At 41.0% G+C, this 144,179-nt stretch overlaps 6 protein-coding genes across 12 annotated transcripts in view; 3 read left to right on the top strand and 3 right to left on the bottom strand.

Annotated features, from left to right (window-relative positions):
- The window catches only part of rabggta (Rab geranylgeranyltransferase subunit alpha), a 152,085-nt gene extending 149,987 nt beyond the window's left edge, over window positions 1-2,098 (top strand). For all 3 annotated transcript variants that reach the window (XM_078259688.1, XM_078259689.1, XM_078259687.1), the window contains exon 17: window positions 1,396-2,098. In XM_078259688.1, coding sequence (XP_078115814.1) covers window positions 1,396-1,544 — 149 coding nt within the window. In that variant the 3' untranslated portion in view covers window positions 1,545-2,098. The remainder of the gene's footprint in view (window positions 1-1,395) is intronic.
- A 7,874-nt stretch (window positions 2,099-9,972) lies between these two features.
- LOC144523809 (protein-glutamine gamma-glutamyltransferase K-like) lies at window positions 9,973-26,968 on the top strand. The gene is made up of 14 exons (XM_078259679.1): window positions 9,973-10,078; window positions 15,645-15,928; window positions 16,034-16,225; window positions 19,432-19,683; window positions 21,052-21,170; window positions 21,280-21,387; window positions 22,772-22,949; window positions 23,056-23,194; window positions 23,289-23,481; window positions 23,769-23,922; window positions 24,075-24,359; window positions 25,239-25,399; window positions 25,491-25,627; window positions 25,731-26,968. The coding sequence occupies exons 2-14, from the start codon at window positions 15,646-15,648 to the stop codon at window positions 25,888-25,890; spliced, it is 2,361 nt and encodes a 786-aa protein (XP_078115805.1). The 5' UTR covers window positions 9,973-10,078; window position 15,645; the 3' UTR covers window positions 25,891-26,968.
- Window positions 26,969-53,330: 26,362 nt separating this feature from the next.
- On the bottom strand, window positions 53,331-60,981 carry LOC144523808 (histamine H3 receptor). The gene is made up of 3 exons (XM_078259677.1): window positions 59,858-60,981; window positions 59,212-59,378; window positions 53,331-55,375 (listed from the first exon to the last, which is right to left on the bottom strand). The coding sequence occupies exons 1-3, from the start codon at window positions 60,132-60,134 to the stop codon at window positions 54,515-54,517; spliced, it is 1,305 nt and encodes a 434-aa protein (XP_078115803.1). The 5' UTR covers window positions 60,135-60,981; the 3' UTR covers window positions 53,331-54,514.
- Window positions 60,982-61,398: 417 nt separating this feature from the next.
- Window positions 61,399-91,627, bottom strand: impact (impact RWD domain protein). Its single transcript, XM_078259676.1, has 11 exons — window positions 91,437-91,627; window positions 88,309-88,437; window positions 88,159-88,211; window positions 87,974-88,036; window positions 84,630-84,715; window positions 80,026-80,151; window positions 78,061-78,155; window positions 73,697-73,770; window positions 71,703-71,793; window positions 67,165-67,299; window positions 61,399-64,187 (listed from the first exon to the last, which is right to left on the bottom strand). The coding sequence occupies exons 1-11, from the start codon at window positions 91,482-91,484 to the stop codon at window positions 64,128-64,130; spliced, it is 960 nt and encodes a 319-aa protein (XP_078115802.1). The 5' UTR covers window positions 91,485-91,627; the 3' UTR covers window positions 61,399-64,127.
- A 293-nt stretch (window positions 91,628-91,920) lies between these two features.
- Window positions 91,921-122,207, top strand: osbpl1a (oxysterol binding protein-like 1A). 5 transcript variants are annotated; one of them, XM_078259672.1, is made up of 29 exons: window positions 91,922-92,246; window positions 95,523-95,652; window positions 96,296-96,381; window positions 96,491-96,565; window positions 96,722-96,833; window positions 96,986-97,071; window positions 98,045-98,189; window positions 99,648-99,715; window positions 99,804-99,845; window positions 100,289-100,362; window positions 100,602-100,665; window positions 100,780-100,881; window positions 101,992-102,120; window positions 102,264-102,345; window positions 104,730-104,836; window positions 108,832-108,994; window positions 110,585-110,762; window positions 111,706-111,781; window positions 113,397-113,531; window positions 114,597-114,694; window positions 114,790-114,972; window positions 115,857-115,964; window positions 116,230-116,319; window positions 116,981-117,107; window positions 117,904-118,017; window positions 118,684-118,807; window positions 118,905-118,995; window positions 120,638-120,658; window positions 121,127-122,207. In XM_078259672.1, exons 2-29 carry the CDS (start codon window positions 95,529-95,531, stop codon window positions 121,227-121,229), a joined length of 2,907 nt encoding a protein of 968 aa, XP_078115798.1. In that variant the 5' UTR covers window positions 91,922-92,246; window positions 95,523-95,528; the 3' UTR covers window positions 121,230-122,207. The 5 variants fall into 5 exon arrangements, 4 of the variants coding, with proteins under 4 accessions (XP_078115798.1, XP_078115799.1, XP_078115801.1 ...); XM_078259675.1 differs by lacking the exon at window positions 91,922-92,246 and adding an exon at window positions 94,112-94,225; XM_078259673.1 differs by lacking the exon at window positions 120,638-120,658.
- Window positions 122,208-125,830: 3,623 nt separating this feature from the next.
- The window catches only part of lama3 (laminin, alpha 3), a 23,064-nt gene continuing 4,715 nt past the window's right edge, over window positions 125,831-144,179 (bottom strand). The window contains exons 7-33 of the mRNA XM_078258097.1: window positions 144,069-144,179; window positions 140,775-140,956; window positions 140,329-140,480; window positions 139,620-139,734; window positions 139,425-139,524; window positions 139,216-139,332; window positions 138,664-138,815; window positions 137,849-138,055; window positions 135,889-136,040; window positions 135,635-135,797; window positions 134,834-134,961; window positions 134,600-134,750; window positions 134,310-134,414; window positions 134,073-134,206; window positions 133,503-133,620; window positions 132,509-132,643; window positions 130,981-131,060; window positions 130,713-130,835; window positions 130,465-130,609; window positions 130,233-130,351; window positions 128,212-128,392; window positions 127,170-127,319; window positions 126,896-127,055; window positions 126,658-126,785; window positions 126,465-126,558; window positions 126,270-126,377; window positions 125,831-125,976 (exon numbers count right to left, since the gene is read on the bottom strand). The exon at window positions 144,069-144,179 is cut by the window's right edge and continues 60 nt beyond it. Coding sequence (XP_078114223.1) covers window positions 125,831-125,976; window positions 126,270-126,377; window positions 126,465-126,558; window positions 126,658-126,785; window positions 126,896-127,055; window positions 127,170-127,319; window positions 128,212-128,392; window positions 130,233-130,351; window positions 130,465-130,609; window positions 130,713-130,835; window positions 130,981-131,060; window positions 132,509-132,643; window positions 133,503-133,620; window positions 134,073-134,206; window positions 134,310-134,414; window positions 134,600-134,750; window positions 134,834-134,961; window positions 135,635-135,797; window positions 135,889-136,040; window positions 137,849-138,055; window positions 138,664-138,815; window positions 139,216-139,332; window positions 139,425-139,524; window positions 139,620-139,734; window positions 140,329-140,480; window positions 140,775-140,956; window positions 144,069-144,179 — 3,656 coding nt within the window. The remainder of the gene's footprint in view (window positions 125,977-126,269; window positions 126,378-126,464; window positions 126,559-126,657; window positions 126,786-126,895; window positions 127,056-127,169; window positions 127,320-128,211; window positions 128,393-130,232; window positions 130,352-130,464; window positions 130,610-130,712; window positions 130,836-130,980; window positions 131,061-132,508; window positions 132,644-133,502; window positions 133,621-134,072; window positions 134,207-134,309; window positions 134,415-134,599; window positions 134,751-134,833; window positions 134,962-135,634; window positions 135,798-135,888; window positions 136,041-137,848; window positions 138,056-138,663; window positions 138,816-139,215; window positions 139,333-139,424; window positions 139,525-139,619; window positions 139,735-140,328; window positions 140,481-140,774; window positions 140,957-144,068) is intronic.

Genomic DNA, 144,179 nt, shown 5'->3' with positions numbered 1-144,179 from the left:
CTGGAGAACGTCCTGTTTTGGGTCTGTGTTTATCTCTGTAGCATCAGTGTCACAGAGATCAGTTTATATTAAGGTCCTATCTTGCACCCGGTGCAGCGCAGCACAAAGCCCGACGCAAGTCTCTTTGCTAGTTTAAGACCAACGCAGTTGTCAATTTCCCGTCCAGCGCCCACGTTGTTTAAATAGAAAATGCACCTGCACCCATGGGCGTGCTGGTCTTACAGGGAGGTGTGTTCAGGTGCATTCTGGGCGTATTGCTATCTTGAGGCAGCGGGAAGTGATGGCTCCATTGACCAACAAAAACCTGGTCTAAAGTCAATAGCGCAGCATTTCATTGTTATTTTAACAGCAAATTAGTAAAATGCTCCTAGGCTCATGCACAGCGCGTGCACACTATGCTTGTTACACACACACAGGGAAGCGCAGCAGCACACACACATGCAAAAGATTACAAATAAAGATATTACGGTGCAAATCCTCCATCATACCAGCAATGCTCCAAGTTCCAAACACGCCTGGCTTTTAAAGGGAATGGGAGATGATCTCTGATTGGTTTATTGCATGTTACGCCCAAAACACACCTATGAATTAATGAAGACACTAAGTACAACCCTTTAGAACCATGTGCCCAGAGCACGGACACTTTTTTCAGCCGTCAAACTAGCAAAAGTGGATTTGCACACGCCCTAAACGCACCTGCGCCATGTGCTTCACGCCGTGCACTTAGATCGTTAAAATAGGGCCCTATATCTGTATTAGTCCTCTCACAGTGTACAAGTGACTCGAGACACGTGCAAATCAGTGCTCAATGCTGCAGAACAGCCCCGCTGAAGAGCGCGAGCAGCTGATGGTGTGTGACGAGTGCGATGTAAAAGATGCACTACACACAGTGTTGGTGTTTACAGAGTTTAGGAAATTACAGCGTTAACGAGACTCTTCGGCTTTGATGCGTGATTAATTAGCTGTTTACCTGAAACTTTGTAAATAAAATCAGCGCTGCAATTTCGCAGAGCAAACAGCATCATTAAGATGGGACGAGACACTTAACAACGCCACAGACTTCCTTTCCTTCACGCTTCACTTCCCCTGATACACTCAAGAGGAATGAATGTTGTTTACAGGTTATGACCCATGAAACAAGGCTACATTCAAGTTTTGTTTTTGTAATGACATTTCAGTTTTAGTGCATACCTTCTAATGCAAGTTTAGGCTTTCAAGTTTTATATTTAGAAGAATGAATTAATGTCCCAGTGTCATATTTGACATGTGGATCTTACAGTGTTGTTGTGGAATATGTGCGTCCTGTCTCCTTCTATTCATTGCTGCTAATGTGACTCACCACAGCACACGGGGAAGGCTTTTTTTTTTTTTCCATTAACCCAAAAAAATGCACAGAAATCTCCACATTGGCAGATCTTCAGCCGCTGGCCTCCTGCCCCAAGCTGAAGCGCCTTGATCTCCGTGGCAACCCTGTCACTCAGACGGCCAATATCGAGTCGGAGCTGACTGAGCTGCTGCCCTCCGTCACAGACCTCCAGCTCTGATTGGACGGAATCACTGCCATCGTCGTCCCGTCGTTAGATTGTCCCTCACATTCTCTGGCGTATTTGTTTGTGAAAGAGCGAGTGGGTGTTCTTCAGGCGTCTTGTGGCTGTTTGTTCCACTTGTTGGTTTGAGAGACTGTCAATCGCACCGATCCCTGAGGGTCTGAAAGCCTGATGCCTCAGAGTATATGTCAGAACCCTCTAACACCTTCAGCAAAATGTCTAGATGTGTGTGTGAGTGAGTGCATAATTACCAACGTTGCGTTTCTTTGTGTGTGCGTACGGATGTCCTTAATACAACACACCCAATTGCATGTGGAAACCTTGATAATGGAGTAAATTGACTGTATATGGATGGCTATGCTGGCTTATTGCTTCCATAAGCTTTAAAACAGTTGAATAAAAAATAAAAAGCTACTAACTACCTAATGATCATAGCATCGCATAGTTCTCATACACATTTTTTTTAAAAGGTTGCGTAAAGCATTTAATATATGACACTATACTGTTGCACAGTAAGTCACATATCCAGTAATAAAACAGCACACATTGTGTCACTGCCTTCCAAAAAGCTTCTTTTGTTTGTGTTTTCCTTAGAACATCTGATGTAAAAGCTTTCCCTAATGGATTTTTAATCCCTGCCCCATTTTAAGAGGCGGTTTAAAAGGTGTGCCAGAGTCACCGGGAGTGTGTCACCTGACTCAGCCTCCAGTTATGTTACTGTCTTTGTTCATTTGTTTGGCTTTTTAATGTAATACATTTGACTTTGCGACATATCCGGTTGATGTTGGCCTTTCTGCCTAAGGAAACCCTTTAGGCGAGAACCGCACCTTTAGGCTCAACACTCATCAAGTTAGATTTGCCACCTGTAGAGAAACAACACTAAGAGTCTACGGGAGGGATTCTTAACATGCTTGGGCCAGGGGCCAGTTAAAGCAACACCAAAGATTCTTTTCTTACCTTTAAAATAATGTTTCCAAAATGGTTTCGGTGGTCGACTCAACTCGTAACCGGGTGAACGGCACTTCTTCGTTCGCTTTGCAGCTCTCTACCGGCTATAACAGCACTATGCAAGTTTGCCAGATCGGGTAGCGGGTCTGTAGTTCGAATGAGACATAATGGACACAATTCCACTTCTAACCTGCAGGGGGACCGAAGAGGAAAAGTGCGTTGGTGTTGCTTTAATAAACAAACATTAAAGTGGCGTTCAGTTTGTGTTGATTCCAGCGCCCGCTTTGGACAAAAGCTGTAGTGTTTTTACCACACCTGCTGTCGTGAAGCTCTTTTCTTTGCGGTGCTGTATTACTGAGTTAGAGTTACCGGGAGGTCATATAGTTGCGATGAAGGTTTTGCTCAGACAGAAAATAATTTATTACAATAAAAGAATAAGTCACAGATGCATCGTTACATTTCAAGTGTTACATACAGTAACTCAGCCTACTTTGGATGTCTCGTGAGCTAAACCGGGTATCACTGTCACTGTGTCACGAGCCAGAGCATTAACCCTTGTGTTGTCCTCCAGGGTCAAAATTAACACTTTTTTTAGACACTGTTGTTAACTTTTTGTTGCTTTTTACTTAGTTTTTGGCACTTTTCCCCCCATTACCACCAGTATATTCACCATTAGAACCAATGTATTAACACTAGTTGAACAATCTTTTTTGGAATTCATGGTCAATAAACCTAATTTATATGAAATTATCTCATTTTTGTGTTAGAAAAACAGAAATTATGAGTGGTTTTGACTAACAGTTAAGATCAGAGAAACGAAGGTAATGGAGTAAGCCAACACAATCAGAATCAGAAATACTTTAATAATCCCAGGGGGAAATTATTTTTGTTACCACTCCAGGTATACAAACAACATATACAAACAACATATATAATAAAAACAAATATACAGTAATAATATATAAAATATCAAATGTACAATGTTAAAACAGTCAAACAGACTGAAAATAAATAAAAACCGGGCGTTTGATGAAAGGATGACATATTTCAATATAGGCTACTGACGTACAACCGCATCGCGCATTATAAAGTTATGTTATGAATGAAATAGACATATTACATACCTGAGGGCCAGTTCAGGGTCAGTTTTGAATCATTTACAATCCTGTAATTGACTCCATCTGCTGACCATCGTCTGCCACTTAACCTTTTAGCTTTTAGTTGTTCTTCATTTAATTTCCCCCAGTATCAACTACAACAGATAACTTCTAAAATAAAATCAAAATATAATTAGGCCTATATAAAGAAATGGCATGCTTCCTTTTACCTGGCTGCATCTGTGACCCGTATCACTACCCGATGTGAGTCGAGTGCAGATGTGAGTTGAGCATGCTCAGATTTAATCGGTTTACGGCATAACGCTGTGTCATACTGAAATCTGTGAAATCCATAAAATAAACTTTTCTCATTACAAACAATAACAGAAGATGGAAATTATTTCAAAAACGTTTTAGCTATCTATGATTGTTTGATTGCTAATGTTAGCTCAAATTGCCATTCAAGTGACAGCCTTTGTTGTGTTTGATTGCTAACTTGTAGCCACCAGTGAACCAACTTCATTATGACGTAGGTCCATTTTTATTGTATTGACATTACAGAAGTCTCTCGTTAGCAGGTTCTCGGAGGCTACTTCAGCCTCTAATCTAGAACTGACATCAGGGATCATGCCGTGAACATGTGATGTCTTACGCTAAATAATAACTTACTTCTATGTAATGTACCTATCTCATTCTGTCATTGTCGCAAAGTGACGCATGCGCAACTCACATCTGGACTCGACTCACACCTGTCAGAATGTGTGACTGTAGAGCCGTCATAAAGGCAAATTCATCTATTCATGTTTTATTGAATTGTTTTCAACCATTCAACATTTACTGTCCCCGCCCATTATTGCCGAGAGGCAAATCCAGTTGCCCAGTCCCATTAGGTCAGGTGTATAGTCCCAGAGGCGTTTTCTAGGCTTATGGTGTGTTCACCCCAAACGTCAAGCAACTTTTTCACGCTGTGTGATTACATATTAAGTTGATGCATAGATGTGAATTGATACCGGGCGGCACCATTTACGCAAAATGCATTAGTGCAAAGTAGCACTGGAAGCGGCTGGGTCTCTGTCCAGGGATCCTCCCCTCTGTCAGCGTCAGATACGACGCAAAACCCCCCCTTCAGCGTGTGTGTAGAACGCATCGGGGAGAGCAGCAGCTACACGGCGCTTGAAAATGACGTAGCATTAAGAGCGACAACGATAGCGAGTAGTATGAAAGCCCAAAAATCTGACTTTCACCCAGGAGACCGGGTTCGTGTCCTGCATGTCACGTTTCCTAAACCCAACTGTCCCGTTCTTCTTTACCTAAACCCAACTGTCCCGTTCTTCTTTTAGTAAACCCAACTGTCCCGTTCTTCTTTTAGTAAACCCAACTGTCCCGTTCTTCTTTTACTAAACCCAACTGTCCCGTTCTTCTTTACCTAAACCCAACTGTCCCGTTCTTCTTTTACTAAACCCAACTGTCCCGTTCTTTATCTAAACCCAACTGTCCCGTTCTTCTTTTACCTAAACCCAACTGTCCCGTTCTTCTTTATGTAAACCCAACTGTCCCGTTCTTCTTTTACTAAACCCAACTGTCCCGTTCTTCTTTTAGCTAAACCCAACTGTCCCGTTCTTCTTTTCCTAAATCCAACTGTCCTGTTCTTCTTTTACCTAAACCCAACTGTCCCGTTCTTCTTTTACCTAAACCCAACTGTCCCGTTCTTCTTTACCTAAACCCAACTGTCCTGTTCTTCTTTTACCTAAACCCAACTGTCCCGTTCTTCTTTACCTAAACCCAACTGTCCTGTTCTTCTTTTACCTAAACCCAACTGTCCCATTCTTCTTTTCCTAAATCCAACTGTCCAGTTCTTGTCCCACGTGTCATGGAAACGTAAACCCACCCACAAGCTTTTCCTTAACCTAACTGCGTCAAAAGTGACGCCAATAATCCCAACCAAGCGCGTTTAGATAAAGTGCGTTTAGATATGGCACTAAAGGAGACTTTTAGCGTCAATAACAACGCCAAAGGCACCTGACCAAGCATCCATATTTTACGCGATGGGAGTGAGAATGTGTTGCCCAAGCATGGGCGTAAATCTGATCTAACAGTGGGGGGGGGGGGGACAATAAACATAACATTTCTGAAGAGCAATTTTTGAAGGGGACACAAATAATACAGCCAATTATACTCGTAGAAGATATGTGTACACAGAGGAAAGCCTTAATACTATCATTAGTGTAGCATGGAGACTGTACCATTATCCTTCTTTTCAGCGTTTCTCTTGATTCAATGAAAAAGCTGACTAAATTGACCAAAATATTCTTCTTTAAAACCAGGTATTCATTTTTAAGTTGTTTACAATCAAGCCACAAAAATACCTTAAAACATAATGACTTATTTTTAAAAAGTGTCCCCATATAAAAGAAATACAATGCTTTTGTACACTTGTTAAATTAGCTGATCATAATGTAAATTAATGAGCCACTGGTAAAGCTCATCTGCTAACCCTGACAGACACACACCTCCAAAAATATGAACTAAGATCACTCTCCACCTGACTGTCCCTGGTCTCCCTGTTCCTTACCTGAGACTCTCCACCTGACTGTCCCTGGTCTCCCTGTTCCTTACCTGAGACTCTCCACCTGACTGTCCCTGGTCTCCCTGAGACTCTCCACCTGACTGTCCCTGGTCTCCCTGTTCCTTACCTGAGACTCTACACCTGGCTGTCCCTGGTCTCCCTGAGACTCTACACCTGACTGTCCCTGGTCTCCCTGTCCCTCCGTTCTTTCTGTCTCCTTTGCCTGTGACATAGTGACGTTATTATTTCCATAAGCAGCCATTCTTATAAAGATGTTACCAAATTGTCTTGATATGAGGACTTAATGTACTTACTTGGTGTTTTGGTGTAAGCCTACTGAAAAAGGATCTTATGTCTGTTTTTCTTTTCTCTGTCATTTTATCTGAGCAACAACAACACAAATCTTTAACGTCAGATGTCTAAATATGAGTTAGTTTCATAGGTTCACCACGCGGTCATATTATAATTATGAAATGATCTTGCGTCCTCCACATAAATATTAGGTTTTTTTTGGGACAGAGGATATATATTTAACTGATCTGCCACTTAACTTCATATTGAACAAAACACAACTGTATCTTCAGTATTAACCCTAATATCAGTTCACACACGTTAGGCTTATTGCCGTGGTAACGTTACTTGTAGTGGGTGCATTTCTATCCAACAAGCTTAAGCTAGGTAACGTTACATTATTTTACACTTAACATAGCAAACTTTTTTGTCATGACTAATTTATTAATTACTCAGCATCATTTCTATTTGAGAAAAGAAAAACTTAATCCGATGTTTAATGTGAATAAAATAGCCTTGAACCGCCTACTTACTACATACCTGTCACTACCGATGTGACTGAGTGCAGATCCTAATCAAAGCCCATCTACGGAAAGCCGTTCCACTCCCTATTCAGCCCCATTGTACCGAATTTGGTTGCACATCCACCAGAGTTCCACTGGGGGTGATCGCGGTCCAGTGCTAAATGAATGGGACTCTATGGAGCTAGACGGCTAAATGTGTCTCTTTCGCCTGATTGTCGTTGAGAAATCTCAGATTTGATTGTAGTTTTTGCAAGTTCAACATGGATTATAGGTCGAAAGTTGAATGAACGAGTACTTGTGTCCCTTCGATTTCTTACAGGTTGAGTCGTTTTTGCCCGTAACACGCTAGCATTCTGCTAATGAATGCTGATTGGTCAGTGAAGGACTGATTACGATCGGAGATCCTGCTTGACGACATCCAAAGCAGAACCAGAATGTCAGAGTGAATATTTCGGCGTGGTCTTTAAAACATTAGCAAACCTCTTTCTAGCACGTGTATTAACAGAGAGTCTAACCTGTCAGCTGTGTTGTATTAACAGGGAGAGTCTAACCTGTCAGCTGTGTTGTATTAACAGAGAGAGTCTAACCTGTCAGCTGTGTTGTATTAACAGGGAGAGTCTAACCTGTCAGCTGTGTTGTATTAACAGAGAGAGTCTAACCTGTCAGCTGTGTTGTATTAACAGGGAGAGTCTAACCTGTCAGCTGTGTTGTATTAACAGGGAGAGTCTAACCTGTCAGCTGTGTTGTATTAACAGGGAGAGTCTAACCTGTCAGCTGTGTTGTATTAACAGAGAGAGTCTAACCTGTCAGCTGTGTTGTATTAACAGGGAGAGTTTAACCTGTCAGCTGTGTTGTATTAACAGAGAGAGTCTAACCTGTCAGCTGTGTTGTATTAACAGAGAGAGTCTAACCTGTCAGCCGTGTTGTATTAACAGAGAGTCTAACCTGTCAGCTGTGTTGTATTAACAGAGAGAGTCTAACCTGTCAGCTGTGTTGTATTAACAGAGAGAGTCTAACCTGTCAGCCGTGTTGTATTAACAGAGAGTCTAACCTGTCAGCCGTGTTGTATTAACAGAGAGAGTCTAACCTGTCAGCCGTGTTGTATTAACAGAGAGAGTCTAACCTGTCAGCTGTGTTGTATTAACAGAGAGAGTCTAACCTGTCAGCTGTGTTGTATTAACAGGGAGAGTTTAACCTGTCAGCTGTGTTGTATTAACAGAGAGAGTCTAACCTGTCAGCTGTGTTGTTGATGCCTCGAGAGAACAAAGGAAGCGACTCAGAGCTTGCCGTAAAGCAGTATCTCTGGCCGTATATGTGTATGACGTCATTGACATTTTAAAAGGCTTTTTAGAACAAAAAAGCCACTTTAAAAAAATCTAACACCCAGCAGTGTGTATTTTCTTAGCCTCCCCTTTGGAATGCAACATTCAAATTACTAGACAAAAAATTATATCCTGAGAAAAGTGGATTTTGAGGGGTATAGCTCCATAGAATCCCATTCATTCTGCGCTGGCCTGTGAGCGCCCCCTATATCGAACTCTGGTGGAACTGCAACCAGTTCAGAAGCCGGAAGTAACGAGAGAGTGGAACTTCTTCCCTTATTAGAAATTCTTTGTCCTAACTTGCAGCAGGCAGTGGACCAAACCACTGTGAGGCAAGGGAGGGGGGGACTCAAAATGTTTCTAAATTTAAAAAGCATTTTTTGGGGTTTGTATTGTTTTACTACTTACACAGATATTTTAAGTATACATCATTATGTTATTTACAATACACAGCATTGTTTTAATGATATTTCTGGGGGGGGGGGGGGGTCCTGCCCCCCCCGACCCCCTGGGATTTACGCCCTTGTGCCCAAGGCTATTTTGCAGCGGCAGCCCCGCCCAATATTATTGTGATTGGTTTAAAGAAATGCCAATAAACCAGATCAGGTTTTTCTCCCATCCCGGAATGCTGTGTGGACTAGCCAGACCCTCCTCCACGGCTCTGTGAAGGAAGGTCTGGCAAAGCGAGACTAGCTAAAATCCGATCTGTGCTTTTACAGTCAAATAATCATGCTAAGATTTTATAGGTAAGGTCTCTGTAAAGATGTTCCTGCCTTTGTTGTTGTTTCTGTTTCCAATGGCATCAGACACATATTTGTGTGATACTCGACTTGACACTTGACTTGATGCTCAGTTTCCCTCTGAATGATGCAATAACATCAGGCTGCTTTTGTTAAGAGTTGGCCTATCACACAGTTGAGGAACTCAGTGAAAACCAGTCAGTGTGGATAACTCAGTCAACTAAGTCACGTCATATAGACTTGACACAACAGTAAATGGGAACCTACTCCCTAAAGAAGAAAAGAAATCAGTGATGGTTGAATTCCAGCTGCTTCAGTCCTGGTATTGTGCAAGCTGGCTGAATGCCATCACTCCCTGGGACATTTGAATAGAGTGGAGTCATAATTTTGTTATTAGTAGCTTACACCTCTAATTTAATTATTCTATGGTACTGTAAGTCTTAATGTAACACCAGTTCCTTCTACTGTATATGTACCTGATTGTATTTTTCAACAATAAGTGATCTTGACTCACTCCAGATTTACTTACCCAGATTCGTTGTGAGAGTTACTTTGAAAGCTGTTCTTTCTGAGGATTGTCCGATATACAGGTAATGAATGAGTCAATAAATTAATTAATTCAGGACAGGGCTGGGACAATAATAATAATAATAATAATAATGGTTAACAAGCCATAATTTCTTTTCTAACACAACCTTATATGTTTTACATCTTATAAGTTTAATGGTAATTATAGTGTAATCATAAAGGCATTAATAAATAGTTGCTATAATCAAAGAGATATCACCCTTTTTTTTGGTTAATATGGTTAAATGTAACATTCAAAATGTTTGCTTGGCTCCCTGCCAGAATGATTTCAGTTGTTGCTTTTGGATAAATATCTGACCTGACTGCTGTCTGTGCAGCTGGAAGGCGTGGCACTGTCTTAGCTCCCAAGTATTTAAAGGAGGTCTGAACTAAAAGTTGTGAAACACGAAGACACAGCAAACAGAAGAGTTCTTCCTCCAGTCTGCATCGTCTCATTTTATCTGCTGTTCAACTGAGTGAGTTTGAACCAGTTTCACATGTAGCTCTGTCTATATACAGCCTAATAGTTAGGCCTTTGATTTTTTACTTTATGTTGTTAACAAGTTTATTCACGTTCAAACTTGTCTCCTGAGCAGAGTGCCCCTCGGATTTCATGGTGAAGTACTTCACCTGATATTATTATAGGAAAAGGAGACATCCTGACTCTGCTGTCATGCCAGGATTATGCAAATAATAGTCCCAAGAGTTTGCTGGGTGTCCTTTCATGCATGGTTTTTAATGTGGATCTGTTTCCTGAATGGATTTACATTCTTCACTCACAACTGCATGAGACAGCCATAAAATATTGATTTATTTGTTTTACATGCCTCTATTTGACTGGACCGTTTCCTCAAAAAATGTAAAATATCATATTTGGCTCCCAGCAACATAGAGTTGGCCAACAGCTGCCACATTAATATCTCATTGAGTGTAGCAAGCCAGAATAATAAAGCAATATTGTCATACGATGTAAAAGGGACAAACATTTACAGGACTTGGCTCAGGAATAAACACAAATACAAAGTAAGCGTTTGTGTGTTGAATTGAACCATGTGAATGCTTTAATTCTGAAGTCATCAGTTAAGATCCCACATTGTAGTTCAAAATGAGTTAGACCCAAGGCAACGGGTCATGAGTGTAGCCGAGGGATGCTTACTGGATCACCACCCTCTCAGAGGAAAATATCCAAACTTGGATGAATAGTATTCTATATTTGCTGCTAATATCATGGGAACTTGAACCCACTTTATTTGACGAGCTTTTCTAGAGCTGTATGCATGATTCAGTTGCACATACATGGGCTCATACAGCATGTTGGGCACCCAGACATGTGCCCTGTTCCGGAGGGAGCCAGAGAAAGTTTGCACTGAGTAGTGAGAAGAAAGAAAGAAAGAAAGATAGATAGATAGATAGATAGATAGAAAAAAAAAGAAGGGAAATTCCAGTGTTGCGGCAGCAAAATATTAGACACACAGCACACATACAGAATCCGTGATAGATAACAGTTTGTTCAGTGACCTCTTCTTCAACACAGCGGATGATGAAGCGATGAGAATCTCATATCATAGCAGGTTCAGCTGTCGGGCATCTAATATGTCGCTGCTGTCACTGCTGTGCAGTTTGTTAATCGTTACTGTACCCCCTTATCTCACTGTGTTAGTTTACAGTGCAGTGAAAACATTATGTCTAACATATTATTGGATACATTAGTAAGTAAATGTTTTGTTGTGTATGTGGGTGGGTGTGCCGACCTTTTTGGATCTAAGATGCCATGTTAGCAGATTGTAATCTCAACCATATGGAGCACAGTTCCATGCAATCTTTTTCCTCTACCGTCCCTATTTTTATTGGCACTGATGCAGGTGCTGTGGTGGATTGCATTTTGACTTATAAGTCCCTTGTGAGGGCCCACCCTGCAGTAAACTTTCACAACCTACTGAGGCTTCCAAGTTACAATCATTGTGGGGTTGAAAATACATTAGTGACAAGGCTAAAACAGAGCTAGATCTGGTTAAACATACATGCTAGAAGCATGGGATGGAACGTCAGACAGTTGGCCTGCCACTTTGGTCCAGATTGACAAATCTCAACTACTTAATGGATTGCAATGAAACTGTGTACAGACATTCATGGTTCCCAGAGGATGAATCCTGCTGACTTTGGCGATCCATTGACTTTTTTTTCTAGCGCCACAATTTATTGAATGACGTGTACACATATTCATGTCCCCCTCAAAGTGAATTGTTGTCACTTTTGTGATCCCTATTGCTCTCATCACGTCCAAAGTTAAATGACTTCAATGTTTCAGTTTATCACCAATTACCTGCAAAAGTAATGGAATTCCCATCAGCCTCAGCTTTACTTCATGCTTACTGCTGATTAACAAATGTTAGCACGCTAATGCGCTAAACTAAGATAGTGAACATAGTAAATGCCCTGCTAAAACCCTCTGCTGAGCCTAGTGGTTAGCACAGCCTCACAAAAGCCAGCATGGCCTCTAGTCTTCCATCTCTATGTCACTACAATACATATGGTCACTGTTTCATCTGGTTCATTGAAAGCAATTTGGGAATAAATATACTGTATTTTATTGACTGAAAATTTTAGCTGCTAAGCTATTAAAACAATGTGAAGTGCGTTATTATTCCCTATTCTGTGAGAGAAAAATCTACCTAAAAGCTATCGCCCTAATGCACATACAGTATTATCCATCCATCCATCCATCTTCATCCGCTTATCCGGGGTCAGGTCGCGGGGGTAGCAGCTCCAGCAGGGGACCCCAAACTTCCCTTTCCCGGGCCACATTAACCAGCTCCGACTGGGGGCATCCCGAGCGTTCCCAGGCCAGGTTAGAGATATAATCCCTCCACCTAGTCCTGGGTCTTCCCCGAGGCCTCCTCCCAGCTGGACGTGCCTGGAACACCTCCCTAGGGAGGCGCCCAGGGGGCATCCTTACCAGATGCCCGAACCACCTCAACTGGCTCCTTTTCGGCGCTGAAGGAGCAGCGGCTCTACTCCGAGCTCCTCACGGATAACTGAGCTTCTCACCCTATCTCTAAGGGAGACGCCAGCCACCCTCCTGAGGAAACCCATTTTGGCCGCTTGTACCCTGGATCTTGTTCTTTCGGTCATGACCCAGCCTTCATGACCATAGGTGAGGGTAGGAACAAAAACTGACCGGTAGATTGAGAGCTTTTGCCTTCTGGCTCAGCTCCCTTTTTCATCACAACGGTGCGATAAATTGAATGTAATACCGCACCTGCTGTGCCGATTCTCCGACCAATCTCCCGCTCCATTGTCCCCTCACTCACGAACAAGACCCCCAAGGTACTTGAACTCCTTCACTTGGGGTAAGGACTCATTCCCTACCTGGAGAAGGCACTCCATCGAGTTTCCTGCTGAGAACCATGGCCTCCGATTTAGAGGTGCTGATCCTCATCCCAGCCACTTCACACTCGGCTGCGAACCGATCCAGTGAGGTCTGAAGGTCGCAGGCCGATGATGCCATCAGGACCACATCATCTGCAAAAAGCAGCGATGAGATCCCCAGCCCACCGAACTGCAACCCCTCTCCACCCCGACTACGCCTCAATATCCTGTCCATATATACTACAAACAGGATTGGTGACAAAGCGCAGCCCTGGCGGAGGCCAACTCTCACCTGAAACGAGTCCGACTTACTGCCGAGAACCCGGACACAGCTCTCGCTTTGGTCATACAGAGATTGGATGGCCCTGAGAAGGGACCCCCTCACCCCGTACTCCTGCAGCACCTCCCACAGTATCTCCCGGGGCACCCGGTCATACGCCTTCTCCAGATCCACAAAACACATGTAGACTGGTTGGGCATACTCCCAGGCTCCCTCCAGGATCCTTGCGAGAGTAAAGATCTGGTCCGTTGTTCCACGACCAGGACGGAATCCGCATTGTTCCTCTTCAACCTGAGGTTCGACTATCGACCGAACCCTCCTTTCCAGCACCTTGGAGTAGACATACAGTATTAGTTAGCATGTTTATCAGGTTATGTGTTCTTTATGCAAATTGTTTTCTTAAGCTGATTAGCCTCCTCTGTCACTTAGGAGTAAATGTATGACTCACAATCCTAAACTGGTAGGAGGAAGCGTTTTCTCACCTACTAGTGTCTGTCTCAGATTCATTGTACTCGTTGTCTCCACTTCATTGGCATGTGAATAAGGAGTGAACTGATTGTCTGCCTTGCATGGCCTTATCTGAGCCTGTTTGGTCACCACATAAATGTCACTGTTGCCAAGGAATGTAGTGAGTGTGTGCCTTCAGCGGTATTGTAGAGATTCTTGGAAGCTGGAATTGCCAGAAAGATGCCAGTCAAATTAGAGTGAATGATAGACGAAATAAGTAGAGGGGGAAAATTAGCATGAAATCAGATGGATTTAAGTTCATGCATTTTTCTTCAGTTCCTTGGCTCTCATATAATTGTGACTCTAAAGCATTGTGTTTTGATCTTTATATAAAAAACAGTGAAATTGGTTCCAAAGGGGGGGTGGTAGCAGCTCAGTCTGTAGGGAGTTGGGTTGGGAACCAGGGAGTCGCTGATTCAAGTCCCCATACGGACCAAAGTATGGTGGTGGACTGGTAGCTGGAGAGGTGCCAGTTCGTCTCCTGGGCACTGCCAATGTGCTCTTGAGCAAGGCCCCCAACCCCCAACTGCACGGGGCAGCCTGTCCATTGACAGCTGCAGCCCCCTCACTCTGACATCTCTCCCTTAATGCATGCATAAGTACTGAGCATGTGTGTGTAATTCAGGCCTGTGTATAATAACAACGATGAATTGAAATGAAAACGATTCGTGCAGGATTTATAAAGTATAAATTAGTGTTTATTATTATTATTATTATTATTATAGCACAGTTGTGAATCAGAGCACATGCTGACCTCCATAGAATAATGAAGATAATGAAATGAAAAATGAAAGTCGCATGATTTGTTCTCTGTTTAGCAGCAATATTAGTGAATCAAATTAGTAATCATGTGATATTCTTACTGCAAGAAAAAGCTTTTTCATGCAAAGACATGATTACATTCTCTTTGTAATCGGTTACATCAGCAAAATATCAGTACAGTAATTTCAGTTATATGTATTTGACTGTATCAATACCTTAAAGCTCTAAATGAACAGAAGAAAGAAGGGATATTAATGTGACACTATATATATATATATATATATATATATATATATATCACACACATATACATATATACACACACACACACACATATACACATATATATATATTCTTCCCTTCAGTTATAAAAACATAGATTATCTATGTCTCTATATCTGATGATTCCCAACATATATAATATACTCAGACTGGAATAATCTACCTGTACATTCAATCCAGTCTATCTCTCCACTCCTTTAAAAATGCCCCTTTTTTCCTATTACAGTACCAACTGTACCTGTCCATAATCCTCTACAACACCATGATAATACTTCTTCTAATATTATTATTAATATCCAGTTTCGTTATTGCTCTACCTCAAACTTGATTATGACTGACTTTTTTGGTCTGTTTTCATTTTGTTAACTGTTGTGTTTAATTATGATTGTACTGTATATTTATTTATCGTTAAGGACCCCCTCGAAAACGAGATGCTGCATCTCAAGGGGTTACTCCTAATAAAGACATTTTCAACATATAAACACATAATGAATAATAATTTATTATTAATGAATCATCAAGTGTCACCTGTTTGTAATCAAACAGCCAGTAAACAATAATTGAACACATTATTTTTGGTCATGCGGTAAACTTTACATAAAAATGGATGAAGCATCTTTCATTGTTTATCTCGGGCCATCCGTGGAGCAACAAGCTCGTTATCTTTTGCCAACGAGTACAAAAAACGGTTGTTTTTTTGGAATGACGATTGCAAAGGAGGTAATCTTGTGAGTGTTAAAAATGGACAATGTACTCGCATATGATTTGGTAAGGACTATTGTGTTGTGTCCAATGCAAAGCACCAATTACCGTGTCATTGCGTTTTACCTTTTTTTTCTCAGGATGCCTGTCACAACGCGACCAATCAGAGGCACATCTGGGGTGGGTCGGTTTCCAGCTGTCACTCTCGGATTTGGGGAAGACACAGAGGAAGAGAAGGAAGTGCCAGAGGAAAGCAATTCTGTGAAAGAAAATACATGTCGGAGGTGGCTGCGTAAGGTTTGCCCGTGCTGCTGTCCCAAACCAAATGAGGATGACATTACGAACACCTTGGTCACGGGGACTGATGATAAGGAGGACGAGAAAAATGGCGAGAAGCCTGAGACTGGTGACAGCGAGCTTGATGGTAACTAGCAGCTCAGAGAGCTCACAATTGTGTTATTTATCAACCAAAGTCAATGCCGGCCGCGAGAAAGACTTCACCCTCATATATTTGTTTTTGTTTTCGCAGAACTCCTCCTTAAAGTGCGATCAATAGACCTGATGAAAAGCAAATCAGGGGGGAACCGCACAGAGCACCACACAAACCTCTACCAAAGGGATGACTTTGTTATTCGCAGAGGACAAAATTTCCAGATGTGGATTACCCTGTCTCGACCCTTTAACCCCAGCACTGACAAACTTCACCTACAACTTAACACAGGTTAGTCCGAGTCCTTGACAGAAGCAGTGTAGTGCTTCCTGAAAGGGAATTGATACACTGTATTTCACCTCTACACAACCCACAAAGTGTTGCCATGTGTTATGGTTCTAAATAGAAACCAGAATAACATTATAAAATAAAGACTTTCAAAACAACTAGGATTCCATAGGCAACATCAATGCACGTGAAAAGTAATGACCCACATGTCTCGCCTCTGAGGCCAAGTGTGAACCTGGATTCTCGGTGAAACGCTGTGCAGAGCTGCACATGATAATGAAGACCTCCCTCTATCGGGGCAGGGGACAGGAAGGTGATGGGCCGAGGGCTGTGGGAGGAAAAAAAAAGATGTACCAGAAGTTTTAAACTGTTAATTCAGCTGCTTGTGTGTGTGGAGCTATTTAGATTGTGTTGCATTCATGCGTGAGATAGAAAGACTTATTGAGAGAGAGAGAGAGAGAGAGAGAGAGAGAGAGAGAGAGAGAGAGATATTTTCAAGACAGTTACTATTGCTATGGTAACAGTTCTGGTTGCTATGCTCTAGGGATAGAGCTGTATGTACGCTGAGTCCTTAGTCTTGTTTTAACTAAAACTCCAGTCTGCTGACAATTCACTGTAAGGCAGAGAGGATCCTACAATTATTGCTGTATGTGATAACAAGTGAAGCTTGAAGAGAATAATTACAATGTCTCTTTTACAGAAGGACTGTGTATATACACTCACCTAAAGGATTATTAGGAACCCCATACTAATACCGTGTTTGACCCTATCCTATCAGTATGGGCCAACATTTCTAAAGAATGCTTCCAGCACCTTGTTAAATCAATGACACAAAGAATTAAGGCAGTTCTGAAGTCGAAAGGGATCCCCCACACCATTACACCACCACCACCACCAGCCTGCCCAGTGGTAACAAGGCATGACGGATCCATGTTCTCATTCTGCACCAACAACCATGCCACGCTCAAAGTTGCTTAGATCACCTTTCTTTCCCATTCTGACATTCAGTTTGGAGTTCAGGAGATTGTCCTGACCAGGACCACACCCCTAAATGCATTGAAGCAGCTGCCATGTGATTGATTGATTAGATAATTTCATTAACGTGAAATTGAACAGGTGTTCCTAATAATCATTTAGGTGAGTGTATATCAGAATTTTTTTTTTTTTACCCTTATGACCCTATTTAGTGCATGACACTAGAGAAACATGTATGGCTTATGAATGGTTGCTATTTTGCAAATAAAGTAACCAAAATAATGGCAGAATTTGTTTTCAAATTATATTCTATATTTCAAGTAGGGTTTTAACCTATTAAGTCCACAATGTGACATTATGACAAAAAAGTACAACACTGATCATGAATAACCCAATAGTTTTAATACCAGCAACAAGCAGGACAATAGAAGCTGCACACGATGACAGTTTTTAGTCTTTTGAAAACGCTGCCACCACTCTGCAAATGGTGGCTTTCATTTTTAAATGAAAAGGGCCATTTCTCTGCTGATATTTTTAACCGAGCTCACAGAACTCTGTATTCAGTCCAAACACTGTATTCTGAGACGCAAACCCCCATGGCATAACAACACAGGTGTAGTTATTCAATATTCAAGTGAAAGTCAATGACAGTTAAAAGCTTTGACTGTGTGCTTTGAGCTGCGTTTCAAAGTCTGAAGCCTCCCTAACGGCTCAGAGTGCCTGCACTTCTCATAACACCTGACAGAATGATAATGTGGGGCAGATTGAACACTGACAATTGCTTTTCTAAGAGTCTTACCTGTTGCAGGACTGAAAATGTAAAGGTGTTTCTCAGTGGGGTAAAGGCCCTGGAGTCAGTAGAAAGAAAAGGATGCATCCTGCTTGGGAGTAGACGGTATTGTTTCTTAGATAATGAGATAGATACCGAGATTCATTGTCGCCAATTAGTGTGGAGCATGAACCAATTAGACTACATGATCTGTGGATGTAATATTTCATCATCATTCTTTACTGCAATGTACTACTGTTTACTGTATCAGACACTGTTTCTATGCTCCCATGTACCACCTTTAAGACTATTTACTGTATTGACAGTACTGCACTGTATGCATGCAGGCCCTTGGAATTGCTTGTCTAATTCTGCCAACTCGTTACTGATGATTGAGATATATAATGTATATATACTTTATATATAAAGTACAGTATATATATATATATATATATATATATATATATATATATATATATATATATATATATATATATATATACTGCTCAGTGGCCAGCAGATCAGACTGGGGTTGTACTGGGCAGCTTCCAGGTATGAATGTGGAACTGTGTGAATGTGACAGGTCGTCGTTGCAAATGAGAATTTGTTCTCAATCGACTTACCTGGATACTGTAAATAAAGGTTAAATACAGTAAATATATATATATATATATATATATATATATATATATATATATATATATATATATATATATTACAATTACAATTATATATACTTGTACCACATTGGTCTGTAGTATTCTCTCTACTACTGCAGTACTTTTACAGGGATAAATTTATATGTAGTACCATAATGAAACATGTATCACCTATTTTCTACTATAATATTTAATGATTGTACGAACAATAACAGTCAAACTATGGGTAGCTTGTGTGTGGGTGGTCTAAGTAACGTTTCAATGGTATTTTATAATAAATTAGTTTTTTGAACCAATGATTGTGCAAGTGCAAGATTTATTTAAAGATATGAATGCACAATGCAATGTTTTGAACATTGGAAAGCCTGTGTTACAAGTGATGACCGTTTTGAGTTTTGTGTCTAGAGTTTTGAAAAATGACGTCAAGGTTCTGAAATTAGTAGCAAAGTGATTGTAAAAAAAATGTAATATAAAACACTGAGCAAGATTTTGGTTTCGCTCTTTAAACCCATGATGCAGAACACAGCAATTTCTACAGTTACAGCAATGTTCATGACATAACTAACGAACAGCAAACTGCTGCCAAAGATTGATTTTCTAGTACAGCTACACTGAGATCAAAATCTGTCATGACATGCTGTGTGTGTGTGTGTGTGTGTGTGTGTGTGTCTGGTGTATGTGCGTCTCCACTCCACAAAGTAGGAATGTAGGTGTGGCTTAGATTGATGGAGGCCAAATGAGGGCATGGTAAGAGCAAAAGTTTCCACATGCTATACTCCTTCACATGTCTCCTCTTACTTTCTCAGGTCCACTGCCATCAGTGTCAAAGGGAACCTTTGTAACCATCCCTTTGGTGGAGGAGTTGGAGGACGGTTGTTGGGAGGCTGCTGTTGTGACACAGGATGACAAAAGGATAATGCTCTCAGTGAATTCTCCCCCCACGGCGCCCATTGGCCGATATCAACTCACAGTGGAAACACATTGCGCAAACGGCCAGGCTGTTTCCAACCATGACCCGGCCAATGACATCTACCTGTTGTTCAACCCCTGGTGTGAAGGTAAACACGGGATAACAAAAAAGCATCTAAGACACATATAAGGTAGATATTGTTGCTGTCAGGTGAAAACCTTATATGTCCAAAAGTGTTGTTTTTCAGAAAATGAAAAAAGGCTAATTGGAAAACATTGTTTTGAGCGATTTACCTCAGTCGAAGTCAGATGAAATCATCTTGTCACTGTTTAAAAATTTGTAAAACCCAAAAACAGACATAAAGGGTCACTGAGAGTATCGATTCATGAAAGAAAATGTAACTTATTAAATATGAAGATACAAGGTTTCTGCCTAACAGCAACAATATAGTCCATACAAAGGGTGGTCAAAATAACAGAAACATCTTACAATACAGTCAAATAGCCCTGTAGTAAAGATATATAATATGTTTTAGTAAGGCTAGCTGTTTCCCTGTTTTCAGTCTTTAAAGGTCCAGTGTGTAAAGTGTTTAGTTGTTCATTATCAAAAATCTGCGTTGCCCGTTCACAAACTTGTCCTTTTTCATGAATATTTACCACCACCATCAATTCCAAGTATTCCTTTTGGCTTGAAATTTTACATTTGCATGAACTGGGGTAGACGCTCCATATTCATGCTCCATCTTGAAATACGTTAGCCAGTAAGGGACATACAGGACATACTGCTCCGCCTTTCGCATTTTCGCTGTCACATGATAAACTCACAGGTGCTGCTAATGCTGCTAATGGGTATCGTAGCTTCCCGGCCCCAGCAAGTTTGAAGAACATGGAAGACCACACGTATTCAAAATCTGAATTTCAGGAACAGGAGTCTTCTTCTTCGACCCAGAAAAAGAAAAATGATATTGAAAAGAGCAAGAGACCGGCTTTGTGAAGCGTGAAGGCTACCGTAGCTGTAATACCTACTTTGAACTGCGTGGTGCGAGAGAGTTGATTGATATATGATCTCAACGCTAGATGGGAGATATTCCCACACATTGGACCTTTAAGCTAAGCTAAGTGGCTGCTGGCTGTAGCCTTATATTTAACAGACAGGCAGTGGTATTATTCTTCTCATGTCAAGCGTATGTTTAAAAATGTCTAACTATTTCTTTAAAAAAAAAACCCACAAAGGAACAAAAAGTGATATTCCCATATTTATACCATACCCTCTGAAATAGTTGATAGGACAATTTCAACTTTCTCTTGTATAGTCCCTCTTACAAGCTTTTCATCTTGACATGTCCACAACAGTGTTCACTAACATTTCTAAAACCAACAATTTTAGAAAGTCTTAAAAAAAAGACATACGTCTACTGCAGCTTTTTGCAAAATTCACATAAAAGTTCAATATTCAAAATGAAAAGTTGTTATTTTCCGGGATTTAAAAAAAAATGTTCTTACTTGTTCTCTGTCAGATGACGCAGTGTTCATGGATTCTGAGGTCGAAAGGCAGGAATATGTCCTGAATGATATCGGACGAGTCTACTACGGTACAGAGAATCAAATTGGAGAGCGGACATGGAACTATGGACAGGTGGGTGGTTTGTGTGATCTTTCAGTGTTTGGTGAATAGACTGAGCAGTAAAAAAAAAAACTGACTGGCTCTCGCCATCCTCCCTGTGTTTTCTCTGTTTTGGTTTCAGTTTGATGATGGGATTCTTGCTGCTTGTATCTTTGTCCTGGAAAAGAGTGGAACTCCCCCATCTGGTTGGGGAGACCCGGTTAATGTGGTGAGAGTCATCTCAGCCATGGTGAGACTGCACTTACTATTTCTTTACCTGATCTACCTACTTTAATCTCTTCATAATGTGTTAGTATACAGGGACCATCCTGCTTAGTACCATGTCACATCACCTGTGGCCATGATAACACTTTCCACACATCTCAGCAGTGGCTCAGCAGGATACTTGTAGAGTCTAGCTGATGGATTTGTCTCCTTTTTGAGCACTAGTGCAAAATGGTACATTTAGACAGAAAGTCTTTGCGATGCTCTACTGCCATAATGTCAACAACTACTGGCCCGGTTGCCATTACATTTTGTACAGATATGCATTGTTCCTAGTCTGGCTATCACCAGACCAAGCTCAATCTTTTAAGATTGAACATCAGTCTGGGGAGTCTGCTCTGTATTTTCTACTGCACAAGAGGCATGATCAACGGGCATAGTTCAAATGATTCTGTACGCAATTGGATAGTCCTTCAACCAATCAGAACAACGATCCGGGTGACGTATTTTGCAGAGGTTGGTAGTAAGGCAAACACATCCTTCTTTTGTAGGAATTGTTCCAGGGCAAGTTTCTGTTCCGTTTTCAGAGAAAACTTGCCTTTGAAATCTTTTAAAACAGGAGCGACAGCGGCATCAACGGGTTGCTATACATAGGATTCCTACTTGGAATCGTTTCAAAAATTGTTTCTTTATGATCATTTGGAGGATTTGGTTTCAAATCTGATCACGGGTTCCAAATTTAACATGAGCAAGTGGTTTCCGTAGTGGCCAGGTAAAACTGCAACCCATTATTGAATCTAAATAAAACGTTCCTCTTATTTGTGAAATAAGCAGAACTGAAATAGAGAATCGATGAGAACCGGAATCAAAAGGAAGAATCGCAATTGGAATCAGAATTGTTAAAATCCAAACGATGCCCTACCCTACTAGAAGGACAGAGAGTCAGACCTTGACCATGCCCTAGCTAACATTCTGCCTTGACGGGGCCTTCACGGGGCCTAATTTTCCTGATTGTTCTGACATCACTGAATGCAGCACAAATGCCCTATCTCACAATGTTAATACAAGTTAAAAAAAAAAAGATGTGTATCCACCCCAAGAGCGTAACTTTGGGTTCAACATTGGGGAGGAGGGGGGGCATTTTAATAATAATCATTGTTTCATCTGCTTTATTGAATGTAATCAAGAGTGATATATGTATATATTATTATGATATATATATATATATATATATATATATGTGTGTGTATGTTTATTTAAACTGTTACTTTGTTCATGTTCCTGTCAGAGAAGAAAGCATAGTCTTGTTTAGCCAGGGATGGGGTTCTCTTTTATGTATACTACAGTTTACAGTTTATAGCTTCAAACTCAGAAGTATAAAAAAAACAACACGTTCTTCTTTTATCCAGATCAATTCACCTGATGACAGTGGCGTCCTGGTAGGAAACTGGTCAGGAGACTATTCAGCTGGAACTAGTCCAACAGCTTGGAGTGGGAGTGTGGAAATCTTGAAGCAGTACCATAAAAACAGCGGGAGCCCTGTTAAGTATGGCCAGTGCTGGGTCTTTGCTTGCGTAGTCACTACAGGTTAGCAGATTTTTTCACGTGTTTACATAACATGCTTGTGCAGTATATGTGTAAATGTCACAGAGATATTGACAACTGGTGCCTTATCACTCCATGCTCTTTTCAGTTTTACGGTGTTTAGGCATTCCCAGTCGAACTGTGACCAACTTCAGTTCAGCTCACGACACAGACGTCTCCTTGACAACAGATGTATACCTGGACGAGAACCTGGAGCCTATAGATTACCTCAATGCCGACTCTATCTGGTATGTCCTGTCACCATCCATCCTATGCAGCCTCATCGTGGCATGTTTTCGCTCTCTAGTTTATGAAGCCTGACTTTCGAGTCTTTCCCTGAAGGAACTTCCATGTGTGGAACGACTGCTGGATGGCTCGTCCAGACTTGCCTCCAGGATATGGTGGCTGGCAAGCTGTCGATGCCACGCCTCAGGAGACCAGCCAGGGCAACTACCGCTGTGGCCCTGCTTCTCTCGCTGCTGTGCGCAATGGTCAGGTCTACCTCAAACATGACGCTCCGTTTGTGTTCGCCGAGGTTTGTGGAATATATAGTTTACCTTAAGAGCACAGTTGTAGGGCTTGTAAAGAATGGTCAGAATTTATGCGGGAGGAAAACCCTCTAAAATACAGTTTTTCCTCACATACTTGACCTACAGGAGTGAGCAACTGATCTTTCAGGTGTTTTGTGTTGACACATTATATGTGCTCTGTGTATTAATTATGAGCCATTTGGCATACATCAATCGATGCATGACCTTCCCATCTGATCAGATCTTTATTGACTCCCTCTCTCTCTTGTTCCATCTTTCTGCGCACTTTCAGGTGAACAGTGATAAGATATACTGGCAGAGAAACATAGATGGGACCTTCAGTCAAATCTTCAGTGAGAAACAGTCCGTGGGCCACTTCATCAGCACAAAGGCTGTTGGCACTGATGAACGCAATGATATCACACACCTTTACAAATACCCTGAAGGTATCGCCGAACAAAATGCACACGCTAACATGTTCATTTAAAGGAGATTACAAGAACTCCGAGTATGGGATGCAAAACCACTGTCGAAAATCTTTGATCAACGTTTGCCATATTGTTTATTGAATTAACTCGACATTTCGAATCATTCCCAGATTCAGAGGAGGAACGCATTGCTGTGGAAACAGCTTGTAGCTATGGCTCCAAAGCACAGGCATATTCCTCTCCCACAGCAAAGGATGTTACTATAGAAGTGACCATGGATGGTGACGGGCCTGAAATGGGAAGAGATGCAGAGCTGACCATCGTGTTGCGAAACAGCAGCTCGGAGCAACGCAGGCTCACCCTGCACAGCCAGGTGGCAGTCATGTACTACACCGGTGTCAACAAGGCCACAGTCAGAAAGGACACGACAGATGTGGACATGCTGCCCAATGAGGGTGAGTGGAGCTTCTTACTCAGGGAGGGTTTGGCACCCAGAGTTCTTACAGGTAGGGTAGGGCATCGTTTGGATTTTAACAATTCTGATTCCAATTGCGATTCTTCCTTTTGATTCCGGTTCTCATCGATTCTCAATTCTGATTCTTTGAGGGGTGGAGTTGAAACGGGTCACATGCTTATTTCAGAAATAAGAGGAACGTTTTATTTTGATTCATTGATGGGTTGCAGTTTTACCGCTTTTTCAACGTTAAATAAAGCCACACTAGAGCGCCACTTACTGTGCTCCACGGCTGCAACACAACAAGCACCTGGCCGCTACGGAAACCAAAACTTGCTCATGTTAAATTTAGAACCCGTGATCAGATTTGAAACTAAATCCTCCAAACGATTCAAATAAAGAAACAAATCGTAACTTTTTAAACGATTCCAAGTAGGAATCAGTTCTCGATGCCCAACCCTACTTACAGGTGTCAACAGAGGGGTTTTCTCACAATAAAAAATAATTGAAAAGAAGTGCACCTGCGATTGTGTTTCCTTGGTGGACAAGAAACACGTTTTCATTTGTGAGCCTTAGAGGCGTAGGTTGGCTGATTTGGTTACCTTTGGACAGAGCCAGGCTAGCTGTTTCCCCCTGTTGGCAGTCTTTGTGCTAAGCTAAGCTAACTTGCTGCAGGTGGTAGCTTTACATTTACCAGACAGATATAAGAGAGGTATCGGTATTCTCATCTAACTCGCAGCAAGAAAGCAAATATATCCAAACTATTGCTTTCACAATTTTACTTGATACAATATTATACAGCTTAAAAAAAAGCAATGAGGTAGGTGAGAAAGATGGAAATACACTTCTAACACATTTTGCGTATGTGTTTGGTCTACAGTAAAGTATTTGGATTGGAACCTGGAGTACAAAGACTACAAGGATGAACTGATAGACCAGGCCGCCCTGATGCTGACGCTGTCAGGCAGGGTCAAAGAAACACAGCAGGTCCTGGCCACTCAGTTCAGTTTCCGGCTCAGGACCCCAGACCTAATCATAAAGGTAAGTCAAACAATTCATAAGATATGAAAATATTACTGGTAAGAAGATTAATATGTGAATTCTGATCTGGTTTTGTTGTTCTCTCGCACAGCCGATCGGGAAGGCCGTGGTAGGGGAGAAGATGGCCGTAGAGATTTCATTCACTAACCCACTGCCACAGGTGCTGAAAGCCATGGTATTCCACGTGGAAGGACTGGGCCTCCTAACTGCTCGAAAGATTAATTATGGGTGAGGATGGAAAACATTGTTTATTTTGTGTTCAGATTTTTTGTCTAAACTACCTTGTCTATCTTTCTCTTTTGTGATTGCCACTGTCATTTTCTGTCCTCAGAGATATTGGCAGTTGCGCCTCCGTGTCTCTGATTGAGCACTTTGTCCCCACCCTGCCCGGGCCGAGGAAATTACTGGCTTCATTGGACTGCAAGCAGCTCACACAGGTTCATGGGGTGGCCGACATCACTGTGGGGGACAAAAGTAATGGCACTCTATAGCGATTTGAAAACTAAGGCACATTTGACACTTAGGGTCCTATCCTGCACCCGGCGCAGCGCGGCACAAAGCCCGACGCAAGTGTCTTTGCTAGTTTAAGACCGACGCAGTTGTCACTTTTCCGTCCAGCACCCGCGTTGTTAAAATAGCAAATGCACCAGTCCTGCGCCCATAGGCGTGCTGGTCTTACAGGGAGGTGTGTTCAGGTGCATTCTGGTAGTATTGCTATCTTGAGGCAGCGGGAAGTGATGGCACCATTGACCAACAAAAACCTGGTCTAAAGTCAATAGCGCAGCATTTCATTGTTATTTTAACAGTGAATTAGTAAAATGCGCCTTGGCTTATGCACAACGCGTGCACACTATGATTGTTACACACACACAGGGACGCGCAGCAGCACACACACATGCAAAAGATTACAAATAAAAATTGCGGTGCAAAACCTGATTGGTTTATTGCATGTTACGCCCAAACACACCTCTGATTAATGAAGACACTAAGTACAACCCTTTAGAACCATGCGCCCAGCACACCGACCCTTTTTTCTTCCGTCAAACTATCAAAAGTGGATTTGGACAAGCCCTAAACGCACCTGCGTCGGGCGCTTCACGGTGTGCGCTTAGATCGTTAAAATAGGGCCCTGAATGTTAGAAAGTCTGTTTTCCAAAACACCAAACTCACAACAGATTTTTTTTTTTTTTTCAAAGAATTTTTTTTGTGGCATTTTAGGCCAAAATGTTACAGCTTAGACAAGAAAGGGGAGAGAGAAGGGAAATGACATGCAGAAAGGGCCGCAAGTCGGAACCAAACCTGCGGCTGTTGCTGCGAGGACTGAGCCTCTGCATGTGGCACGCTCTACCAGGTGACCTACTCAGGCGCACCAACTCAAGACATGTTAATGTAGTCCCACTCTCTCTCCATTGAGATCCTGTTTTGTATTGTATTGTATTGTATTGTTTTGTTTTGTATAAATGTGATTTATTTTGTATGCTTCGCCATGTGTTGACAGAAAGTATTGTGTTATTTAATATCTAAATGTTAAATGCTGTTGTATTATTAAAACAATGAAATAATTCCAAATGTTTTCTGCAGTCTGCTGAATTATTGTGACATTAAGAATTTCTGGTGTTCTGTGTTTGATGTTTGGTTGGATTCAATGGAGTTGCGAATAGTTACGGTAAAGAACGTACTGTAAAGATAACTACAGAGCCCCTGTCAAAAGCCAGTCAGCAGGCCTAATGTCAGTACTAACTAATACTGCTAATGTTTGAGTTTACCAGTTTAACTTTGATATTCAAAACTCACTCACCCTTGATGAAAAGGCTGGACCAGACACAGAAATGTCCTATATTAGTGGTAGCTAAGTGGTGGTTGTTCTTCAGCTTCAAGTTCTTCCTCCAGAGTGCTTGTACCCAGTCCGCTCTCCGTTTTATGGTCAGCAGATGGGTCTTCTCGCCTTGGTGGCCAACTATACTCGGTATCTTGTAAAACGACTTTCATGTTCGAGGACCCCACCACCGCACAAAGATTCTGCATTTTAATCGCTGAACGCTGTAATCTATGGATAATTTACTATAGTCTACATTCAAGAGTCAAAATTAAGTGAGTTAGTGAATGTTCAAATTTTACCAGCCACTCGATAGATTACCATTGTTTTTTTTGGCTGGCGAGTGAAGCACCCAGCCAAATGCATATTTTACTAGCAATTGGCTGGTAGATGGTGCTAATTTTGAACCCTGCCTACGCATTCCTTTCATATGCGTCTCTAACGACTTCAGATGCACACAGCCACCATTTCACTAACAACACCACACCATTGTATGGTATAAAAGGAGTTTTATTTAGAATAGCCAGAGGATGCATGAAGGATAGGATGAGGCCCGTGCTCAGTGGGATCATTAGGGTCGAGGAGACAGATGAAAAGGGCTCAAGGAGAGGGATGAAAAGGATGAAAAGGGTTGAGGAGAGGAATAAAAAGGGGGTCAATTGCTGGGGATAACACAGCTGATCAATTTTATTTTCTAAAGAGACCTTAAAATCCCGTAAGGTGAAATTAGGGCCTCCGCAGATAACAGCATTCAGTGGTTAAAATGCAGAATTTTTATGTGGTGGGGCGCTCGAACACGAAAGTCATTTTACAGGATAGCGAGTATAGTGGGCCGCCAAGGCGAGAAGAGATGTCTGCTGACCATAAAACGGAGAGTGGAGTGGGTACAAGCACTCTGGAGGAAGAACTATATATACTACTATAGTGTTGTCTTTTATTTAGATTATTGACAGTGAATTGTTATGGTTCAGTCTATGGCTGAATCTCAGTTCTCTTATTTAATAGCTCCTCGCTCCTCCCTTGAACTGGAAGTTGTTCTGGCATTCGTGAAGGCCGTCTCAAGGCTCTTATTCCTGCCCCGAGGAGCGAGGATCAAGGAGCGAGGAGGGATCTCCGAGGAGCTATGAGCGAGGATACACAAGTGCAGCCTTCCCGGAATGCGCGTCACTGAAAGTCATTGCTAACTCCGCCCATGCAGCTGATGAATTCGTGTGATGCTTCAGAGGAAAAGACATCTTGTCCCTGTAAAACACATCTTCTCGTTGCCTCTCTCCTGCCATGATTTCCTCGCGTCTCTCCCATGCTTCCTCGTGGGAGGGAAGGGGAGGCAAGTGGAGGCTCGCATCTCCTGTGGGCAGAACTAAGACATAAGGAGAGGAATCGAGGAGAGGAACTGGGGATGCACAAACTGGGAATTGGGAAAGGGCTTCATCCCTCTAAAAACACATTTTCTCATTTCCTCTCTCCTCGCATCATTTCTTCGCATCTCTCCCTTGCTTCCTCGATGGGACGGACTAAGATGCGATAAGGGGAAGCAAGTGAATCCGTGAATGCAATTTCAGAGAACTGAGATTCAGCCAGTGTCTGGTAGGGAGTAGCTGTGGTTTTAGCCTGGTTGACTGGGTCAGACGGACGCGGATGTGTCATTTCTCATTTCTGACTCATTACCACTGAGTTACAGCCAGTGTTGTAGTACTCGAGATCGGTCTTGGTCTCAATACCGGTCTTAAGACCACTTTTTGAAGGTCTCGGAATCAACCGCATTTTTACTCTCTCTCTTTACCTTGTCTCGGTCTCGGATAAAGAAGACTGGGCTTTTATTTCAAGACCGGTCAAGACCAGACCAGGATATCAGCCTTTTTTTTATTAGCTTTTTTATTGATTTGCCTAGAGGGGTCCTATGGAGATACTGTAGGATACTAAATGGGAATTATATTTTGCTCTGTGGGAGGCAGCAATGTAAAAAAAAGAAAAAGAAGGCTAAAAGGGTGTAGTGTTTTTTTTTTGTTTTTTTTTCAAGTCAAGTCAATTTATTTATAGAGCACATTTAAAACCAACCTAGTCTGAACAAAGTGCTGTACAAAGTTATATTATGTTATAAAAACAAAGGAAGACAATCAAAATATAGACACAATGAACAGTCTACAAACCACACACTTCTATACAAATGTTCCTAAACTATATCATTAAGCCCAACAAGCTGCAGGCTGACACACTGGAAGAAGAAACTGAGGAAGACAGAGAAGATTGACGCTGTTCTTGTTTCCCACACACCACAACTTTTTGTAGATAGGCCTACACCTTTTTAAAACTGAAGCAGGCTGGCAGACTCTATGCTAAGAGACAGTGGAGCGAGCAGGCCATTTCGGAGTGCGGACGAGACGTGGTGGGGAAGTCTCAAACACAGCACAAACCTGTCAGACGTAGGGGAAGAGTCCCACTCACCATGCAGGTAAGCTTAATTAGGTCTACTTCTCAAGTCAATTACAGCACTCAGGGAAAGGACACGGTTGAAGAATGTTCAGCTAGGTTAGCCTTTAGCTGGGTCTTTGGTAGTACGAGCGTAGGTTGGTTTAGCAACCATTAATAGAGTTAACACGTGTAAATTTGAGTGTAAGGTCACTATAGGCCTACAGCTAATACGTGCAGTTTAGTGTCCCAAATAATTCCCCATACAATGTCCTTAATTATGAACCTGCTAAACCACCTGTAGTAATTAATGTGCGTGTGACAAGTTTGCCACTTAAAAAAGTCATTTATTAAGTAATTTTGTTGCAAATGTGCATTATTTACAAGCGAAAAAATGGCAGGGCAACCCCGTTCTTCGGGAACAATTGTGGCAAATGAGGCCAAATGTTTTCCCGGTACTATTGTGTTTTAGATACTGTGGGTATTTCATGTTTGGCTGTATTGGTGTGTGTCTTGTCCTTATGTCTGTCTGCTGGCTGTACAAATAATTGCCCCTCGGGGACAATAAAGTTACCTTGAACCTTGAACCTAATACACACAGTTGCCACAATTTACAGTGTAGCCTAAAGAAATCATGATAGGCCTACTTGCCTAACCCCCACCCGTCAAAAGTCGTTTTATAAACACTATGGCGTTTTTCCGGCCGCACCCCGACCCAGTCACGAACGGCTCTGCTCACCCGGACCCAAGGGCCCGGGCTACTCCAGACCAACCGAAACACTTACTGTACGTACACACCGCCGCTGACTTGAGCTTTTAAGTTACCGGAAGTCATTCATTTTCAATGGAAGCCTGCTTCTCTCAGCTGCAAGAAGCGGCAAATCTGTCGGCGTCGCGTTTTGAGCGACTTGAGCGTCAAGTAGAAAGTTGAAGTTTGGTCAACTTTATGGTAATGAGCTATGACGCGGTTCAGCGGCAAACGCCAGCAACCAATCGGAATATAGACGTCCTTCGCATTGGCTGATTCTGGAGAAACGTACAATGTAAACTTTCGTTCTTACCAAAACATTAGTTCCGAGAAAATGGAGGAAAAGTTCATAATCGCCATTGCTGGGTTCCCTATCATTTATGATATGACGTTGTTTGCGTATTGGGACCAGTTAACGTTACCTGCCGGTCACATCGTCTCTAAACGGTCCGCTCACAGTGAAGTCCTGCACGGATCAACAGAGTAGAGTCTGGCGGCTGCGACCAACAAACAATAGAAATTGTGTCATTATATATGTAATTTATAAAAGGTTTTTATTGTCAATGTATTGGCCGTGCAGTGGCTGCTTGTGCTTTTTCGCACTCAGTTTTTGGAAAATAATAAACTAACCTGTGGGAAAATAATTTGGGACACTAAACTGCACTTATACCATGGCTCTTTACCTTTTTAAGGTCTTATCATAAAGATGAGTACAGAGCTGTTAATGTTAATGGCATTTTAGATTAAATGACCTTTACTGCCAAGGCAGACAGTGGAGGGTTTCCACAAGGGATCTCATGCTGCATTCATGAAGTGGAATCTGAGAGGGCTCAAATTAGATTTTCCTATTTTCCTGTACCCACCTCAAAATTGGTTAAGATGGGAGCGAAATCAGTGCCCAAATGATTGCATTTGTCTGACTGATTACCTGACAGTGGCAGGGCTTAAGAGATGCAGTGCAGTTCCATCATACAGGTGCATACAGTGCCTGGAAATAACACTCCCAACATTATTGGACATGTGTTATACAATGCCTACTACTAACAAGGAGACAAAATAGTCAGACAGAAATTGGTGCTGACGGCTCAAAATGTCTCTATGAAGCATCCAGCTTCCTCTGCCATTTCTAAGCTTTCCTCAGTCCCAAATATAATGCACAGACTGTTGCAAATTCTGACTGCAGAAGTGGCAATAAGCCAAGGCAAAAATATGTTTAGCTTCTTTTTGATATTCAAGATTCAAGCAAAGTTTGCTGGTGTTTAATTTGTTTTTCCTACTCTGCAGTGGGAAAAGATCCTGTTCTTTTTTCGCAAACACATTATAATGCCAAACAGAGGTGGAAGAAGCCATTTAATCCCTATTATATGGAGTTAATATGGTTAATATATGGAGCACAGATTTCCATAACTATAATGTCAAAAAATGGAAGAGGCTCGCCAGCCTCCAGTCCTGGAAGAAGGTTCCTTTCATCCTTCCTTACTCGCTGTGCTAAGATACTAAATGGGCATCTACATAAATATGTAAATGATGACCAGGGTTTTTCCTGCATAGAGGAATTTTTGCGCCCCCAAAAAGAGATTTTAGTCAGCCCCAAAGGAAAATCACCAGCGCCAAAATGATAAGAATTGAGATAAAACATAGCAATTCAAGTCCTCTGTGACTGTGTTTAATAACTATTTACCAAACAGTTGAAAAGCAGATCTCAGTTTTACCGTCCAGAGTCTGGCTTTGTCGGACTCTCAACGGTGGTGTTTAAATATTAATGTTACTTTTTTTAAGCAGTTTTCTTGATTTGGGGTTTTATTTACTCAAGTGTAATCAAATAACGGGCAAATACATATAGATTTCTGTCACATAAGGTAACACAGACTCATTGCCTTTACTGTACGCTGACCGGTAATTTTCAGAATTCTTCTAAATAAAAAAAAAGAAATGCTTGAATTTTAAAACGCATGAAAGGAAATCTTTTTTTTTTATTGAACAAATTGGGACATTAAATTGAATATAAAAGGCATCACCAAAAGAGAAATATAGAAATATATCAGAAAACTGCAGGAACGGCACTTTATAATGTAACTGTCATAGTTACACTTCAAAGTGCAGTTTTCTACTGATATTTTCTTTCAACTAACTCAAAAAATCTCTTGAGTGTCTTTCACGATGTGTTGCACCCTTTCGCGATGTGTATGTTATACAATATATACTGCGCAGCCCGACAGCAATCATTGTTAGTTACACCTGTTTCACAAATCAAAACGGGAAACGGGTGTACAGAAACACCTGTACCATGTCAGTAAGACTGAGATTACCTTAGATGTGTTAATGGTATACTTTGAGGTTGTAGTGACTACATTCTATTAATAAAATGAGTCAACTAATAAGCTGTATTGATCCCTGACCAGTCTGACGTTCTTAGAACCATTATACTAGAGATTATTATTATTATTATTATCTTCTAGAGAGATCAGATTCTTCACAAAGTATTAAAGAGGCCAATTATTGTCAGCTTTTTGTATCATGTCACAAATGGATAAACTAGGCTGCTTTAAGTTTCAGGAACGACAATTCTGTTCATTATGTAAAACATCAAACTCAAACCAGGGGAAGCCACTCAATGGCATTAATTAGCGCATTAATTAATGAAGTGTGTCAGACATGAGAGCTTAATTAGCTCTGCTCAGGAGAGGCGTCTGTTTAAAAACTACCCAAATTATAATGACACTTCCTGGGAGATCAGAGGGCTATTTCACAAAACCTAGATGGCAGATTAAGCTGGGATTTCCCAGTTATCCTGGATGACTTAAGCCTTGAATCGGTTTCACGAAGGCAGAGGTTGATAAGTTACCATAGAGATGTATTGTGTGCAGCTAGCCTGCTCCTGACCAGGCTAACAGCCAGGATTTATTAATCCTGGGGCCTTTTCTGTTCACTCAGCAGTGCTTTTACCTTATTATTATCAGCCTGCATTAAAATACAACAGGTGCATATTGCTGTTCAGTTAACTACTGTTATTATTTTAACATTGTGACCATTTTGTGTAAAAATGATTCATGTGACAGTCTTTGGTGCAGTAATATTGCATTTATGAAGACTGCTGTCCATATTGTTGTTTGAAGTTTGATGAATATATTACGGCAGTTGCTGAGATAATTAGAAAAGGCTGATACAGTTGCAAATGTGTTTTATATTAATAATAAATTGCCAATTTCTGCGCAAAATATGCGGGGCTTGCATGATTTCATAATCCCCGCATTTTCGTTGCAAAAAAGTCACATATCTTAGCAGACAGTTGAAAAATGTTACGTTTACGTCACACAAGAGCAGCCATTTCCCCCTGTTGCCATGGGAACGTTATGAAGTGACGTAATTACGCGACGTGAACGTCATCGAAAAGCTGCAAAAAAATTATGAAACCTCAATTTTTAAGAAAACGTGCCGCATAATCAAGGATTTTTGCCCGCAACAATCACTAAATACTAGACTGGGTAAACCAGTCTAGTATAGCGTATATTTGTGTTTTGTTTTCAGCAGCATAGAGTGAGCTTAAATCATTTTTTCTATAAAAATATAAAACCTATATTAAAATAAAAAATAATATTTGTATTTCATATCTTTCATTAAGCAAATCTGTCACTTCTATATTTACATAAAAGGTCAGAAAATTGCTTTTGTCCAACAACCCTAAAACCCAAAGATACTGAATGGTTACAGGAAATCCTAACATTTGAGAAGCTGGAACTAGAGAATGATGACATAAATAACAGTCTTAAACAAATTACTGAAGCACTAAATTGAATATTATTAGTTTAAATAGATGCATTTTCTGTCCATCAACTTGTCATTTAATTTTAGATTTGTGTCCGACTTGTGCTGCGTTCATGCCATCTGGGAATAACAGGGACCGCCCCCGTGATTACGTTGTTTTTCCGACTGCCAGCGTTCACATGGTCGGGATCATAGACAGTATATAAACTGGACCAACAGATCCCGTTGCTCTGGGCGGAGACCAGTGAAGGATATTAGAAGCACTTTTTCGGTGATGGCTGAGCGTTACTGAGCAGCCTCCAACTGAGAGAGACGACGTAGATGTGACGTGAGCAACCTGTCTGAAAGTTGGAAGTCTTCTGGTAGCTGCGCCAAGAGAAATCTCAATCATTCCCAATCTAGCAGAGACGGAGAGCGTAGGTATATGTAAGGAGATAACATAGACACAGGCTAAGTATTGATCACTAAACTTAAACAGCTAATGTAAGTCCAAACTGCCTGCGAGCTTCTCCTGTACTGTACGGTAATTCCTCTACTATGCGACAGTAAGTCACGTGATTATGACACAATTGTTAGCCTATTTTTACAAAAACATCTGCTTTGGAGCCATAATGTGAGGTACAAGGTAATGGAGCCTTTTATACATTGTTGTGTTTCTTTAGAAATAAACAATGGACAAATAGAGTCTTTAAACGCTTCAGATGTAAAGTTATTCGCTGTCAAAATGAATGGCAGTCATAGGAGGTTCCAGCTCTGAAGCGAAGCTTACCGTGCGTTCATGGACATTGGAAAAACGTTTTTCCGAGTGAAAACGTCACCATTCATGTCACTTCCTGTGGGAATCAGAGGTGGGAAACTCGGGCCAGATTTTGCTAACAGAGTTTCCCAGTTGGTGACGCGTTGTTGACAACTGACGTTTGATGGAGGCGACTTTGGTTCACTGAACATATTTCAATGACAATAAACTTATTTATTGTGGACAAACGCCTCTGCTGAGAAACATACACAGACACGTTTCAAATTATTCATAAATAGGCCTATGTATAAAAAAACAACAACATCCGTTCGTTGTCCTGCAGATAACACAAACACCTGACGATGTGCTGTTTGTATGCTCGCATAACAAAACGGCAGCAAATTATTGTGGCCTCCATGTTTTCACACACCTGATGCTCTAGGCTACGCCCAACAGTTGGTGGCAGTCATGCAACAAGTTGTTATGCCAAACGGCAATATAACAGAAGAAGAAGAATGCGCATCCCGACATGTGAATGCTGGTAGTCGGAAAAACAATGTAATCACGGGGGCGGTCCCTGTCATTCCGAGGTGGCATGAACGCACCATTACCCTCTTGATCCCGACTCGCTCTGACGTCATGCACACGTGGGCAACACTAACCTCACGAGATCAAGGCGGCCGCAGGTTTGAGACGCAGGCAGCGCAGTTGCTTTTCACCGACTGCAAGACCCAGGCAGACCCAGGGCATGCTGGGAAACATCTGGCTCTCAGCTGATCTAACAGTGTATCTAACAGCTGATTGGTTCAGAATTGACTCAACGTGACGTTTTATATCAACTTTTTATTGATTTTGAAATGGAAGGATTTTAATTGCCATTTGTCTTATTCTGTACAAACCACATGTTGTGTGGCTGATAGTTCCGTTTAGAAGTCAGAAACTAAATCTGTTCAGATTGTGGATCATCTACAGTGTGTTGTTTATTAAAATCAGCAACAGATCGCATGTAGAGCCTTTTGACAGCTACTCGGTCATAATAAAAACAACTGGAGACTGTGTACAAGCTGATATATGGGTCTAATAACATTTTATTAAATCAGAATCGGACCTGAGGATGTGAGCGTTTCTGTGACTTCCTGTTCAGCCTGAAGGCTGTTGGAAACGGCTGGAAACGTGACAGCGGATTTTTGTCACCGCCCCCGGCTGCTGCCGCCTGCTCTCGTTCACTTTACAGGCGAGGCGCAGGTTATCTCGAACGAGCCTAATGACTTAAGCTGCACAAAGTTATTCTGGCACTGATCGTGTGTAGACAGCCTTCATTGACCTGACGTGACCCCCACATGGTGTTGGGACTCGTTGACGTCCAGTAGGCTTTGTCAGTAAATTTAAACATGTATGGTGTGAGCCTCGTGTGTCTATATTAAAGGCATTTGTTTCATAACTGTTCCCTTTTTATTTAATGTAAAGTCTGCCTGCTGAGTCTTCTCTGTCAGAACAGATACAGGGTAAATACATCTCTTTGGCTCACTCATACAGGATGATATTTCTCTGCTTTGTGCCTTTGGTCATTCTCACAGCAGTCATTTGTTGTATTCCTCTGTTTGTGTGTGTTGACAGACTGCGTGCAGATCTTCTGTGATAGTACGGCACAGTCTGCAGGAGGATATGAAAAAGCAGATTGCTTGCACTTTAATCAGATCTGATTTTTATTTTTATTTTTTTTACCATAGCCACCGAGCTAATCCTTATGTCTGATGTTTCTCCTGAGTAAGAAACCAATTTAGTCATATCCTAGTTGTTTTGTTCTGCAACAGTAGCGCTTTTGTTCAGAAAATTTACTTAAACCTCCTATACAGCGATCTGTACAATACAGAGAAAATGACTGAATTTCGTTGAGTGTTATTGTCAAATTAAATATTAGTTTTTACAAAACCTTTCACCTCCCCAGGCATAACGTTGTCTAAATCGGATAAAAGAAAATATGTTCCTCTTCTAGCCCGGCAGAGGACGTTAAATGTTTCCAGCGTGGTGATGATGGTGATTTTTGTGTCGGTTAAAGAAGCTGCGATGTCATAGTTGTGCTGAGCCTCAGATTCTTCACAGTGACATTTTGAAAAAGAGGTGGAGGAGGAAAGCTGATCATGGAGGGATTCCTTTGAAATTAAACTAGTTTATGCACAAAGCTCACTTAACAAATGTATTTTCCTTACCATCATTTGTTTTTGTGCTGCATGTTTTATCAGCCCTTTGTCCTAAAAATGACATTCCCATACAACTAAAGTGCATTCTCAGTAACCTTTCTAATCAAAGTCTGTGTAGAGGGCAGGTGTGTGTGTGTGTGTGTGTGTGTGTGTGTGTGTGTGTGTGTGTGTGTGTGTGTGTGTGTGTGTGTGTGTCTAGTCCAGCGTTTTTCTCTTAATTATTGGGGTTCAGTCTGTGAGAGCCGTCTGGAGGCAATCCCAGCCTGTTCCCAGTATTTTGTCAGTATTTTGACTACAGCCCCTTTTAACTAACTTATGTCACATACAGTACGTACATACAGTATGTGCATACTTTCACAGCAAATTCATATTTTAACCCAAACCTAAGTTTTCTTGCTTCAACCTTACTAAGTAGTTTGTTTCAATTCACAACGTTAACCACCTATTTAAAAATGCGACCATAGTTCAGGTGAAAATAAGTTTCCCCTTATTTGAGATTGAGAAGGCAGTTTAGTTTGTATGGGAACATCATTTTTAGGACACAGGGTTGGTTCTACAGCTCAGAGAGATGGATATCCCCAGTGATACTGTCTTTATCATATAATATGGTCGCTCCGGGCTAGGGGACCGAGATACAGACCTTTAAACTCAGACTTTGAAAAATTGGCTTCTCTGTGAGCTGGAAGATTGTGACATTATTACAACCGAATATTCTGAAAATAGAAAAGGTCAACGTGATATTATAAGTGTACCTAACTCCGACAAGAAGACTAATTTAATGAACATTCGAGGCAACATAAATCTTGGAGAGACAAAGTTGTTTCAAATCCTTGGCCTGATGTGGTTTGTGCCAGAACGTAGGGGATAAACAGCCATCAATATTGCAATATGCTCTTTACTGATAAAAAATGTTTGCACACTTGGTCAGACAGCAACACTTTTGCCTCAACCGTGCTGGCTCTGTAATCAATACAGCCCCTGGAGGGATTGAGGTTTTCTTCGTCACTTCTAACTGGCTGTTTTTTTTCACAATTGTATTTCTTTGACGACTACCTTCGTTGGGACTCCCACGTTCCAGCTGGTGGTGGATGTTATATCGGCGAGCTGCATCCACTCGCTCAGCCGGCTCCTTCATTTCAATTACAACCGAGCAGAGATTTACCGTGTGGTAAACGTGCTGTGCTTGCTGTGTCACTTCATACTAAGAGACAAGTAACAAAAGACTGTGTGTGTGTGTGTGTGTGTGTGTGTGTGTGTGTGTGTGTGTGTGTGTGTGTGTGTGTGTGTGTGGAAACTAAGACTTGATGGGTGTTACAGTGGCACTCATAAGTTTATGAACCATGCTAAAGTTGACTAAAAAGAGGAATAAAAAATTCATCTTTTGGAAATTGATCTTAATGCCTTAATTAAAAAGAATTAGGAAAAATCCAACCTTTAAGGACACCAATTTTCTTTGTGAATGAATAATGTATCATAAATAAATAAATGTTCTTCCTTAAAATACAGGGAGCATAAGTCAGTACACCCCTATGTTAAATCCCCATAGAGGCAGGCAGATGTTTATTTTGAAAGGCCAGTTATTTCATGGATCCAGGATACTATGATCCTGATAAAGTTCCCTTGGCCTTTGGAATTAAAACCCCCCCCCCCCCACATCATCACATCCCCTTCACCATACCTAGAGATTGGCATGGTTTTATTTCAGTTAGCCTAATAGTTGGTTTGATTTGCATTGAGAGATGATCTTATGTAAAGTACCCCATGCCAATCTCTAGGTATGGTGAAGGGGATGTGATGATGTGGGGGGTATTTTAATTCCAAAGGCCAAGGGAACTTTATCAGGATGCATAGTATCCTGGATCCATGAAATAACTGGCCTTTCAAAATAAAAGTATGCCTGCCTCTATGGGAATTTAACATAGGGGTGTACTGACTTATGCCCCCTGTCTTTTAAGGAAAAACATTTATTTATTTACGATACATTATTCATTCACAAAGAAAATTGGTGTCCTTAAAGATTGGATTTGTCCTCATTTTTTCGACTAAGGCATTAAGATCAATTTCCAAAAGATGATTTTTGTATTCCTCTTTTTAGTCAACTTTAGCATGGGTTCATAAACGTATGAGTGCCACTGTATTTAAGATGTGGTTGGCAGTGGTTGTATGGAGCACAGGATATGTTTTTTGTGGTCAGTGCACACTGCAGGAATGCAAAGCGGCCACAATAAGCCACTGTAGGTGTTACTATGTGATACATTATGGAATATTACCTGAGCTGAAGTCCCAGAAGATAAGGTGTGAAGTGTCTGGATTCACATGAGAAAGTACAAATCTCTGAAAGGGTGTGATCTCTGTAGGCTGACGTAAACACTGCTGCAATGATGCGTACAATACATCCAACAATATACTGTAGGTCTATCAGTACTGCACAGAGAACGGAAGAAGGGTTGATGCCCATGTGCCCATCATGTTTGCCTATTCTAAAAAAAATCTTCCTGAACACATTAGCAAAAAAGCTACATTCAAACATGTAATGTACATTAGAGGCTCAGTATAACTTTGTGTGTCATCACCCTAAATGGCATCTGCGTATTCATGCCAGGCAAATTACTTTTCTGTATACTTATCTGGATGAGCTGCTTGTTTGTTTTTTTTCTCTCGCTGTTTACCTCCTTGTGCCGAATTAACATACAAAACAAGGTCAAAATTAATCAGCAAATGCTAAATAGTCTCAGGATGGCATCAGTAAGTGACAGGTGAGTGACACAAGTGACAAGTTAATGTAGGGCACAGAAACGTCATGTTTGTTTAAGTTTCCTGTTTTCTCATTTCTGTTCAGGGAAAAACTGGCCAATGTGGATCCACTGGCAGGACGCTTTCTTCTTAAATCTTAGTTCCCTAAGTTTGTGATTGATAATTAGCTGTAAAGCCCTGTGTGATCCTCTTATTATTTTAAAGGGGACATATTTTATGAAAAACTCACTTTTTCAGTGCACATACATTTGGGTATCTGGAGTCAGATCAGAAAACATGGGATTCAACAAGCCATTGAACCAGAGCCATGAACTCTCCTTCCTATGTCACATGTGGCCTCATTATAATATTTTCCAGAAGTGTGCCATATTCTTCTTGCAAGCCAATCGGAGCAGACTGGGCTTTTTGGGCAGGGGGCTTAAAGAGACAGGCGGTAAATGGTGGGTTTCAAACGTAGTGAATACAGGTATATTCAGACAGATATTGGACATTAAAGCATGAAAACATGTTATATGGACCCAAAATTCAAGTATGAACCTGAAAATGAGCATAATATGTCCCCTTTAAAATGGATCAATTCACTGGAATTTATCACAAGCAGAAGACGTGTATTGAAGACTTGTAAATGTTCAACTTGCTTTCGATGAAGGTTCTCAACACACAACTCATTTATTATAACACTGACACGTCACAACACTGGCTGTGAAATGTAACTAGAATGCTTGCCAAAGCTTCAGGTTGAGCTATGTTCACTTTTCAGGTGACCTTTGACTTTGATCACTCATGACTGTCATAATAATCATGTTACAGCTACAGCAAGGTTAGCAGATGGAAGATGAGCAGACAAAATAATTATATAAGTGAAAAATACTTGATGAACAACCATGTAAGATAATAACATATATTATTGCCTGGCATTTTACTATCCCTGATCTTCCTATCTCTGCTGGTCACTCTCCTGCCCACAGATCATCTGTCTTACAAAATAACCTAATAAATGAGAATCCGTATTGCTTGTGAACCCAGTGGCCCTGTAGGGTGCAGCAGACATACTGTATGGCAGTAATTAAGTGGAACAAAAGGCTGACCGTTAAAACGTTCAATCTGCACCAGAAAAATAACAGGTTGTTAAATCTCTGTTTTGATTGAATACAATAAAACCACCACATACAGCAAATCAATAGCACAGAAAGGTATAGTAGTACTCCCTCTATACGGTGTTATCTTTGGTCTTGAATGGGAAGAAAATGCGATATTAATGCCACAGACATCAGCAGCAATATTATTATGTCAGGCTTTGTCAAACCCACTGCCTGGCAACCTGATCATACTCATAATTTTATTATTCATGTATTTGTGGCCCTGGCCAGTTCAGTCTAAATTTGGGAATATGATCTCTGTGAAACGGAGCATTACATTAGAGGAGCAGCTTGCTTGAGCTCTCAAATCAAAATTACCCATTGAACCTTATCCCCTGTAAATTGTCTCCTGACTGGAAAGACGACTTTCAATGAAGTACTAAATCCCAGGTGTTCCAAACTCTGATGCAGATAATAGAGGTGAAAAAGCTCATTTTCTGGGCACCTGGTATGATGTTCCTGGAGATGGTATGGTCTTGGTGAATTGAGGTACAGCTTAGTAACGTGAAATGTAGTTCCAATGCTCTTTAACTCTTTAGAAAACGTTTTGTAGGCGTAGCAGTTGAAGTTTGAATCGCTTGTCTGACAAGAAGCACTCTGTCTGTTTTTCAGCCACAACTCCTACAGGTGTGAATGTAGGAACAGGTCGGCCTATTATTCAGATGCTGCTGAATGGGAACATGACATTTTGAGGACAAATAAAAAAAGCACTCCAGGTATTTGTTGTTTCTTCAGCTCTACTTGTTAATTCCACATATTTCAGTGCCTCTCATTTCTTTGGAACAGTAGTTGGCACAAAAAAACAAAGGTAACACTGATTCATTAGAAAGATTTTGTGCCAGGAACATACTCCTCTATCCCATCAGAAGTGTGCTAAAAGCCTAGATGTTTTAACACCAAAATCTGACTTTTCTAGTCAGACGTATAGCTTTTTATCTTGCAATGGACAATACTTGTCCAGTGCAATAAATGGTATTCAATCACCAGGAGAGGTAATCTTTCTGGAAATATGTAAGTTATATCTTGAGTCGTTTAAGGGTCAACAATCAATCTGCATCAACTGTCATGACTTAAGGTCAGAAAATGCCTATGCTCTGGCTGACTGATATTTTTTTTTTTAGGTATGACAATGTCAGTCCGTCGGTCCACCACTTTGGTCCAGACTGAAACATCACAGCAACTATTAGAGGGAGTGCTATGAAATTTGGTATTTGGACGTTCATGGTGCCCAGTAGGATGAATCCTACTGACTTTGGTGGAAATCGCCCAGGATGAATTGTAATACTGTTGTGGTCCCTTAATGTTTCCTCTAGCTCATCAACGGGACACAATTTTAATTTTTGGTTTTAAAAATGTTGGTTTATGACCAAACACCTGAAACATTAACATTCCCATAAGCCTTAGCTGTGCTCTGTGTTTAACTGCCTGCAATTACTTTTGTTTTTACCACTTGTGGGCAGCAGAAAGAAGTTGTGATTGAAGTGGATATGGCGAACTTGTTAGCAAACGGGTGCTTGTTGGATGCCCATCCAACAGATTCCTGATGAATGTAAATCCAAAATTATCATTCCTTTTAGCTTAAATATGGTTTTCCTGAAGGAAATATCTGGCTCAGCTGCTAAATGCTAAACTATGTTCACCTGTCTGCTGTTTGGTGCTGAGCAGGTAATGTAGGCTACAGTGGTTTTTTTTTGTTTTTTTTTAGTTCTTATTTAATTTTTGTACAAATGCAGCTACGTGTTGCGTCTTAAAACAACGCAACGAGAGCAGTCAGAGTGAACCAAAACAGTACAGCTAAACCGAACTGAAACTCGCTGCAGGTTCAGGTGTTCATTCTCTCTAGTTTGCTGCACTTGACGGGCGGACTGTGTTCCACACTGACAGGGCACAGGACTCTGGTGGGATGAGGGGAGGCGGATTCTTTATGTTATTTAACGTTACATCGGCAATGTTTTGGTGCTCAAATTCAAGTTGATGGACAATGTTTAGATGTCAATTTTTTACATTAAGATGCTAGCCATATTTTCCCACATATTAACGTTACGACAACTGCAACTTGAGCTTGAGTTGACAGGTGTATTTTGAAATGAATAATAATCGGAATAATATTTGTCTTGAAAGGGTCTCTTCGAGGCATTCAGACATTAGCGTGGCTTTTACTGTGAGGTCTATGTTAAATCCTAGTTTATATAGAAAAAGTGTAGCATTAGCTAGCATGTTAGTAATGTTGCCTAACGTTAGCCAGTTTGACAAGTTCAGTCTATAGTTTCAATTCCAGCTTTTCGTTAAGCCTACCTGTCACTACTATGACTACAAACAGGAAAAAAAAAAAGCAAGGGAAGGCGTTTAGATTAAATGACTGCCATGGTTGTTGTTGTTGTTGTTTTCTAGCAGTTTTAAGCAGGTTAATCCCTTCTCGTGAGTAGGAATGGCATATTTTATGTATCTCCATCATTAAAGCAAACACTTCAGTCCAAATGGCAGCAACTCGGTTCAGCGACTGGCGCAGATGTTGTACGGGCGACCCAATGGAGTGTTGACTCTTATTATTATAACCTCTTTGCTCTTAGTCTCGTTCAGGCATTGATTGGCCATCGGGAGTACCAGGAAATTTCCTGGTGGGTCGGTCTATTTTTGTGGGCTGCATGCTGGGCGGAAGCTTTTTTTTTTTTTTCGAGATGGCCGGTAGCAAATTTTTTTTTTTTGCAGGGTGGTAGGGGAAGACTCATGAATAGTTATTAGGGAACTCATCCCTGATTGGCTCGCTCTGACATTCTTACCCTAACCATAACCAATCCCACTCCTCTTGCCTTAACCCAACCAACCCAACCAGAGCAGGCAACGAGTACTAGCCATTCAAGGATGAGTTCCCTCCTAATATTCATGAGTCTTCCCCTACCAAACTGCAAAAAAAAAAAATTCACATGATTGGCCCACTTGTGTGTGTCTTTCATGTGAACACTGGCCATTTACCTCCATGGCCTCTTGATCACATGATTGGCCACCTGGGTTGTCTCTCATCTGAACACTGGCCAATCACATTCTACTATGGCCGACCTCCATCCTACCATAGAGACAGAACGCATTTAAGTCCGGCCCCCACCGGCGGGGAACACACCTCCACAAAGTGCCGGTAGCTAAAAACACAAGATTTAAGCCTGCCAAATGATTATTTTAGCACCCTATGTCTACCAGATTGGCTGTTAGTATGCTAATGTTAGTTATGCAAGCATAATAAACAGCTTTCTGATGTATCCACACTGCACTAACACAAGTTGCATACTGTGTAAAAATGCAGTTTTAGCTTAATTTACAGACTTGTAACCTGTTAACTACACAAGACATCTTGATGACAGGCATGCTCCATCCTCAACTTTTAGCCATCTTGCCATCAAGGGCCAGGCAGCCTTTTTGCGTCAGTAAGTACACTATCATACTATCTTACTTACCACTCCGCTTAGTGGCAGTATTAGGGGCTGCTGTCAGTATTTACTTGTGTTGAAGGGGAGTGCAAGGACGGGTGGTGTCCGGCAGATTGTGATGGGCTGGTCTGGGTCTCAAAAGTCCAACACTGGTCTCGTTTTGACATAATGAAAAGGCAAATAACAACTGAGGTCTTTGACCAGTAACAAATGTTTCCAAGAAACACCAGTGTCATGGGAAAGACACATGGGATGTTTCCTGTTAGACACCACTTCACTGATAACAGCGGAAAGCCCGTGACTGGTGAACACAATCTGCAAGTTTACTCCAAGTCCTATGTTGTGGCTGTAAGCAGTCCAACGAGGGACACTGAGAGATACATAAACATACTGTGACGCACTCAAGATTGTATTGCAATGATTTATTACACACGTAAAATACAACTAAATACTGCAGTTACCAAATGTATAATTACTTTGTGTCGATATACAGTAAGTGCGTTAGTGCGGCAGTCAACAGAAAGTGTTCGCTCCCAGGCTCACCCCCTCTGTCAAAGCCCAAAAAACCCCAGGTGAACAGGTGAAGCAAACAAATATGTTATCACTTCCGCTCAAGCCGCAATGAACACGCCCACCACCTACAATATAAGTGCACATAATATAATAATAATAATAATAATAATAATAATAATAATAATAATAATATAAATGAGACCATAAACAACATACAGTATGTGGCTCCTACATCCTAAACATAGAGTTGAAAGGTTGAGTTTGAAAACACTATTCTACATTTTCCCTGAAGTCCTGAACTGCAATTTTACTTCAGTAAGTACAAAAAAAAGTTGTGGTCCCAAATGGGAAAAGTGGTATGCAGTAATTATCACGTTAAACGGAAATGCTGAAATGAACAATGGAGAAAGTCGTGTTTGATTGACCTCTGGTGGTTGAGAGTATTCAGTTTCTCTACAGGCAATTAGCATGATTCATCATTAGGGTTAATAAGGATCTCTGGCAGATAAGTGTGATTTTTTTTGGGTTTTTTTTACACTGACCTCAATGAGAGTGATCTGCAGGATGCTGTTTGCTACATCCACTGTTCTGCTTCTGAGCATAAAGAAACTACACTACCATAAAAAAAACATTATTTCATGCTGTTTTGAATCCCGTTAAAGAGTTGATGACCATCAGCAGCTGCTGCTATGTGTCTTTTTGTTTATAACTCTTAACAGGCTCTGGTGTGGTAGAGTGTACAGCACGGAATAATAATAATTAACCTTTCACAGCTTGAGGAATAATCTTACTTTCAGCTGTAATATACTGTCAGTTTTCTTCTGAAACAGTTCATTAAATGTGACTGTGATTATTGTCCCCTTATGTAGAGAAAGCGAGCAGTGGGACCTAAATCAAATCAAAAAGCATCAAAAGCATATTGAAATATCCTCAGGGGTTGTATTTGTATTGTTTTCTCTAAATGACTTGTGCTTGCATGTAGCTTATCACCTTGGAAACACATGCTGTCTTGTCCGGTGAGCAGCAGTGACATTTGAATCTGCTCAAAAACAAGTCTGCGTATCCACTCTCCAGTCCTCGAGCACCTCATCTGTGTTCAGGGCTCACAAGATATTTGCCACAATAACAATTACATTACTGTCACCATATTTGTATCCCAGAGCAATGCAAACGTGAACCAGGAGGATGTGAACCGCTTCCAATTTTTCCTTTTGAAAGGCTGTGAATATTGGTTCTTAGGTCTCCAGCAGAGCACAGAAACAATGTCAATCGCCGCGTTGAGCAATTTGTTTTCTATTTGCAAGTCTACCTGCGTGTCTGCACAGGTTACCTGAACCAGTCTATTCATCTCATTCTCTGCTGACCTTTAAAGAAATGCCTCCAAATTGACTTTTGTCACTTGTTTTTTTGGTGGGAGGAAGTGAGGAAGTGGGGGGGAGGGGGATACGGGGGCACTTATAGCCTCCTCGACTCCGAAGTCTATTTCCATTCTTACAGATGGATTTTGAGAAGCACGTATGACAGTTGTCTAATGTGAATCAAATCTTTCAGAACTGTTTAGGGAAAGCCTTTTCACAGGCACAAAATGTGTATCCACACCCACAGCAATCGCTGCATTTAAACCACTATTATTAAATGGGGACAGTGGGAGAACAACACCACCACCACATGAGACAGAAAAATGTCCTCAAGAGACTGTTTCAAAAAAAGCTGTTTCATTCTGGATGAACTTTCTTAAAACAACTTTCTTAAAACAAAAGCCACTTAATGTGATGTGCTGTATTCACCGTCAGAAGTAGAGATGGAAAATCCGATAATGGGAGCCGTTCCAAAGGTTAGCTGAGATGCTGCTAACAAACAAAGAAATCACTAAATGCTTTGAAAGCTCTTCTGCATCAAGTACAAGCACAAATCTTCCAACCCATACGACCACATAGGTCGCTTGTTTCTAGCCCTTTAATACAACCCACAGGAGCGTTTCCTAAATTACAACATGCCATCATGATTTCGCATAAACATACACGCTCACTTGGCGCCAAGTGGCGTGTTATCTGTACGCATTTTGAGCTATCCGCGTGGATGTCTACGCTGTATACAGCGGACGTAAAACATACACGGCACGTGGCGCGTTATCGCGAGAAGAAAGCGACTGTTGAGTTTAGGAAGCGTCCCACGCGGGTTGGCTTTAGGAAAAGAAGAACGGGGTTGGATTTAGTAAAAGAAGAAAGCGACGGTTGAGCAAGGGTGTAAATCCCAGGGGAGTCGGGGGGGTTGCCCCCCCCCCCCAGCTTGTTGGATAGAAATGCACCCACTACAACTAACGTTACCACGGCGATAAGCCTAACGTTATGTGTGTGAACTGATATTAGGGTTAATATTGAAGATACAGTTGTGTTTTGCTCAATATGAAGTTAAGTGGCAGATCAGTTAAATATATATCCTCTGTCCCAGAAGAAACCTAATATTTATGTGGAGGACGTAAGATCATTTCATAATTATAATATGACCGCGTGGTGAACCTATGAAACTAACTCATATTTAGACATCTGACGTTAAAGATTTGTGTTGTTGTTGCTCAGATAAAATGACAGAGAAAAGAAAAACAGACATAAGATCCTTTTTCAGTAGGCTTACACCAAAACGCCAAGTAAGTACATTAAGTCCTCATATCAAGACAATTTGGTAACATCTTTATAAGAATGGCTGCTTATGGAAATAATAACGTCACTATGTCACAGGCAAAGGAGACAGGAAGAACGGAGGGACAGGGAGACCAGGGACAGACAGGTGTAGAGTCTCAGGGAGACCAGGGACAGTCAGGTGGAGAGTCTCAGGTAAGGAACAGGGAGACCAGGGACAGTCAGGTGTAGAGTCTCAGGGAGACCAGGGACAGTCAGGTGGAGAGTCTCAGGGAGACCAGGGACAGTCAGGTGGAGAGTCTCAGGTAAGGAACAGGGAGACCAGGGACAGTCAGGTGGAGAGTCTCAGGTAAGGAACAGGGAGACCAGGGACAGTCAGGTGGAGAGTCTCAGGTAAGGAACAAGGAGACCAGGGACAGTCAGGTGGAGAGTCTCAGGTAAGTGTGTTGATCTTAGTTCATATTTTTGGAGGTGTGTGTCTGTCAGGGTTAGCAGATGAGCTTTACCAGTGGCTCATTAATTTACATTATGATCAGCTAATTTAACAAGTGTACAAAAGCATTGTATTTCTTTTATATGGGGACACTTTTTAAAAATAAGTCATTATGTTTTAAGGTATTTTTGTGGCTTGATTGTAAACAACTTAAAAATGAATACCTGGTTTTAAAGAAGAATATTTTGGTCAATTTAGTCAGCTTTTTCATTGAATCAAGAGAAACGCTGAAAAGAAGGATAATGGTACAGTCTCCATGCTACACTAATGATAGTATTAAGGCTTTCCTCTGTGTACACATATCTTCTACGAGTATAATTGGCTGTATTATTTGTGTCCCCTTCAGAAATGTTATGTTTATTGTCCCCCCACTGTTAGATCAGATTTACGCCCATGCTTGGGCAACACATTCTCACTCCCATCGCGTAAAATATGGATGCTTGGTCAGGTGCCTTTGGCGTTGTTATTGACGCTAAAAGTCTCCTTTAGTGCCATATCTAAACGCACTTTATCTAAACGCGCTTGGTTGGGATTATTGGCGTCACTTTTGACGCAGTTAGGTTAAGGAAAAGCTTGTGGGTGGGTTTACGTTTCCATGACATGTATTTGTGTCCCCTTCAAAAATTGCACTTTACGAAATTTTTTGTTTATTGTCCCCCCCCCACTGTTAGATCAGATTTACGCCCATGTGGTTGAGTTTAGGAATTGTGATATGCGGGACACAACGGAAACGTGACACGCGGGACGCGATCCCCAGTCTCCTGGGTGAAAGTCCTGTGTTTGACCCATCCTTCACCCCGACCATCCTCCCTACGCAAATTTTCGCCGTTTCACACTACTCGCTACGCCGTAAATTCACACACAATCGCAAGGTAATTCAAGTCAATGGAGGCCAAACGGCGTTGATAAACACGCTAAAAAGCGAGTATGCGTCTTGATGACACAATAATGGCATACGAATTGGCGTGTCATACATACGCCATTTCATGAGATCAGTCTGTAAATAAGCACCCCTACTGGTGACAGCAGATCAACACTACTCAGACCTAGGCCTAAATGTAACGGTTTCAAACATGTGGTTAATGTTGCGGAACGGTTACAGTTTGGTTAGGTTTAGGCAACAAACGTACTTGGTTAGGTTTAGGAAAAGATCATGGTTTGGGTTAAAATAAGTGTTTTTGTCATGCAACTTCTGTTAACACACAGTGGTGGCGAGTAGCTGACTACTACTTGGAGTACAGGGAGACCAGGGACAGACAGGTGGAGAGTCTCAGGGAGACCAGGGACAGTCAGGTGGAGAGTCTCAGGGAGACCAGGGACAGTCAGGTGGAGAGTCTCAGGTAAGGAACAGGGAGACCAGGGACAGACAGGTGGAGAGTCTCAGGGAGACCAGGGACAGTCAGGTGGAGAGTCTCAGGGAGACCAGGGACAGACAGGTGGAGAGTCTCAGGTAGAACAGGGACCAGGGACAGTCAGGTGGAGAGTCTCAGGGAGACCAGGGACAGACAGGTGGAGAGTCTCAGGTAAGGAACAGGGAGACCAGGGACAGACAGGTGGAGAGTCTCAGGTAAGGAACAGGGAGACCAGGGACAGTCAGGTGTAGAGTCTCAGGGAGACCAGGGACAGTCAGGTGTAGAGTCTCAGGGAGACCAGGGACAGTCAGGTGTAGAGTCTCAGGTAAGGAACAGGGAGACCAGGGACAGTCAGGTGGAGAGTCTCAGGTAAGGAACAGGGAGACCAGGGACAGACAGGTGGAGAGTCTCAGGGAGACCAGGGACAGTCAGGTGGAGAGTCTCAGGGAGACCAGGGACAGTCAGGTGGAGAGTCTCAGGTAAGGAACAGGGAGACCAGGGACAGACAGGTGGAGAGTCTCAGGTAAGGAACAGGGAGACCAGGGACAGTCAGGTGGAGAGTCTCAGGTAAGGAACAGGGAGACCAGGGACAGTCAGGTGGAGAGTCTCAGGGAGACCAGGGACAGTCAGGTGGAGAGTCTCAGGTAAGTGTGTTGATCTTAGTTCATATTTTTGGAGGTGTGTGTCTGTCAGGGTAAAAGTAGTTCTACCTCCACCAGCTACAACAGTAAAATACTACTAACACGTTAATGCAGTCACAATTTAACAATGTCATATATAACAATATATTTTTAGTACATTCTACTGAGCATACTGTATTTTACTCAAGTTTAAATTCAGGACTTTTACGCAAGTATGTCGTATAGTTATGTAGAACGTGGCGTAACTAGGTCATGTACTTACATAAGTTATATACTAGGGGTGTTGAAATGAATCATTAATCATCACTGATGCATCGCGATGCGGACAATTCTGCATCGCTGCAGTGACAGACCATAACCGATTACTGCCTACTGATGTTACTTGTTGCAGACTTCACTACATTCAGGAAGTGTCTTTTTTTTATCCAGAGCAGATACATAAATAAAAAGGGGTGTTAATATGTCTGTCTGCTTGAATTTGTCGATGAAAATCATGTATAGTAATACATAATAACATTGAGGTGACGCATCGCGATATCGATTTCGAACCGTTGACAGGATAATCGTAGTGAAGAGTCACACCCCTATTACATACGTAACTTAACTTATATAAGTTACCTTGCATATGTGAGTTAAAATAAGTTGTTAAGGTAATATAACGTCGACTTTTAGTTTCACACGGGACATGAACAGCGGTATCCTGGGTCAATGACCCTTGTTTGCTTAACCCATCCCCTTCTATTCGGACTTTGTCGCTTTTTATACTACGTCACCTACCTCCTCCTTTGCATGTGTTCTTATTACTGCAGTCACAAGAGGTCGGCGCCACTATAAATGTAAATATGGCTAGTAAAGTTGTAATAAGCTGCTTGCAAAAACCCATTTTTTTGGGAAAGTCTCTTAAAACTGCACACTCCTGAACTTGCCATCTAAACAATTTACACACTGCTTGCTTCACATTGCCGTTTCTGTAGGAGGATTTATTACTATACTTGACTTTCAAGACAGACAAAGTATGCTGATGGGAAGAAGGCAAAATAGAAGCCATCATCATCCTGTTAGTATGGCTTTTCTCTGAACACCATGACTTGGTCGCTACAGTATGTGTCTCCCATGGTCCAACCATCTCCAAGGGGCTGTTTTCTTCTCACAAGTAAAAAGCCACACATAACTCCCACATGTCAGAGCGATTTGTGTTGTTTCCTGGCGGTCTTAAATCCCTAAGGATACATTTCCGGACATATTTTATTTCTGTTCATCAGTGCTGGAAATATGTAACAAAGGTCCAAGTCCTACACTTCTGTCATGCCTTCCACTTATCTTGTGCTTGTTATCCGATAATAAAAGCTTGACAGCAATCTTGGAAACGAGAACTCCCTATTTTCACTGTGGTGTCAAAAGTCTTCTAGGAAACTTTTTTTTAAATTTTAAATTTTTTTTTTTAACAAGCAACATCAGTATTCTTTTATATTTGATGTGAGTTTTTTTTCTGTGTTAAACAGTAATTTGCCAGCTATCATTCACACAGATCACAACAAGATTTCTGTGTCCTAAACAGTCAATATACTAGGGGTGTCAAACTCATTTTCACTAATGGCCACACTGAAAAAAGATAATCGCAACAAGGGGTGGGCTGCACAATTAATCACAATTTCATCAAAATCGCAATATGAACTATAGTGCAATATCCAAATTGCAGGGGGGTGCAATATTTGTTAAAGGCAAAATATGTGTCAAACTGTTCTAAAATAAAGTATTGTGTTGCTGCAGAGACATCCCGGCCTACAAATCCTATCCTACAGACTGAAGAAAAACATCTTTGTTTGGTACAGATGCTCGCAAAAAAAAAATCACACTTCAATCATTTATCATTTTATATTTTTCAATGAAAATGAGAATAATGATACAAAAATGATCATTCCCTCCAATATCGTGAATCATATCGCAATATCAGTCAAAATAATTGCAATTTCGATATTTTCCTAACATCGTGCAGCCCTAATCAAGGGCCAGACATGTAATGTTTGACATGCTTTTGTTTCATTGAAAAAGTCAAATGTCTTTGACTTTATTACTTACAGCATGTTGCTTTTTTCTACATCTTTGTAGCTTTTTGTCATTTTTTTTGTTTTCATGCTGACTTTGTGGCTGATGTTTTTGTCCCTTTATTAAAAATGTGTCAAATTTTCAGAATTTTTTTTTTTACGCTTTTTGACAACCATAAAGCCCTACAAAAGTCAGCAAAAAATTTCCTTAGCCATCATAGAATTTAGTAAGTCAAGTCAAGCAAAACAATGGTAACATTTTTTACCCGTTTCACAGCCAGATATGAAAACTCTCTACTTCTCAGGGAATTTCTGAGTCTCAAAGTCGGCAAATCTGCCAAATTCGGCTTTAAATGTCACGTAATTGCAGTTTGGTGCACAACTAGGCGGGCCAAAATCTATTGTGAACCTTAATTGATATACAGGCCAGATCTAAATCTGCAAGGGGCCCGGAATCAGCCCACAGGCCTTGAGTTTGACATGTGGTATAGACGTTTAGCTTACAAGTTAGCTAGCAATTGATGCAACCGTTTGTGTTCAGCTCAGCCTCTGACTGAACTCAGCAAAAACTCCAGTTCTTTCTGCGATTTCGAGTCTCAAGTCTTTGAGCTCGAGTCCAAGTCAAGGGGGGGGGGAAAGGTCAAGTCAATAAAAGAAAATAGAAATACATTAAAAAATTTAGATTTAAAAAGCAAAAATTGCATGAAAACAGGTTGCTGACGAGTCTCGAAGCTCGAGTCAAGTCTGAAGTCTTTTGGGTCGAGCTGCAAGTCAAGTCTGAAGTCACCGTTTGTCACTTAAGTGCGACTCGAGTCCGAGTCTCAGACTCGAGTCCCCATCTCTGGTATAAGCATATTTCCCCAAATATCAAACCATTTCCTCCTACACTACCCATGTTCCATATTTGAACAATAACACGTACAGTTAGGAAGCCTGTAGGCAGTCTTTTTTTTTATTTTTTTTATTCTTTCTTTGGCTACTTACATCAACACACATTCATAGCCAATATACAAAGTAGTCCAGTAGTTTGGATGGTATAAACCAGTCAAGTGTTTGAATAAATACTGCAGTTAAAGAACACAATCTAGCTTGGCATAGACAATATTGTACAAAAGGGTCTATTTTTTTGTGCTGTACATTTTTTTTTAAAGTGCCCATATTATGAAAAAAACACTTTTTGTTATTTTGTGTCTCTGGTGCTTCCACATGCATACAAACTTGTCCTGCCTTCAGTCTCTGGGTGAGCTGATCAAAATGATGGGGCTAGCGCCAGCATGCTAGCAGTTAGCCCCTTCGTTCTCAATGGCAAAACACTGCTACAACACACACAAGTTCACCATAATCTACAAAAGAACTACTTCCATGTCCCTGTTCTGCAGGTATTCCACGCAACGTTGGAAGTGCGCCCTCGTTTAGAAGAAGTCTCCCGGCTAATCCTGCCTTGTACTGACTGAAGTTAGAGAAACAGCTAGCTAGCTGGTGTGATCCTTACCGAGCTACTGAGCATGTGCGACTCCCAACAAAGATGGAACAGAAGTGAGATGTCTCACTCTGTAGCTAAAACAGAGAGCTCAACACACAGGGTGAAAAGAGGAGCTGCAGCAATGTGCAGTACAACAAAAATATGTTTTTTTTTGAAAATTAAACCATGTAAACCTATTCTGGTACAACCTCAAAATACAATTATGAACCTGAAAATTAGCATAATATGAGCACTTTAACATAAACAAGATCGCCAACATTAAAATGAAGTGCAGATTCAGTGTTGGCAGATAACAGTTGATTCTCCATGACCCTGGCCCACTTTTCAGGCAAAATGAAATACAACATCACTGTGATAAACCACAGTAAATAAATCCAGGTACGCCTCCTCTCTTCAGCTGCTTTGAAATGTGAGGACTCCACATTTGTCATCCTATTGCTGCATGATAAAATATAAAAAATAAAAAAATTAAAGAATTTGCAAAGCAAACTTGGGGACGGGATGTTATCTGAAGCTGCTGTCTCCCTCCGCTGTGCTTTTCAAGCAGACAGACCATAATTTAACAACTTGGTGGTGCTGTAGTTCTCCCTTGCATCTCAGATTAAATGATACTGTAATCATCACCCACAATCTGGCTCAAGTCATCATTTCACAGCATTGAGTACATAGAGAAGTGAGTGGTGACAAAGCTTAACCACGTCCCTTCTGCCTGTCCTACTTGCAGAGATTGTCTGTGAATATTGTAACTGCAGTTCGTCTTCTCGCACCTTTTCATGGCTGTGTTGAATTGTCATATTGCTGTCAGATATGCTGTGACAATCCTCGCAAACATTTCTCTTATTTTTGAAAACTGGATTCTTTTCCATTTTTGATGGAAGAACAGTATATGGATTTTTACAGTGTTTGACCCAACAACAGTTACTGCATTCATAAAAGCATGGAAGTGCAATTGAGTTCATCTAACAAGACTGAGCCTCAATCTGAGGCTGGACTGATTGTCTTTTCGGACACAGTATCTTCGAGAAAGCCCTTCGAAAGCTGCTGTGGCACAGAGGGTAAAGGAACGGGTTGATGGCCGAGTTCAGCCACAGAAGCCAGAACGTAATCTCGTACCAGTAGTTGGCCACACATTCACCGCTACAGGCGGCGCGGATAATCATTAGCAGAGTGTAAGGAGCCCAGCAAATCCCAAAGATGCAGACAATAATGGCCAAAGACTTGGCGATCTTTTTGTCTCGAGTCAGACGGGATCTCGGTTTCCTACTGCCAGGCGCCATGCACGAGGCCGTGTGCTGAAACGGCCTGGAGTTTCTTCTGTCGGGAGAGAACTTATCCTTCTGCATGAATACCTGACTGTTATTAGGGTCCATGCAGGAAGAAGGGGACAGGACGTCGTCGTCGTCCTCGATAACCGCAGAGATGGCAGTAGGCTCGCTGGAAGACACCTTCCGAGTCCTCACAAAAAACATGGACCAGGCTGCTCCGTCCCTCTGCTTCTTACCGATCCTCTGCGGCTTGGCGTCGTCCTCGGCGCAGGCGCCGCTGTCCCTGGTCCTGCGATGGATGTTCAGGTAAATGCTCAGGTTGAAGAACGCCACGGACACAAACGGGGTGAAGAACTCAAAGGTCGAAGCGCTGAGCAGGAAGTACCAGGTGAAATAAAACTCTGCGTAGCACTCGTGGCTGGGGACGACACTCTCGCCGACGATCGTCTCCCAGAAGATGATGGCGGGGCCGTAAAGGAGGAAGGCCAACACCCACACTGCCACCATCTTGAACACAGCCCGGCGGGTCATGTTTCGCTGCGCTCTGTATTTAACCTGTGTCAAAAGAGAGATACAAGTGGTGTGTCACGACTGAAGACTGGAGGCTTTTAAAGTCTTAACAAAACGACACCAAAACATACTCAAACCAAAATACAAAAAATAATAAAATATATTAGGGCTGTCAAAATAACGCGTTAAAAAAATGATTAATTAATCTGAGAAAAAATAACGCGTTAAAAAATTAACGCAGATTAATCCATTCCATATTGACGTTTGCATACAGACGAAAATCTGGTGCCACTGATATGTCTGCTCTTCTTTCTGCTGCTCTGAAACAGATGATACAGGAAACACAAACACCGCTGCATGTGACGCTAGTTAACACAATACTCAACAGCAGCTAACGTTAGCCTACCGCTAGCTAGTTAACACTATACTCAACAGCAGCTAACGTTAGCCTACCGCTAGCTAGTTAACACAATACTCAACAGCAGCTAACGTTAGCCTACCGCTAGCTAGTTAACACTATACTCAACAGCAGCTAACGTTAGTCTACCGCTAGCTAGTAGCTGGATTAAACACGGTTAAAATGCTGACAGCTAACGCTAAACGGTGTAAAGTGTGACTGTGTTTCACTGTAGAGGATTCAACACCGGGATGTAACAAGCTGCAGCTGCCGTCGGAGAAACAACACAGACGGTGCGTTCAATGAAACTTGTAAACTACAGCGTCGTGGTGCATTTGAAGTTATTGTAAATGGCCTGTTCCTATCTGGTTGTTGTTTTTGTCGTTCAACAGCAATTTACTAGTGAAATAAGTTATTGTTATACATTATTATTAAATCATTTAATTTTGACCATATGGCCTTAGCAATAAACAAGCCGTTCTTTGATGTCACCAACTGTTGTTTAGTACCCTTTTTTTCCTTTTATTTTTTTACTTTCTTAAAAAGTATCGGTTCAGGCACCGTTAATTATGTATGCGATTCATTTCGATTAATTAATCACAGAGTATGTAATTAATTTGATTACATTTTTTAATCGATTGACAGCCCTAAAATATATATAATATATATAATAATAAAATGAGGCAAAATAACAGCAAACAAACAAAACGGCAACCTCACAGCAAGCTGCCAAGTCTCTTCTTTCTTCTCCTGAAGCCCTTTTAACTCAGTCTCCCCTAATTGGACCATACCACCTGCACAGGTGATTATAGGGTGAGCTAACCTGAGCAAGCAACATTAACACTTCATTTCTCAAAACATCATTAAAATTAGATAGATCAGTTACTGCTGACATTACTATTTATACATATGTGCACCCACAACAATAGGCACCCCAAATACAGACTGATCTCATGAAATGGCGTATGTATGACACGCCAATTCGTATGCTATATTGGCGTGTTGGCAAGATGCATACTTGCTTTTTAGCGTGTTTATCAACGCCGTTTGGCCTCCATTCACCTACATTACCTTGCGATTGCGTGTGAATTTACGCCGTAGTGAGTAGTATAAAAGGGCGAAAATCCTCATAGGGAGGATGGGTCAAACACAGGACTTTCACACAGGAGACAGGGGATCGTGTCCCACGTTTCCTAAACTCAACCGTTGCTTTCTTCTTTTCCTAAACCCAAACATAGCTTTCTTCTCGCGATAACACGCCAAGTGGCCATAACACGCCAAGTGGCGTGTATGTTTGCGTCCGCTGTATACAGCGTAGACATCCACGCGGATAGCTCAAAATGCGTACAGACAACACGCCACTTGGCTTAAGAAAGCGGGCGTGTATGTTTACGCGAAATCATGATGGCATGTTGCCAAATCTTATAAAAAATGTACTGCAGAACTATCGTACCTATTGTTCTACACCTTAGGATTGCCCAGCCCCTCCCTACAGAAAGGACCTAATGAGGCAAACCTGCATGCACTCTCCCTGATTAAGCTGGTGAGCAGCTGATCTACCCCCCCACATCACAGGCAGAACCATAGCACAACACTATGAACCCCTAAAACCTGCCGAACAGGCCTATGTCAAATAATAAAGTAACAAATAAACTAAAACAATAACTTACAACATTACACTGAAATTAAGGATTAAGCAGACACCAATTTTGGGAACAGGGCCTAGTGAAAAGGGAGAAAGGAAGCCTTTTCACATGGGGACTCACCAAAAATCTGCCGCACAATTAACACTACTTGTTACATTCCACAGCTGTTCACATATTAACAAAAGCACTTGTTTCTGCTCTGGGTGCCTTGTTAAAAAAACAAAGCCCACTTTGTATTATGAGATGCTGTAAATAAAACCCACTCGCGAGGCTCTTATTGTGCGATGACTCACTGAAGCCAAAGACAGAAGGGGGGAACTCAAGGGGAGTGTGAAAGAGACATCTGGTTTCTCCCGATCCACTCCTCCCTCGACATCAGCCGCTGCTCCTTCTCTTCACACTCGCTCCATTTTCACTTCACCTCTTTTCAGACTAAACTCTTTTGTTAATCAGTGCTCCTATTTACCATTCTCCCGCTCTTTTTTTTTTAATTATTATTTGTGTTTAAAAAAAAAGTATCTTTCTTTGCATGAAACCATCAATTATCTCTCTGCGACAGCTGCTAATGTCACCTAGGTTCAAGAGCAACTTAAACAAATGCACTTCTCTGAATCAATAAATAATGAAACGGAGCCCCTTCATGATGCTAATAATTGATTGTGGCCCTGCTATCGAGTGTTCATTACAAAAGCGCAAGACTCCCCATTTCCATTGTAAATTACAAAAAATGCTCTCTACGGCTTCAGAATTAATACATATATAATAATACATAAATAAATAATATTTCATACTAAGCTGCTGAGATCAAACCCTCGAACTAAGAGATAAAAGCTGTCACAATCCAAGATGTTTTACACCTCTTGGTTAGCAGCTAAATATCATTATTTTTCTGTAAATGTGGCATCTGACAATTTTAGTTATTTAAAAAGTCAATTGAAATATTTCAGTGTTATGTCAATCGAGCACAAATCAACATATCGTCTGGGAGATTTCATCTTCACAGGAAGTTTTATAATTGATGTCTAATACTGACCATACTGGATGTAGGGCCCTGTGTTAAAAAAAATGATCAACTGAAAATGATTCAGGTTTTACACTGACGCCAATAGGGGCAATACATATCTGCTACTTTTTGTTCTGGTTGAAACCCTGATTAAAGAGGCCGTCTGGCTAGTATTTCACTTCTGTGTAGTTGGGGAACTCACAACAGAAGGATCAAAAAAGGAATGGACAAAACTGAAGCAGCAGAGGGAGAGAGATCCTGAATTTTAGTCTCAAGTATGAGTCGAGCTCCAAAACATTTTCCATGATGCAACTCAACGGCAAGTTTCCTTAGAACCTTACTGCCTCCTAAATGCTTCCAAACCTTACACCCCCTAAACATTTGAGTCACAATGCTAAACTGAGATGGCCCTGATGATGTCACTATGACATCATTTTTTCCTCCAGAGCAACAGAAGACATAAATTGTTTTACTGTTTGACTGACTTGAGTTGTACTTCTCGTGACCTGTGTAAAATCAGTTCCCTTTTACATACATTACTGGACTGTATATTTTGTATATTTGACCTTATAGACTGCTGCGTTGACTGCCAATGTCCAAAATATTCACTTACTAGACTAACCAGACAACTCAAGGTGTGCGCGTAAGGTTGGCGGATCAATCCCAGGCTCCTCCGGCCGCATGTCAAAGTGTCCCTGAGCAAGACACTGAACCCCAAGTTTCTCCCCGGATGCTGTATTGGTCCGTTCATGCCACCTGGGAATATCAGGGACCGCCCCCGTGACTACATTGTTATTCCGACTGCCAGCGTTGTGTGTGTGTCCCCTGTACTTACTGCTCTTGTGACTGACAGGAAGCGATCATAACTAATGAGGACAATGTTGAAGACTGAGGCGGTGCAGAGCAGGTAGTCCATAACCAGCCACAGCTTGCAGAGCCCCTTACCCAGCATCCACCGGCCTGTCAGATTGTACGGGATGTACACCGGGATGCAGAAGGCACCTGGAACAGACACACACTGCATAACGATTCAACCCCCCCCCAAACAAAACTGTATTAACATGCACACCTCTCCAGACAGCCTGGGTGTGAGGACCATTACATGTGACAACAAAATTACTGGTTGCTGTCCTGCAGACGGAAGGTGAAAGGCATTTTAGAAACAAGAGAAGCCTATTGGTTCTCATTAAAGAGACGGATATAATGTATCTAATGCTGCAGAAAGGAGCAGCACAATAACAGAGATGTGAATGCCTCACTAAAAATAATAGAGGGATGTTACAAATAATAACATTACACATCAATGAAGCAAAAAGGACGGCAAGGTCACTATAAACTCATCAAGGAATACTGTGATTCACTGTAATTATACTGTGGGGAGATTGCAATGTGTTTAGGGCGTGTAGAAATAGTGTTTTTCATTGATATGGAGAAGAGACTGACAGAGGAGACACAAAGAAGAAGAGGATGAACCAACTCACCCACGAGAAAATCAGATATAGCAAGGTTCAGAAAGAAGTAGTTGCTTTGATTTCTCAGACTTTTATCCACAATAAAAGCCATGATGACCAGCGCATTTCCTGCCACCACGACGACGACCAGAGTCACCATGAGGACTGATAAGATCACCGCCAGGTGGCCCGGGAGGACGGTCCCAGCCTCGGACACCGCAGGAGTCAGGTTGCCGCTGGAGTTTGAGTCCAGAATATGCGCGCCCATAGTTAATAGGAAGCCAAAATCATTGTAGACCTTTTTCATTTCACGCACAGGAACAATAACGAACAAATCCAATTACGCGACCCAACGTTCTGCTCCACTTTACCAAGGAGTCAAACATGCCTGGAGACCTGTGGTTAAATGAAAATACTTTCCCCAAATCTTCCATTTCTCAGAATAGTTCTGGGATTAGGAGAGACACTAAGTTTAATTGAAAGCTTAATTGTTTTAATAATAATATTGTAGGTCCTGTGGGTGCTCTCTCACCTCTCTGGTCAGCCGGTGCATTAACAGTGCTGGCTGCCCGATGTGCGGCTACCGCGGAGCGCACAGTAGATTTTGTCACCAATGTCAAGACTGCCAGAATAGAAAATAGGTAGGCTACAATATCCGCTCATATTTTCAAAATAAATGTCTTACGCGACGATTTTGAGAAGGTCGAATGTAAATTTCAGAATACCCTACGCATTTCGGAGGCAATTTGTGCATGTATTGAATTACGTTGACGTTTTCCCAACGCATTACTTCCGAAACGTAATATTTAAAGGCAATATTAAGAGCAAAATGAAAAAGACAGTTGAAATGTCTATTAAGCACCTGTGCAAGCTATAGACTGTATACAGTCAATGGTGCAAGCCCATATTTTAACCATTGTAATGTGTCAGTTGTTTACCAAATGAAAACTACCCAAAAACCCCGTAAAATCACTTAAAATTCCCCGCATGTGTGTGTTGTCAGTCACTGACTGAGAAAAAGAGGTGTCAAATTTGTCTCGCTTTTATTTTGGAGGCAATACAAATTCCGGTCTTACTCAGGGATTTCTGCGCAATTGACGTTTTGCTTCGCAACAAGCGTTCTCCTAATAAATCAATGGCAGCAAGTGATCAAAGATTGAAATCAAAAGCTGTAGTCTGTCCAGATGCCTGAAGCAGACTGAGATGAAATGATCTGGACTGCAGCCAGCAGGATGTCTGCCAGGAGACAGTCAGCTGGTCAGCTCATGGGTCAGCTACATATTTACACTAAACATCAAGTTCAGCAGTGAAGTGATTCAAGCGATCAGAGGTCAATGTCCACTTTACAAGGACAGAAGACACCACAAATTACCATCCTCTTCTTCCTTCCTTTAGATTAACAGCTCAAGGCGTGCGTGTGCGTGCGTGTGTGTGTGTGTGTGTGTGTGTGTGTGCGCGCGCCTTAAAGGTTATATCACTGTTATTCATGTACAAATCCAATAAACACCATTTATAAAAAACTAACTAAGTATTTTTTTATAAGAGAAACATGAATTTGAAATGAGAGCATCAATGTAGCGAGTCAGTTTAATTTTTAGAAAAAGCACTGTAAGCTTCTTACAATCAAATCAAGGGTGATTTATATGAAGCCCCAAAGTGTTCAATATAAAATAAATAAAAAAGACAACATGAAATAAATAAGCACATGAATAAATTGTCTAAAATATAGGCCTATATGAACAGATACATGTTGAAATAACTGAAGAGCCTAAATCATTCAAACGCAACTCGTTATTATTAAATGTCCCTCCATCATCCTTTACATTTTATACATAAAGTTTTACTAAAGTTCATTTTCATTGAATCCGACATTTTTATTTCAAATTACCATTTTATAAAACTGTTTTACTTCATAACCTTCCCCCCAGTGACACATTTTATTTCACAAATGTCACTTTACGTGTCATTAGCGATGTCATCAGTCCCTGTCACTACCCGATGCGAGACGAGTGCAGATGTGAGTTGCGCATGCTCAGATTTAAACGGTTTACGGTATAACGCCAAGGGATCCGGTTTTAGCTTTATCTATGACTGATTGATTGCTAACGTTAGCTCAAAACGCCATTCAAGTGACAGCCTTTGTTGTGTTTGATTGCTAACTTGTAGCCAGCAGTGAACCAGCTTCATTATGACGTAGGTCCATTTTTATTGTATTGACATAACAGAAGTCTCTCGTTAGCAGGTTCTCGGAGGCTACTTCAGCCTCTAATCTAGAACTGACATCAGGGATCATGCCGTGAACATGTGATGTCTTACGCTAAATAATAACTTACTTCTATGTAATGTACCTATCTCATTATTCTGTGGCTAACAGCAAAACAGATCTGCGTGAAATCTGGTCATTGTCGCAAAGTGACACGTGCAACTCACATCTGCACTCAACTCACATCGGGTAGTGACAGTCCCCTCACCTTTCAGCCTATCAAATGCTAACTGCTAGCTAGCTAGCTAGCTAGAGACTATAAGCTAGAGCAACCGAGTAACAGAGACAGTATTTTTTTTTGACAGTTTGTTTTTATCTTGACAGAGTATTGTCTTTCTCTAAAAAATAAACACCTTCAAAAACACTAAAGAAGTAACTCGGACAGTTAGCTGCTGCTGTTAACACTGGCTAACCAGTTACCCAGTAGGCTGCATGTGCAGCCTTGTTAAGCTAAATAAAAGGAGAGCTGCTTGAATTTTAGATTCTGTGTAGGCTACTGTTTATTTGCAGTAGCAGTTGTAGCTGGTTGATTCAGAACTACTTTGGCATTGTTGTACTCAAATTAACAGGAGCTAACTGGCTAAATATTGAAGCAGTTGAGCTTTCTAGACGCTTCTCGTAGCCTACATGTGATTGGCTGAAAGGGGAGGGTTGTGACAAAACCACTGTCTTGAAAAGTGAGTATAAAGTTATTAGGAAACAAAATGTGACGTAAAAAAAGACTATATTAAAAGTATCAAAGTTTTATTATTATTATTGTTATAATTACCACTTTAGGGATCCATACTTGTATGCTTTAAAATATATTTACATTCTTTGATTTACTTGAACCAGGCTACGCCTACAGTAAGCTCTCCCATATTCTCCTGTGTGGATGAAATTTGAAATTGCTTACGAACGCTAATTATTCTCCTCAGCCCTTTGAGTATGAATGTAGCTCCATGAGTTCTTCACAACCCTCCTAAAAAAATATAATTAGTGGTTAAGATAATGGGTTCAGCGTGATGTGATGACAGCTTGTCGGGTTGAAACAACCCTGTTAAGTGAATTAGCAGTAATTATTCTCAATAGCTGAAATGAGCAGGCAGCTTTGTACACAGACACGGAGGAAATTTTCAGCCTGTTGTGTGTTACTTGCATTCTCATTCAAATGAAATGTCGTCATGTGATCCAGGTTTTAGTTTTATTCCTTCAAGATAACTGAACAAAGATAAAAGAACTACTTTTTTAACATGACAATCGGGTTGTGCTGGCAACAACCAAACTGCCAACTGTGCTCATGAGACATGGTTATTTTTAGAAAACAGTCCTCTGCTGCCTAAAGCCATCCCTGGAGTGGTTAATATGCAGACCGTGTCTTACCAGGGATTGAGGAAAACCAAAACGGAGCGGTGAGGCAAAACCCCCCCGCGAATATTTAGAAGGCTTCAAGTGGATGTCAAATGCACTGGAGAAAACGGATATGTGAATTATGTGAGTGAGTATGAGAGTGTTAGAGTGTAGAGTTCATGAACTTCATTTTGTTAAGCAGTGATGTCTGATCATATTTCTTGGAAGCGCTGAAGGAATTGTGTATGAATTTCATTCACATTCGGCTGAAAGCTGAATTAGCACTTACAAGGACAAGTATTCACACATTATAATCGAGACACAATGGAGCATTGCTGTTGAAAATAGTGAACAAAACCGTTCATTTAAGCGTGTAATGATTATGTGGTTTTCTAATACAGTGGATCGACAATCCTAGTGTGCGACTGATGGATATACAAATCTCATGGTTTGATTATTTTAATGTTGTACTGTAAACATTTCATTTCACGGCTTCTTAGTCAATATAAAGTCCAGCGTTAAAGCGATTAGCTGAAACAACAATTTTGAACAATTCAAAATGGCTAAAAGACATTTCTTTAATACATTATTTGTAATTGCAATAAATCCCTCTTTGTCTCTATTAAGACATGTGAGTTTGCTAAAACCAACCTTTTCACAAGACGGTAAAAATGTGTTTGAATAAGTCTTCTATCCTTCTTCTGAAATTCATTTTGTCTTCTTGCTTTTTGGCCTTTTGGTCTTCGCTCCAGATTTGGTGGCCTCATCCTGTGAAACAAGAGGAATGGGCTAGGGAATGAACAGACTAATAATTATCTTACATAAGCATCTCCACTTAATGGTGCCAAAGCTTTTTTTTTTCATGTTTAATATTTGAGTGCTGTTTTAAAGCTCATGACTCCATTTATGACAAACAAACTTAACTCCTGCTGCGTTTATCTGCCTTATTGAAATGTGCAAATAACAATGTAATGATTGGCATGCACCCTACAGTTTTAATGTATTCAAATAATTGCTTCAAACCAAACACTGCATTCTTAAGTATGTATCTCTTATAAAACATCCTTCACTAATTATTGCGGTGACAATTCATGCTACCAACTTGTAAACCTATCACTTTATTAACAGCCCGTCTGCATACATGATAATTTGGTTTCATACAGCAGAGTGATAATGTGGGACGTTTTAATATGGATGCTGCCCCTTCATATCGCATATGGTGTTTGCAATAAGGCTGTAAACCAGTCACACACAAACAGCTGTTGTCCCAATTACCATTAAAAAATGTTCTTGCCCTTGGAGTTTCCCCTCCATTGTAGTCAACAGGAAGTAGCCTTGTTCTCCTCTATTTTTAAGAAGCGACACGCATGCTGCAAAATAACTGGCAGCAACCTTGCGTCTTGTTAGGTCCTGAGGTGTAAAACTAGTGGTTCAGCTCTTGTTTCCTTAAGTCTATCTTCCTCCTAAATACAATCCCAGTTTCAGAGATTTTATCTAATTGTGGATTCAACCAACAATGTTCTCACTCTCTCTTCCCCAGAATTATTATTATATATTATATGCTTCCAATTTAGATTTTACCTCAACAATACAAATGGCAGGATGAGGCACTGGGGTGGAAATTCAGGAACTGAATTTCTGGATTTCCATCAACAACATGTCTTCACAGATTAAATTGGTGTACCTCAAGGGTCAATTCTGGGTCCTATTTTGTTCCTATTTTGTTCTTTTTTTAAAAAGACCTTTATTAAAGTTTATTCTATTCTGCAGAGGTTTTAAGTCCCTCTACCCAGGCAGTGGCCTCTAATTAGTTGTCACAGAGTCCAGGCTTGACGTCCACAGGGGAACTGAGCCTTTGCTGTCAAGATGGACGTGAAATAAAGTGTGGATTCTTTGACAGTAAGGTGATGGGGTTTTGAAGTAGGATACTTCTAAAAGTAGGTTTGCAGTACCTTTAATCTCTCTGTGGCAGCAGCTCAAAGGTCAATCATGTTTTTATTGGAATAACTTTGCAGGTGAAGAGAACACCTCTCCAAAGTGCCAGACGCCAATCGAATGTGAGCATTTGCCCACTCAAGTCGGTTATGACGACGAACTGCAGTCAGGTCGAGAGAGAGGTCGAGAGTAGAGATGCACCGATTGACCGGCCGGTGACCGGAATTGGCCGATTTTCACGTCATCGGTCTGACATATGCCAATCAAATGCACTCGGGCGCCGCATGATTTACATCGCGCAACAGCAACACCACACGTGCACATGCAGGGTTTCTGATGTATGCATGTAGCAGCGGTGCACTGTCGCTCCATCAGCTGTTTATGAAATGTCATACAGTCGTAATTATACACGGCTCGAACAGTCAGCCGCTCTCGCTCTCCCCTCTGAGGCTGAAAAACTGGAACATGAAAATCACACTCACGCGGTTACCGTGAAATATGATAACTACAGTTTATTGGAAAATAGCGTTGGGCACACTGACCTGAGACGCTGTAAACAAAAAAAAAGACGTAGAGCTGTAGTCCTCCGACACGCTGTATTAACGTTACTGTTTACGCTTTCCAGGTTAGTGGGGATGCATACCGCTCAAAGCCAACATTAAAAACGTAGTAATATTTAAAGATTTTAGTTTTGTTGTTAAACTGTAAAATGAGCGGTGACGTTAAATCATCTGTTTCAGGTAACGACACTCTAGGGTACCGTCTATTTGCTGGATTGTTCCGAGGTAACCATCGGTAACTAATGTTAGCAGATAAGCCTGTTGACAGCAACGGCATTGTTCATATTTATGCACAATGACACATAAAGCAAACTTGCTAAAAAAGGAACTACAAGCTGTTTTCAGGTAACGTTACTGTTGACGTTCAAACAGGCCTGTGTGTGTGTTTTGAGAAATATCTTTATACTGCATTAAGGCTATATTTATTTTATTTTTATTTGTTATTTTTATATTATTGTATTGCCATTACCTGTTTTCCCTGTTTTCATACATACAGAAGTTTAGTTTGCTAAATTTATCACATTTTTTTAGTTGGATATTGGATGTGAAAAGAAGGAAACGGTTCTTCCATAACATTGCACTTTAGATGTGTGTGAATTTCCCACAACAGGAGTCATTTATATAGTTGTATTTTATAGCAATCGATTATCTATTTAAAAAATGTTCTATATTCTATGCAAAATGTAACATTTTCTATTCAAGAAAAGATGGAAAATAAGTATTTGTGTGTGCTGTAAAGTGGTTAGAAAAAATGAAATCGGAATCGGCCTAGAAAGTTGTAATTGGTGCATCTCAGAGAGAGAGAGAGAGAGAGAGAGAGAGAGAGAGAGAGAGAGAGAGACCCTTGATATGCTACACCTGTAAAGTGCTCACTAACACAGATTTGTGATGTGAACAATATTTGAGAGAAATAGGCCTTTTGTGTACATAGAAAACGTCTTAGACCTTTGAGGTCAGCTCATGAAAAATGGGGGCAAAAACAAAAGTGTTGCATTTATGATTTTGTTCAGTGTATATACTGTTTGACAGTGTCTTCTCTTTTGCCTTTCAGACTCTGCTTTGGTTGTCAAAAAGGCAACAACAATCTGTTTTCAGCTAGTTGGATGAATATCAGGGTAAAGGTCAATTAAACTACAGGATATTGGATGTTTCTCAGTATCAGAAAATTGACATCAATGTCAGAAATTGACTGACGATGTGTCAGTGGAAGATGACAGAGCGATATGTAAGAGGCCCAGAGAGTGTCTCACCATGGCGGCAGTATATCCTTGCTCTACCAGGATGTTGCGAGCACAGTTGTTGATGTGTTTGAAACGGTCAGGACCCAACAAAATACCTCCATACCACCGAGACACGACCACCATGACATTACGCACGTCCAGAATCTGTGGTGAGAGACAAACACATTATGATTATGATTTTGAGCAAGCTGGCAAAAGAAGAACAAAATAAACTGTAATACAACACTCTTCCCTGGCAACCACTTTCAAGCAGCCAGTTTTTGGGCACCGGATGTGATACGGTGGAATCTTCATTAAGTGTATCTGGCTCAGGCCATCAGCTGGCAAAGCCGATTGCCTGACACTCCAAAATGTGGGGATATTTTCCATATTTGGCTGTCCTCCACAGAGTTAGATGAGAAAATGAAGTGTGTGTGTGTGTGTGTGTGTGTGTGTGTGTGTGTGTGTGTGTCTGTGTCTGTGTGTGTCTGTGTCTGTGTGTGTGTGTGTGTGTGTCTAGCTCGCTCCAGGAAATGTTTAGCCCGAAGACTGGAAGGTTCAAGGTTCAATTTATCATCCATAAAATCACAGAGATTACAGCGCTCCCAATGTAATCAACCAACGCTGTTTACACAATATATATATAAACAATAACTCTACATAAATTAGAATCCACATAAGCAATAAAAGACCTGTTAAAGGGGGAGCCATAAAAAGATCATCCAAACAGGAGCGTAAAAACTATAATTAAACTTGCTCTAATCATTATTTTTTTATATTAACAATGGATCAAGCGTTGAAAGGATTCCATTTTTTTTTACTTTTAATAGAGACTGGCCGTTTTTTTCACCTAGCTTTCTTTGGGCTAAGCTTATAACATGTCCTGGATCTCTCTACTGAACACACAGACATTAAAATGACATTAATCTTCTCATCACAACTCCTGATAAAAAAAAAAAAAGCAAAGTCCCCAGTATGTCAGACTATCTCTTTAACATAAAGAGAATTTGACTCCGCACAGCACACACAAAAAGTCTCAGGCACATCTGGCTGCCAACGCTATTATTGAGATCCCTTTTTTTTTTATTCATTACCTCCCTCTTCCACATTCAGAGACAGAAAGCACAAATCTAAATGAGGAAACGGGGAGAAAGGCTTGTGGAGAGGAAGATTAGAGAAGAATAGAGAGAAAGCTCTTCGTGTAAATTGCCTAGTACGCTGAGAGTGTAACAAGTAGCAGATTAATCAGCGCGTTGCTCAGAAGAATGAGCAGGAAGACAGCGGACCTGATACCATCACTCCAGCTACAGTAGGTCAATCAGCTGCAGGAAGTGGCCTGATACGACGACTTTTTATCTGCTCTTGTGTACGTGTCCACATGAGTTAGTCTCACTTTGCCAGACATTCCTCCACAGCGCTGCGGAGGAGGGTCTGGCTACACCACACTGCATTTCGGGATGGGAGAAAAACGTGTTCTGGTTTATTGGCATTTCTTTAAACCAATCACAATCGTCTTGGGTGGTGCTAAGCGCCGGACGGAGCCACGATGCCGCTGCAAAATAGACTCAAGAAGGAACTTGTTTTGGTGGAACATGTGGACGTTCAAAAGTTGTTTTAGTCGTGCAACAGAAAACTCAGATTGGACAGATAGTCTAGCTAGCTGTCTGGATTTACCCTGCAGAGATCTGAGGAGCAGTTAACCATAGTCCTCACAAATCAGCCGGAGGTTAGAACGCCAACACAAAGAAAGAGGAAGGTAAAGAGTGAAATCTTGGCGGAATTTCAGGCGGCACTGGAGCAATCCCGGAAGTGGAACGTCGTCGATATAGACTACACATGGGTTAAAGCTGCGGTAGGTAACTTCTATCAAATAATTTTTTTGTCATTTTTGCTCAAAATGTCACTAAATCAGAACTATACATGGATAAGATAATCTGTGAAAAAAAATCTCGTTCCTCTGCCTCCTCCTGGTGCGCCTAATGGCATAAGGAAAACAGCCAATGAGAGCCGAGGAGTCTCTAACACAGGGTCAATGACTGCTGGTGAACTCCAATCAACTGTAAAACTAGGCAGCGCTCCGGTCGGTGCTTGGTTTTTGGCTCAACCTGGCTCAAAATTCAATAAAGTACGCATTCACAATGTTTTAACATAAGTTTGTAGCCTATAGTCTGTGCAGAGGGATGTGTTTTTTAAGTGGCTGACTGTATGGAAGGAAACACTGTATATACGTCAAAGACAGCTCGATACAGCCAAATGATGTGCAGCTGATCAGTTTCACCAAGAATTTATTTGTCTCCCTAACAGGGTCACACTCGCTTAGACAACTGCCGTCATCTCATAAATGAGTATATTAACTTTGTCATGAGTCATGGACATCATCTGGTGAAGCTCTAACATGACTCAGCACCTATTGCTAATAAGTATGACAGAAGTACTAAAGTCTCCACTGAGCTTTTGTTTTGTGACAAACCTTTCACTGGCCTTCATTCCATATTACGAGGAGACAAAAAGTGTGTGGACAATTGCACATTTCAGTGTGTGTGTGTGTGTGTGTGTGTGTGTGTGTGTGTCATAGTGCCATCTGACAGCACAGCCAGCAACAAAGTGCTTCTTTGATGTGTGAAATGAAAAGATTAGTAATTGTGTGAAAATACTATTGTGGGCTATTTCTAAGGAGAGGGACAGAGTGGAAATTCACCCATTATGTAAAAGTGAGTGGTGCGGGTTATACTAGTGAGGTCATGTGCCCATGTAAGACTCAATCTCTGTGTATTTTTCTCAAGAAGTAAACAAAAGTTCAAATGTTCAAATCATGATTCGTACTTCATTAGAAATCATGATGGTGATGTAGGACAATTAAATCAACACCTAAACGCAATTAATGAGATAACCTGTAGATATTGTACTATATTTATTTATATTAAGGGTCGCCGGAGGGCTAGAGCTGTTCCCTGCTGACGTTAGGCAAGTGGCGAGACAGACAACCATTCCGGTCCCATTCACAACTACGGGCAATTTAGTCAACAATTAACCTAATTAACCGAACCTACATGACCTCAATATACAATAAATCAACAAACTAATCAATTTTATATTAACAGGAAATGACGCAATACTTGCAATATAGTCTATATCCAAGACGTTCCACTTCCGGGATTGCTCCGCTGCCGCCGGAAATTCCACCGTATGTCACTCTTTTCAGCCGGATGTCCGTTACCTTCCACTTTCTTTGTGTTGGAATTCTAATCTCCGGCTGATTTGTGAGGACTATGGTTAACTGCTCCTCAGATCTCTGCAGGTTAAATCCAGACAGCTAGCTAGACTATCTGTCCAATCTGAGTTTTCTGTTGCACGACTAAAACAACTTTTGAACGTACACACGTTCCACCAAAACAAGTTCCTTCCCGAGACTATTTTGCAGCGGCATCGTGGCTCCGTGAGGAGCTTAGCACCGCCCAAGACTATTGTGATTGGTTTAAAGAAATGCCAATAAATCAGAGCACGTTTTTCTCCCATCCCAGCATGCTGTGTGGACTAGCCAGACCCTCCTCCGCAGCGCTGTGGAGGAGGGTCTGGCAATGCGAGACTACTTCCAATACAAACTGCAACTTTAAAAAAGAAATCCACTTTTAAACTTAAAGCAAAATGTTTGTTTTTTAGTTTTTTCTGAGATGTCGCTGGAGCCGTTTCACCCCCATCCACAATGAACTTTTCACAGCTGTCACTTTGCCAGTATGCAAACATTAAATGCTCAAAACCTACTTAGAATTAGTATGTAGCCATAGCTTTAGTCTTGTTCGTTTCTATTCACTCACATTTTCTGTCATCTTAAAACAAACTAAACAACTTCAAATATGAATTGGAAAAAGTAATTTTTTACCTGGACCTAACCCTTTTCACTTTGTAAACCTATAACGTGCACAAAAAAGATGTATAACACAATAAAGGTAATGGAAAAAGCATAATATGAGCACTTTAAGGCCAGTAAATATTTTCAAATATCTGTAAAACTTTCACTTTTATGTTGTAAAATGTACAATTAGCATGATCATACAATGTCTGTATTTTCCGTACATGCGTGTGACCCCTTTGATCTAGTCCATATAATATATAGTTTAATATCAGATACATAGACTGTGTTTTTAATGAGGAACATGTCTTCAAAAGCTTACGATAGAGAAGGTACTAACCTCCCACAGAAAACAAGAGATGGAAGTTGTCAGAGTCTGTGGCAAGCGCCTTACTCATAACAGTCACAGTTTAAAAGCCACAGCAGATGACAAATTGTGCAGACTGTGAAAATGAATAAGGTAGCTTAGAACAGACGACAATTAAGCATGCAGAAGCCAAAAGAAAGTCAGATGCAGCCAGCAAATTTAACAATGTGTTTGTAACACTGATGCTGAGCTGAAGCTTTACTGCACCATGTGTGCTGCACTGACTCACTCCTCAGTTCTTTTGGTGCCTCTGTTTGTCCTTTTTGACAAAGGCGACATGCAGTTTAGTATGCAACTAAAAGAGTGATCTGTTGGGTCGAGTTCAGTATTTTCTCAATGAATTGTATTAACCTGCAGTAAATGGAGCAATCTCCCCCCCGCGGCCGTCTCGCCGTCGTCTTCACAGTCCTGCAGGAAGCTGTGCTTGTCCTCGCAGTAAATCCTGCAACAGACAGAATCCCAACAGCTGGGCATTAGACAGGAGAGCATTGAGACATTTTGGACAGAAAATGACGCGGTGACACCGGCAGCCTCTTCACCAGGAACGGGTTTTTTAAAGTGGTTTGAATGTCAACAGTAATGACCACCCAGGCAGTGCATGAGCAGCTCGACACCAACCCTTATTAGACCATGCTGAAGGAAACTGCACACACAGGCATGCGTGAGAAAAACACACACACACACACACACACAGAAAGAGACAGACACATGTCTATTCACACAATACTACCAGAAAGTCTTCATTTTCTCTGGTGCTTTTTTGACCTTTTTAATGCAGTAATGTGCCCTTTAGAGAAGACGGACAGGCCTTGAATCTTCACATAGCTCAAGTTCTCCACTAATGAGACACACTTGGGATTGTTACCATGACTTGCCTAATGAAATTATGACAGATGTTAGATCATACTGTATATACATTAGTCTATATCGACAACGGTTCATTTAGTTCCGGTGCCACCAGAAGTTCTGCTGGATATCCTTTACTTTCCGCTTTCTTAAACTCTGGTGTGATCGAGCAACATTAACCGCAACCTCTGAGCAACGTGAGAGGCTGAAATTGGCAAGTTTTGAAGAGAATTTGGATAGTGCAAAGAGGCAGGCCTGCTCGGCTCGTTCGGGGAATGATTGTAAAGATTTACAAAGAAAATGTTTACGGAATTTACTCTCTAACTGGGATGTTTTGGGACCGATTGGCGGGGATTTGCTACGGACAAAACACACACGACGATACACTGGTAAGAGAAAAAGACGTATAACCATGTATCAAGATCATTTAAATAGCTCACGTTACTGTGTTGTGTGAATATTGTATGTGGCGTTTTTGAGGGGTGTAAATGTTCCACCAAAACAAGTCTCTTCCCAAAAACATTTTGAAGAGCCACGCTCGCTGCGTCTGGAGCTTAGCTATGGGCGGAAATATGTTCCACCAGAAACTTAATTTGAATCATTTATATTTGAATTTGAATTGCTAAACTTGAATAATTGTACGTAAAAACTGAATTTGAATCACATAATTTGAAAGCGCCGCTAAGACCATTGTGATTGGTAGAAATGCCAATAAACCAGGGATGTTGTGTGGACTAGCCAGACCTTCCTCTGCAGAGCGGAGATAGGTCTGGCAATGCAAGTATATATACTGTATATACAGAGGCTATACAGTATATACCATCCATCCATCCATCCATCCATCTTCATCCGCTTATCCGGGGTCGGGTCGCGGGGGTAGCAGCTCCAGCAGGGGACCCCGAACTTCCCTTCCCAGTATATACCAGTGTTTCTCAAATGGGGGTACGTGTACCCCTAGGGGTACTTTGGAGGACTGCAGAGGGTACGTGAGATATTTAACAAAATGTTTAATAGTTACAAGGCTGTTGTCCAGAACATTGTTCCTCTTTACTTAGACTTTTTTTTTCCTACTAAAAATGTGACATTTGTGTCGCCTTCTTTGGACCTATTCTTGCCTTCCTTCCTTCTACTGTCCTTCTACTTTTACAAGTTATGTCACCGTTTTGGAAGTTTTTGATACTATTTTCGACCTATTCTTGCTTTCCTTCCTTCCTACCATCTTTTTCCAAGGTTTTGTCTTTTTTTATAGTTTTTGTCGCCTTTTCTCATCAGCATTTAAATGTTTTTCAGGTACAAGGCTGTTGTTGTCAGAGAAAATCTATCTCTGACAGCGCTGTACTGTTCCTCTTTATATAGACTTTTTCTTTTCTACCAAAAATCCTTCAAAAATGATTAGCGCTGGTCAGGGGGTACGTGAATTAAAGACACAATTCAAAAGTGGTACATTATTGAAAAAAGTTTGAAAACCACTGGTATATACTGTATGTGACATTACTGACCTGTATGCATAAATATTATGAGTGGCACTAGCAATCTTCTTGTTCTCATACAGCTTCCCCAAGACCATTTTAACCTGCAACACACGACAAAGGTGGAACAATGAACATCATGACATAATCCTAACATGCCTTTACATCTTCTCTACTGGAAATGAAAAGAGCTGATATGAGGATTTTATCCCGCGCTCTACTTTAATCCTGAGGGGATGTACAGTCAGGTCCATAAATATTGGGACATCGACACAATTCTAATCTTTTTGGCTCTATACACCACCACAATGGAGTTGAAATGAAATGAACAAGATGTGCTTTAACTGCAGACTTTCAGCTTTAATTTGAGGGTATTTACATCCAAATCAGGTGAACGGTGTAGGAATTACAACAGTTTGTATATGTGCCTCCCACTTTCTAAGGGACCAAAAGTAATTGGACAATTGGCTGTACAGCTGTTCCATGGCCAGGTGTGTGTTATTCCCTCATCATCCCATTTACAAGGAGCAGATAAAAGGTCCAGAGTTCATTTCAAGTGTGCTATTTGCATTTGGAATCTGTTGCTGTCAACTCTCAATATGAGATCCAAAGAGCTGTCACTATCAGTGAAGTAAGCCATCATTAGGCTGAAAAATCTAAACAAACCCATCAGAGAGATAGCAAAAACATTAGGTGTGGCCAAATCAACTGTTTGGAACATTCTTAAAATGAAAGAACGCACCGGTGAGCTCAGCAACACCAAAAGACCCGGAAGACCACGGAAAACAACTGTGGTGGATGACCGAAGAATACTTTCCCTGGTGAAGAAAACACCCTTCACAACAGTTGGCCAGATCAAGAACACTCTCCAGGAGGTAGGTGTATGTGTGTAAAAGTCAACAATCAAGAGAAGACTTCACCAGAGTGAATACAGAGGGTTCACTACAAGATGTAAACCATTGGTGAGCCTCAAAAAACAGGAAGGCCAGATTAGAGTTTGCCAAACAACATCTAAAAAAGCCTTCACATTTCTGGAACAACATCCTATGGACAGATGAGACAAAGATCAACTTGTACCAGAGTGATGGGAAGAGAAGAGTATGGAGAAGGAAAGGAACTGCTCATGATCCAAAGCATACCACCTCATCAGTGAAGTATGGTGGTGGTAGTGTCATGGCGTGGGCATGTATGGCTGCCAATGGAACTGGTTCTCTTGTATTTATTGATGATGTGACTGCTGACAAAAGCAGCAGGATGAATTCTGAAGTGTTTCGGGCAATATTATCTGCTCATATTCAGCCAAATGCTTCAGAACTCATTGGACGGCGCTTCACAGTGCAGATGGACAATGGCCCGAAGCATACTGCGAAAGCAACCAAAGGGTTTTTTAAGGGAAAGAAGTGGAATGTTATGCAATGGCCAAGTCAATCACCTGACCTGAATCCGATTGAGCATGCATTTCACTTGCTGAAGACAAAACTGAAGGGAAAATGCCCCAAGAACAAGCAGGAACTGAAGACAGTTGCAGTAGAGGCCTGGCAGAGCATCACCAGGGATGAAACCCAGCGTCTGGTGATGTCTATGCGTTCCAGACTTCAGGCTGTAATTGAATGCAAAGGATTTGCAACCAAGTATTAAAAAGTGAAAGTTTGATTTATGATCTGTCCCATTACTTTTGGTCCCTTAAAAAGTGGGAGGCACATATACAAACTGTTGTAATTCCTACACCGTTCACCTGATTTGGATGTAAATACCCTCAAATTAAAGCTGAAAGTCTGCAGTTAAAGCACATCTTGTTCGTTTCATTTCAACTCCATTGTGGTGGTGTATAGAGCCAAAAAGATTAGAATTGTGTCGATGTCCCAATATTTATGGACCTGACTGTATGTCAAGAGAGAGGAGTGGGTTTCAAACCAAGTCAGTTTGAAAGGGATGCTGTGTCTGGGCAGATGACGTCGCTGCTGACGTCGACATGCCATTTGACGCTTCTGATGACTAACGCACAAATTAGTCAATTGTTTATGCAAGGAAAATCACATTTCCTATAAACAGAACTGAGGTTGGGGAAAATGCTATTTCCAATTTGGAAACAAAAATGTATATGATGAAAATGAAAGCCCATAAAACAGAAAATAAGAATAATTATTTTTAATAATTCCTTAAATTATGTCACAATTTGTTTTGTTCATCCATTGATTTTAGACAGTTTATTTATGTTGATTTATTCCACAATGCCTCATTTAATTATTTAAAAATTGATGGGGCTTCATATAGTTAAATAAAAGTTACACCTGATAAAAAAAAGGCTCAAAACTAAGTAAGTCTTCAATTTGCTCTCAGTGAAGCAGTTCTTAAGGCTTTTTCTCAATTATATCTTTGGTTGAACTGAACACTTCCAGACTATTATAAGACGATATGCACAGTAAATGTTGTGCAATTAATAGAATTTTGATCGCGATTTTGGCTCCTAACGATCGCGAAAACAATGTAATCGAGAGTAATACTTTTTGCAACTAAACTCTTATTTTGGGAATAGGAAAGTGAAAGGGAAATACTAATAATAATTTATACTCTTTATTGATCCCCAATGGTGAAATTACAATTACAATTTACATTTACATTAAAATGTCACACTTCAACTGTTTTATACGGTGGCCGAGACGGTTCAACACAAATACAAAAGCTACAACACAAACGCAAAAGCTACAACACAAACACAAAAGCTACAACACAAACACAAAAGCTACACAAAAGCTACAACACAAACGCAAAAGCTACAACACAAACACAAAAGCTACAACACAAACGCAAAAGCTACAACACAAACGCAAAAGCTACAACACAAACGCAAAAGCTACAACACAAACACAAAAGCTACAACACAAACACAAAAGCTACAACACAAACGCAAAAGCTACAACACAAACGCAAAAGCTACAACACAAACACAAAAGCTACAACACAAACACAAAAGCTACAACACAAACACAAAAGCTACAACGCAAAAGCTACAACACAAACACAAAAGCTAAAACACAACACAAAAGCTACAACACAAACGCAAAAGCTACAACACACAAAGCTACACAAAGCTACAACACAAACACAAAAGCTACACAAAAGCTACAACACAAAGCACAAAGCTACACAAAAGCTACAACACAAACACAAAAGCTACAACACAAAAGCTACGCAAAAGCTACTACACAAAAGCTACAACACAAACACAAAAGCTACACAAAAGCTACAACACAAACACAAAAGCTACACAAAAGCTACAACACAAACACAAAAGCTACACAAACACAAAAGCAAAAGCTACAACACAAACACAAAAGCTACAACACAAACGCAAAAGCTACAACACAAACGTAAAAGCTACAACACAAACACAAATACAAAAGCTACAACACAAACACAAAAGCTACAACACAAACACAAAAGCTACAACACAAACGCAAAAGCTAAAACACAAACGCAAAAGCTACAACACAAATACATACGCAACAACGGAAGTGAGCGACAACAGAAGTGAGCGTGTTGTTCACAAACTGAGCCGGCGGATGAGCAGGAGGAAAGTTCTTGTTTGAGAAGTGAAACATGGTTCCTTGCTAATTATGATTACTGTCGCTACGTGATCGTCACAAATAAGCAATGTTGTTCAATATCTTTGTATTTTCATATGTATGTACTCTGCCATTTAGGCAACTAAGATACAGCTATAACATTATCTAAATGGTGCCCAGGGTCTTTTAACACGCAAGTGCTACGTTTAAAGTCTATAGATAGCGAAAACAATGTAATCGAGAAAGACAGTTATTTTGTGAAATTTCACACTTCAAGATGTGGATTTCTTTAACTGTTTTACTGGTTTTTTTTCATCGTTCCAAAATTGAAGGAGTAATCGTGTTAAATAATCCAGATTTCAATATTGACCAAGTAATTGCGATTATGATTTATTTTTCCATAGTCAAGCAGCCCTATGTGCAGGTCTCAGTCCATTCAGTCTATTCGCTGGAGGACGGCTGCGTCTGTAAATATTTTTGTCTAAACAGCACTCCACAACAGGTGGAAGCTCTTAAGACGAGTCGGTTTGTTAACGGAGAGCCACAGAGTGAGCTTAGAGAGCAGGAACGAGCCAGATGATGTTTCACTTCGGGAAATTGCTGCGTAAATGAGCACATTTATATCCCTCACCTCATCCAGACCCTCGTGAAGTCATTTCTACTGAAACTCAAAACGAGCTGTCGTTTGCCATTTGTCTCCACGGTTTGAGAAAAAAAGAAATCGTTTATCTTTTCAGTTGAAATATTCATGGATTTGTTTTTCATGTCATTGTTTGCTGTATTGTGTGGTAATGTAAAAAATAATAACGTGTCATTCATGTTTTGTACCTGTCTGGGAGTCACCACAGGTGCTAGGTGAGGCTGGAAGGTACTGCGTCGGTCTGTGATGGCATTTCCATGTTTTATAGGAGGTAACTCTTCATCTACGGCACAAAGCGTCACATATCATACCTCAGAAAGATATATTTTTATAATAAGCTATGTTTAATGCTGACCACTGAATGCAATCAGTGGTGGGAGAAGTATTTAGATCCTTTACTTAAAGGTCCCATATGGTGAAAATGGATTTTTATGGGATTCTGTGTGTCATATATATTAAATTAGTGTTTAATATACACATATAAACGGTACAGATATAAGTTTAAGTGTCACCATATGGGGCCTTTAGGTAAAAGTATTAATACAACACTGTAAAAATACTCTTTACAAGTAAAAGTCCTGCATTGAAAATGTTACTTAAGTATGTATCATCAGGAAAATATACTTAAAGCTATAGTGCGTAGTTTCTGTCTCCCCCATGAGGAATTCTAAGTGATGACAACAAGAATCAACGATACAAGCATTCCATGACTGCGAACCCCCCTCCTCCACGCAGTTGCCAGTAGCCAAGGAGGACACGGAGGATTAAAAAAACATGATGGACTCTTCAGAAGAGGTCATTATCTTCACTCGAGTTTATGCGCTGGAAAGTCACTACTGAGAAATACAGAGAGAGTTGTGTGGAGCTGATAGTCTTAAAGGTGCTCTAAGCGATGTTGGGTGACGCTACTTCTTGTTGACGTTCAAGTATCGTCAAACGAAGCGGAGGCTAGCTCGCCCCTACCTCCTCGTCATCCCGTCCCCTCCCCCTCCCTTCCGTGCTTCCTGAAACACACATTGTGGAAGTAGCCTACGTGCTAACGCTGCTGCGGTGATGGCTCAACCAACTCGTTCTTGTCAGTTATTGGCTGGAACACTGTTTGTTATGGTTGGTGGTGCAGGTTGGCGCAGTTTGTTTTTGTTGCTGTTTGTGGAGCCTGGGCTGTCTACAGAGACTGCATTTTTTTTTTACAGTGTGTTCAGGGGACAGGCAGCTAGCAGATAGTGAGGAGATGTTTGCTGTATGTGACAAAAAATGTTGTAGCCTAAAAAACGGGTGACATCACTTAGAGCACCTTTAATTAGCTTTGTAGCAACTCATTTGGCAATGGCTTCAATGTAACGGACGTTCATTAATATCAGACAGTTACGCACTAGGGCTTTAAAGTAATACAAGTAAAAGTACTCCATGCATAAAAATCCTCACATTTTAGAAACTGGAAACGATCCAAACAGTTCTGTCAACCAGTGTTTAATGGTCTAATCGTTTCAGCTGGACTTGTGGCCCATTATATTGCTGGGTAGTTTAATTTATAATGAAACATCGTATTTTATAAACTACATGCGTTTTGTGTGCAAAAATCTTAATTTGTAAAGTAACTAAAGCTGTCAGATGAATGTAGTGGAGTAAAAAGTACAATATTTCTCTATATAGTAGAAAGTAGCATGAAAAGAAAAGACTCAACTAATGTACAAGTACCTCAAATTTGTACTTAAGTACAGTACTTAAAGGTGCAGTAGGTAAGCCTTATAAAACTAACTTTCTGTCATATCTGCTGAAACTGACCCTATGTTCCAGTAGAACTACATGAAGCAGGTAATCTAAAAAAAGAAAATCCAGCTCCTCTGGTACCACCTACAGCAAAAATCCACCGCTCCCTGTTCAGATGCACCAATCAGGGCCAGGGGGGGTTTCTAACTGCATGTCAATCACTGCTCATGCACACGCATTCATTCTCCCTTGTGGGGGGAGGGGCCTAGGACACCGTTTTGGCCTTCAGCGGAAAGTGGGGAGGGACTAAGAAGTTGTCAATGTTCAAATTTTTTTGCCAAGTCCTGGATCTTCACAATCCTACCTACAGCACCTTTAAGTAAATGTACTTCCACCACTGAATGCATGCAACAACGTTTATCATATTCTATTGAGCGGTATACCGTTTGCATTATCCATGAACAGATGTGCATGTTCTGTGTTCAGCTGGAGAGTCTTGAAGTCTGGTATGTCTTCAGGATCATCTACTTCCTCCTCAGCCGTCATGTTCACCTTCTCTGGCTGATCCACTGAAGCAGGTCATGGAAGAAACATGTCTTGTTAACCAAACCTGGGACGTGTAAAAAGGTCTTCACTGAGTTGTCCACAAACTAGGCAGCTTGTCATTAAAATAACACTTGATAAGAAGACCCAAACAAAATCTGTGGATTTGTTTTATTCTTTTTATTGATTTTTTTTTTTACAGTTTTTAGCAGGGATCCAGAATGAAAATTTGCTGAATTTTGGGGTGGAGATGTGTTATCATTCTGAGTTTTATTTTAATTTGTTTAACTTGTTTAAAATCTGCGGGAAATTCTGCGCCCGCAGATTCCCTGTGGCATATATAAATATATAAATAAAAAACAATCCAGAAACGCATAACAAAACCTAAACAGATTTCCCTAACATTAGTTATTTGTAGTTATTTATGAGTCCTCACTAAAATAATATGATAATGCAGTTCAAAAACAAACTGTTTTACTGTCACAACAGAACAAAGGAACATCAAAATATATTAAAAGTTCTGATAAATAAAATGTATGAAAATACAAACTTAAGTCCTTTGAACAAAAACACTAACAAGCTAAAAAAAAAATGTGTTTCCAACAGGGAGGTTGTAGAGCGCCCTCTGGTGGACAGACTACGCAACGCCAACACTCATAACATGGTTGAAGGGTGTTTCGTCCGTTTTTATTTTATTTTTTAAATATTCATTTATCAGCCATTATATATGCCGATACCGATAGTTTGGAAAATGCCATAATATCGGCCGATAATAATCGGCCCGGCGATATATCGGTTCTACTATGAAATATCGGTCGGGCTCCAAGATAAAGAAAAAGAAGGATGAGGCTGGTGATATTCTACATTTTTGTTGTCAACAAATCTCAGGAAAATACCAAAACATCCACAGCCTTTCTGTGGCCATCAGCCCCAAGCTCCCCATTTCATTAAAAAAGGCTAAATAATTTTCTACAACAGCTGGGCAGTGTGGTTTTTAATAAAACAGGGCAAAATTGTCAGATCATTGAATTTGTTTGGGACTATTTTCAGTCGTGGATTAAAACACATTTGTTGCTTCAGGGTATTTAAGACAGAAGGGCGATGTATGTAGGACTGACGCAAAATAAACTACGCTCAATGGTGTTTTAAGCCCCCAACGTCGACTTCAAGGCAGCGCTGCGACCGTCGACCTCAAGGCAACTAACCATTGCCTAATCCTAATGCCTTCCAGGCAGCGCTGCCTGGAAGACGACTTTGGGGGCTTAAAACACCAATCACCATAAACTACAGTGTTCATGGAAATGAAGGAAGACGTCATCCTCTGCTACAGTGTCGCTCATTGATGTTTTCAAAACTTTTTGGGAAAACAATCACGGTGATAATTACCACTGGGGATGGGGACACGCCCCCCTCACTTTTATTGTTTCAGGTTGATTTCCTGACTAAAGTCTCTCTGAATGTTACCCTCCAGACACAATAGTCCAGATGAGAGAAGATCAGAGTTGATAAATATTGATACACTCATCCGAGTTGCCGTAAATTATTACCTTGCACTCAGACTTTGGAGACAATACTTGTTAGCAGGATCAATTCATTGTTGCTGTTTTTTTTTAATGAGATTTGATACTGAGAAAAATAAAGCAAATCATTTTTAATGTTCTCTATGAGAAGTATGTAGCATGGATGCTAGCCGAACTTAGCCCCGCCCACAACATTTGAGGTCGGGAAGTTTGGTCTGGACTTGATCCGTCGTGGAGCAACTATGCTCGAACCAGAGCTGTTTGGACCAATCAAATTGTCAGGGCGGGCTTTATACGATGATGGAGAGATGATCAACAGCGACGTAATCAACCACGTCACCAAAGAGCGCTTGGGTTGAATTCGTTAACAACAGAGATGGCTGCCGCTGGAGAATTGAGACGTGTAGATTCCGCCATCGCGATATCTTCTCGCGTTATAGAAGATATCGACAGCGCGTTCATTTTAAAAGAGGAACAGAGAACCGCGATCAAGGCATTTGTCGATCGGAAAGATGTTTTTGCCGTCCTTCCTACGGGATTCGGCAAAAGTTTCATTTATCAGCTGGCCCCGATTGCTCTGACTGGTTGGAGGTCTATCCGTTGCTCTGATTGGTTGGAGGTCTATCCGTTGCTCTGATTGGTTGTAGGTCCATCCAATTGAGTGCAGAGGCATTTTCTTTCCTGGTTCGGTTGAAAGACGCCCCATAATCACAGCCCAGTGGAGTAGTATCAGACTCATGTTCTGACTAGAATATGAGTCTGATGACGTCAGGCTGAGAAGTAGGTATGCTTTTTCAAGAAAGCTAAATCTAATGACCATGATAAAAACAACATGATTAAAGTTGAACTGGTCACACATCTAACAAGCTTTCTGTGACAATGTTAAGTGGAGTAATGCCTATAGTGTTTACTCTACACATGCATTTACACACACACACACACACACACACACACACACACACAAATCTATTGAAAGTAAGTGGGACTTGATATTTAGATGAACAAACATTTGGTCTCTCTGATGTTTTCCATCCTTTGCTTTCAGTCTGGTCCCATTCAACCAAACTTTATCATCATTATTGCTTACTTTTCATGTCCTCTGTTATGTTTACTCCCTTTCAATTTCCTTCTCTGTGAACTGTGCATATTTAACCTCATCATTCCCCCCCACCCCCCCTTTCTCCCTCTCTCCCCAGTCCCCCTGTTGTTTGAATGGGAATTAGCTGTCAATCCTGCTCCTCTGAGCTTAAATGCTGTGACCAGTTATACTTACAATTTACAATTCATACCACACAACACTGGTGACGACAAATTAATTATTTTTAGGCTTGTTGCTGAAAAGAGGGCAGAGTCTGCCTTGATAATGAACACCGCTGGGCTCGGCTGTGAATAATCAAGACGGACCAGCCTCCCTAAGAAAATCTGACGCACGGTGACACTTGTAGAAAATCTTTAACTTGAGTATCTTTTTACACTTCAAAAGATTCTGCCAAGGTAAGAGAAGCCATTACATAGATACCAATCTTAATTTGATGCAGTCACTCAAAGCCAGCCGCAGAAGCGGTTTTTAATGCCCCGACAGGCTTTTGTGCTCATCTTATCACAGCTTTAGGCCACATCAGATAGTTGTTGTAATGGAGGAACATCTTAGCAGAACTTGGAACCCACATGGTGCGTTTTATACTGCTTTTATTGAAAGTGTTTTAACTTGCTGTATTAACTGCTGGGTTCGGAAATGCCACTGGGTCACAGAAAAAGACAATCAGAAAAACAATAACTGCCAGCAAGTTACTAGGGATAACACTACAGAGCATTGAACCCATTTAAAAAGACAGACTGGTGAGAAAGGCCAATAACATTGTAAGTAACTACACACACCCCCTGGCAGCTCATTTTAAACTAGTGCCATCTAGGTGTCGTTTCTGCCCACCACTTCTGACCAAGAACAGATCCAAATTCTCTTTTGTAAGCCATAAAAGCCTTAAATCAGTCCAAATAAGCTAGATGTCCAGCTGGCCTGGTCATACCCAAGGGTGTGTAGTGTATTGTGGTGTGTGATGTATGTTCTTCATGTTATGTCTGTCGGTGTCTGATGTAGGGACTATTTGTTTGTATCATATGTCTGATGTCCTGTCATGAAGTGCCTTGCGACTGTGCCGCAAACCCAACTGCCCCATGGGGACAATAAAGTTATCTACTACTACATTTAGACGAGGCGTCAGGTAGGGAAGTAGATTATACGATGATACGACCATTTGTGTATACAAAATGATCAAATAATTGACCTACTGAGAAACAGTTGGCTTTATCAGAACCAAGCTGGTAACGTGTGGATGTTGTCATGTACTCCAGCTTGTTGGAAATCTAAACCCCGTCCCCAAAAAAAGAGGATATTGTCCAGTTAGAGCTACCGTTCCGCTACTTTAACCAGGAACGGCAGGTCTGCCAAGATTTGGATTTCTACTAATTTTTTATCTTTATTTTTGAATAGTTGTTCTTGTATTCTATCCTATTTATTATTTCTTGTATATTCTGTATGTGTGCTGTGGGTCTTATATTTGTGCTGCTGTAGCACTGAAATCTCCCAATCTGGGATCAATAAAGTCTAATCTAAAATCAATTTCTCTTTTAAAAGTGAGGCCTGCTGTTTAAAATGCAAAGCGAACTTCTCTGTTACTTCTCAAAGTATCTTTTTCTATAGCAAGCATAAACCATCCAATGAGAAGCCTGGTTTTGTCCACACCGGTGTAAAACGTGAACATCCTCGAATACTAAAATATGTCGCCAACCATACTGGAACGGAACGTTTGACAGGCTCAGCAACAGTGACTGAGGGAGACGTATAACAAATTCCTACTCTTGTTGGGTAAGTAAGCTCTACTGAACTGATGAATTTCTATCAAGAGTCATTTCAAGTCATTACGAATTGAGAACTTGAGAAAGTGTGTCCCTTAAAGCAATGAATTTCATTTGTCACACCTCACCTGTTTCTGAGCGCTGGGATTTATCCACGAGGAATTCCCGAACTTGTTCCACCCACAGGTAGAGGATGCTCTCCCCCACATGCTCCCTGTAGAAAGTGAAAGAAATACAAATGAAGCACAGCGGAAGTTCATTTAGGCAGAGTCTCTCTCTCTCTCTCTCTCTCTCTCTCTCTCTCTCTCTCTCTCCAAATTTTGCCACAGTCTCTGTTATCACATTGTTGCATTCAAACTTTAAATCTGTTAGCTGTTGCTGTCAGCTGTCATTTCAGACAAAAATCGATGCGACCCTCCTCCACCCCGTTCACCTCCAGTTCTCATCATTCCCAGCGCCCAGGGTTCCTCCATCAGAAGCCCCACCTTACATTAGAGCCTGACCGATATATCGGCGTGCCGGTATTAGGCATTTTCCAAACTATCGTTATCGGCATTCATAAGGGCAGATAAATGAATATTTAAAAAATAAAATAAAAACGGACGACACCCCCTTCAACCACTAGGCGTTGCATAGTCTGTCCACCAGAGGGGGCTCTACAACATCCCTATTGGCAACACACTGATTTTTTTTTTTCTTGTTATTGTAGGACTTTAAGTTTTATATCTTAAGTTTGTATTTTTATACATTTTATTTATCAGAACTTTAATATATTTTGATGTTCCTCTGTTCTGTTGTGACAATAAAACAAACTGCATTATCATATTATTTTAGTGAGTACTCATAAATAACTACAAATAATTAATGTTAGGGAAACCTGGTTATGTTTTGTTACGCATTTCTGGATTTGTTTTTAAATATATAAATCGGCCGATATATCGGAATATCGGATTTTTAAATCACCAAATATTTGTATCGATATCGGCCTTAAAGTGCCCATATTATGAAAAAAAAACACTTTTTCTGGGATTTGGGGTGTTCTTTTGTGTCTCTGGTGCTTCCACACGCATACCAACTTTGAAAAAAATCCATCCATGCTGTTCTGAGTGAGATACGGTTTCTGAATGTGTCCTGTCTTCAGTCTCTGGGTGAGCTGGTCAAAATCGGCAACGAGAAACGCGAGCTGGCTAACCGCAACCGTTAGCTCGTAGCGTTAGCATTAGCATGCTAACGCTAGCATGCTACCTCGTTCTCAATAGCAAAGCACTGCTACAACACACACAAGTTCACCATAATCTACAAAAGAACTACTTCCTACTCCATGTGCGTCCTCATTTAGAAGAAGTCTCCCAGCTAATCCTGCCTTCTAACTGACCGAAGTTGGAGAAACAGCCTTTCTTTTACTGTCTATGGAGCTAGCTAGCTGACATGATCTACATCTGAGCTACTGAGCATGTGCGAGTGCAATCAAAGATAGTACAGAAGAAAAGAGGTCTCACTCTGTAGCTAAAACAGAGACCAGCTGAAAAGAGGATCTGCAGCAGTGAGAGAGAGCTGTGCAGTACAACAAAAATATGGTGTTTTTTGAAAATTAAACCATGTAAACCTATTCTGGTACAACCTTAAAATACAATTATGAACCTGAAAATGAGCATAATATGGGCTCTTTAAAAAAACCTTTATCAGTCAGGCTCTACTTCACATCACATCCATCCAGATCTTCAGGCTTCCTTCATCCCTGCATCCCCTCCACCAGTCTCTAGACTCCATCGGGGGGGATATTCCTATATATCCACTAGGGGCGTTAATTAATTAATTAATCATTGCATTGCGATGCGGTCCTTGACGATTTTGCATCGATGCAGCGACAGACCATAATCGATTATTGCCTACTGATGCTGCTTGTTGATTTTTCGCTCGCTGCTATTTTTGTTTCTGCAGTTTGTCTGTTGTGTTCTAGTCTCGCATTGCCAGACCTTCCTCTACAGCGCTGCGGAGGAGGGTCTGGCTAGTCCACACAGCAACGTGCTAAACTCTGCAGGGAGCCACTGCAAATTAGCCTCTGGAAGGAACTTGTTTTGGTGGAACGTGTACGTTCAAGAGTTGTTTTAGTCGTGCAACAGAAAACTCAGATTGGACAGATAGTCTAGCTAGCTGTCTGGATTTACCCTGCAGAGATCTGAGGAGCAGTTAACCATAGTCCTCAGAAGTCCACCAGAGGTTAGAATGCCAACACAAAGTAAGCGGAAGAAAACGGCACCGGAGCAATCCCGGAAGTGGAACGTCGAGGAAATAGACTAGTTGTGTTCAGACTCCCCTACATTCAGGAAGTGTCTTTTTCAAGAGCAGATACAATAAACTACAATAAAGATACAAGATACAATGTCTGACCGCTTGAATTTGTCGATGAAAACCATGTGTACTAATGTATAATTCTATCTATCTCGAACAATCAACAATGTTGCAAGACAAAACAAAAAATTTAAAACCACAAAATAAAACAATCAGAATTTAACAAAAAAAAAACACAAAAATCAAAAATAAAAAATATAAAAAAGGATTAGTTCAAGAAGGAGCAGGCTGAAGCAAATAGTTTATTTAGTCCTGCCCCTATTTCACAAAATCATATTATTACAAAGTAAGTAGATATGCAAATACAGCATACACTTTTTTTTGGTCTTACAATAACTTACAACAATATACAACAATACCGTTACATTGCAATTCCGTTCCTATGTTTCAGTCTATTCTTTTCTGTATTGGTCAAGAAATGATTTCTTTAATCTATTTTTGAACTGAATGATATTATGGCTCCGTTTGATTTCATTGTTCAGTCCATTCCATAAGGTCAACCCACAAACTGAAACGCACTTGCACTTAACATCAGTTCGCACAAGAGGTTGTTTGAACATACAGTGTCCTCTTAGATGACATCCCCCGTCTCTTTCATTAAACATTGCGCGTATGTTGCAAGGTAAATTATTTTCTTTATTTTTAAACATAAATTGTGCAGTTTTGAATGTAACAATGTCCATAAATTTCAGCAAATGTGAATTAAAAAAGTGACATTTCATATATGTCTGACTGCTTGAATTTGTCGATGAAAACCATGTGTAGTAATGTATAATAATATTGAGGTGACGCATCGTGATACTGAATCGATTCAAACCGTTGACAGGATACTCCATTTAATTGTGAGACCAGTGAAGAGCCTCTATACCCCTTATAATTTAACATTGCGAAGGAGTCTAATCACCATAGACTCTGACATATCAACCTATTATGCACCATGTTCATTAAACTTGTTTCACTCTTAAATGAAGTCTCTCCTGATTGAAATGAGGTTGGATTATCTGAGAGAGAGACCACAGAAGAACTGCACTGGAGAAACAATCATGAAAAAGCTTTTGTTGTGGCTAATATGACCCTACAGTGCCTCCTGGTGAAGTCAGAAATGATGAGAAGCACTCACACATAGAGGTCTTCCAGGCTGTCTGCCAATTTGGTCCTCTCGGGGCCTCGCAACCACGCTGCGCTACAAAGGCCGAGAGCAAACAGAGGGTTGTTGAGTAAGAGGACGAGTGGGTTTTCGAGTGCAATGTTCTAGCAGTTCAACAGATCTCCACAGTATTAAACTTGAAAGGCAAATAGACTCACTTGATCTGGTAGATAGGTGGGGCGGCGCTCGGATAATCATGCGGGAGAATGATCTGCTCAATAAGCAGAAGAAGAAAAAATCCTTCAAATAAAAACGGCAATGCCCACACACTTGTGATTAATATAGCCAAGATTTAGTTTTTTCTCTACCTGCAAACATGCTGTCAGTTTTGGCTCCTCTAAGTCGTCGGATATTTTGATGCAAAATATTCTGGATGCTTCATCTATAACACACCATTCCTCCCCATAGATGGAGGACAGAGCCTCCACCTCTTCAATCTAAGCGAGAGGAAACAATAACAAAAGCAAAAACATCACTCATATGTGTCTGTTGGCATAGGCTTTCAATCCATAAAGTCATTTCAGCATGTGCAGCTGTTTAAAACAGCTGGCCTGGATCTGTCCAGAGCAGGGTTTTGAAAAGCCTTTTTTTTTTTCCTTTCTTTTTTTTTTTTTAAACTATTGCCTGTCCACTGTGTGTTGGCATTTTTATTGTTCTCTGCAGAGAGTGATTAAAAGGTCCCATGGCATGAAAATGTCACTTTATGAGGTTTTTTAACATTAATATGAGTTCCCCCAGCCTGCCTATGGCCCCCCAGTGGCTAGAAATGGCGAAAGATGTAAACCGAGCCCTGGGTATCCTGCTCTGCCTTTGAGAAAATGAAAGCTCAGATGGGCCGATCTGGAATCTTCTCCTTATGACATCATAAGGGGAAAGGTTACCTCCCCTTTCTCTGCTTTGACCGCCCAGAGAATTTGGCCCGCCCATGGGAAAGAGAGAGACATGGCTTGCAAACGAGCAAAGTGGCAGTTGGTCAAGGCCACACCCCCACCCTCCACCTTGCCCCCCCTCTCTCCTCCTCAATAGCATTTAAAGCTACAGACACAGAAATGGCACATCCTAAGGAAAGCTCATTGTGGGACTGGCTCTAGTGGCTGTAATTCTGCACCAAGGCTGAATTTCGGGAAAGAGACTTCAGATACAGTATTAGGGGACCACTAAGGTCTATATAAAAGAGACTTCAGATACAGTATTAGGGGACCACTAAGGCCTATATAAAGAGACTTCAGATACAGTATTAGGGGACCACTAAGGTCTATATAAAAGACTTCAGATACAGTATTAGGGGACCACTAAGGTCTATATAAAAGAGACTTCAGATACAGTATTAGGGGGACCACTAAGGTCTATATAAAAGAGACTTCAGATACAGTATTAGGGGACCACTAAGGCCTATATAAAAGAGACTTCAGATACAGTATTAGGGGACCACTAAGGTCTATATAAAAGAGACTTCAGATACAGTATTAGGGGACCACTAAGGCCTATATAAAAAGAGACTTCAGATACAGTAATAGGGGGACCACTAAGGTCTATATAAAAGAGACTTCAGATACAGTATTAGGGGGACCACTGAGGTCTATATAAAAGAGACTTCAGATACAGTATTAGGGGGACCACTAAGGTCTATATAAAATAGACTTCAGATACAGTATTAGGGAGACCACTAAGTTCTATATAAAAGAGACTTCAGATACAGTATTAGGGGACCACTAAGGTCTATATAAAAGAGACTTCAGATACAGTATTAGGGGACCACTAAGGTCTATATAAAAGAGACTTCAGATACAGTATTAGGGGACCACTAAGGCCTATATAAAAGAGACTTCAGATACAGTATTAGGGGACCACTAAGGCCTATATAAAAGAGACTTCAGATACAGTATTAGGGGACCACTAAGGTCTATATAAAAGAGACTTCAGATACAGTATTAGGGGACCACTAAGGTCTATATAAAAGAGACTTCAGATACAGTATTAGGGGACCACTAAGGTCTATATAAAAGAGACTTCAGATACAGTATTAGGGGACCACTAAGGTCTATATAAAAGAGACTTCAGATACAGTATTAGGGGACCACTAAGGCCTATATAAAAGAGACTTCAGATACAGTATTAGGGGACCACTAAGGTCTATATAAAAGCATCAAAAAAGCTGCATGTCATAGAACCTTTAAAAGAAATGTCAACTGTTAATATTTCAATATGTTAATTATTTATTTGTGTATGCGCGTGCAATGCATGTGTTCACCACCGAAATGTCAATGTAATTCTAAAGATGTACCTACAAGCACATGGAAAGCTCACAAATTAACACGTTATATCTTAAATCTGTACAAAAACTCAAGTGTAAAAACGTTAAAAAAATCACCATCTTATGGGAGGTTATGTGTTGGACTATTTTGTTGGCCAGGAGCAGTACCTTCCTGGTTGTCTGCCATGTTAAAAGTGTTAATTAGTAAGCTTTAGATGTGCTTTAACAAAAGCTCTTTTGTATCCTCAAAAGGCTTCCAACCATCTGGATACTACAATATTCTGTCTGTTGCAAAAGCCAGAAACTTAGCTCTGTGACTTTAAAGTATAGGCTAACGTCAATACATCAGAGGCACTCACTGGGGCTTAACTACTGTACAACTAAAGACACTGGGTAAAAACAAGCTCTCTTTTAGCACACAAAACCTAGATATTTAATTTAGTGTGCCTGTGTTCATTTGTGTCCATCTGGTTTTCTGTGTTCTGCTGTTTGGGATGCACGTGTGTTGATGTGTGGCCTCAGTGTGAACCATGCAGCAGCTGCTGAGCTTCAAACCTCACATGCATATGTGTGAAATGAAGCCAGACACCCTGGGAGCAACCTGCAGAGAGAGAGAGAGAGAGAGAGAGAGAGAGAGAGAGAGAGAGAGAGAGAGCGTGTATTCCTCTTTATTTTATGTCAGCCTGCCTGGATTTGGCTTGGATTCTCTAAAGGTTAGAAAAGGGAGCTTGTGACTGGAAGGTCGTCGGTTCAATCCTCCAGAACGGCAGGTTAAATCTGTGTGGGGAAAGTGAAAAGCAGCCTTTGCCCCTCATTACCACCACTGATGGTGCCCTTGAGCAAGGCATTTAACCCCAAACTGTGGTCAGCAGATCAGACTGTGGTTTTACTGGACAGCATGGTGTGCATGTGATCAGGCGCTCCTGAAGAAGAGAGCATTGAAGAAGAGAGCATTGAAGAAGAGAGCATTGCTCTCAGTGAAACTTCCCCCTGAATACATAACAAAAAGTGACCTCAGTCTCCTTTGAGATTAAACCATTTTAATCTGCCTGCAAACGGCCTCTTGTTTGGCTCAAACGCTCTCTGCAGGCCACATCAAAATACTACAGCAAAACAGACACTGAACGCAACTTGCCAAGTTGTCTCACCTTTATCAAAGAAGTTGTTCAAATGATATCTTACCTGAGCCTGAAGATCTCCTTCATTTTCTGGATTCATGACGTCAGCCATTAGTTGAAGTGTCAGCTATTGAAAATATGAAAATAAATCAGTCAAAAGACAGATAACATAAACGTTAAGGCACATAAAGTACATGTTGAGCTCAAGCCTGCAGCATGTGTGGAAGTGTAAACAGCTTCCAGGGCAGAGCGTGCGTTTTCTCTTCCGGGTTCTGACGTGTTGGTAATCACTCAACAAAAGTAGCCTACAAAGCGTTATGAAAAGACAACGACAAAGGACAAAGGCGTAACGAACAAAGCATTTGCTTTTAAAATGAATACTTGTTAATTGCTCATAATGTGTAAAAGAAAGCGCGACTGATATGTCATTCTGCGTTTAAAATAACTGGCAGGGCTTTTATTTTGAAAGGCGCAAACGATTTTCCCGGGCGAGTTCCGCTCTGCGAGGATCAGCTGATGTCAGTGTAAACAGAAAACAAGACAGAGGTGTGTGTATGTGTATGTATGTGTGTGTATGTATGTGTGTGTGTGTGTGTGTGTGTGTGTGACAGAGAGAGACAGGGACAGCTATATTTTATCATCGGTCATCTCGGCCTCAGTTGAAGACGATAACCGGGGGATGTGTGAGTGACGGTGGGATGTGTCGGACGATGCGCGCCGCGCTGTAGTAGCGGCAGGAAACGACTCCGAGGGGCTTAAACTTCACGTGCAGCTCCACAGAGGGCCTGCGTGAGAACAGCTGTCTGAACAACCTGGATTAGACTTCTCAGGGCTGGAAGAGCTGGAGCAGTAAGTGTGTCTGGCTCACTCTACAGTAAGTTGATCCTGTTTTCTGATCATTATTATCTGCCGTTCGTGTTGTTGTAATCACACAGCAGCTTCACATCATGTCACCTGGTCACAGCTGGCATCACTTCAGACTGATTTGACATTACAAATTTAGCATACAACTGGTTGAATTTAAGCTAGACAAGACATTTTTTTAAAACTTCATGTTCCCAAATGAGTACAATTATTATGTTCACTCTGTGGAATTCGGAAAAGTAAAAGTCGCAAGACAGCAGTGGTGGAAGCGTTGGCGATTTTAGACCCTTTTTAGGGGGGCTCAAGGGACTTTTGTAGTTTTTTCATATGTTTAATAGTTTGCATTTATCCTCTGTTATAATAATAAATACATATATTAATTGTTATCCAGTGAAGTTACTGATTTAGCAGGTGGGGGGGGGGGGGGTTAACACTTTTGCAAGGCCCTGTATCCGTGTCACATTCTCATTAGGGGCTGAGCCCCCCCTAAAGGTCTGATCCTAGAATCGCCCCTGGGTGGAAGAATAGGCAGATCCTTTACTTAGGCTAATTAAAAGTGCCAGTGCATTAAAATACTCCATAACAAGTAAAAGTCCTGCATTCAAAATCTTATTATATAATAATAATATATTATTGCATTATTACCTTAGTATCAAAAGTAAAAAATACTCTGCAGGAGAACGAGCCCTGTGACTGATATATTATTATTATTATTATTATTATTACATTAATTGATTGTTGATACTGATGCAGTGGTTCTCAGGTCATGCCCCCTCAAAAGTGTCATAAATCTGAGGGGTTGTGAGATGATTTATGAAAAAAGAAAAAAGTTCCACAGGACAAATTTGTTTTGATTTTTATTATTGATTTGGAGTTCTTTCAAGACTTTTCTTTTTTAACTATTGGATCATTTGACGCCTTTGGGCCTCAAACTGTTATTTAAATGAAACCATATGAGAAGTTAAGAGGGGAAATGTCTATTTCCCTTTTTTTTTTAAATGCGTTGTATTTTATAAGCTTATTATATGTGTTCAATGTTACTTCTTAATCTGAAAAGTGATAATTGGTTTATTACAAAAAGATTAGATTAGACATCATAATGAATACATAAAAATACAAATTCAAACAGGATTTTAAATATTAGAATGGAAACTTCAAAGAAAACCCTGCATATATCTTGGTGATGCCGTTGCATCGAGTTTACAGGTGTTTCCCGGTGATTGCAGTGTATAGTAGAAAGACAGGCTGAGTAACAGTTAGTGTCACATGCTTTTTAAGCCCAGGTAAACCTGTTTGAGTTCCAGTGCCAGTCCAGGCTGCAGACATCAGATTTTTTTGTCTTGTGTTGTCGATGTGGTTCATTAATTCTTTGTCATAGACATGTGACATTCCATAACATTTAAGCAAGAGCTGTCTTTTTCATCTCTGCATGCCAACTTTTTTTTATCGCAAATACAGAACGTCATGTGGGCTAGGAGTGTATAAAGGGGAAAGGGAGAACTTGTTTCCTTCCTGGAAAGCTAGTCTGGTGACTACCAGCTTTTGTAATAATTCTGACAGTTGCTCTCTTCTTACTGTCTGACAAAACAGACTTTTTCCTCATGTGTCCTAAACAATGAGAGATGATGACTCGTCAAGAAATGTAACCCGAGACAACTTCCCCAGGCCAAAGTCTGGAGATTTAAAGAGTCACTTCAAAGGTGCACTTCACTGATTTTTAAAATCAAGTTCAGTTTAGCCGTCACAGAGAGTATTGGAAACTGTTGTATAATGTGTGAGAAAAGAACTCTGATGCTGTCACCGTGATGTCATCTTTGATTTATTTCTGCTTGGGTTTGGACACTTTTTAGCAGAAAGCCTCTGTTATACACTTGAGGTGTGGTGTTTGAAAGAGGTGAGTGTTTACCAGGCAATGGAAAGACACAGTCCAGCTGCATTGTGGGAAATGTAGGATCCGGTGTTCTTGGAGCTCAACCAACACTGTTGACTGTAAGTCAGGATATCTCGGCCTCTGCTGCTTCGGTTTTCCATCCATCTTCGTTCATATCTTTGTATGTATGTGTATATATATATATATATATATATATATATATATATATATATATATATATATATATATACACAGTAACACCTGTTAAATTTCTCGTTAATGCAATTATCTAATCAATGAATCACATGGCAGCTGCTTCAAAGCATTTAGGGGTGTTGTCCAGGTCTAGACAATCTCCTGAACTCCAAACTGAATGTCAGAATGGGAAAGAAAGGTGATCTAAGCAACTTTGAGCGTGGCATGGTTGTTGGTGCCAGACGGGCTGGTCTGAGTATTTCGCAATCTGCTCAGTTACTGGGATTTTGACGCACAACCATTGCTAGGGTTTACAAAGAATGCTCTGAAAAAAAAAAACATCCAGTATGCTGTAGCCCTGGGGGGCGAAAATACCTTGTTGATGCTAGAGGTCAGAGGAGAATGGGCCAAGTGATTCAAGCTGATAGAAGAGCAACTCTGACTCAAATAACCACTCGTTACAACCGAGGTGTGCAGCAAAGCTTTTGTGAAGCCACAACACGCACAACCTTGAGGCAGATGGGCTACACCAGCAGAAGACCCCACCGGGTACCACTCATCTCCACTAAGAATAGGAAAATGAGGCTACAATTTGCACGAGCGCACCAAAATTGGACAGTTGAAGACTGGAAAAATGTTGCCTGGTCTGATGAGTCTCGATTTCTGTTGAGACATTCAGATGGTAGAGTCCAAATTTGGTGTAAACAGAATGAGAACATGGATCTGTCATGCCTTGTTACCACTGGGCAGGCTGGTGGTGGTGGTGGTGGTGTAATGGTGTGGGGGATGCTATCCTATCAGTATGGGCCAACATTTCTAAAGAATGCTTCTAGCAACATGTTGAATCAATGCCACAAAGAATTAAGGCAGTTCTGAAGGCGAAAGGGGGTCAAACACGGTATTAGTATGGTGTTCCTAGTAATCCTTTAGGTGAGTGTATATACAGTATATATGTCTTTTGCATAAGTGTTTTGCTTGTAATGTTTTTTTTACTCAGTGACTAATTGCCTCTACAGAGAAACCTACAGGCTCATCAGCTTTCTTGCGATTTAGCTCTAAACGATTAGTAATAAGCATATAAACTTCCTATAGACACTGGGTTTCTTTTCAGAGAGTCAGTGCACGTGTCCTTCTGAAAGCATCTTTTTATACAGTTGAGTCACAGAAATAAAAAGCATCTTTTTGCGCCGTCGCTGCTTCTTTCCTGCGTTTCCTCTGCAGGGGTCCATGGAGGAGCTGGAGCCAGAGGAGCAGTTCCTGCTATTCGCCCGGAACGGGGATCTGCCAGGCATTCAGAGGCTCCTCGTGTCCAAGATAAAGGAAGAGACGCACATCAACATAAACTGCAGAGGTACATGAGTAACACTTTACGGTTACACTCTACTTGAAGGTATCCACATAAGAGTGACATGACACTGTCATGAACGTGTCATAAACATTATAAACAAGTCATAAACGTTTATGACATAACGCTTCTGTCATTAAGTGTCATTCGGTTTTTGTCATGACACGTTAGGGTTAGGGTTAGGGCGAACGCGTCACGTGGGTCTCATATTGTCCTAAAATAGTTCACCGAAACGTGTTTCTGAAAACATTTTAAGAGAGAAATAGGCCATGCAGTTGCTGAACCTGTCTTCATTTCAGATCGACAAAGGTCAGATTAAAAGATTTTCGTCAGATTTTGAGAGGCTCAACCGCTCGCCATTTCCGGGTGAGCCCCGACTGCCCTGTCTCCGACTGAGCATGTCGGGTCGGCCAACATAAAGGCCGACAGCTCCTCCGACGGACGACGGCACGGAACACACCGAACAGACTCGAGTCACTGACCTCGCCAGACTGTCCGACGGCCGATTATCGGATTGGTGTGTCAGGGCCATTAGGGTTCATGTGTCATGACAGTGTCATAGATACCTTCAAGTAAAGTGTTACCCACTTTACGAAAAAAAAAAACAATCGTGTGTGTGGTGTAACGCAGTATGCACCTGTTTTCTCAGGTAAAAGGAAATTTAACCTTGGATGGACGCCTCTTCACTTGGCCTGTTACTTTGGACACAAAGATGTGGTGGAGGAATTACTAAAAGTAGGGTTCATTTAAAAAAAAAAACATATACAAAAAATGATTGTTTTAGATTTGAAATAACCGCATGGCTAACAGGTGTGTGTTGCCCATCTGTTGTTACCCCCTGCAGGCCGGGGCGGATGTTAACTTGCCCAATAATGTTGGAGACACACCGCTGCACAAAGCTGCCTTCACAGGAAGAAAGGTATCTCAATGCATCTTCTATTTTCCATTCAGAGTTTTAGTTTCTCTCTGCTCTTCTCGTCTCTTTGTTGATAGTATGGTTTTGTGCATGCATTTATTCATCTATTCAGTCTATCTATCAATCAACCAACCAATCAATCAATCACATATTGATCAGGAGGTTGTCATGCTGCTGCTGCACTATGATGCATGTGCTACTGTCATCAATGGGACAGCACAGATTCCCAAAGATGTCACTCAAAATGCCGAGATCAGAAGCATGTTAGAAGGTAAGAGAGACGTGTTGTCTATCTAATTTCACGGAAAAATTAAATAAATGTTATATAATAATATTTCAACATACAAGTTGTTTATATAATGTACAGATTGTAAAATCGTCCTCCATTTTCTCTTGTAAATCGCATCGCTCTACTGATCCCAGCGGCCGAGAGAACGGAGGAGAGGAAACTGGAGGAGGAACTTTTGGAAGCTGCGCGAGAAGGAGACATGTCAACTCTTACTCAGCTGGTGAGTGCCAGATGCTGATACCTGATCAAATACTGTCAAAGATAGTGAGTAGTAGTCGGAAACATTTTGACCAATAACAGTGTGGAAAGTCCTCTGCTAACCTGGGCTAATTTCTTCAGTTACTATGGTGGTAAAAGGGAATATTTCTATGCAGTGATGGAGTACTCGAGTCCTGCACTCCGACTCAAGTCACTGTTCTCAGCACTCGTGACTTGACTCCGACTCGAGTCGCTATTCTCTGGACTCGTTGCTCAAACTTGGTCTCGCGCACTGATGATTTGGACTCGGACTCGAGGATTTATGAAATCGGACGCGAGCATTTAGGAAATAGGACTTGGAAATTAGATAAAGTTTCTGACTACTTTTATGTGTAATAGGCAGTGATGGAGTACTCGAGTCCTGGACTTAAAGTTGAGTCTGACTCGAGTCGCTATTCTCTGGACTCGTGACTCGACTCAGACTCAAACGCAGGTAATGGTGACTCGACTTGGACCCAACTCGGACTCTTCTTTGGTAACTCGGACTAGGGACTCGAGACTTGACTCGGACTCAACAGGTGGTGACTCGACTACAACAACTGTTTCTATGTGTTAAATTCAATTCAGATTTATTAGCCACGCTAGCGGCAGAGCTATAGGCATGGCAATGTCAGCCTGTCACTTTGTTTGTCACTGTGTTAGCATGATATACTCTCTGATATCACCACATATTTACAAGTCCAGACAGGTATACAGTCGACTATGGCCTTCTAATCTCAGTGACAACAACACAATTGTCCATGAAAACCTCATTAGCAAACGGCTCTGAAAAAACAAAAACAAAGACACTGACAAGAAAGTTTTGAGCAGCCTTAAATATTCCAGCTCTTGGACACAGAGTGAGAAATCAAAGAGTTTTTAGCAAAATAATAAAGACCCGCAGGACATTTGGCAACAGACAACCCATTTGTTTTTGCCCTGTGTGTTCGCTGCAGCTCAGCAGGAAGAAGACCCCAGACATCAACTGCACAGACCTGCTGGGTAACACTCCGCTGCACTCGGCAGCCTATCGAGGCCAGAAGCAGTGTGCCCTGAAGCTGCTCAAAAGTGGAGCCAGCCCCAACATCAAGAACAAGAAAGGTAAGACTTATGGACCTTTTTCACAGCAGACATTTTTGACTTGTGATAGTAGGAAAAGCACAGCTGAAATTGATAACCTTAACGACGGCTCAATTCCATGAAGTGTTCCAGTAAGCTAGTTCAGTGAGTCAGCATGCACAATACCAGGACCTCTCCTAAGTGGAACGCAGCCATCATTAATAGTTTTGAATACACCTGTGCTTTTCCTACTATGACATGTCAACATGTCTGCTGTGAAAAAGGTCTATTTGCCAGAGCTGGCAATCATGAAAGACTCCTGTATTTAAAGGATACGGCTGGCAATATTCTGCATTCCCATATTCCCATGAAAACCGACAATGAATTGATCCTACTAACAAGTATTGCCTGTGTAGCCAGAACTTGATATAGCGTATTTTTTCTGTGCCATTGACCTCCTTTGTTGTCCACGAACACATCAATTAACCACACAGTTGGCTGCAATGGTCTTGAGGGTGAGAACCGCAGAGTAGACTGACACATTGTTGGTTTAAAGGTGCTCTAAGCGATGTCATGCGTTTTTTAGGCTACAACATTTTTTGTCACATACAGCAAACATCTCCTCACTATCTGCTAGCTGCCTGTCCCCTGAACACACTGTAAAAAAAAACGCGGCAACAAAAACAAACTGCGCCAACCTGCACCACCAAACATAACAAACAGTGTTCCAGCCAATAACTGACAAGAAGGATTTGAGGGTGGGGGTTTGGGGGGTTAGTGCACGGAAGGGAGGGGGAGGGGACGGGATGAGGAGGAGGGAGGGGTGATCTAGCCTCGTTTTGTTTGAAAATACTTTGAACGTCAACAAGAAGTGCCGTCACCCAACATCGCTTAGAGCACCTTTAAGTCTTCTCACAGGATTTTTGACAATAATCCATAATAATAAAAAATATCAGTGAGAAAAAAATAAAATAACTCTAGCATTATCCTTTAACAAACCATACATCTCCACATTTTTCTAAGACAGCTGCTTGTACTAAAACATATTTTCCGATCACGGAAGACTTGTGTCATGTGGACGCGCCGACAGTTTTGTTATCGTTCATTTCTCATGTGGCCGACAGAATCTATGCAGTATAGCTTTAAGTTTTGACTCATTTCACACCGTCTCCATTCCTTCACCCAAACAGTAATAGCAGCTGACTGAGTAAGCAGCTATCATTTCTGCAGTAATTCAGTTTGACCTCTGATTATTTTTTTACCAATACTGTGTTTATTTCTGTGAATCAAACGTGATTATCAATGTAAGAAATGTAAAAACTATGATTACATGAGAGGCACAAGCTGGGGCTGGTTTGGATGTTACAGCTTGAAATGTATGTAATGTATGTAACAGTTGTCACTGACCTTTGAATACCAGCAGTATATTTCTCCCTTTGTTTACGTGCATTCTGTTGTTCTAAAGCCCCACTTGTCTCGTGTGCCCATCATAACTCACAGGCCAGACAGTGTTTGACCTGGCTAGTGATACAGCAATCAAACTGATTCTCGAGGGCAACGTTCATCGAGTGAGTGCTCAACTGATAGTCAGCTTCCTTAAATTATTTTTGATTTGTTTTTGACTTCCTTCATGTTTCTCATCTGTTTTCCTTGCAGGGTATGACCCATGTCAAGAAGCACGAGGGACTCCTCTGGAAGGTAAAGTCTGGGAATGATTCTGTGTGCTGGCTGAGAGAACGCTACAGTGTGCATTACAGCTATTAACAGTGCACACATAATCAAATAATCATCTTTTTTATAGATCACCAAAACAATATGTAATGGGGCAAAATGAATGTTACTTGATGCTTTTACAAACCACTTATTCATTAATTAACAACGTATTTGTATAAGGATTCGTTGCAACTTCATAATAGCATCCAAATAATGTTTTTAGATTTACACAATTATTAACCATTGACAAAGTATAAGCTATCTAAATTTATAAACTCATTCATTACTTATTATTATTTTTATTATTACACTAAACTAATGATAAAATAACATAAATTATACCACCATTGAAATCAGAGCAGACTGAATAATATTAGAAACCAATGAAAATCAGACCGCTGATTCTTCTCTTGTGCTTCATCCCGCAGAGCTCCAGATTTTTTGGCTGGCGCTCCTACTGGGTCGTCGTTCAAGATGGGGTTTTATCCTGGTACTCCAAACAGTAGGTGCCGTCGCTCACCTTGGCTATGCTTGTGCTCCTTGAATCGGACATGTGATAAGATGTCAGCACCAGATAAATGAAAGTACTGCACACTTTTGATTAGAAAGGTGCTGGAAGTGACAGGAAGACAGAACGGAACGAATTCCGTCTTCTGTATCACCATTGAAAATGTGTCATTGTGTCAAACATTGAAGTAAGCCTGCAAAAGAAAAGACCTCGCCTCTGTCTCCGCCACGCAGGTCAGACGCAGATGCCAACGTCAGAAGACAAAGCTGCAAGTCCCTCACACATGCTCAGTGTTTGGTAAGCACACTTAAAATAATTACTCCCCTTTTTACCTTTTTTTTTACCGCTGTGGTGAGTTTGGCTGAGTATAACTTTTGCACCACCGAATGTTTTTGATGTTATTGTTTCCAGGTCCGAGCCAAAGACAGCTGCTTTTTTACCGTCAAGTGCTTCGATGACAGCGTGCATCACTTCAAAGTATCACCTAAAAACGACCCAGAGGCAACGAGAAAAGTATGTTAAATGTCTCCTGCAGCTGTTATTAACATTTTGTCTAGGTCTATTTTTACTTGTATGCATTAATTGAACTGGCTTTTTATCTCCAAAGTCATTCTCTAACTTGGTTCTTGAATGTTCCACCTGTAAAGCACCAATCAGTGCTCGGAATGAACACAAGAGAACCAATCAAGCTCCTTTTTTATCAGAATGCAGCATAGAAAATCTGCTTAGAAATATAGGAACTATTAGATAGGATATAACACAACAATGTAATTCTGCTAAATAAAACATCACATAAAATATCACATTCATTTCAATGTCACTTGTTTTTATTTTAAACAAATTGTATATCCAAATACAAAACAATACAAAATATAAGCTCAGTCTGCCACTTAAAAAAAGCCAGTGATGGTTCCATGGTATCCGGATTTTGGATAGTCACCATGGAAACATTGATTGGTCATGTGACAAGGGCTGGGAAGATTGGCAGAACAGGCAGCCAAGTGACAGTACTATGCCCAATGGATTGCGGGGGGCGGGGCACCAAGGAGGTCTTATTTTTTTATTTTTTTTTGGGGGGGGTGCCACCCCATGCCCCCCTTCTAGCCCCGCCCCTGAATCAGACACTTAAATTATGAGTTCTCAATATTAAAAGGTTTTATTTGCATAGCTGGTTGGCTCAGTTGGTAGAGCAAGTACACATATATATATATATATATATATATATATATATATATATATATATATATATATATATATATATAAAGGTTTATTCCTTGATGCAGAAGGTCCAGGGTTCAAGTCCGACCTGTGACGGTTTTCCTGCATGTCTTCCCCCTCTCTCGCTCCCCTTTCATGCAGAAATGCCTATAAAAAATCTTTAAAAAAAAAAAAATCCACCTGATCTAGAAAATAGATTTTTGATATTATATATTTAGAATACCTTCTTCAGGGTGTCTGCTATTTTGACCAATAAAAGAGAACTTTTCTAAGTTTTGCTACAGTATTTAGGTTGTGAAAACTTTCAACGTCAGTATCTCAAAAACTGAAATTAAAGTAGAAGCTTATATTTCCATGGTCATGCTTTTCAGATAAATCAATAACGTTTTATTTATTTTTTTGCAGGCATGGCTGGACGCACTGGAAGAGCACTCAGCTTACAGCACACACTACTGCTCCCAAGAGCAGGGCAGCGAGAAGGACGAGGAGGAGGAGGAAGGGATTTCACTCGGGGAGCTAACCGACTCACTACAGGTGGCTGTACACAAAAAAAATCCATAATCAGCTTGTCAGAATACTGATCTGTAGTGTTTGTGCTGTGCCAGAAATCCCTCCGGTCCTCCCACCCTGTGCTGCTTTTGTTCATCTGCAGTCTCCTCTCCTCTCTCTGAAACCAGGCAGCCGAGGCCAGCCAGAGGAAACTGGAGGAGGGAGTGGAAGCTTTCCTCTCCATGCTGAAAAATGACGGGCTGGCAGAAAGTATTGGCAATTAAGTTTTGTTTTCTATAAATTGTAATATACGTAACAGAGGAGAATCCTCAAGTAACACTTTATAATAACTACACACTGCAATGCACTGAAGCATTAGTTAAGTATGTGTAAATACTCAATTCATCATTTATAGAGAGGCGAAGTCCCTCCCCTTCCGGTGGACCTCATGAGACCTTAATAATTAAAATATACATAGTAGTGAACGGGGAGAGACAAATCATTTAATGATCTCGTTTGATTTGAGCCATGGATTACAAATATAATGTACGTCAATTTGAAAGTGCTCATATTATGCTTTTTGGCTTTTTCCCTTTCCTTTATTGTGTTATATATCTTTTTTGTGCACGTAATAGGTTTACAAAGTGAAAAAGCCCAAAGTCCACCCCAAAGGGACTTACCATCTCCAACAGAAAACACTGTTCACAAACTGCTCCAAACAGCTCTATTGTAGTCCAGCCTTTACTTCAGAGACAAACGTGGTCACTTTGGAACACACGTTATAATGCTCGCCTAGCTGCTAGCATGGCACGCCCTCATACTCTGCTTCTGACTGGCTAGTAGTCCTTACCTAGGTACTGTCAGGGCACGCCCTCATACTCTGCTTCTGACTGGCTAGTAGTCCTTACCTAGGTACTGTCAGGGCACGCCCTCATACTCTGCTTCTGACTGGCTAGTAGTCCTTACCTAGGTACTGTCAGGGCACGCCCTCATACTCTGCTTCTGACTGGCTAGTAGTCCTTACTTAGGTACTGTCAGGGCACGCCCTCATACTCTGCTTCTGACTGGCTAGTAGTCCTTACCTAGCTACTGTCAGGGCACGCCCTCATACTGTACTTCTGACTGGCTAGTAGTCCTTACCTAGCTACTGTCAGGGCACGTCCTCATACTCTGCTTCTGATTGGCTAGTAGTCCTTACCTAGCTACTGAGCATGTGCGACTCCCAACAAAGATGGAACAGAAATGAGATGCTTCACTCTGTAGCTAAAACAGAGAGCTCAACACACAGGGTGAAAAGAGGAGCTGCAGCAATGTGCTATACAACAAATATATGGTGTTTTTGAAAAATTAAACCATGTAAACCTATTCTGGTACAACCTCTAAATACAATTATGAACCTCAACATGAGCATAATATGAGCACTTTAAAAGATAATTCTTCAACTGAAGAAAGTCTCAGTTTGACGTAGTACTACTTAGTTTAGTGTGAAACCGATCAGTGAACTACATCTCTCGTCTCTCACATTTTTCGTCACCTCGCTTGATGCTCGGCTCACTCGCTGGCTTAGCACTGTTCCACAACACATGTAACGCCATTTTACCAGATGTGTTGTATCCAGTGAAGTTATATCAGCGGAGAAGCGAAAGAAGGAGCGAGATCCTCTGCTCGTGTGAGTAACGTTACACCCCCGGTACGATACACGCAGACATCGTATATTCAGCGAGACGTCATCCATTTGAAGTGTGTAGTCTTTCTAATTACGTATTTTCACAGTCTTATACTTCAACAGTTTAACAATAAACTGAGACTTTCTTCTTTCTTTCTTTTTTTTTGGGGGGGGCTTTTTTGGGGCTTTTCTCTTTATTTGAAAGTGACAGTGGATAGACAGGAAAGGTGGGAGAGAGATGGGGGGATGAGACGCAGCAAAGGTCTGCAGGTTGGACTCGAACCCGGGCCGCTGCAGAGGACACGCTCTTACTGGGTGAGCTCAAGGTCGCCCCAACTGAGACTTTCTTGACACTGAAAACTATCTTTTAAACTGATGAACATCATATGTGTAATTCATGGCTCAATTCAAACGGGATCATTATTTGTCTTCCCCCGTTCCCCACCGCTCATATTTTTTTCCGAATCAAGGTCCCATGGCGGTCCACCGGAAGGGGAGGGACTTCGCTTCTCTATAAAGCATTGTTCCTAATTAATACACATTAGTATGTAATTTATAAACGGTTAAACGGCTCATCTATATATGAACTATATAAGCTCCTAAAAACTGGTTTGTAATTGATAATGTACTTAATTTAGAAATGGTGAATCCATCACCATAAAAAAACAATCAAACATTATAGATGAGCTTATTAATTAAGAATAAAACATGTATAACTGTTTATAAATTACAAACTAATGTGTATTAATGTGGGAACAATGCTTTGTAAATGATGAATTACGTATTTATTGATTTATTGAAATGCACAGTATTGATAGACTGCTGTCTGCACCATCTGTTTCTGAGGTTCGCTTGAGAGCGTGAGACAAAATGAAAACAGCTTGACCTTCATGTTAGTTTCTTCTGCTTTTTAAGCAGCTTGTTTTGAGTTTTTCATTTCACCCATTACTTTCTGCTAATGGTTCATCGATGCGTTTGTCCCCCTCAGGGTTTCCCTCCGCCCTGCCGCAGAAATTGCAAGAAATCTGTGAGTTGTCCAGGGAGACCAGTTCCAGTCTCAGTGTCTGTCTCAGCCTCCTCTCCAGACAGGAAGGGGTACGTGTCAGCTCCCCCAGGACAGATTTGTGTCGTTTTGTGAATGCCTGTGTGAAGTGTTTGTCTGTTGTACCATTGATTATCAGCATTTTACTCTTCACAACCCATAGCAGAACACAGATATAAGACAATACTTCTCATGTTAGACCAGGGGTGTTAGTTTGTGGGCCACATACCCGTAATTTGATCTCAAGTACAAGTAAATTACTCCAGAAAGATGAGAAACTTTATCTGGCACAGAGTATCTTGTCAGCTTGATGTTACGCTACGACAGTGTTCTAAGGCCGTTGTAGGAAGAAAAAAATAATGTGAGGGGCCTGGGAGAGAGGGGTGATATTAAGAGAAAAAGAACTTGGATTTTCTCTGAGATGAAAGTGGTAAATTTGGAATTCGAATTAATCACCTCTCCACCAATTTTCACTCTTTGCAAAGTCATCCAGTGGGCCTGATTGGACCGTTTGGCGGGCCGGTTCTGGCCTACGAGCCGTATGTTTGACACCCCTGTGTAAGACTATGGTGACGAGTGCAAGAGTGCACTCCAGAAGCTTGATGCTCCACATCACTCTGCTGTCCGGTTTGCTACAAAAGCCTCTTTCAAAAACACACCACTGCACTCTTTATTCCTCCTGTCATTTGGCCATCCTTACACACCCGTCGTAACATTAATTGGTTCGTGCTTATTTACTGTACAAAACCCTCCTTGGCTATGACTTTCCCAGTTAAATAAAAGTTCAATAAAAAGGTTCATTTCTGCAAAGACGCATACATCTCGAGTGTTTCAAGTGTAACTGAGGGCTGAGTAAGAAAAAAATATTTATATATTATACATTAGTTTTTATTTGAGTGACCTGATCCTTTGGGAAAAAAACGTGTGGACTATAAATGCTGTAATCAACCGGATCCTTACAATCTGTGACCCTCGCGTATATAGTGATTTTTTTGTTTTGTTTAATGAATAAGATGTAAAAACAGAACGTTTCATGAGAAAGCGGCGACACAATTCACACCTCCTTATGAAAGCAGCCAGTGGTGCGCAGTGATTACAAGCTGTCAGATGGGTTTTTTCTTTGTGTGTGATTCAATGGATTTGATTATAATGGAAGGATTCAGTGGATAGATTACATCGCTCCAGGAAAAAACGATATATGGCACCTCTTATAGCTCACAGTAAGTGCCAACCCTGTACATCAATACTGAAACGATGTCAAACTTAGAATAGCACTTGACTAAACACAGCATTTACATGGTGATTCATATATTAAGATCCATTTCTGGCTTTGAGCGCAGGAGGCTCTGGCTGAAGAATTACAATCTGCTGATTGTTCAAAGTGATATGTACCAGTGCAGCTGCTTTTGATGCACCGCCAGTGTTGGGAAGGATACTTTCAAAACGTATTCCGTTACAGCGTACAGAATACATGCCCAAAAATGTAATTTGTAACGTATTTCGTAACGTATTGAATACTTGGATTACTTCCACATTGAAGTGTAGGAATGCGGCCATCACATCCAGCTTACTAACAGCCCTATTCTGGTGTGTTCTTCTGTTCCAACTGGCTGAATGTGTACCTAAACAAGCAGGTAGATTTTTGTATTTGTAGTCCCGAACTGCATACTACAAAAATCTAACTGCAGTCTAAGCTACCATGAGCTAATTTTAGCTAACGTTAGCTAACATGTCAAACGGGGCTAATCAGTCTTTCAACGGCTCTGGGGCTAGTAAATCAGCACGTAGGAGAATGTAAAGTTGCACGTCAACTATAAAATAGCAAGGTGACCAGTAAAACTACAGCAGACGACTACCCTTGGCTAAAAATAACTTACTTTAAGATGCTTCTTCAGGTTGGAGACGCTGAAAGGAAGTTGGTTGCTGGCAAGCAGAAGTTGCACTGCACAGTTATATTTCGTTCTCCCTTCTCTTTCTTTAATGTGAATTGCTGTTTGAATTTCCAAGATAGAAACGCATTCCTGCCCTGGCTCTGTTGTGCCGGTTCCGGCTCCATCTTTATCTCTATCAGGGATCACGCAAATAGCTAATTTTTTCGTTTTCATATTGGGGCTTCTGGGAAATGCATGGAGTTGAAAGAGTGAATAAACCCGTGAAACAGAAGTATCGTCATGTAATCCATTGATTTCAACAATGTAACTGTATTCTAAATACCAACTATTTAATTTGTAACTGTAACGGAATACAGTTACTCATAATTTGTATTCTGAATACGTAACGCCGGTACATGTATTCCGTTACTCCCTAACACTGTGCACCGTGCAGTGTTTGTATGCAGTGATGAACGCACACTTGAGTTGTTGAATATGTAAATCAAGGGGTGTTCACCTTCACGGATTCTTTTATGCACAGCCGTTCTGCATTTTCAGTCATAGACATGGACATAAAGACATGAACAAAATTGTTAAAATTCCAAAGCCAAAACCAGTAGATATTGGCAGAAGTCGGTCTCAGTTACAATGTTTTATCTTTTCTTCCTGTCCTCTTTTCTCTTCACACTCATTCTCACTAACTAGCTTTCTTTTCACTTCTCACAAAACAACATAGTTGCAGGGATATTTAGAAGCTGCCGGTGTTCCCAGAGGCTGCCAAAGAAAAAGAAAAATCATTTGAATGTTCTCAGTTTAACAGCCAGTCCAGTACTTTCATGGTTTACACCTGTGCCAGGCCTCGAGCGCTCAGCTGTGCAGCCTTTTGAACTGTGATCTGCAAAGGCAGTGCGCACGATAAAAGGCTTCACAGGATGTCAGAGCTCTCACCATGAATAGGCCTGGTCTCTATAGGAATAAGTCGAACATGTAAAGTATATCTGGGGTTTACACACAATGGTGTGCATTATGAATGAAACAGCGGGGTCTGCGAAGGAAATACACTGAATCACTTACAGCTCCTGCAGCTCTGGTTTGCACTGTATTGTGTAGGAAATTCCTCTTTAAAGTGCCTATATTATGAAAAAAATCACCTTTTCTGGGATTTGGAGTGTTATTTTGTGTCTCTGGTGCTTCCACACGCATACAAACGAGAGAAAAAAACATCCATGCTGTATTGAGTGAGATACGGTTTCTGAATGTATCCTGCCTTCAGTCTCCGGGTAAGCTGGTCAAAATCTGCACGGCTTTCTACGTCACTAGCCGAAACGAGCTGGCTAACCGCAACCGTTAGCATGCTAGTGCTAGCATGCTACCTCGTTCTCAATGGCAAAGCACTGCTACAACACACACAAGTTCACCATAATCTACAAAAGAACTACTTACATGTGCACCCTCGTTTAGAAGAAGTCTCCCGGCTCATCCTGCCTTGTAACTGACCGAAGTTGGAGAAACAGCCTTTCTTTTACTGTCTATGGAGTAAGTTCAGTGTGTTGCAATAATGGCTGTAGTCTGTCATTATATGGGACTTTCTCCACACGTCACCTTGCCTGCTCTGGTCCTGGTTACCATCTTGTGGATTATCATTTACCATCAGTTGGCCCTCTTCTGTCTCTTTGACAGTCTACAGTAAAACTCTGCCTTTTTTGTGGTCTCTACACTTACTATTTATTTACACATTGTCAGACTTTGAATGGAAGCAGATGTTCAGAAATATATTCATATTATAAACGCTAATGTCTTGTGTAAAAGGGAGGTTTGCCTAATGGTTTATACCTGAGTCCATTAGCCGTCATTTGAGCCCCTCTCCTCCGCGGGAATCATGTTCTCTGGCAGGCCATTTGAGACGGCCGCGTCAAGGCAGCTGTCCCCAATTACAGATAAACACGGCTCGTCCCTCTCAGCTCCATCTATGTCCCTGTCTCTGTCTGATAATGATAGGATGGTGCAGATGGGAGAGTCAGTCAGTCAGTCAGTCAGTCAGTCAGTCAGTCAGCGTGCTGTTAATTTGCATCATGACATGTTTCTATGAGTGATTAGTCTCTTTCTTTTTCTTTGTGTGTGTGTGTGTGTGTGTGTGTGTGTGTGTGTGTGTGTGTGTGTGTGTGTGGTGATCTCAGGTACGCAGTCTGAAATTGGAGCAGGAGGTCGAGAAGAATAAGATCCTCTCCGAAGCGCTGCAGACTCTCGCCATAGAGCACCACGAACTTGAGCAATCCGTCGTCAAGGGATCCTCGCCGCGGAGTGCCCTCAGCGAGGATGAGTTCCACGACGCCGTGTCTGGTGAGTTGACAAGTTCTCAAACCCCCTCGGGAGATGCAGGAGATTCTGTGACAAGCTCCCACTCACACTGGCTGCTCTGTCATTCACCTACAGGACACTGGAATACTTTTCTCCTGCCGGTCAATGTCTTTGGTATTTGGTTTGCCGCTCCTCAAGTGTGACGTAAGCGCAAGTGTTGCCTGGTTGTGTTGAAATAACTTGAAGCCTTTTCACATGAACGAGTGTTTTGGTGTGAGGAACCTGCATGGCGTAGTAACATTTTCAAACTGACTGATGCTTGAGGATTGTTTTGAAAATGGAGGAGTGTGTAGGCCTACTTCTTTTTATTTCTATATATTTAAACTTCATCTGTAGCAACAAAATGTGATGCTATTGTCTTGACACCTTATGTGACCAGTTCTATTGTTGAAAGGCAGTTAAGATGGATGTGTCGAGGCTGAGCTGCATGGGAGATCCGCATTGATTGGTGCAGAACGTGATTGTTGTGAACGATTTTTGTATGAATAAGATATTATAGATTTGTTTGCCCATTTATATAGCAGTCCACAATGAATTAATTATATCGCAAAATGACTATAAAAGAACAAACAAATATATATGTAATGTGTATATACAGTATACTAAAATAGATACATAAATAAATAATAAATGCATTAATCATATTAAAGTAGAAGTGAGACAATATCTTGTATGTTTTTCTCACTTTTAACACAGTCTTGTTGTTACAGTCCGAATAATACTGTTTTTTTGAGACCGGACCCATTTAAATATGTGAGAGTTTAAAGAAAATTCCATTTTTTATTCATATATAACACAATATGACTTGACTCGAGAGTTTTAAAAATCCGATAACAATATATCAGCTGATAGTTACTTTTTTTTTTTAACATAAACAATCTTGATATGGATCCCTTGGATTTCTTAAAAAAAAACAAAAAAAAAAAACAACCAAGATGTTTCCTGAGAGAGACATTTTACTGTTGAAAACTTAACTTGTCACCGTTCGCTGGTGGACAAACCATGAGATGGTGACACATCGACTCTATACACGTTGTGATTGGCCTGACTACAGTTTGGTTTTTCCAGCTTGCAAGTCAACGGAGAGTTGCTAGACGACCCTGGCTGCAAATTACATTTGGTGCCGCTAGGATGCGTCTAGATTTCTAGGCTAGGAGCAGTAAACACTGTTTCCATTGCATAAGAACCTTTTGCGATGGGAATGATTGTTCCAGGTATTAGTCAAACCCTCAGGTGTTACCAGTGAAACAGCATTATTGTTTGAAAAAAAACTTTAGATTTTGATTGTAAAACACATGAAAATATAAATGTATGGTCTAAAAAATGTTTATTGGTAAGTGAACATGGTGTAAGCGGGTTAATGCCCTTCAAGGGGCCCATTATCGGGAATTAATGGACTCCGGTTGGCCTCCCCGTCGTCCATTAATTCCTGAGATTGGACACAGCGTCGGTCATTAACCTTACTTATTATATCCCTCTTTGAATAAACAATTTGCCTTTTACAGATAATTATATAATTCCCTCTCTACCAATTTGAAAGTGAATGAATTGCCCTTCATGTGTCCATCTCAGAATCAGACTCGGAGATCTCCCTGAGCGGCTTTGAGACGGTGGCCAGCCATTCTTTTGACGAGGACGAAGGCTCTGTCATGTTATTAAGCAGCCCTTGCAGCAGCCCCACCGGCATGTTCCAGGAGGATCACCATGGCGACAAGGACGAGACTCAACCCAATGGGATCACAAAGCATAGGTCAGCGGTGCTGTACGCCCCCACAGTTTCGTAAATGGACCGCTGACCCCCTGCGCTTTTATCCACCTTTCATCAAAAGAAACAAACTCAACAAAGCGCTCCTCTCCTCTTAGCAGACTGTTTATTTCTTGCTGTAGTATATCATTCATGTCAGGATGTTTTATTTCCCAACCTGTTGTGAGAGTACGGCCTTTTTTTCTTCTTTTTTTTTTTCATTTTTATGTCCTCCCTTGGGTCTTTCCACTTTGTAGTGTGAATAATTTAGCCAGGGCCAGACTGGTGAAGGAAAAAGAAAGAGGCTTATTGAAAGAAGTGAGCTCTGTGTTGGAGCTGTTAAATATTGATTAGGTCACAGTGTAATGCAATAATCAGGTCTGCAGTATGATCTAGTTCTCATGTTGGCTAATCCCTCCGCTTCAGGGTTCAATTCAGTCTATTTGGATACATTTAGAATTTGATTCTAATATTGCCCTACTTGTTGTTTTTTTTACATGGCTTATATGCTATATTCTTGGGATTTTAAGTATATTATCCTAACCCCAACCTGTAAACCTTTTAAAATAGTTCCGTTGTTTCTGTTGGACTTACTGAGCAGTTAGATAAGTGCTGATGGATGATCCCAAGGCTTTTCACCACCATTGATACTGAGATCTCTGGGCTTTGTTCCAGTATGTCACATAATACATTACAGGCTTTTGTTGACTACATTCACTTGAATAAGATATGATGCCTGCAGCTATTATATGTCTGATATGTTATTTAGTCTAATGTAAAGTGTCTACTCTTAGAGCACTAGCACAAAGTCCAGGTATCAAACAAACCTTCTAGAAGTAATAACACTCTGTGTGTGTGTGTGTGTGTGTGTGTGTGTGTGTGTGTGTGTGTGTGTGTGTGTGTGTGTGTGTGTGTGTGTGTGTGTGTGTGTGTGTGTGTGTGTTTCTAGGACCAGGTTACCTGCACCAATGTTTTCAAGAAATGACTTCAGTATTTGGAGTATCCTGAGGAACTGCATTGGAATGGTGAGAATGATGTTCATGTATTGTTTTATTAGTCATGCTAGCTGTACCGTTCGCAGCTGTTTTCAGTGAAAGAGCTGTATAAACCCACTGTACACTACCCGCTCAACACCAAACTGCAGACAGAAAACGTTAGAGACTAGGTGGTAAACATAGTGGAGCATTTAGATATTTCGCTCAGGGGTTGGTAGAGACCAAAAACAGAGCTAAAAGAGTGAATACTGGACTTAATAATAATTTATAATGCTTCATTTTCAGGTTTATACTTGTATTTGGGTTTTTTACTAGAACATGTTTACATAGGCTACTTTAATGTTCAAAAAACATTATTTTCTCATACTGTCTGTCTGAATATACCTGTATTCTCCCTCTGATTGATTTAGCGCCTGTCTCTTTAAGCCCCCCTCCCGAATGTTCTGATTGGAACATATGCACTTTTGGTGTCTCTGCGCCGCCATTGCAGCAAGGGAATGACTGTAACGGCACTGTAGCGGCACTTTATAAACAATAGTTATGACAACACAACTGTACCGAAGTCCCGGGAGCTCGTTTAAAGTCACCGTTTCTGAATACAGGCTGTGTGCAATTCTCTGTGGATTGAGCATTGTGATACAGTATTTACGTAGCACCTCAACATGCGTTATAATAAAAAAAGACATGGAAATCTCACTTTTTAAAATTGTGGACAGAAACATGTCTCCAAATGAATAATAATACTCCTCCGTAACTGCTGGATGTGTAAATAAACAATTGTTTGCTAACAAGTTCGCAATATGAACTTCAAAGGTGATAATAAGTCAACGCTGTGGTCAGGGCTAACCCTTAAAACAATTAGTTATTGCAGGTTTAAATGGTGAACATGTCAAAGCTTTAGTGCGTAGCTTTTTTATATTAATGAACGTCCGTTACATTCAAGCCGTTGCAATGAGTTGCTACAAAGCTAATTAAGACCATCAGCTCCACACAACTCTCTCTGTATTTCTCAGCATGGCTGTGTTTAGAAATTGGTGTCGTCCGGCGACTTGTGGCATATGGATGCACCGACAGAATTGTTGTCATCACTTAGAATTCCTCATGGGGGAGACAGAAACTACGCACTATATTATACACTATATTATATACTTGCATGTATACCATTGTGAGCAGATTGCCATGCTAACAGTAGCGTTTTCACAGCAAAGTACAGTCTATATATAAAAAAAAATGTAATGTGTTGAGCAGCATGTAAAGCATTACCGTGTACATTTCTGTACTTCCAGATTAGACCAGGAAAGCTCTTAGACACCATAATCGTATATGGAATGTCAAAGACCTTTTATTCTTATTAATCTCATATTGGAACTTTTCTGAAGCGTCATTTTATATTTTGCACCAGAGAAGATTACAGTAGATACGACACCACATTTACATTAATTCATTTGGCAGACACTTTTTTCCAAAGCAACATACTGTACAAATGACACCCAGACACTAGTAGGCTACGACATGTTCGAAAAACCAATATTTTCTCGGGCCTTTTTAACACTCAGCATAAATGTTACACTTTCAAAGGATTGCTGTGTGAAATGAATTCCTTTCCCTCTGTAATGAAACCCGGTCCTCTTCTTGTCGATTTTAGGAACTCTCCAAGATCACAATGCCAGTGATTTTCAACGAACCGCTCAGCTTCCTGCAGCGTCTGACAGAGTACATGGAGCACACTTATCTCATCCACCAGGCCAACTCCTTCTCAGACTCTATTGAGAGAATGAAGGTAGTACGCTCTGTTACAAACTTGGCTTAGGCTTGGTACAAAAGGGAGTCCATACCCACACAAAATTTCCAAAAGCCAAATGTATTTATTTAATTAAGGGACCGTTCGGTATTTATGGAATGGACCACCGGAGGAAAATAGGGGAGGGTCATGTCTTTTTATTCTTTGCTGAGGGGATGGTCATCCAACATTTTTCAGTCCGGGGGGTGGGGGGGGGGTCACCCAACTTTTGTATTCATGAAACGGCAACATTTCAAAGCGGCTTGTTTGGTGCATATTTTTCCATGTAGCTCTTAGTCTCGGCCCTCCTTCGCTACCAGATGGGTCTGACCCATGAGTTTGCTGGGGGGCAGAGGGAGCCGCCCCCCTGGTGGCTGAAACGGATAATTGCATTGTTTAAAAAATGAGTGGAATAATTACGTCTGACATGATCAGATATTTTATAAATATCTTAAATAACACAAAACAACTAAATGATGGTAGGTAATACATCAGATTTCATATACTGCTTTAGTAAAAACAGAGGAGTGGGATGCGTCAGATGAGATTTAGTCACATATGTCATGGCTGTTAAAAAACAATGTGAATCTGTCTATTTGCCAAGCGCAAACCAGTACAGAAGGTTTCGATAAATTGTTGGGGGAGGGTCATGCCTTTTTTCCAAATTGTTTTGGAGGGTCATAGAAATTTTTTTACTGGCGAGGGGAGGGTCATGTCTTTTTTGGCTGAAGGTCCCAAAACTCCTCCGATGGCCCCTTAAATAAATAACAAACAGTCCCTAATAGTATAATAAGATGGGGTGTTTAGATATGGCAGGAGGCAGTGGTGTACGGAATGTATGGATGAATAAGAGCGTGTGTGAGTTTTGAACAAGGTGTATGCCTAAATCAAAACTACAAAAGATGTGGAGGCCATGAGGAGCTGTTGAGGCTGGCCACAGCTATGGAACATCACTGTACTTATTGCAAATTACTAAAACTGTCTCAAGTACAGCCATATTTTAACTAGATTATACCTTTGAGTTGCGTGTGTGACTTGGAGTGTGTGCTTATGTGCTGTTGGCAGTGTGTGGCTGCATTTGCGGTGTCCGCTGTGGCCTCCCAGTGGGAGCGGACTGGTAAACCGTTCAACCCTCTGCTGGGAGAAACCTATGAACTGGTCAGGTAAGTGGGATTATACAGCACTTGTTCAACACTGATTATACACTTAATACTTGTCTGTCCATTAACGCTTCCCACTGTGATGCCTGGCGTCCCAGAGAGGATCTGGGCTTCAGGCTCATATCGGAGCAGGTGAGCCACCACCCTCCAGTCAGCGCCTTCCACGCCGAGGGCCTGAAGCAAGACTTTGTCTTTCATGGATCCATCTACCCCAAACTCAAGTTCTGGGGCAAGAGTGTGGAAGCGGAGCCGAAAGGCATCATCACGCTGGAGCTGCCCAAGTAAGAACTTCTATTTGATTAAACAGAAAGATGGCAATCTTTGGGTTTTACCATCTTTTCTTTAAAAATTACAATATCAATCAACTCTTCCTCTTCCTAAAAAGACAAATAAATCTGATTGATGAGAGCTGTGGCACTGTTTACACAAATTAGTTTGTAACTCTTCTAGAGTTCCTCTGTATGAGTAGACTTTTGTCACACATTACCATTTTGAACTTGTGCATTCTCCTTTACTTTAGTACTCCACTGATTTAGCATTGCACTCCTTTAACATGTTTTGACTCACAACAGACAGTTTAAAAAAAAAGAGATAAAAATCAAAGCACTAGAACCAGAGATAACGTCTTTTTATTTCCACACATTCTTCTTTCTTGTCCAAAACTGGCACCCACATTACCCACAATGCAACTCTAATGTAACCTTGAGCCTCTAGCCTCGAGCAGAGATGAGGAGCGGGCACAGAGGTCTGGTGAGCTCACTTCTTTCTAACTCCACACCCCCAGATTTCTTTTCATTTTCAGGCTTGTAGTGTTCAGACCCAACCGACGCTGACTCAAGTGACATCACTTGAGGTCATTTATCAGACTTCACACAGCTCCCATCATCAAGGCTGAAGAACTTTCTTTTTTATGCTGCCTCTCTTTAAACAATTGTTCATTTCTTATACTGCGCTGTAACCTTTATTCTCTGTTTTCAACTGCTCTTTAATGTGTTATTTAAAGCACTTGGAATTGCCTTTTTGCTGAAATGTGCTATACAAATAAAGCTGCCTTGCCTAAAGGCTTAAGACAACTTGTTTTCACATATGCTGCAGTACTCCTGTGAACACATTTTGATGTGTGAAATCGGCAGAGATCCTCTTTAAGTCATTGTTTTATCTACAGGTACAATGAAGCCTACACATGGACAAATCCTACATGTTGCGTTCACAACATCATCGTGGGCCAGCTGTGGATCGAGCAGTATGGAAATGTAGAGGTGATCAACCACAGGTAAGAGGACAAAAATAACCCACAGTCAGCAAGTACAATGTTTGCACATATGTATTGGACACTATACTTATAATTTAAAGATTATAGAGTAATGTTTTGCATATTTATCAAGTAGAACAAGTCTGATACAGTTCATATAAACAATTTGAGGAAGGAACAACAAGGAGAAAAAATGGATGGAGCAGATGAGGAAGTTTTGTATGACTCAGCCAGCAGAGAGTGAGAGGATTATACTGTATGCTGGTTTTCTCTTCTTTTCACCTAGAACTGGTGAAAAGTGCTGTCTGAATTTTAAACCATGTGGCCTTTTTGGCAAAGAACTGCACAAGGTGGAAGGCTATATTCTGGATAAAAGGTACGGCTTTTAAATGTCATTCAAATAATGAGTAGTCTTTGGTACCCAGACTAATTATTCTTGTCTTGAATGTTGAGGGGAAATAGTGGGCACACACTGAATCATTCATCTCTGTGAATACATTTTGCATATTGCAATATATGGTACCGGGATACAGTTTATCTGGCTTATGCGTTCCAATGCGTATTCCTTTCTGCTCCCATATTGCGAAACAAATATGACTCAATAAGCTGTTTAAATAGGCTTCATTTGTAAATCAGGACCTACAAAGTTAAGTAGCTGGGGGGAATCCCCTGATGTTTAAATGAGCCCATTACAAAATCAAATAATGATGCCAATTTTCATTAAATGTATTCATCCCCATCATAAGCAGCTCTTAAGAGACGTGGGCTTAAAAGACTGAGGAAAAAGGCAGCTAGCACGTCACTGGAGCAGATAATGTAAAACAAAAAAACACGAAAGAGGAACAGATGGTTCAATCAAAGGAGGACAAGCCATTTCCAACACAACAGAGCCAATGACTCAGCATGAATGAAAAGTCCATGTGCATGACCACAAGAACAAGACTAAATATGCAACCGCGTGATATTCAGACTGACTGACTGAAATCATTATCTAGTGTTTGTGCCTGAAGGTATTTATATCTGTGTGTTTCCCACAGCAAAAAGAAGCTGTGTGCTCTCTACGGGAAGTGGACCGAGTGTGTGTATGTTGTTGACCCTGCCGCCTTTGAAGCGCATAAGAAAAGCGACAAGAAAGGGGCAGGCGAGAAAAAAGGCAGCCAAGCGGTATTAGCTGTTTATTTTTGTGATTCGTCATGTGTGATTGGAATAATGCAGTTTGATGACTGAGTTAATGGACAAATATCAGCATTTTTTATGGATGCACCAAATCCAGATTTTTGGGGTTCGGCCAAATACCGAATCCACTGGTTAAGATTCTGTCAAATCCAAAACCGAATACCGAAACTCCCATCCTCAGTGTGACTGTCCGTCCTTTGCTGTACCTGAAGTTGCTGTCTGTAGATTCCTTCATGCACAACTCGTATTCTTTCGGATGTTTTATACCAGATGTTGTAACAGCGGTGATGTTGTGTGTTGTTTAGGGTCCTCGCCACCACGAGACAAATCAGCATTGCAGATTGAGCATGTAGCTGGACTTGAATGGCCTTCTTTTGACTGAAAGTACTGCCAAACATCACTTTTCTGCTCACGAGTTCCATTTTCACTTTCTCACAGCCTACTGCATTGAACGGTCCCCATACGTAAACACCTTCCCTTAATCAACGGCGGCGTCATTACGTCGACCAGCGTAGCGCACGTAGTTCAAATTCTAAGGTTCGGCAGAAACCGAGCCCCGTCAAAAAGCCCAATATTCGGCCGAATCCAAAGCCGAATCCTGGATTCGGTGCATCCCTAGTATTTTTCAAGTCAAATAAAATCATAATATGATGAGCTCTTTGCTAACATGTATAAATATTTTTATTCTATCAAGAAACGCTGTATTAATGCATCTTGCAGAAAGCATGCTTAATATGTAGACTTCTCAGTGCGTCATCTGTTTGTCACTTGTGCCGGTGTTCAGGGTTGCAGCGAGGATCAGGAGGAGGTTCCCTCTCCAGCTGCAGACACTGTGGAGATGATTCCTGGCAGCCAGCTGCTATGGAGAATCGCACCCAGACCGGCCAACTCAGCTGAGGTCTGACTGATGAATAAGCTTTCAGTAGAGTGCAGTCTTAAAGTGCTCATATTATGCTTTTTGGCTTTTTCCCTTTCCTTTATTGTGTTATATATCTTTTTTTGTGCACGTTATAGGTTTACAAAGTGAAAAAGCCCAAAGTCCACCCCAAAGGGACTTACCATCTCCAACAGAAAACACTGTTCACAAACTGCTCCAAACAGCTCTATTGTAGTCCAGCCTTTACTTCAGAGACAAACGTGGTCACTTTGGAACACACGTTATAATGCTCGCCTAGCTGCTAGCATGGCACGCCCTCATACTCTGCTTCTGACTGGCTAGTAGTCCTTACCTAGGTACTGTCAGGGCACGCCCTCATACTCTGCTTCTGACTGGCTAGTAGTCCTTACCTAGGTACTGAGCATGTGCGACTCCCAACAAAGATGGAACAGAAGTGAGATGTCTCACTCTGTAGCTAAAACAGAGAGCTCAACACACAGGGTGAAAAGAGGAGCTGCAGCAATGTGCAGTACAACAAAAATATGGTGTTTTTTGAAAATTAAACCATGTAAACCTATTCTGATGTAACCTCTAAATACAATTATGAACCTGAAAATGAGCATAATATGAGCACTTTAAAATCAGCATGTGTCTGTAATGTTATTAAAAATTGACCTGTAATTGCAGATGTACAGCTTCACGTCCTTTGCAATGCAACTGAACGAGCTGCGTAAAGAAATGGAGGGAGCCATCCCTCAGACTGACTGCAGGCTGAGGCCAGACATACGGGCCATGGAGAACGGTGACATCGGTAATAATTGTTGGTAACATGCCGGAACTGAAAAAAAAAAAAAAAAAAGAATACTCTAGCGGCAATCTAAAACTCTACAATGTTATTATTCCAATAGACCTCGCCAGTGAGGAGAAGAAAAGGCTCGAGGAAAAGCAAAGAGCTGCTCGTAAAAACCGCTCCAAATCTGATGAAGAGTGGAAGACGAGGTGAGTTTTATATATATATGACAGCTCAAACTGTTCTCCTCTCTTAGCTCAACAGGCTAATGTGTGCAGTTAGTTTTCATAGTGACATAAACGTCATTGCAGTATTTGGTTACACTTTACTTGAAGGTATCTACATAAGAGTGACAAGTCATAAACATTTATGACATAATGCTTCTTTTAGTGTCTGTTAAGTGTCATTCGGTTTTTGTCATGACTTGATGAAGTTATGGTTAGAGTTAGGGTTAGGGTTCATGTGTCATGATATGCTTATTCTACATCAGGGGTCTTCAACGTTGTTTAAACCAAGGAGCCCTTAACTGAAAGAGGGACCCCCTACTACATATAAAATTAAGTTGCATATTTAACTGGGCCTACAATAATGTGTAGGGCAGCCTAACGCCTTTATATATCACTTTTAAGTGCATAGAATACTAAGCTATTAAAATAATAATTGCTGGCATGATTTGATTGTGGTGCTGTGAATCCTTAGGGTGAACTGTATCTGTGGATGGCTACCTTAGTGACTACCTTACCTGTAGGCCAGTAAGCTGATCATCAATGTTTTTCCACAAATAGGCCAATTTATATTTTCTATTAATATGTTGTCATGTTAAGACATTTAAAAATCCCCGACCCCCTGTTGAATATCTCTGTTCTGCATAAACTATATTAAAAAAAAATATTATTATTCAATGAAATGAATTATTTCTTTTTTTCTTTATTATGTATTTTTGTCATATACAGCTATGCAATGATGATTGCTGGGTAAAATGTATGTTGATGTCAAGTCCTTATTTGATCATGAGACGAAACGATAGCTAGTTTAGGCGTAACATTTATTATTATTATTTTTGCATAACATAATGAATTATTTTGCTTGGTGCTTGTGAATTGTAAAGGTAGACTACGGGGAGTATAATGTTACAGCAGCATGTTTAGGCCCTGTTGTTGACCAACCACAGGGCCACAGTGGTGTAACCTAAGCAACTTATTTAGCTCATATTTACCATACACATATAGGGGGAAGCTAAAGCTTTAGTAGTATCAATCTTCTCATGTAATACTCGGCAAAAAAACAAATAAGTGCATTTCCCAAAACGTCAAACTGTTTCTTTGACCCTTGTGTTGTCCTCGGGTCGAATTGGACCCGTTTTCAAAGTTTTTTATATCAGGGTTTCTTTCAACCAAATTGCCTAAAAAAATAACATGGATGCATGGATGTACGTTGTATTGAACCCATCCTCTGATCTTAACTATTTGTCAAAATAACACATACTTTCTGGGTTTTTTTTTACTGAAAAATTAGGTATAATGTCATATGAATTAGGTTTATTGAACCGGAATATAAAAAGCATTGAAATAAGTGACAAAAAGGTTTAGAAACAGTGTCAAAAGCGTCGAAAAAAATTCCACTTTGACCCAGTAGGACAACAAGTTCATGATCGACGGGAAGACAACACAAGGATTAATAAAGTGTAATTTACACTGACTTTATATGCAGTTTTACTTCTGGCTAAATATAAAAAATAATTATTGCCACAATTCTATCATCTTTGTTTCATACTTTGAAATGCTGAAGCTACATCTCAATTTTCCCTTTGACTGACTTGTTTTTCTGTTGCATCCTTGCTTTGATGTTAAGGAGTGCTGCCCTGGGCCCAAGGTTAGAGCTGCTCGCTGTTTGATGTGCCTGAAATGTGTGATGTGATCTCGCAGTCTCAGTGTTTCCAAACACTTCTTACTCTCTTAAATTGAAATCTGATATTTATAACTGCGTATCGCTTTCTGTTAAGATATGAGAGAGAATAATTGATAATAGAATCACAGTTTGGAGACAATATGATTCATCTTCTCTGCCTTCCACCAGCATGGCAGCTTCCTGGAAATACTCACACATGAGCGCTCTCTCTAATCATTTCTCTCCTTGATTTCATGCAGCTAAGAAAAAAACCAATACAAAAGTAATATTAGCCTAAAACAAACAGCCAAAACTGCCAACTCCCATGCAAATTACCCATAACCTTGTGATGAAGCATGCCTGACCTTCCTTACCCGCTTTCCCTGATTTGTTTGAGTTATAATTTTAACTGAACTTAAACTGAATGCTGATGTGTCTCTGCTGTATTTTCAGGTGGTTTCAGCAGGGGCAAAACCCTCACACCAGCACCCAGGACTGGCTCTTTTGTAGTGGATACTGGGACAGGAAATACAGCCAGCTGCCAGACATTTACTAATGGACATTTTCCTGCACAGAGAAATGAGCACCATACAGTGTCCTTTGTACGGAGCAGCATTACCTTTTATTTCTTTTAAATTAAATCCTTACATTAACTACAATATGCAAAGAGCGTATTTAAACTGTGTGGCCTTAATCTACATTATGATGGTAAAATTGAGAATATACAAACATCAATAATCAATATTTAAAAGGTAGGAAATGTAAAGTTGTTTGACAATGCTTAGAGATATTGCATTTGTATTCACATTGAGACCGGTTTGTTTCTGTTGATAATGGACTTTTAGCACGCACAGCGGAGAGGTGTTTATGCACAGGGCTTCATGGTTTTAGTGTCCATCTGTCTCCTTTTAAATGTTCATAATAGTGTTTTGACTCTAAATGTTTATCTGTATATATACTTTACACAAATTCAACGATCAGTGACTTCATCTCAAGTCGTTCACATTCCCTCTTGACTCCATACTTACAAAATCACTAGCAGTCAGTACATATTAGGGTTGATATGGATGTTGTTCCTCTTGATGTATTTTGCCTTGTAAAAAAAAAAAAAGAAGTGAGTTTTGTCTTGTCCACTGAATTCTGTGTCTGCTAAACTCCGAACACACAAGAATTGACTTCCATGAAGAGGTTTATTACTATGTTTGTGTATTATACAACCTGGGGGGTTATAAGGTGACATGGTGTAGAAACTGTTGGATTTTCAGGAGTTTTGCCTCCATATAGAGCATCGAAAGTATTTTATTGGAAACTGAAATATACAAAGTAAAACACTCCAACGTATTCATGTATGTTTTACTATTTACTGTATGTGAAGTATGCTTGGGATGCAAGACTAAGTCTGAAAATATAGTGTAATCTGAATTAATAGTCTCTAACAAAGGCATGGAACGAGTGGGCTCTTTTTTATTAAAAGATATGGTTAGTTAGCAGAGCTCTCATAAACGACGTATAAAAATATCCTGATGCAACATTGGTATTTTGTATGTTTTTGCCTTTGTCTTATAGCACATAAGAGATTACCCTTTATGTGTGTACCATGGTCAAGGGTGTTGGGACAGGTGGGATAAAGGGAACTGAATACCCAGTGCCCTAATGTGAGGAGGGCCCAAAAATATGCTAGAATGAATAGCTGTTGGTGCGGGGAGAGAGGCCCATAGAGAATGCCTTTCTACATGGCCCAGAATTTTGTGCTACACCCCTGACCCTGGTACATAGCAAATAACATCAAATGTTTTATGTTTTCATGGGCAGTTAGAAGCAACATGTGAAGAAGGCTGTGCTCTGATCAGGGGATAACCAGGGGTAAAGGTGTTAAAATGTTAATATTTTCAGTGGCCAGTGTATGTGCTAATGGAGGTGTGATTTGCAAGTGAATGAATGGAACTGAAATTAAATATCTTACACAGCCATCCATTATAAAAGAAAACGAGAAGTGTTGAAAATAGAAATGGATGGCCAGGAATAATGTGAAATAATAAGACACCCATATCGTTTGCCTTTATATTGAATTAATGCAATTCTACTTTGCTTTAAGCGTAACTTATGCATAAGTAGCTTTCTCAGCACAATACTTAAATAAGTCACTACATGGCGCATCTATGGTAGGAACACTCTGGGGCGGATACTACAAAAGCTAAGTGCAAGCTGCTAATTTTGTAGCTAACTAAAAGTGGCAGGGGGTTAATATTCCTCCAAAAGAGATGCCTCAGCATAAGACCTAAGTGTGTGTTGATTCACTTGCAATAACCTGTCAAGATAACAGTCAAATAGTTTTGCTGTTACATGATAAAAGCAGGTTTAGTCACAGCCAATATGCTAAGCTAGCACCTGTTGTCAGTGAGTAACGGCAAGGACAGCAAAGGAGAGTCTAACAAGGCAAGTTAAAGGGGGTAGATGTCTTTGTGAACTAATGTGCGCATACTAACATGATAATGCTAATTTTGTGATAATTCAGCATTCATGTTGCTGAATATAAAAACGCAAATGGTGTACTTGTGAGCACTCAGTGTAGTAATGAGTGTATATTTACTGTTATTTTATTCATTTATTACTTTGTTTTTCAGGCTGAATACAGGGCAATTTCATTGAACAGAGACTAATGTGACTGCATCTTCTCCTGTTCTTCACACGTTTGGTAAGTGAAAGTCAGAGCTCTTTCAGCTGACACACAATGCTACTTGGGAAGTTAATAGTGGCCACCATTGTAGCTGCCTTGTATATGTGTTTCATTCATCGCCCATTTAGTCCTGTTCAGGGTTACACAAGGCTTCCCCCTATAGCAGGCCTTGCATTAGGTGGCACACATCCCAGGCAGGTCATGGGTACATTACAGCTGACACTTATGCCGCGTTCTATTTACCTTGGAACTCGGAAGCCGGAGCTGGGAATGACGTCATACCCGAGTTGAATGCGTTCTATTTAAAAGTCGGATTTTCATTAGCTCTAGCCCGGTTAGCTATTGTTAGCAATACCAGTTGATAACAACGTGCATGCAAACAGCGTAACAACATGTCCACAGATAGAAGTTGAACATGCCTGTGAACGACTGATTTAGTGACACAAATAAGACAGAAGTGCTTACAACTTTATGTTACTGCAGCTTTTCACAACTGTTGATACAGGGGGCAGCCATGTTGGATTTTGAACTAGGGCTACTGCGAGGTTGTACGAGTTCCGAGCTCGTAAATCCGAGGTCAGGGGGCGTGTTTACGACTTTGACCTCGTTAAAACCGAGTTGCGAGGTAAATAGAACGCGGCAATAATAGAGCTCAACAGTCCCGCCCACAGCGGGTTCCTGAAGTAAAAATACAATGCAATTTCTCCATTGACAAATTGGAGTATAAGCCATAAAATCGTAACCGTCGATGGTAGACTTAAAACCAGCATGCCGACATGACTCGGCGATTGTATATGCTCATATAGACACCACAAATCATGGGGCACTACCCTTGTTTTGAGATAAATGTCTTTTATTCGCGATGTCTTGGATAAGTACTTCATTACCCACAATACTGAACAATCCCACAATCCCACAGTGATGCCTCTGATTGGTGGAACTCATGCTGGTGAGGAGGGGGGTGTCCGTACCCGATCTGTGCTGCCTGCACGATCCGTCAAGAGGATTTACGACACTGCACGAATCACGATCTGTTCCACGCTTCTGACGTTAGCCTCCACCGGGAAGCTAACGTTAGTTTAGCTAACAGCTAATTCGGCTAACCGCTAGCTGACAGCTTGATTCAGTTTAAAATAACGTTAACTCAAACTTAACACTGGGAAAAGCAGGCTACAGCTGACGTAACTGCCGTTATATATGTTAACGGTTATTTTCAGGTTTTATTTTGAGGGTCTTTTAAAGTTATTACATGCTGTCTCAGCTAGCGGTTAGCCAAATTAGCTGTTAGCTAAACTAACGTTAGCTTCCTTTGTTCAGTGGTGCGCGGTGGTTTATGGGATGAGTAGTTCCTTCGCTCTGAGATGACAATATGTACACAGTCTTGTACCTTTGACTTTTTGGGGATTTTCTGTTAGTTTCTTTACTCAAAATAATACGTTGTATGCTTATGAGTCACGTACCACCTGGTTAGCCTAAGGCATGGTCTAAAACTCTTTATATACAGATTTTTCCAGACGTCAATGGGAGAAATGAATGGGAAATTTACTTCCGGAACCCAAGGTCTCTCAGAGGAGGGGCGGGACTGTTGAGCTCTATAAAGCCAGAGGTAGCACATAGAGAGAGCAGGACTAACTGAACACATTACATTAGGGCAAGCACTCCATCTCATGGTCACAAGTAGAATAGCAGATTGTTTTGAGAATGTCACGTTGTAAAGCTGCTGATTTTTGTGTGTTTTTGCAGTGAAGTGAACTGCAGCTGTCTAATTTGGGCTTATAAAACATAGTTAACTGGTGGTCAAAAGCAAAATGATGTTTTTATTTTGTGTGGTAATTCTAAGGAAAAGCTGGCCTGCATTACATATATACAGTATATAGCTTTTAAACATCTAGAACTTGCTTGATGTCAGTTACTGCTTGAACCCGAATGTTTCCAGTATTCCCTTATATTCCCCTTTAAAGGAGAAATCCGGCGCAAAATGAACCTAGGGGTTAACACGTGTGTACCGAGTCGACCATTCTCTGGGATTTGTTTTCATGCTAATCGAATATGACCAGTTTTAGCGCAAACCGCTAATTAGCTTATAAAGCTAGTCGTCGGGGCACGGGTAAAGTTATTAACACGTGTTATTAACCCCTAGGTTCATTTTGCGCCGGATTTGTCCTTTAAGTAGTTTTTAAGTACATAAAACATTTCCCCAAATTTTAAGAACATATGTGAAATCGTTAAATTTGATATTTGTTTCTCTCACTGCTTTTTATATTTTGTGAAATTAAAATCCAATTCATGCTATTTTGTATAGCTGCCCATTGCAATTAATAGATTCTTAGATGTGGGGGGGGCTGAGCTTGCCTAATAGAATTTCAAATTCATTTCTGTGATTTTTTAACTAAGCCTGTCTGCATAATATGACTTTGTAATGATGCCAAAGGGCCTGTGCGGTTAAAGAAGTTGGTGTGTCACCCATTAATGACACGGCCTTAGTCTGCAGGGCAACTATTAATGCTGACAGGGTCAACCACCCTGGATCCTGTCTCAAATGCAACCGGTCTTCCATTAAGCTTCACGTTTCGTAAGCAGCCTACAAATGGCAAAGGCACGGGGGCTCGGTTCTGCTTTCTTGTCCCTGAATGGAGAAGAAGAGAAGCAGAAAGACTTTGTACTTTGCTTTAATGTATTTGTTTAACTATTCATCTGTTAAGTAAGTATATTTAGTTGTCTTTGATATACTTTAATGTAATTGTACGCATGTGTATACATACAATATATACGTATGTGTGTGCCTACATATACATACTGTACATACACTTCTTTTTTTATCATGTTTTGTATGTTCGACATAGATACAAAACAGAATAAATACAGTGATAAAAAGCTGATATTTCGAAAGATATTCTGCGACTTGTTTGGTGGATTTACCTCCTATGTAAAGTGTATCCAGTGTTGTTGATGTGGAGGTGAAGGGGACGGCTTTCTGCTGAGAAATGGAGTCCACCACTAGTTTGATAACGTCACGTTGTTTGGACACTGGAGGACAAAAGCACCAGAATCCAAAATCTATAGCTACTCATGTATCTTCACGTCTGTGTAAAGTGTCAGCACGAGCAGTTGTACCTGTAACCTGGTGAAACTTTCCATCACAGAGGCTTTCATGAGGAGTCACTGAGACACTGACAGCCCTGTTACCATCATTCTTTCTGACACCCACCTGGTAAAAGATTACAGTCACTAAACATGTTTTGGTCATTTAATGCTGAATTTCTTGCTGCCTGATCAGCTGTCATAGTTCATTCTTAGAATGATTCACCTTGTTTTCCATTAGAAAGACATTGAGGCTGGCCTTGTGACTTTGCACATGGAAGAGAAGACCTGTCAGGTATTGAGGACGCAGCTCGAAGGCCAACACAAACTCAGAGCCAATGGTGAAGTAATTCTCTAAAACAGAAAAAGTCCTTATTAGACTCCAGGTCTGTTTGTTGTAACTTGCACTCATACTGCACACTGATAACAGGGAAATACATCAGGATTCATGTAATTTGTCAAACCCAAGACGATGTGACCGCCGCCAAAGTATGTCCCGATCTCTGCGAGCCCATCGAAGCAGGGTAAAGTTTTGTGGCTTGCCTCAAGGTCCACCATAACGACCTCATTCATTTTGAACTCCCGTATACAACCAATAACACTGTTCATGGGAATGTTATGTCCCTGAGGGAGGACAGGAAGAGAAAAGACAAGAGGCTCAATATGTAAACAACAATATGATGGAAAATATGCCCGTTAAAAGAAACCGTCAAACACTGACTGAGGTGTGATACAGACTTTTGTGGTTTTGCTTTTTGGATCACCCCCCAGATACGCAGGGTTGTGCAGGTCTAAAGATGATCCCTCGTTGTTTGGCAGATGTCCATCAGTCACACGGAACCCGTCAACCAGCAGATGAAAAGTGCTCTTCTCCACACTGAACTCAACCTGTTACACAGGAGAAGGGACTCAACACAAGTCATTCGCCTAAAGACCAAACAGATTTTAGGTTGCTGTCACTGTGATCCTTAGCAACCGTAACTAAGCAAGAAGGCCTGTCTAGCATTAGACTTCTCCACATGTTGAAGCTAATTGCATTGGCCTGTTATCAGAGCGATAATAATTTAAAGAGTTTGGAAGGTGATGTGTTTTTTTTAGCCTTTACAAAACTTATTTCCAAAGTCAAAGGGCATGTTATTAGTTAACCACGTTATTTTGTGGGGTTACAGGTTACATTAGAAAAACAACTTGGTCAGAAATGGAACTTCTGCCCTGTAGGAGCCAAACCTGCACTAGATATGGTCCCCTAAACCTTCCCAGAATGTTTCCTGAATGTCCACAAAGTAACGTCCCCCTACCCTTTAAAGATGTACAATGTACAACTTCTGAAATTGTGTTTTCCAAACTCATCATTTTCATGTATGTAGCCATCATTTGCATCTTTTGGATCATTTTGCAGTTTCAAATCAAGTAATGTGGAAACACTGAAAACTTATCTGGAGACAGTTTTCAAATAACTGATAGAGATGGAGTTTAAGCACTAGCGTTACCTCATCCTAGCTAGCTATATCTTATATAATCTACATAATCTACGAGAGACAGGCTTCATTTCAGGCGACAAAATCCACAGTCATCGACTAGAAATAAAAAGCTGCATTTGTTTGCTCGTGTGTGTAATTGTAGACCCCAAATTACTACGTATTTCGAGTGGTAAATTTGCCACCATTATCATTGTAAGCTACATAATATGTGCCATGCGAGAACGGGAAGTTTGACAGGCGTAGCCAACCCGCGTAGCAACAGTAACTAGTAGGTCGGAGTTTAGCAAATGGTCAATTACTCTGTGCCAATTCCCGTCGTTGCTCTTCTGCTTGTGCTGGATGATTCTGTTTTGCCCGAGTGACATCTTGATCTTGCCATTGGCCATGTACAGAGCCAGCACGGGGATGACTCCTCTCCCGGCTACATGGAGGATCAGCCCTTTGGACGTCTTGGTCTTTACATCAAGGGAGAAGTGAGGCCTGAGACACAAGAATAGTACAGTGAAGTCCCTTAAGCAGGATTTATGCTTCTGCAGAGGCTCGACGCAGAGCTTTCACCGTAGCCTAAGTAAGTGGCCTGAAAGTTCATACTTTTGCGTTGATCGCTTTAAGAGAATAGCAGGGCCGGCATATGTGTGTGTGTGTGTGTGTGGGGGGAGTGTTTGGTAGAGGGAGTGAGAGAGTGACAGTGATTAGCTTCGGAGCGAGTACCGACTCTAGAGGCATAGTGAGAGAAACAAAGTGTCTCCCTTGTGCTTTCTGACCACGCAAGGAAATGTGCATTAGGAAAAGTTAACCCTCTCCTTGATTTCATGTTTTTTTTATGGAGAAGGAGAACCAGGAAATGAGTTTGGGGGAAATGCAATGCTACCAAGCCACGGCCGAGCAGCAGAGATGGCAAAAGTACTCACTTTCCGTACTCAAGTAGAAGTACAGATACTTGTGTTAAAAAATACTCTGGTAAAAGTAGAAGTACTGATTTAACTTTTTTACTCAAGTAAAAGTAACAAAGTACAGGCTTGGAGATGTACTTAAAGTATAAAAGTAAAAGTAGCCTTGTGAATGACAGCTACCTGGACCAGACAAATGTTTCTAGACTGCAAGCTGAGAAACTTAAGTGGACATGGAAAAAAAGGCTCTTTATATGCCATTGGCTACATTTTAAATGGATGTCTGCCAATAGGCCTAAAACATCACATATATGATTATTGTGACAGAGACTGGGACTCCAGGTTAATAAGATCCTGACTGAGTAGCAAGATATGAATTCAATTGTGATTCTGTGAGAATTCACAGATCCAGTTTCTCTTTTTTAATCTTCCCCTTAACATTTAAAGGAATCTACATGTATGTGTGTGTGCTCAAATATGGCTTCTGGAAAGAAAATAAAGGATAACATAAGTTCCCCATACTTTTAGAGTTACGCAGCACATTCGCCAGGAATCATTCTTGATGCCTTCTATCTCAAACATCTCTCTCAGATAAGGCCATGGATGATTGGGGATGTCTTGCTGCTTGTCTGCCGAATGTCTGGGATCTCTGTTTTCTTCATTTTCAATCATGTCGCCATCCATACTACTATGTGCTAACGTTACCACCATCAAGCCGCAATGATTTGCCGCCGAATCTGTGGAGTCGTCTTGTGCAACGTATATTCCCATCCAATTAGATGGAATTCGGTATTGATGATGCAAAAAATAATAACGGTAACCCCAGTGAAATTATTTGAAAGACGGGCCGGGCCTGGTTCGGAGAGATATTTAGAAATGAGGGTCGGGTTTGGGTCGGTCTCGGTCACATCAGCGAGATATGGCATTTGTGCCAGACTCGGACAGAAAATTCGGCCCGATCCGCACTCTAGTACCTACGTATTTACCTACATATGTACCTACGTATGTACCTACGTATGTACCTACGTATTTACCTACATATGTATCTACGTATGTACCTACGTATGTACCTACGTATTTACCTACATATGTATCTACGTATGTACCTACGTATTTACCTACATATGTATCTACGTATGTACCTACGTATTTACCTACATATGTATCTACGTATTTACCTATATATGTACATACGTATGTACGTACATATTTAACGCAGAACCATTGGCCTTCATATGGTTCATATGATTGACTAAATAGATGGATGGATGGATGGATGGCTGAATTAACATTTTATTTATGTTTTTTTATTATATACCATACACAAAAGGATACCAAACCCAAACCATAACGTTTCTGAAAAACACTGTTGTAATTTCCACATCTTCAGGGAAGAACAAGGTTTTTTTATTGTATATAACTATAATTACCTGTGATTGAGGTCCTGTTGTGGCAGGGTGTAACTGAGCCAGCTGTGTTCCCCAGAGAGCTGCCATTCACCCCGGTGTGTTCGCCGGGGTTTACACTGGATGCCTGCCGGAGCCTGAATCTAACACACCACAGAGAAATGACCTGTGTTGCCATCTATATAATTATTATTAATTATAACAGCAGTGGGTGAATTATAATGGTGCTGTAGAAATAATGGCTTGTTGTGCTCACGGGTTTGTGTTTCTTGGGCTTTTTCAACACGGGTGCTGGTAGCAGCTCGGTATGTGGTGGCGGATGGAGACTGCACAGGCCAAGGACTACGTCTACCGTTTGTGAAAATGAGCTTAGATCGGCAGGTATAAAGCTCTGCTCAGGCCTAAATAAACAGAAAGTCATGTAATTATAGGAGAAAGGGACAAATATAATCTATATTAGAACAGCTGTGGCATTATAAATAACCATTTCTAATGTTTCCAAACCTCCTTATGTAGAGGTTAGCGATGCAGCCTTTAAATTTCCCGCCTTGCAAATGTTCATCCACTGGCCTGCTATGGGGAGATTGTCCCTGAATCACTTTTACATTATCGATGCTGAGCTCCAGCCTGAGAAAATCACGATGGGTTCAGTAAAGGTTCCATTAAAATTCTAATTGAGATAAAGGTACAAAAATAGGACAAATCTTACCCTGTTGGCCTGCATACTGCAGACAAGTAGTGCCAGCTTCCATCATTGTACCTTTTATCTGACCTCAAGGTATAATTATCACTATTAAATACTACATAGCCATCAACCAGGGACAGCTGCAAGTCATGAACAGAGATGGAGACCTGCAGGAGATGGGAGAATCCTAATAGAGTCAATGGCCCTCATTTATCAACGTAGAAACCAGCGCAGATATGAGCGCAGAAATCCTCTTATGACAGGCTTCACGTGTGATTCATGAAATGTTGGTATCACACCAATCAGAGCGTAAGAATGGTCGTACATTGATAAATGCAGTGGCTGGAAACGATCGTAATTTAAATATCACGCCCCTATATATTCTCAGTTTTGAGGCCTCGCCCCTACAATTTACGATATGGCGAGACGTAATCCGGCTAAGAATCGGCACTTTTCAGAGGTGGAGATTGAAACCTTGATATCTCAGGTTCATTTGCACTTACGTTTGTAGATCTGGCAGCCTGAAAACTGTTATTAAAGGCTGTAGAAAGAATGCGGAATGGAAAGCGATCACTGATGCAGTGAACAGTGTTGCCGTGGTAAATCGGACTCCAGCTGAAGTTTATTTAATTTATACATCCTTGACATATGTATGCTATAGTCCTAATAGTAATATACAGGCTTATATTGCAATCTCTTAGGCTTACATGGTTTACCTATATTTAAATAAACACAGTAGTGGAGTTTATGTCTTTTATTTTACTCGTGTTTTTTTCATGAGTCAGAGCCAGGCAACAGCTGTGAGAGAGAGCGCGTGTCCTCCACCCCCCCCCCCATGCTGGACCACCACCCCGACCCTGTCTCCTGACAGCATAGGGGCTGGAAAAACAAGCCGAAATAACTCGGTCAATGGCAGAAATAAATCGTTCACTTGTGGCCAGTAACGCCACTTTAAAACGAAAACCTGAAGAATAAATAAAAATGTTGTGCATCGTCATGTTTCCTGTATTGAGTAGGCTATCATTGCCAAATATATACCTTTTAAAAGTGAGGAATAATATCCTGTCTCATTCATATAGCCCCCAGTTGGGCCTGTGCTGGACACTGCTCTCTGGGCATCGGGTCATCTGGCTCCAGAACCCCACAGGCTAAAACAATGTTGCAGACTTTTTCTGCCGTGTATGGGTGATATCGCTGATGCAAGACCATGAGCCATCTGCCCTTAATCAAGCCGATGGAGTGCTCCACCGTGGCCCGTGTGCGTACGTGTGCACTGTTGTACTGGCGAATAGAGGTATTTTAAAAGAGCCAGATCTGCCATTGCTGATAAGTGATCAACTGATGACTTCTCCTTCTCCTGTTAAACTTTTTATATGCTGCACCGCAAGTCCACACTGACTCGAAAACTTGCATACACGAGTTCAGACCAGACGTGAGATTTTATCGCAGCCTACGCTCACGTTCAAATTGATAAATCCCCTGCTTTGCGTAGGAATTGGCGTACGCCCGTCCTACGCCTGTTTTTGGTTGTACGCACGTTTCATAAATGAGGGCCGTTATGAGCATTAGCTTTTGTTTCTCGTTTAAAGTAGGATGTGAGCCATGCAGGGTTTACCTGAGAGCTGCTCCTGAGAAGAGCACCATGTCCGTCAATGCTCCTGAAGCCCAGAGAGACTCTGACTGGATGTTCGCTCCAAACAGACGGGGAATCAACTGACAGAGCTGAATACAACGTAGCTGAACGAACACCCTGCACAAGCCACAAACCAGTGTTGGAAGAAATATTCATACCACACTGTAGAAATACTCTATTACAAAGTAAAAGTCCAGCATTGAAAATGTTATTTAAGTCAAAGTATGTAAGTATCATCAGGAAAATGTACTTAAAGTATTAAAAGTAACAGTACTCAATGGAGAAAATGTCTCACATTTTAGAAACTGGAAACGATCAAAAAAGTTCTGTCAATCAAGTAAATGTTTAATCCAGTAATCATTTCAGCTGGACTTGTAGGTCTATATATTGTTGGGTAGTTTAATTTATAATAAAATATCGTATTTCATAACCTACATGTGTTTTGTGTGCAAACATCTTAATTTATAAAGTAACTAGTAACTAAAGCTGTCAGATGAATGTAGTGGAGTAAAAAGTACAATATTTCTCTCTGAAATGTAGCGGAGTAGAAGTACAAAGTGGCATGAAAAGAAAAGACTCAAGTAAAGTACAAGTACCTCAAATTTTAAAGCTATAGTGCGTAGTTTCTGTCTCCCCCATGAGGAATTAGAAGTAATGACAACAACACTGTCGGGGCGTCCACGTTACAAGCCGTCCGTGACTGTGACACACACACACACACACACACACACACACAGTTGTGTGGAGCTGATAGTCTTAATTAGCTTTGTATCAACTCATTTGGCATATCAAAAATTAATTAATATCAAAACGTTACGCACTAAAGCTTTAAGTACAGTACTTGAGAAAATGTACTTGGTATTCATTCCACCACTGCCAGAAACACACCAGTATCAGATTCTATTCTCAATGTTAAGTCCTATGCATGAAGCTTAGAGCAGCCATGAATCCGGGTCATCTCTTTTCGGCAGTTTACCAGTAGTGAGACCGGACATCCATCGCTGACGCCAATCGTCCTGTTGTACTTTACGATCTCAGCGTCTGCTGTCAGGTGATCCACGCATCCTCTCAGCGGTGGAGCTGTGATGTCGTGTCTGAGATTCAAAGGCGATAATAGACAGATAAAGGCTAATCAAATGTACAGTATGGCTGGGTCAAAATAAATCGATTCTTCAAGTAAAATCGATCTTTGTTTGAGTGATCTAATATCAATTAATAAAATACGTAAATCTATTTTTTTTACATATGCCTTGTCACTATGGATGTGGTGAATTGACCCCCACATTAACCTGGTGCATTATAAAAGTTGAGGGTTGATTCTTGCTTGTACAATTTACAGCATAAGTTATCTGAGATTGTCTTTTATATACAAGCAAAATTGGTATTGTGACTGAAATTTCCCCTAACTTAATTGATATTAATGCAGAAATGTAATCAAATCGGGACCTTGTGTTTCGGAATCGAAACGATTCTGGAAATCATTGGTGATACCCAGCCCTAATCTAATGATCTAAATAGTGAATGTTGCATGCATCTGTTTTGTTACCTCTGTCTGAGCTGTGACGGTAGACCCCCGATGTAATAACTCATGAAGTTTGTTCGATTGTGATCTGTGGAGACCTGCTGTGGTCCGTAGTGCACAATAAACCTGTCTGCAATAGTAATTGCAAAGTGTTTGTCCTGAAACAGGACACATCGTTTTTTAGTGATACAGTTCAAGAATGGATTAAGAAAGCTTGCACTGCTTGATGTTCATTATGTAAAGTATTTTAGATCATCTTACAAACAGAGACACTTTTTCAGCACTCTGAACTCTGAGCTCCCGGCCTGCTTGCTGTCCTTGAAGCACCAGGAAGCCTCTCTCCACAAACACACAGAAAAAAGACTCCTGTAGTAGCAGATAAAACACAAAATCATGCCATATGTTTAGTACCACGTGTATCCAGTTCAATGTTCCCATCCACTGTATTCTACTGATATTTCATTTTCATTTTGTAGAGCATAAAGCTGCTATCAGTAAGAGTTGGACTGGTGCTTCTGCAAATCTGTTGAACTCAGTTAGAAACATCATACTTCATTTCCGATGTAGAATAGCAAGGCGTTTGTCTCTCGGCTGTTTGTGTGAAATTTGAACAGTCTTCTCTTTCTCTTGTCCGGCTCCTTTATGAATGCCATGCGGTAACCTGTTCCCTCATAATAATCAGACACCTCTGACTGGGGAATCCTAAACAAATAATAGGGATTCTTTATCATTATTTGACCATTTTTACACACTTCTGTAAACAGTGTAACTTTGTTTATGCTTACTTCACAATAGGCTGCTTTGCATCCATATTGACTGCATGCTTGTAGTTGAACAGACAAACAGGATTGTCATTTATGTAGGAAAGTTTCATTGCTCCTTTGTACTTGGGGTAATGCAGCTCCACTGGAGGCTACAAGAATAAAAAGAAGACGGACTGAAAATGTTTTCAGCTACTTTACAACAATTATCTATTAGATCTTTGACTTGGATCTGTGACTTTATAGTTTGTGTCACTTATTTATGGAAGGCCATTTCGGCCAAGAAAAAAAAAATTAGGGCTGTCAGCGTTAACGCGATGCGATTAAGGGCCGACGCGATTCATTTTTTTTAATCGCATGCCGGCATTTATTAATTTATTTTACACTTCACTCGGCTTTGCATCGTGCCTAACAGGCTACTATTTTGACCCTTTGCAGCACCGTTACTTATCATCAAGCTGCCACTTCCTTGTAACACATCCTGCTGCTGCAGGCTGCAGGCATGATAAAAAAACAACAACAAAAAAAACAATAATAATGGTAAGTAACAATTAAAATGAAAATGATGACTTTCTAAGTCAAAATTGAGATACTAAGTCATACAAGTCATACATTTGACTCAATAAGTTATGTGAAACTAAGTAGAAAATTCTAAATTATGACTTACTAAGTCAAAATAGATACTTTGCCAAAAGTATGAGTCAAAATGATGATGTGTCAATCAAAAATTTGTATCTGACTTTGGGTGCCAATTCAAATCAATAAAAGCCTTGTCTGATAGAAGTCTTTTTCTGTTTCTACCAGTGTGAAAATTAAATACAATACCGTAAAGTCCTCAGGATAGCCGCCCACGTAGAAAACAAGACTGTCTGGATCCAGTTTGTGGATGCCGGTCGTCGTGTTTGGAAGGTTACGTTTAGGAGTGAGGCTGACTGGCTTCTGTGATGTGAAGTTCTGTGTGATGTTAACTTCAGCATCTTGGTAAACTCTGCAGGAAATGTTGACACAGAAATAATCTGTTGATTACACTTGGTGGAGGAGCGTTCACTTTCTAAACTCATGTCATGTGCAGGAAGTACCTGTGGAAGACAACCCTGTCAAAGTCTGAGGAGTTCACATTGGTGGTTGTTTTTATTTGGCTGGTTTCCACCTCATGGACAACTCCACCCAGCTTGTAGACACAAATCAACACATTGCTTCTGATAGCCATCCCAATGTAGTCTCCAGAGGCCTGAAAATGAAAGAAGAGCATGACAAATAAAAATAATAAATTCAATAAAAAAAAATTTATAGCATCAAATAATAACAGGAGTTATCTCAAGACACTTTACAGATAGAGTAGGTCTAGACCACACTCTAAAATATACAAAGACCCAACAATTCTAGTAATTCCCCCAAGAGCAAGCATTTAGTGCGACAGTGGCGAGGAAAAACTTCCTTTAAGGGAGAAACCTCTGACAGACCCAGGCTCTTGGTAGGCAGTGTCTGACGGTGCCGGTTGAGGGTGTGATGAACAGTGGCAATAATAGTCACAATAAAGATAATGGAACAGTGACTATAAATAGTAGTTGTAGTAGTTCATGGCATAGCAGGGCACTGCAGGTCGTTACAGGGTGTAGCAGGGCACAGCAGAGCATAGCAGGGCATCGCAGGGCGTAACAGGATGTAGCAGGACGTAGCAGGGCACTGAAGGGCACTGCAGAGCGTAGCAGGGTGTAACAGGGCATGGCAGGGCGCACAGCAGGACCATGGCGACAGCTGCAACCATGATTTAGGTGCCACCCTAATCCTAGGAAACATGCTGGGAGAAAAAAAATCATAAGGACTCCGGGGAGTAAACTCCCCAGAGCTAGGTTAGTAATGAGCATTTCTGGGACATGGATGCACACAGATGGAAAAAGAGAGGAGAGAGAAGCTCAGTGTGTCAAAGGAAGTCCCCCGGCAGTCTAAAACTATAACAGCATAATTAAGGGAGACAGGTTAAGGAGAGGAGCCTGGTCGTGCTAGAACTCTCCCCGCTGGATCGGGCTGTACTGGCCTGCCTCCCTCTGCTTTGATTATATGGTAGATGAATCTGATGACTATGAAGAGAAGCAGAGAAGAGAAGGGGTGCCGTGTCTGTAGCTCTACACCCTCCCCCGCCGGTCTGGCTGAACGCTGCAACTCCTTACTCCCTAACTATAAGCTTTATCGAAGAGGAGTTTTAAGTTTACTCTTAAATGTGGTGACGGTGTCTGCCCCCCCGAACCCAGACTGGAAGCTGGTTCCACAGGAGAGGAGCCTGATAGTTGAAGGCATTCTGGGAGCGCAATGCTCTAGTCGGACAATAAGGTACTATGAACTCTTCAAGATATGATGGTGCTTGACCATTTAGAGCTTTGTAGGTCAGAAGAAGGATTTTAAATTCAATCCTGGATTTTACAGGAAACCAATGCAGAGAAGCTAATAAAGGAGAAATATGAGCTCTTTTCTTAGTTCTTGTCAGAACACGCGCTGCAGCATTCTGGATCAGCTGGAGAGTCTTAAGGGTTTTATTTGAGCATCCTGATAGTAAGGAATTACAGTAGTCCAGCCTGGAAGTAACAAATGCATGGACTAGTTTTTTAGCATCGTGTTGAGACAGGATGTTCCTAATTTTGGAATTTGTTACGAAGGTGAAAAACGGCTGTTCTTGAGGTTTGTTTTAGTTGGCCGTTAAAGGATATATCCTGATCAAAAATAACTCCTAGATTTCTGACAGTAGTGCTGGAGGCCAGGGCAATACCATCCAGAGTAGCTATATCTTTAGATAATGAGGTTTAGAGGTGTTTAGGGCCCAGCACAATCACTTCAGTTTTGTCTGAGTTTAACATCAGAAAATTGTAGGTCATCCATGATTTTATATCTTTGATGCATGCTTGGAGTTTAGTTAACTGACTGGTTTCGTCTGGCTTAAATAAAAAAATGTTCTGTCACTAAAACTCATTTTCTGCTAATAGGTATGTCAGCTGTAAGCTAAAATTGGCAGATGTCTTTATTTCAGGAAGCAGACACACTCACATTCTTGTTGCCCAGGTAGAAAACGAAGACGCTGGAATCTTTGTGTTTGTTCTGGCGTCGCATTCGTCTAAAGTCAGCCTTGGAGGGATTGTTATGATGGCGATTGAGAAGCATATCGACGGCTGTAAACGATTTCATGTCTTCAGGGTTTCTCGGAGGACGAAGCTCAACGTGACCTTTTCCGTTGAAAGTGGTGGCAACTGGGAGCTGTGAGAAGAGCAGTTGAGGTTGAAATTATTGGTGTAAATATGGATTTAGAGCAGAAATAAGCTGTGAACCCAAGACTGACATCTTATAGGTTGATATGCCAAACGTGTTAGCAAACAGTTGCTTTACTTACACATCTAACAGGAGCAACATTATCATTCATTTGCCTGGTTTGTGTCCAACTGATTAACGTAGGTTCACTATTATATTGTTATACAGTGTCCTTTTAGCTTATTTTTGGTCTCCACCAGCTCCTGAGGAACATATCTGTCTCTTTACTGCTTCACTGCTAAATGCTGCACTACACTCAGCAGCTAATTGCTAAGTTTGCTATTTGGTGCTGGGAAGAGAGTGTAAAGTAGGGTTTAGAGCTTTTTTCGCCTGCTGTGACTGAAAATGACACCATGAGAGCTGTGAGAGTGAACCAAAACATTACAGTTGCAGGTCAGAAAACCAAAACAAAGGGCCGAAGGACACTTTTAGGCTACTTAGAGCTGAGAGGAACGACTACGAGGTACACCTTTCACAATATAAATAAAATATTGTTTATAGTGACATTAAATCTAAGCTGACAGGCAAGAAACAACAAGTTGAAAGGCACACTTTACCCTATTAACAAAGTTTCTTGTCTCCTCTATCACATCCTTGATTCTCCTGATGCTTTCTGTCATGTTGGCAGTAGGAGGCATCTTCCCACTGAGAGCCTCAACTTGTGTGATTTTGTCCTTCAACACAGGAAGAGCTGTCATCAAGTTCTTCACTGAAAAGAAACAGAAGACACACGTAACAACAAGATTATATTCCAGCTGCCAGAAGACAATTAATACATTTAAAAAAACAAAAGTCTAAAAACAGAGACTACGTGTAATACTTTAAGAAGGTGGCTGATTTCTGCCATTAAATACTCACATGCCTGGTCTGCATCAACCAACATATCATCTATATTTACACTGACACTGGTCAGAGTTATTCTCTCCACTTTCTGACTGATATTTCTCAGTCTCTCTGTTATATTGCTGATTGTGGAGTTAGAGGCAGCTGCAGTTGTTTTCGCGGACTCTATCAGAACGTCTGTGTCATCTGAAATCAAATAAAAACACTATGATCTACTCTGATGCAGGTACAGTGTGTAATCTTTTCTTGCCAAGTGATCCACCGACCTCTTCTGATCTTTTTGAGGTTGTCACTAACGGTTGGGATGCCCATTCTCAGTGATTCTCCTTTTTCCTTCTGCGTATTCATGCGGCCTTTGACGGTGTTCACTTTACCCGACTGCACTGTTCAAAGGAAATCAAAAGTGTTTCACCTTTTGTGAATTAAAAATTAACAGAATATATTTGACTTGTTATAAATTATGCTGTTTTCACACTTTTGAAGTCACTCTGAGTCTCGTTGGCTTCTGTACGTAAACGAGTTGAATTATTTTTGAGTCCTGCGGCCCCGTTGACCAGGCCTCCCTCCTTCACATCCTAATGAATAGAATTAGAATCATGTTAGTAGTAAGTTTGGATGAATATTTATGTTATTAACATTCAGGTTACACTACTAATAGCGTCTGAGTTACCTTTAAGGCTTCATCCGTAGCCTCTCTCGACTGATTTGCTGCCGACTCTGCCTTTTCTACGGCATTTAGGATGCTGTTATACACACCTGTACCCAGCTCACTGAGCAGCTCAGTACTGTTGGTAGCATTATGAAACACTCTGCAATAACATACAGCATGGTGCTTTAATGTCAACACACACACAGTTGTCTTCAGTGTTCATCTAAGTCAGAATTATTCAACAAGGGGTCCTCAGTGTTAGTGCAGGGGGACGCAAAATTATTTTTAAAAAAAAGACAAAGTTTTGAAAGTTTATTTTTTCTAAAATTAAAATGTCTTAAAATATCTGAAAATATAAATGAATATGAATACAACATTTTGATAGCAAAGATAAATTGGCCTATTTGTGAAAAAAACAAACATGTTATCCACACATTGAAGATAAGCTTACTATAGGTAAGGTAGCCAAACAGGATTTACTGTGCCTTCCACATGTATGTTTAACATTAAAACATGATGTATGAATAATATATACAGTAAATATCCATTAATTTTCATCCATCTGGTCTAGTTTAATATGCAACTCAATTGCATACAGTATATGTAGTAGGGGGGTCCCTACTCTGTCTCTCTTTAAGCTAAGGGGTCCTTGGCCTAAAAAAAAAAAAGAAAGACCCCTGATCTAAATGATATCTATCCACTTTCTTGATTCCCTCTGCTTCACACTCACTGATGAAGTTCTGCTGTCACTCCGTTGAGCTCCTCTGCATGCTTCTCAGCTTTGGTTACTATATCCACCAATGCCATAATCTGGATGTTATTTAACTTCTTAAAAAGTTCCCACTTGGCACCATCTAGCTGAGCTGCATGATTTTCAAATTCCTGCAATTTACACAATAAACTCAGTTAGCACACTCTAAAAAAACGTGTCTCGTGGAATTGTGGCGGTAAAAGATGGCTGCTTACTTTTTTTATTTCCTCAAGCATTAAAAAGATGTCGGTGATATTCTTTAGCAGATCTTTGGTCATTTCAGTCACAGGGAGGAGCGTACTTTGTTCTCTCTCCATCTGTGTTTGAAGATGCTGGCAAATGATGAACAAAGAGAGGTGAAAACATCAGTATGACACTACAGAGTGAGAAATGATTCGACTGATGCCAGCTGTGTTTCATGTCACCTCCAGATGTTGTAGTGCAGTACAAGCCTTCAGGTTAATGCCCTGTGTCCTGTCGACTCTGTCCCCAGCGTCTGTCAGCAGCTCAGCCACCTCACTCAGAAAAGAGTCTGAGGCCATCAGAGAGTCTCCAGTCTGATTGGTTTCCAAAGGATCTGCCATGTTATTCCTGATTATGTCCAACACTGAGGGGAACACACAGACTTTTTGGGATTTTACATGGTGACAATTTGCACCATTACATTGATGTTCATTTTTACGGATGTATATTATAAATGTAGGATATCAGTATCCAGGGCTGTAGTACTTGAGTTCGGACTCAAGTCCGTTTTTCTATTGTCTCGGGCTTGTCGTGGACTCGTTGGTATTTGGACTCTGACTTGTCTCGGACTTCGCCATTGGACTCGCCAAATATTCTAGTTGGTCTTAACCTAGTCCAGCACTATATGCTTTTTTTCTAAAGTAACTTCCTCCATCAAAACAAAACCATTGATGAAGTGTGCTTATTCCGAAAGCAGGTATTGGTTTAATTGATAATCCATCTAGAACGGGTATTGGTATTGGTCCTCTGTATATGCCTGACTGCGTCATAGACCTCAATCATCAGGCATCAATCATTTTCATTTTGGCGTCAGACACAATGTCAGCGAGCACTTTGGGGTACTATGGATTCTTCAGGACAAGTACTAAGTTCAAGAATGTGAACATATCAGTTTTTTTTGGGCACCTGTGTTGCTTGTTTGTTACATTTTCCATTGGCAGTCCAGGATGTTCTTGTTAAAGGTCCCATGGCATGAAAAATTCACTTTATGAGGTTTTTTAACATTAATATGAGTTCCCCCAGCCTGCCTATGGTCCCCCAGTGGCTAGAAATGGCGAAAGATGTAAACCGAGCCCTGGGTATCCTGCTCTGCCTTTGAGAAAATGAAAGCTCAGATGGGTCGATCTGGAATCTTGCTCCTTATGATGTCATAAGGGGAAAGGTTACCTCCCCTTTCTCTGCTTTGCCCGCCCAGAGAATTTGGCCCGCCCATGAGAAAGAGAGAGACATGGCTTGCAAATGAGCAAAGTGGCAGTTGGTCAAGGCCACACCCTCACCCTCCACCTTGCTCCCCTTCTCTCCTCCTTAATAGAATTTAAAGCTACAGACACAGAAATGGCACATACTAAGGAAAGCTCATTGTGGGACTGGCTCTAGTGGCTATAATTCTACACCAAGGCTGAATTTTGGGAAAGAGACTTCAGATACAGTATTAGGGGACCACTAAGGCCTATATAAAAGAGACTTCAGCTACAGTATTAGGGGACCACTAAGGTCTATATAAAAGAGACTTCAGATACAGTATTAGGGGACCACTAAGGTCTATATAAAAAAGACTTCAGATACAGTATTAGGGGACCACTAAGGTCTATATAAAAGAGACTTCAGATACAGTATTAGGGGACCACTAAGGCCTATATAAAAGAGACTTCAGATACAGTATTAGGGGACCACTAAGGCCTATATAAAAGAGACTTCAGATACAGTATTAGGGGACCACTAAGGCCTATATAAAAGAGACTTCAGATACAGTATTAGGGGGACCACTAAGGCCTATATAAAAGAGACTTCAGATACAGTATTAGGGGACCACTAAGGCCTATATAAAAGAGACTTCAGATACAGTATTAGGGGACCACTAAGGTCTATATAAAAGAGACTTCAGATACAGTATTAGGGGACCACTAAGGCCTATATAAAAGAGACTTCAGATACAGTATTAGGGGACCACTAAGGTCTATATAAAAGAGACTTCAGATACAGTATTAGGGGACCACTAAGGCCTATATAAAAGAGACTTCAGATACAGTATTAGGGGACCACTAAGGCCTATATAAAAGAGACTTCAGATACAGTATTAGGGGACCACTAAGGCCTATATAAAAGCATCCAAAAAGCAGCATGTCATAGGACCTTTAAACCAGAATAAAAAGACTCAACATCTAAAATGTGAAGTTGCACTTCAGCTTCATGTGAATAAAGTGAAATTGTTATAGTTAAAGTAAATAATATGGCCTAATTTGGTCCTGTCTTTCTCGGTCTTGTCCTGGTCATGGTCGCTCCGTTAGTGGTGAAGGAGTTGGCTAACGTCGCCTTCACACTGGCAGTTGAAATCAGCTCCGATACGGCTTCTTCGAAACGAACGGAAGTCATTCATTTCCTATGGAGATTCGCAGACTGCATGCGAATGGGTATGAACTGGGTCCGAACGAGTGCGGTGCGAAAAAAATCGTGTCAGTTGGTCATCCGGTTGCGTTCAAAAAAACGATTTAACCGATGTGACATTGTTATGGGTTGGTGTGTTTTATCTTATTTTGGTAGTCTGTTTCTGTTCTGTATTTTGCTCAATTTCCTGTTTTATTTTGATAGTTTGGTTTTCTGTCTTGTCTAGTCTGGCTTTACTTTATGTCTTGTGTTTTCCCGCCTTTTTTGATTGTTCTGCCCAGCCCTAATGTGTTTCACCTGTTTCCCAGCCCTTGTGTCACCTGTCTTGTGTTACCTCGTTACCCTGTGTATTTCGTTCTTGTGTTCCCCTTGTCCTGTGTCAGATCATTGTGTGTCTTGTAGCCAGTTTTGCATTCCCGTGTGTTTTGGCTCCAGTTTGTTTGCCGTCCCTGTTCGTGTTTTAGTTTCTGTTTTACTTGTACTTTATTTTTGGATTCCGTTTTTGCCTGCTAGTTTTCCAGGACTCCTTTGGTTTTGTATACTTTTATTTTTATTAAATCAGCTAACGTTCCTCAGTTTCCGCCTCTGCATTTTGGGACCACATTTTCTCCAGCTTTCCCTAACAGACATGTCAACGTCCTGGGCAACTTTTCTCCACGCAGCAGCCTTTCTATTTATATCTGTATAAGAGAGGTCATAGAGAATCGTACATTCAGACACTTATCAGTCGTTCTAGTCTCTCTACCATTTTTGTGAGTCGCTTCCGAAGCTTTTCAACGGTGTAGTACGATGTCCGCTGGGGGCGTATTGCGTATTACGGAGCTGATTTCAACTGCAAGTGTGAAGGCGGCGTAAGGCTAACGCTAGCGATGCTAAGCCGACGTCACGACCAAACGTTAGCTATTGGTCATGGCAGATCCAGAGTGGCTCTGGGCAGATCCAATAGTTTTAAACTTCAACAGAGTACCTGCCTTCAAGGAAGTTAACTCTTCTCAATGGAGAGTGGCCAGACTTTCTGTACCAATGAAATGTACGAGAGTCTGGTAGGACCAGGCTAACCAATGAATACATTTTTTTTTTTTTAAACTCACATTTGTGTGTGTCCTCCTGCTCCCTGCCAGCTCTGTCTCTCTGAGCAGTGCAGCCTCTCGCTCTCATTTCCTGCACAAAGCGCCGAGCCTCCTCCATCATCCTGGCTTTGA

Source organism: Sander vitreus, chromosome 9, assembly GCF_031162955.1.
Source record: "Sander vitreus isolate 19-12246 chromosome 9, sanVit1, whole genome shotgun sequence".
In the NCBI taxonomy this organism is placed as follows: Eukaryota; Metazoa; Chordata; class Actinopteri; order Perciformes; family Percidae; genus Sander; species Sander vitreus.
The sequence above is the reverse complement of the archived record's forward strand: the minus strand, read 5'-3'. Positions and strand labels throughout refer to the sequence as shown.

Bases quoted from the DNA above. Each gene is read 5' to 3' on its own strand.
- LOC144523809 (XM_078259679.1), top strand. From the start codon at position 15,646: ATGCCTGTCACAACGCGACCAATCAGAGGCACATCTGGGGTGGGTCGG. The intron at 23,195-23,288 runs GTATGTCCTGTC...CTTTCCCTGAAG, and splicing joins CTCAATGCCGACTCTATCTG to GAACTTCCATGTGTGGAACG. The intron at 23,482-23,768 runs GTTTGTGGAATA...GCGCACTTTCAG, and splicing joins CTCCGTTTGTGTTCGCCGAG to GTGAACAGTGATAAGATATA.
- impact (XM_078259676.1), bottom strand. From the start codon at position 91,484: ATGGCTGACGTCATGAATCCAGAAAATGAAGGAGATCTTCAGGCTCAG. The intron at 78,156-80,025 runs GTATACCGCTCA...TTTGTGCCGTAG, and splicing joins GTTCATGGATAATGCAAACG to ATGAAGAGTTACCTCCTATA. The intron at 67,300-71,702 runs GTTAATACAATT...CTCTCACCACAG, and splicing joins GATTGCTCCATTTACTGCAG to ATTCTGGACGTGCGTAATGT.
- osbpl1a (XM_078259672.1), top strand. From the start codon at position 95,529: ATGGAGGAGCTGGAGCCAGAGGAGCAGTTCCTGCTATTCGCCCGGAAC. The intron at 96,382-96,490 runs GTAGGGTTCATT...TACCCCCTGCAG, and splicing joins TGGTGGAGGAATTACTAAAA to GCCGGGGCGGATGTTAACTT. The intron at 118,808-118,904 runs GTAATAATTGTT...TTATTCCAATAG, and splicing joins CATGGAGAACGGTGACATCG to ACCTCGCCAGTGAGGAGAAG.
- LOC144523808 (XM_078259677.1), bottom strand. From the start codon at position 60,134: ATGAAAAAGGTCTACAATGATTTTGGCTTCCTATTAACTATGGGCGCG. The intron at 59,379-59,857 runs GTGAGTTGGTTC...TGTCTGTTCCAG, and splicing joins TATATCTGATTTTCTCGTGG to GTGCCTTCTGCATCCCGGTG. The intron at 55,376-59,211 runs GTAAGTACAGGG...CTTTTGACACAG, and splicing joins TCCTGTCAGTCACAAGAGCA to GTTAAATACAGAGCGCAGCG.